The sequence below is a fragment of the Hypomesus transpacificus genome, chromosome 12 (assembly GCF_021917145.1).
Source record: "Hypomesus transpacificus isolate Combined female chromosome 12, fHypTra1, whole genome shotgun sequence".
NCBI classification, from domain to species: domain Eukaryota; kingdom Metazoa; phylum Chordata; class Actinopteri; order Osmeriformes; family Osmeridae; genus Hypomesus; species Hypomesus transpacificus.
Genome location: NC_061071.1, coordinates 1,750,996 through 1,894,092, shown reverse-complemented (window position 1 = coordinate 1,894,092; position 143,097 = coordinate 1,750,996). Strand labels below are relative to the sequence as shown.

Genomic DNA, 143,097 nt, shown 5'->3' with positions numbered 1-143,097 from the left:
ATTGCCACAAAGAAAGGCTGCATTCTCATAGCTATCTACCAATAATAACGCTCATAACGCAAATTATTACATACTATGTAATGAAGTTATTACATACGTAATAATCATTACATAATTATTACATAGGAAAAGCTGTAAAAAAGAAAATGTCATTCTGTATAGTACAGGAGCAACACATTACGCATGGAGCATGCAGTCAACATGTGTAGGGCCTGCATCACTTTTGTAGCAAAGCAAATCCCAGAGCGCGTTTTTCCTCTCCTGAACACTGACAGGCCACCGCTTGGGAAGTCAACTGCTCTCATCTTGTTTGCCAGAGGAGGTAGCCTGCAGCTGTTACAAGCCAGCCCCTGATCTTTACATGAAGGACCAAGCGCAGTCTGTCTACCGCCTTACTAAACAGAATCAGAGTAAAAAAGAACCCAATGTTCGGAGTACATGAGTGAAATGAAAGTGCTGGAATATGGCTGAGCATTTTTTTATGTCTTTTTCACCCATCTCATGTACAGCGATCATATTTCCAGATGTCCACCAATTGTGTTTGTCTTTAGTTTTAACCTGCAGTTTAGTTTGTTTATCTATGACATGTCCGACTTGATTCATATCTCTTTGGTCGCTGGTTCTAATATTTCCTTACCCAAAAACATGTGGATGTTGATATTGTAAGAAGCCCACACATGGATATGAAACCGTCTCAACGTAAATCGCAGGTCATTATAGTCAAGGTGTTTCACATTATTGAACCCTCGGTGGTCCTGCTTGCACAGTTTTATTTATTTTCTGATTACTGGCCTAATTGGTCAGAATTTTGCAGTTAATCAGGGTATGAGGTTGGGGTGAACAAATCCCTCTTATTTTGGCTTGCATTTGCCATTAGATGATAAAAGTGACAGAGCATTTTACTTTTGGATCTGTAATTGAGTAATTGTTACAAAACTAAAAGCACCACAACTCATCTGTCGCAACATAAAGAGAAAGAGACGGATGTTTAAAAAGCAGCAAACCCAACTGTCGGGCGGTTGTGTCTATTTCAAGATCAACATTCCTCCCCCCCACCCCTCCGCTCTGTCAAAAATGAATAATTAATGTGTTCTGTCCGATTTAATTTGGAGTTAATTAGGTCAGGAAAGTTTGGGAGTGAAAGGTACGTCCAGGTCATGTGACACTCTCAGAAGGCAGCCACTTTCATGTGGCTAAAACTTGAGCGGAGAACAGAGGATCCCGGGGCAGGGGCACCAGCAGGACCAGCGTGGGGACAGAGGGCCGTGGCTGTGGACAGAGATAATAAAATAGAGCGGGAGCCTCAGAAAGCCACTGAATGAAGTCACCGGGGAGATTTTAACCATGGGCCCTCACCAAAAAAAAGCTGTCTGTCTTTTTGTTTGTACTGTAACCGCAGAGAAATAATTATTCCGTTTTAATTACTGTTTGGAACACCACTGTGTCTGCGGCTTAGGACGTGGACTGTCTCTGGTTGGAGAAGTTTGAGAGGCAAGCTCCTCTGACCAGAGCGCAGTGGTGGCAGGAAACTCAAAGGCAACGTTATCACCTTTCACATGCACTGGAATAATTGACTTTGCAGACTTTGATCAGTCTGCAAATACTTCTCTTACTAATGTCTTATTTTTACTTTTTGGCACTACATAGATTTGCACTGAGAATTTATTTGGCAAAGTGTGTCTCGTAACGTAGTCTCAGTGTGTCCTACTGTGACCACAGTGCTAATAATGCAGTAGGGTTGAATCCAGATTTATAGTTCTACAGGTTACAGCAATTACAAAACAAACTTTCTAACAATATACTTAGTATCCAGTATCACCAATGCTATGTACCGTTTCCTCAAGGACACAAATGCAACCATGAAGTGACAAATGTTTTACTGAACAATGTGAAGCGTCTCTCTCACGAGGGGCAGAAGGAATGGGTTTTACTTTCCATCTCCTTTGAAATCCTGCCTGCATAAAGAAGACGGATGTCAGTTTGAGATTTGTAACAGGAATATCTGTCAATGACTGGAAACCTCTCCCTGTGCCAGTCAAACAAAACGTGTTTACCATTGTTCTAAAACAGACGGAAACCAGGAAGGTAAGCAACTCTGACATTGAAAGTGCGAGCGCAGAGGAGAAATCACACAATAAAATTCCCATTTGCGCAACTGATTTCCACTCTAAAGTAAACATGGTCTGAAAAACTGTACGCATGTGAAAAGCTATCCCTAAATGTTTGCCATTCCAAAAACAGAAATGCAACAATGTCATAATTATCTCCATTTACATTTAGGGATTGTAACTCCAAAACCAAACAACACCAATACTCCATGTAAAAAGTTGTTTGATTAAAACAATGAGTATAGTGATTAGATGAATGATATGACTTTAAGGAAAAAACACGTCTGTTCACTTCCAACTAGGCCATCTAACCTCCTCCAAATGCAGACAGAGAACAAGAAGGAGCCCTAATCCTGATCCCTGTGAAAAACGTCTGCAGGAGAAAGATCCAAAATAAAATTACCCCGTTAAGATGGTATGACCTTAGCTACGTTATTCAGGAACCCCCTCCTCGTACACCATTTGAAGTGAAGTCGATTCTCTTTTTTCCCCCAACTTGCTATGCTTGAATCTCAGGTTCAATGCATTCCTTTCAATGGCTTAACACTCGGCAATGGAAATATAATTATGTTTTACAAGTCTTACCCTTATCTTTACTCTCCTTCATTTGCCCACCCTTTCCACACTTTCAAGGGATTTAAAAAAAGCATTTTGAGCTATGTCAGGACACTGCTCCGCATTTCATCTAAAGTACAGTGCATAATCGCAGGCCATTTACAACCAAACAAGGTGCAGCCTTGCTGTATTGGAACTTGAAAATGAGCAGATCTGGTGTTTTTCCACCTTCCATACTCTTGACACAAACACGCCAGCCATCACGCTGGTGCCAGACAGAAAAGGTGTGCTCCAAACGTTGAAGCCCTGACAAAACTCCCTCCTCTGGTCCTGTCAGCTCCTGCTCCTTTTTGAAGCGTTATCAGGCCGTGCAACGTCTTCGTTTCATCAGTTCCCATTGTTTAGAAGTGTTGTGTTCCTCATTAGTTGCTATTGTTAACAAGCACGTTTAATTATGCTTCCGAGCGGACCATCGTTGAAGCTCCTTGCAAAGGAAGAGTCAGAGCCCTGTCTAATCAGAGACGCAGAGAGCACTGGAGAGAAGGGGGGGGGGAGGGGGGAGAAATAGACTTTGAAAAACAAACATACCACTCCTGAAAATACCTGCACCCGCGGCTTCATGAGACTGCTTCCCTGAGAATCCCCACGATCTGACAAACACAAGAAACAAGAAAACAAACAAGACAAAGAAAATCCCAGGGCTGCGAAAAATTACACAGCGTTCTATAATATGTTCAGCCAACCAAAAGGTGTGGACGCAAGGTAGGAAAACAGCGCAGTTTATCTGAGAATGTGGCAGTTAGAGGGATGAATGTTTTCTGTGTCAAACTTATATCAACATGCTTGTTTGTCCCCTGTGCTGAGACGAGACACTGTTTGTGGAGGCTTGGGGGCTGTCACCGTGTAGTGGAGTAGGTGTGAATTATGCAAATGTTCTGACACATACTTGGACAGGATTCGCAAAGGAATATTCACCAGTGGCACAGCAGGCCCAACAAAACAGGGCCCTACCTTGAGGCAGGAGCTTATCTTATTTGCTGCTTTTTTAAAGTGGGGGATTAACATAAGCACCTCTGCCATTGTGCTCCCTCTCAAAATAATTTTATCTGCAGCGCTCTCAGCGACAATCTGCGTTTATCAGGTAACTGAATATCCTCCGCGCAGATGAAATGCGCCTTTGAGGATCTCCTCCATTAACCAGGTTATATTTAGCAGTGCGCCACTTCATTTTCAATATTGAGAAAGGGAGCGGGTGACACAGAGTGGCCAAGGGGGCCCAGCAGATAAAGACCCCACGGTTAGGATCCTCAGCCTTGCTTGAAAGGTAAAGAGGAGGAAGTGAGTCTGTTGTACGGAGGCTTCTAGAATTATGACGGCATGTGACACAATCCGCCTACATTGTACTTCCTGTACTGTAGGTTTTACTGTAACTATTTTAAGACAATTGAGATGATTCGAGTTACGGTGACACGGGGTTTTCAAAAAATTTCCCGTAACTTATCTCTCTCTCTGGTCCCTGCACCATCATCATGTAAATGTGATCTACCTCCCCATGGTACTTTTCGCTCAGCTTTTTTTTTTCCTTCTGCATAAAGAACTTTTTAGCACTCCCTTTTGGCTTCCCCCTTTGCCCTCTGGAAATTGCCCATTAAAAGGGTTTTTTTGGCAGCTTCGGCTGACAGGAAACAGAACAGGAAATGATATAATGGTTTCAGAATTGAGCGCTTCTCCCATGCCCAGCTGCTCTGAGTGTGACCTTTGAGTTGACTGGGAGCTGTAAGGTGGCATGTTTGGCATCGGCTCTCGTACGAGGAGAATGTTCTCGTGAAGAGTTCCTGTGCTGTGACAAGCAGAAAGGGTGCTTTTTATCAGTTGGGAATAAAAATAGATTTACAGGAAACCACTTCAGCTTTGAAAAGACAATACGTCATTTAAAACAGATACAGTTTTGGTTTCAGATAATTATACATTTGCTGTCCCATTTGTGATTTTTAAGCTTTTTTAATTATTTCCGACAAATATGATTGTTAATAGAAAAACAGGATATACACTTTTTTGTAGAAATTAAAGATACAGAAGATGTGGATATACTGTCGCCTGGCAAAAGTACTACATACTACACATATGCATATAGTCTGTATTGTTTTGCTTATAGTTACAAGCAAACCATGGCCTTTCCCCCTGCTCTGCTCTGAGCTGTCAGTATGGAAGACATGCTCCTCCCAGGCTGACTGCCCCAACTCTATGTATCCCACTTACACACTCACCGTGATAGCTGTGCATTACTGTCACTCACTCCGTTTCTCTCCCTCACACATACAAACACATGCTCACTACCATGCACACAGACACACACCATACACCCACAGACCACGGTGGAAAAGGTAGCGTTTTAATGCTGTTGTTGATGTCATGGCAATGCAACTATCGCTGACTAGTTTGGTAGATTGTGTTTGCAGCCGACTATGAAGTAGTCAAGCTCATCCCTTTCATATCTATAGCGTGACTGATTTAAGATGGACCGATTGTAGAATTTAATTACAGGGGACACAATGGCCACACAATCCTGTTTTCTTCTCCAGCCCTCTTCCGAGGCGCTGACGCGCCACACACTCTGGTGCACACTGCCACCGAATGAGCTGTGCTTGCACAAGAATTTAATTTGATCTGCTGCTGTAATTGTGCTCCGAAAAAAAAGGGGACAGTGCAACTTTAAATGTAATATGCACAAAAAGTAAATTAACTGAAGAGAGCCCTTGTGATGTGTTGACACTTGCTCTGTGCTCTTACAAAAAATTGTGATGATAAAACACCACAAAGAAAAGCGTTATGAATTTTATTAATGACTGCAAGACAGTATGCAAAACATCAAAGGTCCACAGAAAAGATTAATGACCCCGTGTGAGACTGTTTAATTACCTCGAGCTAATTAGATTCTTGACCAAATTTTTAATATCTGCATTCCCTCTAAAGCCTAATTGAGATTCTACCATATTTATCAATCTTTCGAATAAAAGAAAAATACCTTACTGCTGATTTTTGTTCTTTTTTTTGGACTACGGTTACCATTTATGGACAATTATTAAATGAATTGAGGTGGAGCAGAGCTTCCCCAAAGGTACAGGGGGAGAATGTATTTCCCATTGCTTATTTACTCTAATGGGGGTGGAGAGGTGGTTATCGATGTGATCTCCTGTTTCTAATGAAGTGTGCTGATGCTAATAAAACAGACTTAGCAGAGCTGTAAACTCTCCTTGACATACAGTAAGTCTCTTATCTGGACCTGCCTGTGTGACACTCTCCTGAGTGCTCTCTGAAATTATACTCTATCTAGCCCTTGTTTGGATTTCAAAAACCTTTCTGCAGATAACCCTGCCACTGTTTACCACAGTACACAACCTGATTGGTTAAGCTCTTCTGTTTGAACCCCTCAACCTAATTATCTATCGATGGGACCCTCGCTGGTGCAATTATTGCTTCATGATTATCTAGGTAAAACAAGTCAAGACTTGCTGCCAAAGTTTGGAAACAGTCTAGCTTGTTAGGATCAGTCAGAATGGCAGATTTTCTGAGTTGTTTCTCAGGGAAAAGGAGCAGAGGAAACTTGGGAGTGTAACATGATGGCTGTCCATGACTTACACAGCACCATCTGGTGTCGTCATGTTTCCACTACAATACTAACGCATGTATAACAACGTACATTGTGGTCAACTTGGACTTGACCAGCATATTATTTATATCGCTCTGTCAAGAACCATCCAGAGCACTCCTAGTCATGACTAACCCTCCAATTAGCCAGCAAACACACATTTAAATCATATGTACTCCCTGGTTCCCTTGCTGGGTTTTACACACCAGCTACAGTGAGAGAGATGGGGTGAAGGCTGAGAGAGGGAGGGGAGGGGGGGATGTAAATGGGAGTGGATCACCATCCCTCACTGGTATTTCATTAAAGGCAATTAGAAAATGAACGCTGTACTGTCCCATAAGACTCAATCTGAAGAAAGAGAAGAGTGGTATTAGCTCATTGAGCTCAAGTATGTATGATCGCTTTCATCAATAGATAACTGTTCCTCTGCCTACTCTCAGTGTCAAAGGTACTATGCTAACAATTACAACAATTAACACTGTCAAAATAAACCCTGTTGACTTAGCAAGAGGGCATAACACTAATATAGTTAATTAATAACAATACTGGGTTTTCCCTTCGAAATGTATTTTTCTCAAATGGCAAAAAAGCAACATACAGTAGGACAACTGCGACAGAAATAGCAAGACATCTGTTGTTGTATTTATGCTAGCCTCGGGTATCTACCTTCCAGCTATACTTGCCTCTCTTCTGTTCTGTGAACATACAGCCACATTGACTTCACATTTGTCTAATTCCCTTATGAGTGCCTCAGTAAATACAGAATGACCAAAAAAAAATACTGTTTTCATGATAACATTTGACCTTTTTTCCTACTGTAACAGTCTTGTGAAGGGAAAAGCATTTTACTGTAAGCTTCGGTTAACACAAATACAAATGAAAACCTACAAATGTCTTAAGAATAGCAGCCTCTTCACCTTAAAATATGCAGCACTGTCCATCTGTGGGGGCTTGAGGGGAAAACAGTTTTCTTTGTGCTGCATATGTGAAAATACAATTACGCAATCCCTAGGGAATCCTGCCTGTCACGTTGCATTTACCTTGGTCAGGGGGAACGTGTGCTCTCTGCCATCACCTCTGCCAGTCATAGACACCCCCTGTCAGTAACAAAGCAGCAAGACTCATCGGTGACTTGAGTACTGATATCTCCCAAATGCCCTTCAATGAATACAACCGTACCCAAAGCATTTTGCCTCCATCGTCTATATTTAGTCAGAACTAACTCTCGTGCCACTTGCTGAAAGTTCCACAAATTCCCAGACGTGAGGGTAACAGACCACATATGAGCGTTGATAAACGGCAACAATCCGCACTGGGAATCCTCTACAAACTTGCATTTTTGGGTCTGGCAGCACGTGCATACACCAGCAGCATCGGAATAGTGTCTGTTCATTAACTACTTGAATTCATGTCTGAGACCGAAATGTTTTTCGAGGGGCAGAAAGCCAGAGTGGGTTTACTGAGGCCTGTGACCTCAGGATGGCCTGAGGCCTGCAGACACCGTCCTAATCAAATGGTGGGCACTGGGTCGAGTCTTTGTGTTAAACCTTTTGTGCTCCGACTAGCAATGGGTGAACAAAGGAGAGACACTCGCGCAAGACTCGTTACAGGTCGCTGCGAGGGCAGCACTGCTCCGGGCTCGTCTGTAATTACAGATCTCAATCTAGGCAGAATGAGGGGGAAAATAATTGACGAATCTTTAAATGCATCTGTCATTAGCAAATGGAAAACAAACAATAAGTGCTTCACTCAAAAGTTGGGGATACAATTATTAATGTGTGGCGATAGTGGGCTTTTACAGAGTGACTTACACAGTTCTCTGGTGTGACTGGCGCTGTTCAGAAGTACCCTAGTAAAGGAGGTCTATCTAGGCCAAAGCTTTTAATAAAGATTGAGTACAAAGTCAAAGTGCAATGATCAGATCACAAGGAAGAGGAAAATCTGAGTACATCAAAAAATCCTCATATTTTGAGATCTCATTTCCTGAGTTAGTACACTTCCTAATATAATCAACTGCTCTGTAAATCAGACCAGTACAAGTCTAAGCTAGGGGGAAATTATAGATGCCGCCGGTGATTTTACCCTTTAGTTTTATAAAACGGAACCCAATAAATGGATGAGATAAGGATGGAAGTTCTTCGCTTTAAGCTCTATGTCACTAAATGAATATGTTATCCATCTTGTGGACCCCTTATTACATTTCTGTGTGGTTAAATGTATTTTCTCTTATTTTCTGTAATAAAAATTATGAGAAAATAAGCCTATGGTAGGCTGAGTCACTATACCAAAATGCTCTCTGATCCTAATCAGAAAAACAATCTGATCTGTTCTCTTTTGAAGTAGTATATCTTCATCTTTCAGATAATTCTCTGAGCAGTGACGGTAAATGTGTAGAAGTTGAAGCAAAATGGTGACATCCTTGTCTTGGAGGAGAGAACATCATCTTATCAATAAATGACATCATTCGACTCCAGAACTCAGGCTGTCACATAAGAAGCACTTGAGGTAAAGAAGGATCTATTTTCCCATTACGATTGTCTGCCACTGACTGAGCCAGGAACGCCAGGGACTTGTGTCTCCAAGCATCTGTGCCTACAAGGAGATGGAAACTTTTGCCATTTTAGAGTCTTCCTTAACAGGTCAGAATCCAACATCAAAACATTTTCTACAGCACGTTGTAGCACAATACCAAAGACTTTTAGTCAAAAGATGGCAAAAGTACTAGGCTACTATTGAAGAGACTAAGTTCATCAGCAATGCTGGTAATGTATTACAATCCATTTAGAGTTTACTAGCTATAACGCGTATTGCCCCTGTTTCTTCATCAGGATTGACCTAGCGTTTTACAAGACTTTGATGTTCGTACATTTTCAGTCTCTGTGCAGTATTTCTGACAGGTTCTCTCCATTCTATCATTGGCCTTGTTTTGTAGTGCATGTTGGACAGCTGAATACTTTCCCCATGACAACCAATGTACCATGCAGTCATCAGTGTAGACAATGTAGGAAAGTCCCCTTTCACCAACAAAGACACTCTTGTTCAGTTGAGCTGGAAGTGAACTCGGGGTGGATACCTAGAGATGGTGACTATCCTTTGGTGAGGAATTTCAGTAGCCAGTAACTGTAACAGGTTTCACAGTGAACAAATCAAATGGTTCACCTCAAGGTTGACTATTTTTACAGCACCAGAAGAAAGTACTGCAATGTACCTAATATTTGCACGTCTGTTTGCTATCTCCAAGTTCTCTCCAAGTAATATTGCATATAGTGATGGATGGCGAAGGATAAATACGTATAACTAGTATAATTGAAAAACGGACCACCTAAATGACGTCAACATTGCATTTAGTGTGACTGACATTGCAACCTTGGGGTTGGTCTGAAAATTGCATTGTATTTGCCCTACAATAGGGAACGAGCATTGTGGCGATTGCTATCTGTAAGGGAGTCTCAGGAGGTTCCTGTCTCATTGTGTCGTAGTGTAACAGATTACGTTTGGATATGTTTTAGACTAAACACATTACAGTGCAAAAGACACACCTGCACTTTATCTGATAGGGAAACCCACAGTGCAATGGGAACCAAATACAGTCTCCCAAAACAGTTTCCTGCCTACTCACTGAGCGTGAAGGTGTGTGTGTTTTTAGGGTGGGGACATATTGACCACAATATGTTTCTCTGAGGAACATACTGTAGGAATGACATCTTTTAATGATAAAGCTGGGGATAAATTGTTTATGGTGCTTTTACGGAGACCATACTCCATCCACTCTCTGTATTGAGTGAATAATTCAAAGAAAAGCCGTTTGTTTTAGGGGAAAGCAGCAGCATCTGAAGCATATGGAGGGAAATCACATTGAAAGCAGTGCGCAGTAAATTAATAGTAACAGATGCCAGGATGTCTGGCTACAGTTTTTTTTTGTTTTTTTTTGCTTTGTTTCTCAGAGAGGTCTTGCATTCTTAATGTTTTGAAATAATACTATTATAATTGTCTCCTAGTTTACTTCAGTCTCACGCCTTAATACAACATTTCAGGGTTATCACAGGGTTAGAAACCTTTAGGAAATGAGTCAACCACAGATCCCAGAATGAGTTACTGTATGAGTTATCGGGACTTTAAGTTAAAGTCAATATTTGCCTCCACTGAACCTTAATAATATAAAATAAATGTCATTCTAAGCCTCGCTTCCTTCTATTGTTTTTCGGTAGTATCAGGGGGACCATATTAAATGGAGTGGGCTTTAATTGGAAATGTTTAATAGGCAATAACGTGTCCTTATAAGCTTAACATCACTAGTAAAATGTTGATAGATATCACAGACATCTTACCTTCACAATCCTCGCCTCTGTCTTGCCTCATCATGGAATTATTTATTCTATCTCGACAAGAAAAATGACAATTTGTCCTCAGTTCAAGCAAGCACAGTAAACCTTGTCTAAAAGATGTGAGATATCAAATTCAAATCAAGGTAGAGTCTGTGATCTTTACACTGATAACAATTATCTTCCAGAAAGCCTAATGTCAACCACACGTGTGTAGTGTATTTGTAATTAACGGTACTGAGCAATGAGCAATTAAGAGCAAGGTTTTGTGAAGCTTTTAAGATAACAAAGAATGATGATGAGACGTAAAAAATGAATAAACACGTATTTCTCGGAGAAGTGCTTGACCTAGACAAAAGAGAAAAAAATGTATTAATATTGTGTATTAATCTATTCTTAATGCCCATACCGGATGATTTGCAGGGTCTGTGGACAGGAGACTGGTGTGGCAGCATTATGATTGAGTGTGGGGCCATTGTGATGGGGAGAAACAACAAGGTAATTAAAGCCAAAGCGTGCAGTTTACGCTCTGTCATCCGTGACAGTGTAAGGTGTCTTCCATTCCAGCCCTAATGGAAAATAAGTCAGGTAATTGTCATTGTGCACTGGGTGTCATCATTTATTAAATGTGTAATTCATCTTCACACCAAAGTGACGAAAACAGGTATACTGATTTATTAGAAATCACCACAGTGATTCCCATACAGCATATACTTGTTTGTGTTGGTCACAATGCACCTTATAACATCAAATCATTCTAACCATAACCCTCTGGAAAACAACACACACGCAAGCACACAAAGGCATTCACACTGGGACATTTTCTTCACAAATATGGACTCCAGTGGGGGACTGGAGAATCACTGCGTGAACACAAATCTTTTTTGAATAAGTTTGAAAGCATCAAAACCCCTTGTACTGTATATTTTTCGATGTGCGACGGGTTGAAAATGAGATCACATTCAGTGTTTTCTTTCCCAGTTACAAAGAGGCACATAAAAAGTTACAAGGTTGTCCCCTGTGGGGTTAGATTTCAAACAGCACCTGTCAAAGCAGATGGGGCATTTAAATAAGATTCTTTTAGAGGTATTTGTTACAGTGTAACTCAAGATTACCTGCTGTGCTCTGCGATGCTTTCACTGCTGTCGCACTTTCCTGTGAATCTGTTTAGGAAAACATCTAATTCGCATTAAACACCCTGACCGCAAATTACCAACCCAGAACACTGCATTTATGTTGTTATCATTGCCAGCTTAAGTGCAAGTAGTTTGGTGTGAAAACACAGTTTATTTTTTTGGGGGGAAAGAATACGTGCGCCTCTGTCCTTTCATGATAGAAACAACGTTCTGGACTTAATCACTGATTCCAACAGCAATCGAGTACTCATGACATGGAGGGGCACTGTGAGATCCCACCTGGGATGTTAAAAAATGCTCAAAAATCAACACCCCCCCATGCTCACATGTCGTTTTAGCTGTCTCTCCTCGTCCAGGGAGGGCCAACAAACAAATCCACCTCACAGAGAAAAACAAGCTTTCTAATTGTCCGCAGTCCTCCCCACTTATGCGTCACACTGCGTCCTTCATGTAATTTACAATTTGACAAAAATCTACGACAAGTTCAAGGGGGTGTTATCGTTGACAGGCGAGGAGTGGCCGTAGAGGAGACTGATCCCCTCTTGAGATGACTTTGCTGTCACTTTGGCAGCTTCCGTGTTTCACCGCGTTTTCCCATTTTCCCGACTGTGACCACCAGGGACCCCAGTGCGAGCCCGGGGTCAGCGCCGACGTGTCCTCCTGCGCCACTCTCTGCTCCAGTCAGAGCTTTCTGATGACAGAATGAGAATTCCTTAATGCACTGGTGGGTTCAGCTACCATGGCTCCTCTGTCATTTCCATCTGCTTTTTTTCCCCAGCCCTTCCATCAGAATAGAAGATGCCCTCTTGTTCTTAGCATGCTAAACTTCATTCAGAATGTCACACACATAAGAACTGACAAAATGCTTTCTCAGTCCACTTCGTCAGAGAATAAATAAATAAATATGTCTCCTTTGTGACTGGAAGACAAGGGCTATCAAGAGACGGACAAACAATCTGAAGAAACCTAAAGGGATATGACTAATACACACACACAGAGACGCACATACACAGAGACAGGCACACACACACACATACACACATAGGATATGGGGTTGGTCCCAAAAGGCTTATAATGGAAATAGGCAATGTGACAAGAGTTAAAGCTGTGGCAAGCCAATGTCCCAGATAATGGGACAAACACACAAAGCTGTCCAGAGTTGCTTGCTTCCCATCTGCATTTGGTCATACAGGTCTAATACAGTGCTACCATTTGGGGTTTCAGAGAGAGAGGGTTGTGGCAGGGCAGTCGGGGTAGATAACCCTCTTCTCCTTTGGAGCCTCACTGCTAGACTGTATTTCGCACGGAAGACCGCAATCCTCTTCACACTGGCACACAGAGAAAACGTACAGCTTGGAGACAAAGAAAAATCAAATGCTATTCTTTTATTGCAAATGAAAACAACCAACCATTAAAACAAGTGAAAGACAGAGTTAACTGATAAAACCGCAAACGTATGGTTGGAATATGTATCTATTTGAGGTATGCCGAAAATATCTAATGTCCTTGCTATGTGGGGTTTTGCAATAGTTTGTTTGTGACTGAAGGACAATTGGTCCTTAGTGTAAAGTGAGTGTTTGGCTTTCAGCGGACCTTTGGATGCCAAGTCCTCTGCAGGCTGGGGATGTTACCTTCAGTGTCATTCAGGCCCATCTCAACACTAATCTTCTTGGTGCAATGGAAGAGCTTAACAGCTTTGCAACAGTATCCCTTCCCAAATGTCATTATCACAATGAATTGTACGACTGTCTCCAAGCCTTTGTTTGTCATTTCTTCATGGAAAGTTAACGGCACTCCCATTGACATTCACAAAGCCCTCTCCCCACTCATTCTCAAAACATACAAATAATCTCGTCAACCACTTCTGATTGCAATTTGTCCCTAGTAAACAAGCTGTATGGTACTACATTGCACTTGATCATTTCACATCCACAATTTCAATCACGTTCACAAGGGCAAGGTAAAGGTTGAGGCTGGTTAAAGGGGGTGAGTAGCATGTAGCATGCTTGCTAAAACGAGAAGCCGATATTGTGGAGATATCCAGAATGTACAGACATATCCATGTTCGACTTCATTCTGTATCTAAATAAAGTACATTTTTCCCAAGCACATAAGTCAACTACCTTAGACCTCTCACCCATTCATGCTCAGCTGGAGAAGATAGTGGATTGGTGGTGATCCCTGTAGATGGTCCTTTCCTGTGTACCATCTTTGTTTACTCTCACACCGAGTCTATGATAAGCACTTTAGTAGACTCAGGAAGGAGAGTGCACACATTCCCCCACCTCATTACCCCTGCTACCTGATGACCCAGCCTCTCCAGCACATTTGTATTTATTTATTTATGTATCACCCCCTCACCAGACTTGGCGGGTTACGGTTTTAATATCATTGGTGAAACATGATTATTACCTCTTAATGCTGAAATTACGGGGGCCTTCTTTTTGTCTTTCCCAGAGCTACATTTTTCCTGTGCTGCACCCCATGGCATTAACATCTTTATCTCCACATGTGCTCCTAGTTTTAAAACCTTTACCCCTGCTGTTTGAAAAATATTTCTCATTTTCCTCCCCCATGGTGTACAGAAATCCCCATAGGCAAACCATTAGTGATCTTTCTGCCTTTCCCAAACACTTATTACTATCACCCGTACTCCTTGCGCTGCCTCATTGGCTTTTGGTAAATTATGCAAATAAGGTGATGTTCAACATATAGTTTTCTGTTTCTGCAAGTGCGCAAGTTTGCACAGCTTTCAAGAAGCAGCCGAAGCCATTAGAGTGACTGAATCTGTCAGCAAGATTTATGCATCAGTGACAAATTATAATGCTCTGCTCCTAATTTTCTCTGCACTTTGCACAGGTTTAGTTAAGTTATGTGTTTGCCTTTTGGGGTCTTCCGGCTGAAGTTTTGTGTTTGTTTTCACATAAAAATGTGTCACTTCCCACAAACATCTGTAATGTGATGACATGCATGGTTAGATTCACTTGTCTGGATGTTCATGAAATGTCAATTAATTCCAAACAGTGGGTTGGTACATTGCTTCTTCAATTCATTGCAAACAATGCAGCTATTGCACTGTGATGCAATGTATTCACAACTATTCTGTTAAGTTTGTTGTACTTAATAATATTACATATGCTTATGATATGAATACATCTTATTTTATAATATGCATTTGATATTAAAAGGCCCGTGATGTTTAATGAAAAGAGAAGTGAGGCCATAACCTCACCAGAGTTTGTCATGGAGATGATACAACTCTTACACCTACAGTACTATTCTCCAGGCAGCTCATTCAGATGGTGGATGGTTCTTTAAAATATGTTATTACGGTAATGATTGGAATAATACCAATATTCATCATTGTAACACACCTGTCATTGATTAGGTACTGCCTTTCAAGGAGGAAATTAACTGTAGTCTCCAAGAGTATAAGATAAACCAAAATACATGGGTAGTCTCAGGATCGTTGACAATCTTAGAGAAATCTAACATAGGCATATTTCATGGAGTCACCATAGTTCCTACGCAGCGTATAATTGTTTTCATTTACTTCAACATGGCTAGCTGAAAAGATAGGGTGTTTCAATGAACAGATTAGGGCCTATGGGTGCAAACAAATGACAAATCCCTCTTAACCCCGTGAGCCTCTCACTCTCTGCCTTCCCCCCCATCAAACATCACTCTGGCAATGTTATTAAACACAACTTTGTAGATTTACTTCCTTCAAAGTGCCATTTAACCAAGCCCGGGCAGGAAGGAAGAGCTGCGAGGGAATTACAGGTTGCCAGTGTGCCTCTTAGCAGAGGAGTGACAGGGCATCATTTTGCCCAGAGGGCCACCTCCCGTGTGTTGTGACAACCAGTCATTACACCTCGGAGAGATGCTCTCAGCTGCAGGTTCCAGCCAGATGCAAATGGACACAAATGGGCTCCGACTGTGGAGAAGCTAATAACGCCTTTTTATCTGCTTTACACCCCCTTCCCTTTCTTTAAGGTGGAAGGTTGGCATTGAGAGGAGACTTGGTGAACGTGCTGGATTCAGAGCAGCCTCTGGTGCCAAAGAGAACTGCTGTAGCTGCCTGGAACGGACAAACTTACAAAGATAAAGTTGAAGGAAGATTCAGAAAGGCTACGTTTTCTGTCCGCGAATACTGAAATGCTTTCCTGAGTCTTGCCCATTTGAAATTACAATGCAAAAGGCTGGCCTAATTCCAAAACAACACCCACCGCTTCCTGAGTATCCCACGTCACCTCCCACACAAACCATCGAAATTCAACGAAGAGTAAGAGAACAGAGGAAAGTTGAAGTCCATCATTTGCCTGAGAGATATTCTCTGGAAAGAGGAGCTTTTCCCTGGTCTCTTTGTGAGGTCAAGGGGATTTCAAGTTGATTTAAACACACGGAAATACAATCATACTTGGTCTTGGTTTATCTAAAAAATAACACTGTTAGATGACCTCTGCACAGAAATGTTTCAGCAGTTGGTGAATCAGATTTTCGGATTCAGGTAGTTTTGGGTATGATTGTAGCCTAGGCAATTTGGGTTAAAGGCCTGTTTACATTATAACCCTTGGTTCATACAAAGGCTTTTCCTTCCTCATTCAGTGTGAATAATATGATTCTATGTCTCAAAGGACTCAACTCGCTATTCAAAAGCTCAGAAGTGAAAGTTTTTCAAACACTGGTTGGAACAGTTTCCAGGTGCAGTGTCATGTAAAATGATGCCATACACACCTTACATTTTCCTTCTTGAGATTCACCTCAAACGCATCAGGTTCTTGGTAGGTTCTGACCATGTAGCAGAATACCTGTTCTGTACCTCAGACAAGCCAAACACATTTTCCATCCATTGTCATTTTGATTAAAGTCAATGATGCAGATATGTTGAAGGTACTCTTGCAAAGAAATGTCTGCATGCATGGCGTTATTTTTTCATCAAAAAGAACATACCACATTCCGATGATGAAAGGAGGTGTACTGTTGATGGATGAGGTCATCATCAAGGCACCTTCATGTATATTTGCATTTATCAAGTCAAATCCTGTAGGAGAAAAGGCAATGCAACACTGTCTCTTTGCTTTTGCCCTTATTTATGTAAGTGCAAGGTACTGTTAAAGTTATTCTTTCTGAAAGAAAAAGTATACAAAACAAGACAGGGAGTGGGTAGATTCATTTTACAAGTTGATACAATCATAGACTGACAACAAGGATACCAATTAAATAGAAGCTATGTTTCAAAAGGTTCCACCTTAACACAAATCTCCTGCACAACATATCTTTCCAATATCCTTTTATGCATTTTTTACATTTAATTTTCCTCGCATAAAAGATTATAGCTAAAGAACGCTGGCAATTTTATTGCTGTTTTGACAGAAAAAAATAATTATTTTATTGTTTTAATAATGCCTGCTTTTATTCTGAGGGTCAAATTTGATTTAAATCTCAGTCCATTACAGCCTGTAGAGAACTGTGTTTTTGATAAACAGAATCAGCGGGGGAGGTCTCATTTCGACAGGAGACGTGCCTTTGCTCTCTGTGTCTCTGGCTCTAATAGGAGCGCACTGACAGGTGCACACAAGCCACACCACATGGAGTTTGCTTAGGGAATGATACCAACCCAAGTTACTGCACTAAAGAGTTTGAGAATTAAGAGAGACTATTAATATGAAATGCACAAACAAAACCCCAAATGTTACCCTGCGCACGAAAGCTGCATCATCGCAATAAAAACTGCCATAACCTGTATAGAGCTTATAGGTTTAAAGACAAGTGCAATGACGTGCCATTAAACTACATGGGTGTAATCTACAGCCACAAATTAGTCGTTTTTCTCTACAAGGACAGCTGTCAATGGTAACAGGGTTTCATTTGATGGTTTTATCATGAGAATTCATTCCAACACGAGAACCCCAAAATTAAAGAGGATTGATTAACATTGTACATTATCTCACACAAGTGGGAAGCATAAATGCCTTTGAAACACACACTATACATCTGTTGAGTAAGAAACAACTAACAAACATGGATAATAGCGTATTAGTCTTTCTCACTGGCCGTTGAGGATTTAGAGCTTTATCTCAATACATAACAAGCCATGTGCTCATAAATTCAGACTTCAATTGGATAATTGGATCAGTTTCTGAACAATTAAATATACTAATTTAGTTATGATGTGATATACAGCATTTATGCTCATTAAAGACTTAAAAAAATGTCATAGGCCAGAGTTCTATGAAGTGCAAACGTTGAGACAGTCCAAAACTGTATGACTGGTTAATCTCTTAGTCCGTTAATACTGATTTTCTAACATTAGATTACTGACTTTTGTACTGTGCATCTTACTATAACAAGGTGGTCCCGGAGGTGACAATTAGAGTAACTGAACTAAAGGCAGTACATCTTACTGTTGGAGCACAATAATTTAATTTTGAGATACCTGCTTATGAATTGAATAAAATAAAATAAAACATAAATAAATGAAATGTGCATGTACTTAGTTTATCTTGAAAAGTTTGTTTTGTATAGCTAAAAGTACGCTTTAATTTGTGGTCATTGTATAATACATACAAAGTACATGCAAAGTCTTATGTTGGATTATGCAGGGATCAATGTTGGAAGGTTATATTGGGCAATAAGGCACACACTCAACTTTCTTTGTGACAATATCCTTGAGAAGATGAAGACATGTTACTATAAGAGGGAGTGAAAATAGGATTGTCTCGGACAGAATTTATACTTCCTGGTTCTGAGATAAAGTGGTCTATAATCTGGAAATTGAGTTTTCTTTAAAATATTATGTTTGAAAAAAAGCAGAGCTCAAAGCAGACCTCTTAATCTAATAAATTGATTTGCAATATCCTTTAAACTGTGAACTGACAAATGTGGCCTCCCTGTTGCTCCGCCTCAGCTCCCCATTTCCTCTCCATGGCACAACCCATTGAAAAGACAAAAGGGTGCCCCAGTAGTTTCCAAACTCTTTGAATCCCGTACTGTAACATATTATTGGGGCCTCACCAGTGGTCACCTAAGGATTAAGGGCTGCACTCATCAGCTCTGTTTTTACCATTTCTATTCTTTGACCAAAAGCCACAAATACACTGGAGACAAGGCATTAACGTTGCAAGCGAATGAAAAACAGATTATCCTTGGATATGAACTCCCATGTTCTTCGATTGCTGGACAGCTGTACCAAAATGAACAATAAGCGGTTGACTTGGGGTCCGTAGCCAGTATCATCTGCACCAGCAGATTGCAGCACAGAGAAACAAGATCCACTGACTTCACAGGGCCATTAGAACACCATGCGGCCTGTGTGTAAAAAATAGAATTAATCTCAGGCCCAACAGACCCGCGGCTCATTCCTAAGTAGCATGTTTCTGCACAGGGGAAGATTTACCACCCATGGCTCCATTCGTAGCATGTGAGATATGTCACCCTTCTTCACTGCATACCATCATACACAAAAACCGTAAAACAAAAAGTGATTTTCATCCAAATCCTCTCAGGCCTTTTGAATGCAGCGTGGAACATGACTCTTTGGAATTGGTGAATAAGCTCCCAAATGTATTGTGATTCCTAATGGTTTGGTCTTTGTTGCCGGTCGCTCTTTTCTTATCATGCATTTGTAGCAGGCGTACCTGCGTTTGAGGCTTGTAAAGGATTAGAGGTAACCAAAACCTGCAATACCGTATTTGGAATATTGTAAAAAAAAAAAGAAAGACAAAGAAAGGAGGAGAAGACATACTGGCTCTCATTCTTGGACCACACAGATCATCAGGGACATTCTTATAAATAAATAAAAACATTTCCTCTCAGTGTTTTTAATAAATGCCACTTGACATTGGGAAGCTTTAGCAATGTCCCTGCTTTGGAGCTGGTCTGAAAGAGGAGTTCTTCTGGATCTGGCCAGTTGGCGGAACCTATCTCTACCCTGGCAGAAGGCATCAGGGATTTCATGGCTATTTGCCCATCATGGTACTTTCCCCTGCTCACACCCCACTTGGGCAGTATTTTCTCAGTCTAACGTCTGAGTCCTCCTTTTGATTCACAAAGGCAACATTTACATATTTCTCTGTATTAACGTGAACCCTCCACAAGCCAATCTCAGTCAGGGGAAAATACATGATATGTAACCATTTTATGAGAATATGCTCTGCCTATTGTTGCCACTATGTATCTGCTTTCATAAATACAAAACACAGATTTCTAAATCTATAATGCTCTTGGTAAAAATGAAATGGACATGTTAATCACCCCCCCATTTGTAAGAAAACAAGAGCCAGTTCCTCTTGAATTGAAAGAATCTAAAAGGGATGAAATATACAAATAACTGTGCTTGAAGGCGCTAAAAGCTGGATTGGGGAGGTTAAGGGTGTCTTAATGTGGCCGCCGGGTTTGTGCATCTGTGCAGCATCAGAGAGCCCAGAGCCAAAGCCGTGTTTGACTGGGCAGCCACAGCTGTGGCCTGCCCTAACCCACTGCGGTTGTGTCTCTCTCCCTCTCTCTGCCTCTCTACGGCATGGCCTTTTTGTTTTAAGTCCTATTTTTTACCCCCCTTTGTAAAACTTCAATTGAAAGGTTTTGCTTACCAATGTTGAAACGTATAAATAACCAGGCACGCTATGCCTCTGTGATTATGTCCACGGTACACCGCAGACTCGATGGAAAATCGGAAATAGTTGCAACCTGTGTTCTCACACGCAGAGCAGCTGGGGTGTGTCGAAGCCCACAACACCACTAATGTAACGTTTGACTGCCAAACCAATACGGAACGCAGGGAATATTCAGTCTCATCTCTCTCACCCTTAACGACGCTATGATATCAGCCCCTATTTTCCACCTTTTCACGCAACAACGGACCAGCCAAACACTTATTCAGAGAGCAACCAAAAAAGCTGAGATATAATTACTGAAACCTAAGAAATATGCTTGTCTGTCCGATATGTCAGTAATTCACAGGTTACTGACAGAGACCACTGCAACATGGTGTGATGGAGACCAGATCATGATGGATGAGCAGTAGTGTTCCAGACCACTGGACATCAGTGGCCAGTGCTGAGTAACCCCATTTCCTGCTTGTTGTTGACCCCCTTGCTCCCATCAGCCACTGGCCAATTCCAGGCTTCTGGATCCACCCCAGGCCAGAGGGGTCAGACACTGGATGGAAGGCCAGCTCCCAGCCCAGAGAGGGAGCAGACAGCAACCCGCCCAGCCTGGGTCTCACCACCGTGGCCTGGCAGACAGGACAGTGTACCGCTCCAGCTCTGCCCAAGCGGCTGGTCTTGTGAGCTTCATTGACATAGCTACATTATCAAGGGACTGGACTCATGATGTAAATATGAAAAATATCTCGGACTGATATGGAAAAGTGTTTGATGATGTTGGTATATTGTTATTGTTAATTCCATTACTGTTCTTTTAATATTGACGGTAGCGTTGATCAATCATTAATCATCACAATTTATATTATTACCTTCCTTATTATTACTGTTATAATAAAGGTAAATCAAAAAAGAATCATACTATTGTATTAGTAGTAGCAACTTAAGTTTTATGATTATTTCGTTTACAACATTACTTCTAATGTTGATAATAATAATTTAACAACAACAATAATATTCCTGAGAATAATGATGAAAGTGTTAATAATAATTATACAATCAAGATTAGTAGCAGCAGTATTTGTGTTTGTATTATGCATTTTGTGAATGTAGAAATTGTCAGTATTTAATCATTTGAATAAGTTATTCTTGTCTTCTGTCTTGTCTTAGTTACATCTTGTTTTTCCTCTTTAATCTCAAAACCTGATGTTATGATAGCTTGCATGGCCTCAAGATGAACTCTGTGAGAAAATAAATGAATACATGAAGATGGACATTTGAGATTATTGAAAAAACCACATTGGGCTAAATTAGCTTTTTAATGTTTTGGATTTCATACTGTACATCAACCTTTTAGCTGTGGGTATCGTTTACATATTGAACATTTCACCATTATTATTTTTGTAGACCTATACTGTGAACCATTCCATTTCCCTCATAGCGAGATTTGTAATTTGTGTACATGGCCTCCACTGTTGTTTTAGGCTCTGGTCCAAAGCCACTCTAAAAGGTATGTGGCTTTGCAGAAAGAATAAACAGCCATTCCATTTCACTCCCACGTCCCGGACAGTTGTCTCTACTCCTCTCGACTCTGCCAGCTCCAGAGTCCAAAGAAAAGCACACATAAAACACATACTTTGGGGAAATCAAAAACAGAAGGAACGGCTAAAAAGGTTACAATAAGAATACCAGAAACAAACCCTGGCTTTTTCAACCAGCCTGCAACTCTGCGAGAGCACTGTGGCTCTCAGTAAGGAGGAACAGGAAAGGCATGGGCAGCAAGATCATGCTTTCCTTCTCCTGGGTTTCGTCTCGTCTGAAGGTGATTTGCCTAGACGTCCATCAATTAACTCAGAGAACAACGTCTCATGTTTGGATCCCGCAGCCGAAAAACAAGCTGCGTTCATGCAGTATGACTCAACCCACAGACTCTGGCTCCTGCGAGCGAAGTGAAGCACCGGGAGGGAGAGCGAAGGCTGTACAAATCCACACTGACAGATTCACTGCTACCTGGCCCTTATTGGTCATGTCAATGTTTGCATTGTCTTACACCGACGTGAAATGGCTTCTGGCAGACGTGTGAGGCCGAAAGACTCCTCAGCAAAATGTCACCCCCATCCACCCCTCCCCCCCTCCCCACTTCCCCTCATCACATGTAGGATGGGTGGCAGTGGAGGTCAACGGTGTTTCACCTGGTTAAGAGACACTTAGCGCAGTTGGCAGGGTTGTTTTGCGAGACAGTGAGCACAGCGCACACGGCAGACTGGATGACCTAGCCTCGGGAGTTCGGAGAGACACAGAGAATGAGCTGCACGAAGGCAGGAGCTCACAGTACTTCGCTGGTGTCTTGTCTAGGCAACACCGCTCAGCCTTTCTCCTCTAATGTTCAAAACAGCCATCTAGCCACGGGGGGGGGGACGACGACGACTAACAGCCTAACTAACTTCCACTAAGGTGTTCAATCTAACGAGAAAAATTGAAACAATCTTATCTGAGAGGGAAGAAAAATATAGAGTTAAAAGCTTTTAATATCCGCCCCGCAGATCCTGCCATTGTTCTGGAGATGCCTGTTCGCAGGCCAATTGAGACTTTTAGGAGTTCAAAAACACAAGGTATTTAACGCAAACGCACCCCCTCGTTTATTGTTCCTTTTGATGGAATTTTCTTCAAAGCCAGCCTCTTACATCTGCACATCATCTGGCTCTGCCCCTCATTTGAAATCTCTCATTGGAGAGTAACTAACATCAAGCCTTCTCATTTGCGTTGCTGAGGTGCATTACCTTAGGAAAGACATATCAGAGTTTATTAACGGCAAGAAAACAGGGGATCCTCAGACACTGTGAAATATTCCTCTCCCCAGGAGACTAAACAGAACAAGAAATAACATGAGTGGTAAGTATTAATGTATGCTCTTTGATGTCTGCTTCTCCAAGTCCTGTAGCACCATTAACATTTTAACTGAAACATCACGTTTGTCAGAATTAAATTGTGCATCTGAGATGGAAAGAACACGTATATGTCGATCACGGAGTCAAGAAGGAGCAAAAGGCCCAATTAGAATTGTTTTTGAACTGGAGAAACTGGAGTGTGTTCAAAGAGAACGAGACGTTGAGAAAAAAGGTTGCATGACACATTAGCTTAGCCCCCTCTAGTGTCCATTCAATGCTCCAGCTGGACTTCAGCACTACGTCGAACAGCAACACTAAAACATGGATAAAATACTGTCTATTTACCATTGAACTTCAGTCTAATATTTCTCAAATCTATTTGATCACAGTATTAGCTCTGCAGATGGTAAAAAAAAACAATATGTCAATGAATATGAAAATAGTGACATGATCTACTGTGGAAATAACCATGGTAGTCATTCATTCATCCTATTTTGCCTTTTATAATCACCTTAGTTTTTAACTAAGAATTTGGCAGCAATCCTGTCTTCCTACTCAATCATGAGCAGACCGTGAGAATCAGTGCTAGACAGTGTGTCAGGGATAGGCAAACACTCATGAATAAGAAACAAGTAGACGCTGCTGACCCGCCACAATCACTGTACAGTAGATGTTAGATACAACAGTGATCAAAAAGGATGAAATGATGGTGCTTGTTGGGAAACCCTAACTGAGCTAGCCTGGCCTGTTTCAACGTCAAGCTCTTAAGCTTCACATTAACTAAGCTAAATGTCATAATTCAACTCGAATTCAGTCATGTTTTTGGGCGTTGTTCTGGAATAGAAACATGGTGCTTGTTCCATGAGTAATATTTTGGCAATCAATCAGTTGATTAATATGGTTTTAAACACACAAAGAAGACAGTGACAAATTCTATTAACACATTTGCGATCCTGAAAACGATAATTGGTCAATGAACATCTGATTTGTCAAAAAGGAGCAGGAAATATGGCATGGATTTTGCTTCCAATTCACTGTGTGAAATAATGCAGCTGTAATAAAGAATGTTTTATAAGGCACCTAAGTATGTTTCATTATCTTGTAATACATTCATTATGCTTTGAATTCTGGCACTATAAAGAGCACGTCACTGTCCTCATATTTCAGCACCAGAGCATGGCCTCAGTTTAAACTCAGATTGGAGCAGAACAGTGGAATTACTGGGGCTGAATTCAGGACCAGCGCCTACGATATCCTCACAATGCTAGATGGGAAAACTGTGCAACCGGGTCAAATACAGAACGGCAACTTTTTCGCCTTCACAATAGTGACATTTGCCCTTCTGACGTATACAGATATTTTTACTTGTAGCACAATGGACTATGACAAATGTATTCTCTGTGTGATTGACCTACTTCTCTAACTACTTTGTAGTGAAGAAGGCAAGTTTTTGTGTTGTGTGGTTTGAACACACGATTCAATTTGTCTATTGGAATTCCATATTGTCAGTTGATAGTAGGCCTACACATTTGATCATTTCATGTGAACGTGCAGAAGATAGTATAAGGAACATGCCCAGAAGACTCCCACTGCATACAACACTGTATGTATTGTGTGGTACATCCTAGGTGGAGACCAAGATTGTGTTGAAGAGCTGTCCAGGCTGCGCCCAAGCCCAGGAATGAGCTCAGGGACTGGTATGAGCCTGAGGTCCCCTGATACACAGCTAATGAGCTTTGCTGCCGCTCCTAACATGTTTCCCATGCCTTCTCAGGAACACCACACATGCACCGCACACACACACACCACACACACACACCACACACATGCCCTTGCTCTCTTTGTGTCTCTCTTGTTCTTTCTGTAGGTTGCTGTGTTTCTCATACACACACACACACACACACACGCCTCTCTCTTATTTTCACACACACACACGCTGTACGGGCTCAATGCATCTTAGACACATACACAGCGTATCTGTATGCTCGCATGCCCAACTCAGGAAATCTTTATTGGCAGTGGGTTATTCACGAAAGTCTGGTAAATAAGATTTTCTACAATTACCAACACTTACATGGCAATAGCCAATAATGTCTTCCTGAGCAAGAAAACAAATTGAATTCGTTTTTATTCCATTCAAAGAAATCACCTTCCTATAATTGCCCCAAGAAAAATGTGCAAACTGTATCATTTTTTGGCCATTTTGACTAATGATATTGTAATAAGATGTCTTGCAATAGACTTCAAATGGAAAATATAATTACATGCATTAGTTTGTCTGAGCATTTATAAGATCACAAATCCATCAGGTTTTCAGAGCTCATCTTGAAATCCATACATCACTGTCGGGGCTGGTTTGATGATGGAAAATGTGTTCATTTGTTAGCTTTAGTTTAAAAGATATGCCTCAGATTCATTTAGCTTTTAATAGAGAAGAATAGTTATGACAGCACCATTACAAAATGCAAGGGCTTCAGATAATGCACTTCGCCTTGGAAACTTCATCTAATTTTGCATTTAGATGATTACAGCCAATGAGAATATAAATGTGCTGAGTATCGTTGAGGGTAACAATGACGTTGCTGTACTACACTACTGTTGATACTTTTAGACTTGCCCATTAGTAGCAGTAGGGAGTTGTGGTAGTACTACTAGAAGTAGAAGTGGTAGTAGTTGTAGGAGTAGTAGTTGCAGTTCTAGTAGCACATCACAACACTGTTACATTAGAGGGATATGGGCAGGAACATTTTCTTTTTGTCCAAAGTCACATAATGCAATGTGGCTGCTTGCTACTAGTCCTGAACAAATCACATCAGATGCTGTTATGCCATTAAAGCACTACGCAAGGCAGTCCATTTCTAAACACAAGCCCTGCCCCTCCTTCCTGTCTCCCACTCCCCTGCGGTCCACTCCAGTACTGCTGACCATATCCCCAGACACATCCACTTCCTGTCCCTTTTTCATGCTGCATTATACAGTATACTCCGATGTGTGCAGTAAATACTGTTTCAGTCATACTGTCCACGTATTAAAGACATAAAGATCTCCTAAGTCACGCAATACTTTATGTTTAAACAATAATGTGGGGTATACTGATTTGAAATCATTTTTCAAGAAGCCACACCCACCCCCCCCCCATCTCCCATTATTTAAATTGAACCACAATGACTTTCTTCTGAAGTTAAATATGGGGGTTGACAAGCATAAGCAATTTATAAAACCATATTAATGTTTGAATAACAAAGTTATAGTGTTGTAGGATAATCAAACAACATTTTAAATACATGTAGTGAACTCCTGTGACAGCTGAACATCAGATTCTGTCTACATGGTCATTTTATCCTTGTTTGATGTAATTGATTATAAGAGAGTGACACAGGAAATACAATTAAAAGGAAGACATTTGCAGTAATTGCTCTTAAAAAGCCCATGAAAAACTGATGGTGTTGTGTAGTGTATGGCCACTGCACACCATTTCAGTTTTCAGTCATGGTGTCTCAACTCTTAATGGACATTAAACACTGAACAGAAGAAATATACAAGTACAATTGAGTTAGCAGGCACTTACTGGAGAATGCGCCCGATACATTTGCGTAACAACACATAAATGTCACAGAAATTACATGTCATTAGTAAAAGGGTATGGATTCCACTCATTGCACTTACTGGAGTGATATCTTTTTAAAACATGGTTAGCATAGCATTTACCGATAATGTACAAGTTTCCCTTTTAAAGCAAAAACTTGGTTATTCAATAACATCCTAAACCTCAATTTTAGAGTAATTTTGGTAACAGCTTGTTAGCTTGGCCGCCATACCAGCCCATTCGACACTTCCTATCCAGCTCCAGCTCCTACACTACAGCCAGGAGAAGATTCATGCAGACCGAACATGGTGAGGAAAGTAGAAGGGATATTCCCTAGATTGAAATCTCCCTCTACTGGTGATGAAGGGTAAAAATAGAACACAGTTACCGTATAAGCCAAACTGACTTGATTTGGCAATGTTTTAGCACTGGAAATAGTCTCTAACCACATTTGGAAAAGACACCTAAAAAAATAATAATCCTAAACTAGACCTTAAATCTAACCACACAACCTCAGAATTTGAGTTACTTTGTTCTTTAGTGTATCAAATCAGATGTCAGCGTGATCTAAGCGGTGCACTGGACATGTTACACCCAGAGATAAGGATATAATCAAGTAAAGGAATGTTCTCTGCAACTTGTCCCATTTATGAACCACTTGCATTCTGGCATAAGGTGAGGAAGAGACACAGTCATCTGGAGGATGACAGAGTAATCCAAACCCACAGAGACCAAAGCAGTGATATTTTATAGAGATATGGATTTTGTATTTTGAAAACCGTGTCATTGCAAAACTTTATATCAGAACGGGATTAGATCAAATTAAGAAAAACGTCTAAATACAGTTATTATCGGATAAAATGCTACCTAACCATGGCAAAGCAGAGCACATTATCTACCTTTGAGATGGTACAGGCAGACATTAAGTGGTTCTTCCATGTCAGCAGTGGGCTCCTTTTGGCAGCTTCTCCTGCATGATTCATGAAAGACCAGTAGAGGGCTAATTGTTCAAATTAATTTGCGTAAATGACTAAGCAAGAGATAACAGAATTACATCTGCACTTCTTTGGCATGGGTTCAACAGTGATGGGCCTAAACAGCCAGCTGCTTCAAGACAGAATCCTTGCCAGAAATTAAAAGCCACAAACATTAATTAATAGACTTTTTGTTACGTTAATTTGCAGAAAAAGGTTCAAGAGTGAAAGAAAAAGCTGAAGAGGAGCCGGGATAATTAGAATAAATTAGTTTGATGCAGCATTTTTTAACAGATGAAAAATGGTTTAAAAAAATAAATTTAAAAAGGGTTAAAAAAAATAACAACGAGGGGGGGGGGGTGAATGGGGTGGAGAAGTCAAGTTTTGACAACCCCATTAATCTCCATGATAATGTAGCTGTTACAATTAGAGGGATTAAGTCCCAGTGCTGCACTGTTATCCATCATGTAGCATGTTCGAGGCCATCTGTCATTGCTCAAGTCAAATTGTGAAGGCTGTCCTTGAGGGTACGCTTAGAAACAATAGCCAAGCTCTGGGAATTCCGGCATACGTAGAAAAGTAGAGTCAGTGAGCGTAGGAACATCAATCTCTGGCCTCCTCGTGGTCTTTCCAAACGGGGAGAGAGACCCATACTTTGTGCTTGTCAATTTCCAGCGTTATCTACACGCCAGGCGTTAATGAGCCATCTCTAACTCTCACTGGCCACAGCAAATGATCTTAACCAGCTCTCCATCTCCACTCTCTGTAGTCACTGTGTCTGCCATGACCAGTGGGGTCGGTAAGGGACGTCCTGTCTTTGTTACACTGATCTGATCACAGCTGTTATTTGGTTTTCTTGTTTGGTAGGCTTTCAACAGAATATTCCATTCTACACAATGCAAACATGATCTCCTCCATTTCAGTTTTAACAGCGTATACTCAATATTAGTAATACTATGGAGATGAGACGGAAGCTGTCATTAGCACATGCTAGCTAGGAAAAGTTCCATTCCAAAGAACCATTCCTCCAGCAAGATTCAGTGGACATGAAATGACTGTCACAGTGTTTCAGATGAACTTTCTGCTTCGGCAGACTGCATCAATTCTACTCAAATACATCACAGTCCCTCCCTCTACCCCCCCCCCCCAACACCCCCCTTTCAACAATAATGTCATGTCCATGTAAACACAACGACCAATGCACCGCTTATCTCTATGTTTCCTGCTTTTTGCTATTATGTCAAGGGACATCATTACCATAAATTACAGTTGCAATACGAGGTGTCAGGGAGATAAAAGTGAGGCGTAGGCAGACATTAACTGTGGTAAACTTCCCCATCAGCCAGAGTTCATGATCGCCCATCCAGACGGACTATTTTATGCCTGACTTGGCTGATGTATGAGAGGAAAGTGTTCAGCAATTTTTTCTACCCCCCCCCCCCCCCGAAACACACTCCCCGAAAAGCGAATCAATGGGTGAACACGGGGAGCTATCATTTATGTTTGCTTGTGCATGCCCCTTCCCATCGCCCAAGGATGGTTCACCTGGGTGTCGTACATCTTGTGTTTATATCACCCAGAGGAGCCAGTGGCTCACACGCACAGACGCTGCTGCCTTCCGTTCCAGCGATTCAAAAGGAATGTAAAACGCCTGTCATTCCCTAACCGCTTCAGCAGGTGTGTCCGAGTCACAACATTTCCAAACAGACACCTTGTACCACGATACTGTGGTGGAGACCTGCTCTTCCTGTGTAAGAACATATCCAGATGTATGACTTAACATTACTACGAACAAACATTGCTGTTATCCTGCCACACGACAGCGTGAAACTATTTGACAGTTAAGCACAGTTAAGCTTGTGTCGGGAGTGCCAAACATTCTTATTCTTCTCCCTGTCTGCCTATATTTCAGTCTCACGTCTATAATACCCCTTGATTGTCACTGTCAATTAGCAGTTGAGGCAACAGCAGTTCATCTATCAGTCTTAAAGGTTCCTCACACTCATTTGGACGCTCAGGTCAAGTAGCTTAGGGGGCCATTAATTGCAATAATGAAGTCTTCAGTGAGTGATCATCAATGGCTTTAGAACGCTATTAATCCTTTTAGAAATCTATTTTTTAATGTTTAGCTTTATCTCCCCGCTTGCAACATCTCATTTAGCAGTGCTTAATAAACACCATGGGTCCCTGATCCTCTCTGCTCTCATGTGAGGGCCACTTGAAGGTTTATTTTCGCTGCTTCACTGGACAAATAGGAGATCTATCTGCGGAAGCCTGTGCACAATTTACTCTGTATAGAGTCCTCCATTCATTCTCATGCCAGCAAGCAGACAGCTTTAATAACTGAAATGACAAATAAACTGGAAATCATTCCAGGTCTTTTCACTTAACTGACAAGTTGAACACTTTTTGTAATGAGGCAATGAACGTCACCCCTCCCATCCCCCTGCTACCACACACACACACATAACACACGCACATACAACACACACACACTGACACATCTACTACCATAATAGGTTCATTTAAGAGCATCAGATCTTGACATGTTATCATTTATCTGCATTATTTTGCATCCTCTATCAAAGTACTTGCTGCACACATCAAATGTATCTGGCCTATAATGCATACACTACATTTTTTACGCAAATCTTAACACCAAAAGATTATTACACAAAACGTGTCTATTTTTTACCTACAACTTCCAAGGGAACCCTGTCTGCTGGATGTCAGCTGATATTCTCCTCCAGAGTCGTCCAGAGTTACACAGAGTTGGAAGCCTGACAAACTGTAATTTTACTATAACTCCACAGAAATAGAATCAAGAGACAATTGTGATAAGATGGAAATAAATTATAAAATGCATATAAGTCAAAGCCAGGTCATATTTGACTCTACAACACACCCTTCTATTTCAGGGAAAAGGATGGACTTAGTGTGCTTGGGTGGCACATGTGAAATCTTAATGCTTTCATCACACGCCTGAAGTGAAATTGTTCATTTTACCTCTAATCGTGTCATTTATCAAAATACTGCTCAAGCACGTTGATATGTGTGATTAGACTAACTAGATTTAAGCAAGGGCACAAGGGCTTTGCCATCATTTAGGCCAAACTTCAAGTGAATTCAAAAGAGTGCAACTTAATTTAGCTCAAATCTGGGTTTCTGTATTGCTATCATTAGTTTAACTCTTACATTTTCATTTTGCACATCTCACCCAGCTCCCCTAACTACCTTAATGACCTTGCAAATCCTGCATTCATTCACCAAAATGTGTGTAAAAAAAGAAAGTGTAGAAACCCTTGACAACGGAAACCTATTTGTATCCAGAAACAAACTATTAAGGGTCACTGAAGCAACATTCAGTCAAATAAGTCCCCATGCAACTAAAAACACAATGGCCTAATTGATTCCAATATTTACAGATGATTGTGAAAATGTTCTTCATGATGGGGAGATTAATCTTTTTACAATGGAAATATGTCAGTTTCAGCTGGGCATGATGGATGTGATGTATCACTGTGGACAAATCGACCAGAGAAGGCCCCCCCCCCCCGTGACAGCTCTATTGTGCAGAGATGATGTCACCTGTTGTCCATGTAGTGACCTTCTAATTTCCTAATTCAATTTCAGCCTCCTGGCCGCCTGGAACCTCCTCTAGCACACTCATATCATGAACCAGTATTAACAATTACATTCTGACTGTCTCAAACCTGCAATTCCCTCTAAATCTAACCAAGTAGTCCTTTATTAGGCTGCCCTGTTAAATCAATCTAAATCTAAGCATAATAACTCTCTAATCAGGTAGTAGGAAGAATAATAGGTTGTCACACATGAGGAAAAATAGGCAATCATGAAATGTTTTCTTTAATTAAGCTCAGTAAAGTAGAAGGGCAGGCTAGGAAGCGAGGACACATTCATCATAGCCAAGGTGGGAAATTACTTCAATTACTCAGGAAGGAGAGAGCGAACAGAATAATAGAACTCACAGAAGCAGAAGAGGGGACACTCTGAACCGTAGGAAGTCCCAACGACACAGCTGTAGTGAGGGCACTGAACTGAGGGAGGTTGCCCACAAAAGGTATTACACTGAGTCACTAGAATTCCCTGCACTGACAATCCCTGCAGAGATCTCCTCCACCACTGGTCTGTCTGCTGTCGCACACCTGGCCAGAGATGGTGCACCCCCTCTAGTTCCTGCCCTTTTGGCTGGCTCTCTGCTCCTGTCTCCTGGGAATCAGACTCCCAAAATGCACCCGTGAGTGAGCAAGGGAGTCTGGCTCCCTTTCCTGGTAAGATGACAAGATAAATGACCTCTTACAGTAACAGGATTTATTGATTAGATGAGAGAGACGCTGGCTGAGGAACCCGAGGCTTCAGTGACAGAGCTCCTGCCAGCTAAGCTGCTCAGGAGAGAAATATAGAGATTATGAGTTTTGATAACTGCAATTGAGTGCCAGACGGGCTGCTTCATGGTGTACAAATAGTTCAGTCTTAGCCATTACAAGCAGGAACAGGGACAGCTGATGGATAATAAACGGTACGCAAAAGAAAACACCTAAGAGAAACAGCCCTGATAGCACGAGATGGAATGATGCACTTGTCTGTGGTACAAGATGGAAGGAGAAAACTTTCACAGATCTGCTCTGAACTAAAGGATCGATAGCATTATTGCATGGGCACAACAAGCAGCTGGGCAAGATATCCTCTGTGAGTGACCGACGGTAGAGCGACAAACTATTAATAACAGACGACCCAAGGCAAAGAAAGAAATAAACACTGCGTTTGCTATTGACTTCTGTCTTTCATCTTCAAGACAAAAAAATGCAATCATCAAACAGTCCTTTAAGATTAGGCAGCCCAACCTTACCTATTCAAAGACATAGCTTGCGTGGAGGTGGGCACTACTGAGGCTCCTAAGGTCCTCACGCTTCAAGCTCCAGCCTGGGCCTGTGGACCTGGGGACTGGGCTGGGGCCCCTGAGGAACGAGGACTAGTGCTGGGGCTCTGTGGACTAACGAGGACACCTAGAGCCCACTTGCCAGCAGTCTCACCGAGCACCCTCTGCACTCCTCATAATGTCGAATCAGTGGAACAATTTCACTTCATTACCAGGTAGTGATTGCCCTGGAGCGGGCGTGGCCAGTGTGATTTACAGGTTTGCAGGCGCGGGGGCTGCCTGAGCACGCCTCCCCTGGTCGGCCGCTCATGAAGAACCACACCACCAATCACCTGTCTGTCAACCCCCGATCCACCTTGTCCGAGGTATTCTTTGTCTATTCACGTGTTCGTGTTCCCTGTGAAAATTAGATACGGACTTCCGCAGCTCTCTCCTCTCTCTCTCTCTCTCTCTCTCTCTCTCTCTCTCTCTCTCTCTCTCTCTCTCTCTCTCTGGAGCTCTCTCTCCTCTCTCTCTCTCTCTCTGGAGCTCTCTCTCTCTCCTCTCTATCTGCTCTCGCAGCGCTTGAGTGACCTGGGAGCTCTATCATAATGCCAGCCAAACTGCAATAAATCATTTCAGCTTTCATCTATTGTTATTGATGAATGGGCAATTATTTGTCATCTAATATGCTGAAAATGATGACCTAAGAGATGGATCCACTTTTTTGCCGCAACAAAGGACAGCATTGATGGATTGTATCCTTAAACTGTTATTACACTTTTAATGCGGTGCTCAGATATGACAGGCTGGGTTGTCTCTACTGTCCCTTTTTTGCGAGTATCATTTCCATTGTAGAACAGTGAGTAGCAAGGCTCATATTTCATGTTGGACTTTTCTTTTTTTAGGAGCTCTGGCGAGAGGTTTGAAAATGAACACGTTTGCACTCTATACCTGACGTTTGCTGCTCCACTGTGGAGTAGATGGCTTGTGTGCTGAGGCATGGCTGAAGGCTGTCATATCACACGTCCTCTCTTTCCCAGGGAAACTGTATGAAAGATGAGAACGATAGAGAGATTGACATTCAGAAAGATACACTTGACCGATCATTTTCATTTTCACTCCATAAATCACAGGCTCTGTCTTGAAATCGGATTTCAGACGTTGAGAAATAAATGTTGGTTCCATTTGGACTGAGTAAGATGTTGAAATGATTTCAATCATTTGGTGATTGATGAACTAAAAGGCAGATAATATAGAAATGGGGGAGAAATAGGGAGTCAGGTGGCTGAACGGTGAGGGAATCGGGCTGGTAATCTGAACACGCCAGTTCGATTCCCGGCTGAGCCAAAAATGACGTTGTGTCCTTGGGCAAGGCACTTCACCCTACTTACCTCGGGGGGATTGTCCCTGTAGTTACTGTAAGTGGCGTCTGCTAAATGACTAAATGTAATGTAAATATACTGGTAGTCCACAGCCCAGTTTCTACAATCAATCATAAACATGAATAAAGGTGCCACACATGGCGGGCTGATGTGGAAAATATTGGTCTTGTTTGTTGTCATGTTTAAATGTACAATTATCCATGATTTCATTTTCATTAAAACCGTCTGATATATTATTTTCCACTTAGGGCAATTGTAAACATTTGTGACTCCCTAGAATTACTTTGATGTGTTCCATTCAATGGATAATATTCAAATGTGTCTATTTTTTGTTATTATAAATTTTTGTGTCTGCATTCAAGCATAGGAGCATAGTCAAAGAATCTGCACTAAAAAGCATATATTTCATACATTTTACCCAGGTAAATAGAAATTAGATCCACAAAACGATGTACAACAGTATATTTTATATTTAATTAGCATGTTCCATATTTCTTTACCACTGAAATAGCAAGATTCACTGTGTCAGAATTAACCCATAATTCTTAAGTATGCTTAAGAAATCAATTAAGACAAGGAAGGTAAAGGAAACAGAAGAATTTCTTGGATAATCTTATTGGCTGCTTTAGGTCTTCAAATTGTTTATTTTCAGTCCTGTTTTTTGGAGAGAAAAGAGAGCACATACGGCATACATCTGCCTAAACAGGCCAGCAAATTCACACGTGTAAAGTGGAACTGTTTGATATGTGCATGCAATAGAAACCTGATTACCCAGATGCAAATTTTACATTTATATGCATGGTGCGATTTTACATGCACATTTGATGTTTTAACGAATAATGAAGCTTGATTCTAAGCTCTAGAGAGGAAATTAGCTAAATAATTAATAAAGCACTCCAGAGAGCACAGAGTCAAAGGACTTTCTGCACACAGTTCTGGAATAAAAGGCCTATCTTTCAGATATTATTTGGTATTTGATAATCACTGACAGCGCAGTGACATCAGAAACTAAAATGCATCCTCAATGCTACCTCCGTGGTCTTCTGTGTGTGTGGAATCCTTTCCCAGCACCGTGGGTGGTAGGGGCAGGAACAGAAGTACACATTCATTAGATTACTAACACTACTAGATATGCACACAAGTTCTTAGAAAAGTATACATTTGTCCTCGTAAATGACTAGCCTACTGAGTCTTTTAGGTGCCCTCCTGCAGCTCTCATGCGAAAACCAGGACCGTGGGAAGCAGAACAGTCTGTAAGGAATGTTGTTAACATTATTCGATAAATGTTTTGCCTTGGGAAATGAGGCGGCCTGTTTAGACCTTTAACTGCATTAAAAAATAAATCAATTACGCCGTAAACAAGTAGCTAGTTGGTGTCGCGAATTGGTGTCGCGAATTGGTGTCGCGGTAATCTACTTCTCTAGGTAGCACTAGGCTGCCTCTAATGTAGGTCTACAATGTATTGTGTGGTGTTTGTGATCGCGTACTTTTTCTTTTGTTGCTCACATTCACAGAGGAATAATGTGGGTCAAAAGCAAGAAGTCGTTTTCTCTGTTTTCATTATAGCCTATTCTGTGCTCTTTCTAAAACAAAGTCTTTAATTCGTTTTTCGTTCATAATTTTCACTGATTCTTTCAAATGCTCAATTCTGGTTTTAAAATAACATGTTCCATTACCACTAGGTGTCAGCATTTTGTGTCACACAATTCCATTGACGTAGTGCTACAGCGATACTGCACCTATAGAAACAAACTTAAAACCCTCAAGGAAGACAAGGAAATAGTCCCTGGATAAAAGAGAAAACGTATAAAATAAAATTAACACTGTTGATCACTCCTCCAGAGGGGATACAGAGAGGTGCAGACCATTGGCTAAAAACAATTATGCATTGAGAATAGTGATACAAGTTAAAATGTGCAATTGAATGGATGGTGAAACACAGATACAGTTCTGAATTAGTACAGTGTGCAGAGTTCTGCTCTGGTGTTTGGGCAGTGGTCAGCGACGTGGCTGGGAAGTAAAGGATCAGCATAACAGCACAAGGTGATCAGGTAGAAAATCTACTTTAGATGAAGAAGCATTCATTTGTGGAAGAATCAACATAATGAAACATTAGAAGTAGATTTTCCCTGAGTGTTACTTCAAAATGGCCACCAGAGGGCAGGATTCTACAATAAATATTATATTAGAACCAGATAAGAGGTTTCAACATTTGTTACATTTTACTATCACTAGAAACTAACAGACCTGTTCAGTAAAAAAAACTACGGTCAAAATAGGCTTATCTATGGAGTACACAATCTGCAATGCCAATGGAGAGTAGATCACTTCATTTGCGATAAATTATCAACTGTAGCATGAGGTCTGACCTTGGCCTTGTGCAGTCACTTTAATCACTTTAATATGGCACATACATAGATACAACACTCCAGACTCCACTCCAACACACTCCACCTTTCTACCTCGGTTGTAAAAAGTCTGACCTTCCTCTCCACTCATAACATGTTCCACAACCATGGGGGAATAGTGTGCTTCAGCTAATCTCACAGTTATCAATCCTTGAGATGAGTGCTATTATCATTAGGAGCATATGTGTTCCCTGGGGTTGATAATGAATGGGAGTCATTAGGTGGGGTGATGGTCTGTTGAGAAGGGAGCACTGGGGCAGACACAACCTGGCAGACAGACACATGATAGGGGGGGAGAACCACCCCACTGGATCTCCATCTCCCTGTTAGGTTAGTGTGGACGGGTATAACATCCCTGAGCAGTAGCTGGGTAATCATACAAGTGAAAAATATATGAAGTGTTAACCGAGCAGGAATCGAAAGACCACATGGCTGTCTCAGCTAGAGTGAACCAAGTGGCCTGGGTAATCCGTCCAGAGACCCAGCTGCGGGGGCGGGAGAAGGGAGTGGAGAAGGGCAGTGTGGGGGCACAGAGGGGGAGGGGACAGAGGCCACTGTAGGAGAGAGCTGGGCCAAAGACGGAACGGAGAGAGGTGGGCGGGAGGGGGTGAGGGGGGCCTGTCATTCACTTTGGCACAGCAAAGGCTGAGCCCTCTGCCCAGCCCCGGCCAGACACGATGTAGCCACTGATGAAATGCAGCTGAATCGTCGGATCAGAACGCCCAGCCCAAGGGCGATGAGCTCATACTGCCTGCATGCCTGCCCAGAGTGGGTGGAGCCTATTGCATAATTCATCAGGTGCATGACATCACCCCTAGCCAATCAGCTGCTCTTGTCCATGAACACTCACTACAGCAACCCTCACAGTGTTCACCATCCTCTGTGTGTCAAAATGAAGCCAGGGCCACATGATAGAATGTTATCAGAGCACGCCAGCAATCCAGATTCTCCAGACTGTAATCTTCTAAAGGAACCGTCCAGTGTATAGATTCTCATGTATTAGCGCTACTTGCTTCATCAACTTGATACATGAACAACCCATCTTTTCTTTTAACTAATTATAGCTGCGCATGACCATAAAGAGGCCTTTGAGCATAGAAATACCACAGAGCAGCTAGGGTAATACATAGCCTGTTATGAACACTGCTGAGCCTCGGGGCGGTTGCTCAGTGCTGCAGCTGAAAACAGCTCACCTTAGATGAACCCAGCCCTCAGCGTGATTCATGGGGACCAAAGCCAGCGGCCTGTAGGGAAACTAACAGCTCTAGCAGGAAGATGGGGCCCGAGATAGACCCAAACCCCCAAACCCACCACTGTCCAACCCAGTGTCTCTCCCAGAAGAGGGAGCCCAGCCCAGGCCGGGCAGGCACCATTCAGACAGAACTGGGACAAAGTGAGAGCCTCATTATGCTGGACAGCAAGGCTGATCAGGTGCCAGCAGCTGTGACTCGGCCTGCCCCTGAACTCCCGCCCCACCGGAGAGACATACCTGCAGCTCTGGTCTGATCCACACCTGGGGTAGCACAGACACCATGTATACACTCTCTGTTTACTGAGAGTGCATGATGCCAAATTATTATCGCCAATCAAAGTGAAGCGCCGCTTCTGAAGTTGTCGTTTGTTCTCGCTCAGTGCGTGTTGTCAAGAGGCATTCGACGCTTAAAAAATGCTATTTTAATCTTCCATCAAGAAGAGTGCAGGGGTGTTTATTTGGGGGGGCAGTGTTTGCACAGCACAGCAACGGCATGTTTAATCTTTCATCATTGGGCTTCTGGGGAGGGACTTCATCAATCAACTTGGCTGCAGTATCTGGTTTCGGGAGTGACAGCCCTCAAGGTCTCTCAGCCTCCCAGGGGGAACCATGGGGTCACCTGGGTCTCTTTCTTCTAAAACAACATTTTGGGGAAAGGAGTGGAGGGGGGGAGGGTCATGAACCCCTACAGCAGAGTATCCTTGTCACTATTGTCATTGAAAACAGGTCCTCATATTGTACATGCACAGCAACAGGGCAAACATGATCGTTCTTGCTTCAGGAGAAGTATGCACGGAGCAGTATACAGTATGCAGAACAAGCACAGCTCTCCCTTGAACTTTGACTGTGTGGGAAGAATGCAGAATAGAATAAATTCATTTAAATATACAGTGATAGAAGAGAAGCAGTGACCTTCTTCACCTCCCCTCCCCTAGTGCTTCTGCCAAGAGAAGGAGGAGAGCTGCCACTCACTTTAGTACTCTCTGCCGCAATACAACAGTTCCAATTGTGACCAATTGAAAATCTCTAAAACATAATACTAAATGGCAACAACTTGGTCAGGTGGCACATGTCCTATCTATCTGTCAAAGGGTTGGGGTAAAAGATGTATTGAACCCAATAACTGTATCAACCTTTTCAGAATGTAAAACTGCATCCATTCATGTAAACCTTGCAAAAGCCTTACAAAAGCTAGATCATCAAGTTCATTTGCATGGCCACTATGGGTGAATTGCTTACATAATCACATTTTTCTAAGATCATAAAACTGTCTGCAGAAGCTCACCAGTGGCATGTGGTCAGATGATCAAAAGGGCCTTGTTTCATAGTACTGTCAAGGTTAGAAGTAGCAACCAGCAGGCTGTGATATTCTTAAACAGCATTGTTATATACAACTGCCATGTGCTGTCATTATTACAGGCTTACGTTTCAGTGCTCCTCAAACCCAAGGTTATGTGAGGTCACTTCCACAACCTTAGCCTTCACCGTTGACTGTACCCCCTTGGATGGTTGGAATTCCTTGCCCTTTAAGAAAGTACATTGTGTACATGAGGGTCTGAAAATAGACCCGAGTCCTGTAATGTGCCCACCAGGAGTTACTGGACAGACACATTAATTACAAAAACAAATGTGCCTCATCACCGTGGCCATTGGTTTTTATAAACAGCGGGCCGGGTGTTAGGCCAGGCCAGTGTTATCGGGGTGCTCTGAATGAAGCAGCGTTGACAAACTGGCACTAACAGTGTTGTCCTCCGGGGGGGTGGAGGGGGAGGGTGTTGGACACTGACAGGGCACACGGCCGGGAGAGGGGGGGCCACGAGGTGATGTAAGCTGGCGGTGGGCCAGCGGAGCAGGCGTGTGATGATGCGTGGCGCCTGTCAGACTTTTGGCAGAAGTGGTTGTGAGGGTGTGGGGGGGGGGGAAATGGGCGGAGGGGGCTCAGGGTTTAGACTGTTGAAAATAGCTGCCCTGCCCCAAACCCCCCCAAACACCGCCCATTCACAGCCCCGCAAACACTTGGCCTCTCCCACCCAGTTGAAGTCCGTATATCTCCTGGGCCGGTCATCAGCATCTCTGATCCTGATGGTAATCTCTCTGGCTTGGGACAGGAATGCCGGGGCTATTTCTGTGTCCAATAACAACATGCATTATGGGCCGCTGAGGGACACGGAGAGCCAGAACATCCCGGCTCCCAACAACCCCTTGACCTGCTGCGGTGACACGATCTCCAGTTCCCCTCCGCACAGGGCAGCAGCACTCGCTGCAACACATAAAGTGCAGTTGGGTCTGAGAGGGTGTGTGTGTGTGTGTGTACATGCTCTCCTACTGGTCAGAAGGCATTATCGTTGTTTTATTCGAGGGAGTCACATTGTTTTCACCGCGGGTGACGCAGCGGAGCCGCACTCTGACGAGGTCCCATGGGATGCTCTGTGACAGTGTTGGAGAAACTCCGGCTAGAACACAAAAACACTTGTCAGGGCTGCTGAATGTTCTACAAGGCCACTCAGCAAGGGCACCTCAATGATGAAACAGAAATTGTGTGCTGGAGCCAGTTGTGTACAGTCTTCTATTATTGGAAAAGTGAACTGGAGTTTATTGTTTCAGCTCTCCTAATTGATCTTTTTAATAACATACCTGAGATTGCAACGTTGAAAAGTTAATAACATACCCTGACGAATCCCAGCACTGGTGCAGTGAAACCATGTGGGACATTAGAAACAGTCCATTTGGGAAACTACAGTTGGCAAATCATACTGATTCGAATGAGAATACTGAATGTATTCTCATATGTTGTGCCAGTAGATTAAAGCAAATTGTGGAGGGACACGTAATCTGTCTCTCCTACAACACCCACCGGCCCTGTGTAAATACTAAGTGCTTATCACCATATTTCAAACCTTGATAAGTGAGCTGGGGGCCGTCGGTCTCCGGGGCTTTGTTATGGCATTCATCCTCCTATGCTGCACCTTTCAGGCCCCCCCCGATTCAAGCGTTCCTAGGGTAACGCTTTCTATTGTACAAAGTAATTAACATGTGATCACATAGTCCTCAAGTAGTGGCATTGTAATTGCAAAACAATCACAAACAGGTTTACAATGACTCCAGGCAAGTCACAACCATGAGCTTTTGTTTCACCTGATTTCAAACCACCTGAGGATCATCTATGTCTGTAGATTTACTGTATACTGTATGTATAAGCTTTTGTATAACTGTATGGCTTCCATTAGAGTTTTGCTGTGCACTCCCTTCTTCTAGTTAGGGTTGTTTTGCTTAATCTGTTGTCATACCGGTCAAATTACAATCAGTTTAATAATTAAGGAATAAATTAAGGGATGATTCAATTCACTAATGTTCCCTCGCACAGCCAACGTGTATTTTTCTTCTCTGCATTTTAAGAACGTAAAATATTTATCAATCAATTTAAGCAGGTTCAAGTTTCAGGATTAAAGATGTAAATATGTATTCTTCTTACTTATATCCCTATTGAAGCAATGCATGTTGAGTTTTCCGGGGCGGTCAACAATAGAGCTGAATACTTCCATTCTTTTTGTAGATTAATTGAACAGTCTTGCCCTGTAAGGAACAGTACGTTGTCACTGCAGCTTCAATCTTGTTCAGGACACAAAAACAAGGGACAGACCCTATCTTTACATGACATTCTCTATTTAGTAACTACAATACTGTATTAAGACGTCCACGTCAGCCCCAGTGATGGAGGATGGATTAATTCTTTGGAGGGATAAGGAGTGGCGTTAATGTCAATACCTGCACTCTGCTTATTTGATCAACGGCTGTATTTTTGTTCTTTGGCAGATGAAACATGAAAGAGTGAGCCTGGAAAGAAGCTTCCTGAGGTCTATCTGGCACAGAGGTTGAGGCTGCTGTTATCGATCTTACACACCAGCCAACAGAACAACTGCAAATGGGCTTGATTGAATGCACAGCTTTCCCAGAATGATTATTTTGCTCTCAAAATGTCGAACCTCTTCATCAGTTATCTGATCTGTTTTCTATGGAGACTGTGCTCCTTGTCCATTGCTGAACTGTTGCTATGTTTTCATCAGAGAGCTCTTAAATGGAGGAGAATTACCAATTTTGGCATATCAGTTCAGACTATCGACCTTGCTTTTTTAGATATGTAATGACAGCTACAATATAGGGTACAGGGGTCTGTGCAGTGGACAGGCTATGGAGAAGAACATTCAGATATGGGCAGAAGAACATTGTGACCCACATACTGTCTACCAGTCAGGAAATATATTACACTTCTACTGTACAGACCACCCTTATTCCCCTCCTCCCCTCCCTCCACCTGCCAAGACTCAGGAATATTAATAAAGCTGCACACACGCAAGCCATGATGCAACAGTGCCAAGGAACCATTTTCTTCCTCACCACAATTTACACTGCCACTGGCTGCAGATGTATAGCTGTCAATCAATGTTGTATCAAGTAAGGAAATAGTTAAAGCATTTGGGAAAAACTTGGAGGACACATTTTCCAGCGGCAAGTATTTGGACCTCAGTTTGTATTACCTGTTGTGCATTCAGATAATCAGGGTTTTCAACCCAAAGCTTAAATATGGAGCATGTGGTGTTAATTTTGGGTTAGGGTTATACCAGCAGAGGGGGCAAGAAAAGGCAGAGAACACAACATGATTATTTACTTCAATCACACATTTGACAGTCAGATTCAGCTTACTCAACAGTCAGCAAGCTAACAGAATTGTCTCTACTAAGAAATTGGACACACCACACACACACAGAGACATACACAAACATAACACACGTACACACGCATGAAAAACACAGAATGACAGGTCTCTGGTGCTGGGGAAACAGTAGCTAAGCTTCTTCTCCTCTGCGGTTCAGTTGAAATCGATAACACAGTAGAATACTGCAGAGTAGAGAGGAAGGTCAGCGTGCAAGGATTTGACCTTCCAGACCACCCCTCATGTAGCCCAGATTGTAAGACCAATTCCCAGCACATATGGTAGTGAGAATGAGGGCTGTTATGGCTACCTTGGGTGAGGAGGGATCTTTAAAGTGAGCACCGTCTTTGCAAGTAGATCCATTGTTAATTTAGGGACAGAGTAGAACTAACACAGTGTCATAAAGTTATCTCAATCATTGACCCAGAGGAAAATGATATTACCACCACCGTAGGTCAAAATATACTCCTTTGGATCAGGTTGCGTTGCTGGGTGTGTTGCTTGAGAGAATCTTATCTGCGGATCATATAAAAAAAAGTCAGAATTAGAGTCAGAGCAGCTTTGTGAAGAAAAGGAAGGATACATTTCAGGACAGGACAGCGCACTGCCAGGTATTACTCAGCTACCTGTAACCCGGGGGGGGGAGGGCCCTATACATGGCTGTCACTAGATATTGATACAGGAATGATGTAGATAATGAGATTAGACCAGAGCCTGAGGCCTTCTCTCTTGGCTTGGCAGGCCCCCACATGCAGAGGGTTAATACACTGCCAACAAGACCAAGTGCCAAGGGCTTTGCAGTGCAAACAGATTACACTCTTATCTTGCATGGTGAGGGCCAGGAAAATCTAACTTTAGCCAAGTAGTGGTTTCTGACAAATTAACAAGTGTGGAAAATTAAGTAAGGCAGTTAATTGCACGGTGAAGTACTGAAGATTATGACTAACACACTGGTTGATGAATTGAGGCGCATAGTGGATAAAGGATACAGAGGGCCTGACTAGTTTTCTTTGTATAAAAAAAGGATTTGTATAAAACTCTTTAAATTTCATTTCAAATCGTAGCATTTTCTAAATCGGTTCAGTTTAAACACACCTTACTGAAGTACTTTGTAAAGTGCTCCTTGTGCCTTCCCACACACAACCTTGAGGGTCACAATATCAGCTTAGCAGAGACTGCCTGGTTCCCCAGAGGAACAGTTTATTATAAAATGTTACATGGATAGCTTTTATCAGACGAAATGCTTCTGATATATTGTAAAGCCTAGTTTGAGCCTAGTTTAAAACACCTGTGAATTTGCAGATGATCTGTGTGATTTGTTTAATTATGTATATGTGTATTAATATGCCTGCATGTAGTCCTGAAAGTGAATGGTTTGATAATCATCTTCTGAATCTAGTATTTGTGTTTGTGACATAATAGGAATATTTGTAAACGAATAGGTCTTTCTGGGCAGGGCTATTTACATTGCTGGCTCTCACACTGAACTCTACTGTTGCTCCATGCTGTGCAGGATGGCACTCTCATAGTAATGAAGTCTGTAATGTTGGTGTTTGGTAACTCTTTCCCTGAGTGAGTCTTACTCATCTTCCGCTTTATTAATGAGCAGTACAGTAGTCACGCTCGTTCTAATAATTTTGCAGAATCGATGTACAATCATTGCATCTGTTTGTGTGAAAGCAAACACAGGACCTTGTGGAGGCAGAGCTATCTTGGTTTTCTTATGGTGGAGGCTTTTGCTAATTGTCAAGATCTCCACAAAGCCAAGCAAGCGAACTGCAGAATCATTCAAGGGGTAAAAACACGGCTAGGATCCAACTTTTATGACACTCTGCATGATGTATCAAGATAGTCCCCCTTTAGGGTCTACTAGGGAAAGCAGATTGACCTTCTTTACCAAGCTGAAGAGATATGTCCTGGCCTAGAGTGAGTTACCACAGATTTTTCCTTTTGCTTTGTGGATTTTACACATTACATAAGGCTTCCCTCAGGGACCGTGTTCAAGGCTGATGATGTTGGAAGGGAATAAATTATTTTTCATTACACCAAATGCTCCCTGTAAATGATTCCATTGGGTCTATTGATGTTTTGATGCCTGCCCTACGAAACTTGATACTGGAGGTCTGGGGTTACCCTAAAAAGTGTCCAGACAGGAACGAGGACTTGCGTGATCATTGGATCCTGTCTAAATCTCAAGCCTCGTCTGTCCTGTAACCCAGGAGCCTGTGTGTGTGTGTGTGTGTGTATGTGTGTGTTTGTGTATGAGAGAGTGTGTGTGTGTGTGTTTGCATGTGTGTGTGTGTGTATGTGTGAGTGTATATGACTCTCATTTACATCTACAGCACGTCTTCATCCGTGTGATACGCATACTATTCTAGGAAGGGTTTCACCGCAGGCTGCATTTACTTCCACATTTAACACCTTATTCCTATTTTAGGAGCTGGGGAACGGCTTCCTGGCAACCACATTTGCTTAATTACAGAACAGAGCCCAGTGTCTGGGAGCCGGGGGCCAGCCCATGGCCCCTCTGCTCCTCCTCGGAGGATTCCGTTTGAGATGTTTTGCCGTCTCTCTGCTGCGAGCGCAAGTAGCTCTCCTGGTGGCTATGCTCTCCATTATGTCCATGTTGTGCATGAGCCCATCATTTGTAACATACTGAAATCCAGCCAGCCACGCCGCCACACTCTCTATTTGATTACCACGGTGACAAATGGAGGGTCACGTCTGCAAATAAATACCTCTTAGCGTCATCAGACGATGGACACGCCATCAGAGTGAAGGAGCAAAGCCCACTCTGGAAAGCATATACTGTTAAGTGCTGAGGGAAGGTAGGCAATCTTCAGGATGTCTGGGCTAGTCATTTCCTGAATACATTAGCTGTCTGTAGGAGCCCCTCTCCCCGCTGCCCCCGGAGGGTTCCTCATTGACTTAGCAGCCGTGTACATCACTCCGCCATGCCTGGCTGGAACACACACCCCAGTACATCACTGTCAGACAGCCGCCCTTCAGGAGCCACGGTGACAAACAGCTTGAGAGTGCTGCACCGCCATGCAAACGGGCTGCACACACACACACACGCGAATACACACAAATACACAAAAACACAGGTATAACTAAGGCATTCATTTCAATTACTGTATGTTGTTCGTAAGCACCAGGCTGGAGCACGCGAATGCAAGAAAAGGCACGAGACGATTACCCTCAAAGAGCACTTTGGAGCTCCGTGACCATTCATCTGTCACTAGGTGATACTTCGTTACCTTCCACTTTAACTCGGATTGATTACAGCAGGGTACATGATTGCGGGCATTACATTAATGAGCCCCCACTGTGCTCAGGGGGAAAAAGAACAATAAAGTATAATAAATGAGACACTTTAAAAGGGTTCGCTTGAGATCGTTGAGTGACTCAACCAGACCCAACACTGCGGTACATTCCACGGTCGAAGGCGTGAGGTTATGCGTCGCAGTCGCTCCGGTGAAAGATTTCCCAGGGAAGCAGCCAGGTAGAAGGTGTGTGCTTCTCATCAGTCCCACTTCTTCTGCTGTGCCTCTTATTGATTGTTGTGCCAACATAAATCTCAGAAGGCCGGTTGCTACTGCTCTGCTTAGATATCCGCCATGCCCCTATGGAGAAGGCTGCCTTGGGTGAACATTGATCCACACTCAGAGGTGCTTGGGTTGTGTTGGCCGTGTTCCAGAGAGACCCTGTAAGGAGGGTAATAAAGATGGACTGTGGATGCAATGTGGCCGTACGTATCGTAACGCAAGATATCATTTGGTCATAGATTAGATTATAAAACAGGGGACAGACACAGTTATAGATATTGTTAGAAACAGTTGTTGGCACTGTTACTGATATCTTTGCAACCCTTAGCAGATCCTGGTAATATGCACAGTTGTCGACAGGAAACCTAAAGAGCCTGTTTATGAGCTGGTCATGCCAAAGGGCTTGAAAGGGCAACTCTTGAAGAAGAAGCTGGCACACCATCCATGACAAGTTGACTGCTGCTCCTTCAGCATGTTTATATACTGCACTCAGACACTTAACCATTATCTACTAAACCCCATTTTTGTAGGCATACAGAGGGGTAAAACATTATTTAGGATCCCTGCAGTAACAATGATCTGCACTCAAGAAATGCCCTGGGATTTTCCTTCTTGTGCGTCTTGTTGAAGATCATTACATCATATCAGGAAGTTAGACACCCTTGGAGAGCTCTGTTTCGTGTTTTGAAAACGCCAGCTGTTGAGCTACATCCATGTATTGAACATCTGTACTGGACATGCTTGGCCAGACACTGGCCCCAGAGCATCTGGCGGGCAGATCTCATTTCACTGGGTTACAGTGAAGATCATTTCACACTATAGGATTCAGGCAATTTTTCTTTTCGTTTTATCTTTCTTAATCTTTTTTTTCTCTCTGAAAGAGCCATTCTGTTGAATGGCATGAATGATCAAAACATATTCGTCTTGAATAGGTCAATGACTTCACATGAAAACACAGAGATGGGTCAATTCAAAAGGTGTTGCTGTTTTCGTTTCTCAGTCCGTAGGGTCTTCCCCACATACAGTCCTCCAGTGACGGTTCATTCATATACAGACCTGATGTACCTGAGCAAACCTCAGTGCCACTCGCTTTGCTAAACAGTCAAGCCGTCAGACGCCTCACATAGTGATTCCTGGTGGTCTGTAGTCGGCAGTGTCCAATTTCAAAGGCTGTGCAGCAGGGAAGATTTGTGGTTGCCTTAAAACCCCTGGGCAGCCTGGTGCCTCTTTCCCCATTGACAGGCAGCCCAGTCCCCCTGCCCCTCCACCAATTACTGCACAAGGGCCTGAGCAATTGAAAAGAGATGAATTAGAATGCTCCCCGTTAAGCCTGACACACATATTCCTCCACAGAGAGGTATAACGGCGATGGATTAGAGCAGAGCCCACCCAACAAGTGAATTAATATTTCATCGGGCAATCTCTGAATACAAACACTCAATTGACTTTACTTTCCCTTTGAGATATTTAATACGATCAGCTTGTTGCTTTGTTCTTGGGTCTCGATTCTCTTAGAATTTTTTAGGAGTTTCCTGGGTCTCCTATCCTATTGATGGAACGGCCACACTGGAAAGGATAATATTATCAGAAGTGTCTTGTTCATGAAGAGGACACAAGGCCTGTTGGAACATACAGTAGCCAAACTGAAATGAAGGACAGATTTTGCATGACCAAAGCATTAACATGGGCATATGGAGCATTAACACAAGAGGCCTGAATTCATATACTGTGAAAAGTGGGTCACGTCCCTCTGACGGAGGACATGCTGTTCTTGAGCACTGCAGACAGCGACTTTGCCGTTGCATCTTACAACTGATTCGATTACATCAGTTGAGCCTCCGATGGGAATCAGTGATGTACGCATCCAGAGCACGGGAGAGAGAGTTTGAAAGAGAAATTGAGAGAGAGACACCTGCATATTTCATGGTTCACACATGAACATGCAAGGCTTGCGGCAGTGCAGAGACACAACGTGCCTCATCCTTCCACTAGACTTTCACTAGATCATTTTGGGGCGATAGCAAGATATGTTATGACACTGAGATATCAGGGATGAGAAGTCGACAAGAAAGGCTCTCAAATCAAATTGTGGCCAAAGTAGGGTCAGAGTTCCACAACTCTGTCTTTGCAACACATTTCCATCCAATGTCCCCTCACAAAGAACATGGATCCTCCGAAACTTCAGACCTTCTCTCCTGCGAGTTTTCGATTCTAATCTAATCTAGCACATTTGATTTGAACAACTACATTTACATTTAGTCATTTAGCAGACGCTCTTATCCAGAGCGACTTACAGTAAGTACAGGGACATTCCCCCCCGAGGCAAGGAGGGTGAAGTGCCTTGCCCAAGGACACAACGTCATTTGGCACGGCAGGGAATCGATCCGGCAACCTTCTGATTGCTAGCCCAACTCCCTCTCTCAGCCATCTGACTCCCTAGGTAGATGACAAGCGGTATTAGGTTAGCTGCAACTGGGATTGAAATGAAAACCTGCAGAAGGGTAGCCCTCCAGGTTCGAGCTCAGCAGCTCCATGATCTTGGGGGCATGAAAACGTGAAAGAGAAAGCGCAGAGACCATTAGCATCATGTCATTTCCAGAGTGAGTCTACAAAAGGATTGCGTCTTCTCAGAAGAACTGAGAGAGAGAGAGAGAGAGAGAGAGAGAGAGAGAGAGAGAGAGAGAGAGAGAGAGAGAGAGAGAGAGACAGAGACAGAGACAGAGACAGAGACAGAGACAGAGACAGAGACAGAGACAGAGACAGAGACAGAGACAGAGACAGAGACAGAGACAGAGACAGAGACAGAGACAGAGACAGAGACAGAGAGAGAGAGTGTATGATGACAATGTGACAAACACCCACTACGAGCCATCTGACGCATTACATTCCGCCAGTCTTCACACCTCCAAGCTTAGTTGCACCTACGCCTCCAAACAAGACTGGCGTCTGAGGAGGAAGCTTTTCTGCTTTTCCTCTCATTTAAAATCATTGAGAACAGATGGCTGGAGTCCCACGGTCCCCTCTGCAGGGGCTTCAGTACTGAGATTTCAACTGGGCCTCTGCAAACCAGTCAACCAGGAGCAAAAATCCAAGCTGGTACTGCGAAACAGTCTCAGACTTCAAAGGCTGCAAAAGTCATACAACCATCCACCTGTTTCCTGTCTGAATATACCTCTGTACTTGGTTGAATTGGGTTCACAACATAACACATTACTCCAAACTATTATGTGGATGATGACTGTCATACAAAGGACGTGTTGCAAGAAAATACTTGAATGGATGGAGAAAGGGATTACAGTAAGAGAGAGAAAAGGACAGGAACAAGTCAATTGAAGTGCCTCTAAGAGTATGTGTGTGTTCAGGGACAAGGAGCAGGTCTGATTACAATGCAGGCCTTCCTAGACAGCATGCCACTGCTCTAAGGAAAGGCCTCAGCTGTGAGGCAGCAGCCTGTTGTGAAGCTGAGGCACACATCCCCAGTCAAAACAACCCAGCCAGCCTGAAACAGATGGTTCTGCCACCCCCCACTCCGCACCACCTCCCCCCCCTCCAGAGGCTCAGTGCCGGGCACACACCTCCTCAACCCTCTATTGCTTACCGGTTTGTCCAGTCCTGAGGAAATGTTTGGGATTTTTCACAGACGCCGACTGTCAGAGCAGGGAAGGTTTGGGTGAAATGGGCCGCGTCCAGAGATGGTGAGATCACCAGTGCCGGCGCCACTTATCTGAGCAGGATCTCGGACTGCCCAGGAGTTTCCTGAATGAGCCGCAAGTGCTTTCCACCGAGCTGACCTGGAAAAGGAGCAGTGCCTGCCCATTCTGTTGAGGATCTACAACTGTTTTCTTTTCAAAACCCGAAAGAGGAACTTCAGCTGTCAACTATGAATGAGCAAGAGTTCTTGGAATGTGTGTAATCCACACCCTCTCAAGGTGTCTATCTTGATAACATGCAGCTATACAACTATATTTAAACACAAAGTGTCAAAACTTTATTGAAAGTGGTTAAATGCACCTCCAAATACAATAGAATATCAGCAGAAGGCACTTTAATAAAATTGTTTAACTTATTCAGCTTTCTCACACTGCCTCTGACAGCAACTCAAGTTCATTCTGGGTTATAAAAGCCAGTTCTGCACAGAGTGTAATGACTTGTGTTCACCCACAGTGACAGCTCACTCCTCGCTCCCTGCCCCAGCCAAACCCCTCCACCCTGTCCCCTCACCCCATCCTCGTGCCACGGATTAGCTAGACAACAACCCTTTCCGTGCTTTCCAAACGGACACAGAGGGGCCTGGTAATTCCCTTTTGGTCTGGAAATATGCAAATGCTGATGATGGCAGCTTTCAGATCTCATTCAATGGAACATCTCAGACTGTGATCCGATGAACTGGACAGTTTGTGGCAGGTCCCTGACTTACTGAGCGAGGGAATTATCCCTGTACAATGCTTGCTGTCTGTTAAACCACGAAGGCACCTAACAGCAGTGGGAGCTTACTTTAAAATTAACCCATGAAAACATACTGTAGGAGGAAACTGTGATGGAGGAGGGTTAAAATTGTGCAGTATGTTATAAGTCGAAATTGCTTGATGAGAGTGCGACAGTTTGCTAGTTTTAGTTGATAATCATACGTGCCTGCTTGATTGTCAAAGGGATATCTTGTGTTCGTTTTAAACAAGCCCTATGGCAGTAGCTTCACAAATAGGATGTGTATTTTGGGTTGCTGTGCACTGAATATAGCGCAGACAATTCTCTGTTGTGGAGTCCTTTCCCACATGCTGTTGAATGGTATTGTGGTGTGTTGTTTTAGCTGGAGATACTACAAAACACAAGTCAAATTAAACCCTAATTCAGCAATTAGCACTTCATCAATCACAGCTAATTGGGGTTATCAATGGCCTGTTTAAAATAGTCTAATGCTAAAAGAGTTGCAGATACTGTTCAATGAAACATATCACAATATGTTATGTTTAATAACAATTCTTCCAGCCAAAATGCTTTTACTAGAAATCTTACTTGATGCAAAGAACCAAAGGTTTGACATAAGCTTCATGACAATACTATGTCGGTCTTGATGAAAAAGGTTAATGTGCAAGCGTGTCTGTGTGTATGTGCATTTGAGTTCTAACTGTATCCCTGACTTTCAATTTACTGTATGAAAGGCTGAGAACCTTTCATCAATATACAAACTCCAAATGGATGGCTATCATCTGCAACTACAAAAGTGGTTTCTGGAAATGGAACCCAATCCCTGATGGTTTTAGTACTGAACAAGGTTTGGATTTACACATAGAAAATGCATATATAGGCCTCAGAAAATATTTGGACTATATTAAAAGAGACAGCAAGACAAATATAACTGATAAATAGATAATGTCCTTTCTTGTTTCAAAGAGCTACAAGTGAACGGTCATTAGTTTTTTTTATAGAGTGCCTTATGCAGTCTGTGTGTTCAGCTGCAAATGTTTAGGAAGTTAGAATATCACTGGTCCAAGAATGGATTTCAGACAGTGGAGACAATCAATCAAATACGTTTAACCTCTATGCACCAATGGGTAGGGTTTTTAATTTCAGTATGAATTGTATTAAATAGGTATGTATTATTGTTCTTTGTAGTTTAAAGTCTGAGACTAAAACCCTAGGGTGCTAGACCTAGTTTTAACTGGCGTCGTGGTGTCTGTGAAGATGATGTAATCTCGTTGGCAACTTGGTTGTAGTGATAAGCCTGTATCTGTATCTACAAGGCTTCCTTGTATTGAAATAAAGCTTTGTTTCTGCCCTGGAGAAATGGAGACCAAACACAAGTCAAATGAAATAATGTATGTTAACAAAATCTAAAGCAGAGTATTGTAATGCAACTGTAGCATGTGCCTCATGTGGTTGTATCAATTGCATGTATTTGTAAATGTATGTTTTGTCAGTTACGGTATATTAAAAGTAGTTAAATCTGGCTCTCCTTTTCATTCATTGTTCCAAACAAGTGTTTAAAATGATGACTTCTTGTTACAGAACTCTCATGTCTTCGATAATTAAATGCTAAAACAGCCTCAGAGATGTCAGTGCAACAATAGCTGGTGATTCTGAAACTGACACTGCTTTGCTTTTAAAGCAAGACTGACATGTTCACTTTGAGCACGATCAAAGCCTCCTCACAGAGATATGATATCTGAGTAGCGTGAGGATGGACGGAGCTTGCTGCCAAAAAAGAACGATCAAAGCAGTCAATAAAGGCAAAAAGGGCATATTATGTCCATCTTGACTGAGGGCTAGGAAATTGTTGTTGTTCCTACACATGATAATTAAATGAACACACTCAATTAAAATTGTACCTTGACTAGAGGAGAACCAACGATAAATAAACAATCCAGATAATTTCAGGACACATACACAGTAGCATCGCAGTAAAATGCTATGGAATTTTTTTGATACTATTTGAGGCCTTCCTAATATACAAATAGGCAAGTAGTTTGTAATAACTTTTCCGTGAAATCATGGTGATCCAGTAGACAATATAGTGGAAGGAGGTTGAGAATTGTACAAGACCTTTTCACCTGGTGTTTACGGAATCAAAGCATGAATCAATCACAACATGCAAAATGCCATGTGCCTCATACGTTTTGAAGGAGTAAAAAGTAAATGTTAACTATGTTAATTATGTTGGCTCCTCTTGCTGCATAAGAAAGGGCCAAAGCCTTTTAAAGATGAATGTCAGCCCTGCATGAAAATACCTGCCTGAGCTCAGATCTAAGCCCCAGCTAGCATCATCATAGGTAATACAGGGATCTGTAATACCCTTTGAGGAGATTTAGTGTCTGATAGTTTCCTAATGGGATTAGCTGGAAGGTAAACCTCAGCACCATTATGCCGTCCTTTATTTCCCTCTCTTAACACAGAAGTGAGGGAGGGAGGGACTAGAATTCCTTCCGTTTCACTTCCTTAGCACTTGAGAATCCACTTCCTTTTTACTTGCAGAGCTGCGTTGAGATACTACTCTTACAGCAGTGGAGAAATAATCTGTGGGAAGGAATCTATGGCTTACTGACACCAAGACTCCAAACTGATCCTTTAACTGAGAATGTATCCTATCAAACAACTACAGCCACTTTCATGTTTGATCTTTAAAGTTAAAGATATGATCATCCTAAAACATTTTTTGGGGAAAAACATTGTTTGTATTGTGCATGGCATTAAACAGATACTTACTTATGGTTTTACACCTCATCTTCAAAGAGCTGGATCGCCCTCGGGAAGTGCAGGTGCTGAATCACTCCGATAAATCTACATACATCATTCTCTAAAATGCATAAAATAGAAGTAGGACATGCCTCAACAAAACTTACAACCTAAGGGGTAAGAGTAATATACTACTGTATTACAAATCCAAATGTGCCCATGTGAAGTCTAGTGGGGCCCATTTACTTTTGTGGTGGTACATTTTCACAAAATAAAACTTATCAAATGGGCCACAAGGGTATATTTGCCTGAAAACAATTACTTATTGACATTGTTGACATATGACAACCGGTCTTTCTTTGTTCTTTAAAAACACTGTCAAAAGCATGTGCTGAATGGATACTAAGCAACAATCCCAACAGCGTGTGCACTGCTTTGTAAGGAAAAAGTACTGTTGATCAGTGTTTAATCACTGCTTCACCTTGGACTCATTTGCATTAATTAATCTTCTACACTGCTTAGGCAAGAAAGGAAAGGTAACTGCTTGCTGCATGGAAGCTACTGTACGCTATTCCTCGTTGTGAATTTCAATTTAAGACGGATAAAGATGCTCATCACTAATTTTAATTGGTGGTTATGCAAAGATTCTTTAATTTACACCACAACGAAAACGTCCGACTCTTGTTTTATGTGATTGGTCGTCATCCTTATCATTGTTCTGCTGTAAGCTACTTTGTCGCTTTCCATTTGCCATGCACACAGTCAGTCAAACTTGCATGCGATTAGGCTACATACTTGAGGGAGGGGCAAAAAGGAACTAAACGTAAACAATCCTCAGAAACGCCATATTGAGTTGAAACTAAATGCGGTTTTGGTCAGCCAGGGAGCTTCTAAAAGCCAGATGATACGTTTGCAAACATTCTTTCACATGCTTTCATACTCGGAGAAAGCAGCTGTCTTGTCATGTCAAATGATAACAGTCTGAGGTGTTAACGTGTATAAGTTGTTTAGCTGTCGGGTGTACCGGGGAAAATCTAACCTAGTACCATAATATCGGTAGGTAACAGAACACGTGAGGACGCCTCATCCGAAAGAGGTTGCCAGCTGACAGTGACAACTTGCGTCGCTGATCACAGAACAAAGTGGAACTTCGCCTGTGGATGGAACTCTACAGCAAGACGCGTGTCTGTTTGGAACATATTTAATTGCAGATATTCTCGAATGCTAATGCACGATCGACGTTATGCGAGAAGTTCCGTCAACACAGCGCTTGCTATAGGTAGCTCTGCCGTCTCAGTGAAAGCTTTACAAGAGGAGCTTTCGCCTAAAGTAGACGCATAGCAAGCTAGTTATCATTGAAGTACAACATCCCAAACGAGTGTAGCTAGCCAAAGCTATGGCAATTGTTTTTACGCGGGTCTGTGGGAGGTTAAATTGAACTCGGTCATCGAACAATATCGCCCATGTAACACTATAGCTTTACACATTACACCACTTGGCGTATCTCGGTAATAACGTAACTAGCGTGTTAGTTGGCCAAGTTTGACGGCTCGTTCTTTCAACATTGTTCACTGACTGATGAATGGATTGAGTTAACGTCCAGGCTTCCTGTCCGCGATCGGTGTTTCCACGAGTCGAGTCAACAAGTCGGTAGCTAGCTCGCTTCAGTAATCTTGTGACATTGAATCTAACGTTACGCACACAACTGCCACCCTTAGTAAACCACGTTTGGATATATTGCACGTTTGGACTCGAATTCCCTGGACATATACTGTTCTAGCTCTTGCTGGTTGCCGCGACATAGCTGGCATCGGGGATATTTTCTGAGGACTCGGGCAAGCTACAGTACTTCAACTGCCAACTGGAGGCTGTCAGTGTCAATAACACACTGCACTGACCATGTTGACATACTAGGATAGCAGTCCAGTAGCGATGTTTGTGTTTTTGTCCAGACATTCACAAAACTCGGCGGAGGAGCAACATTTGTAGCTTTGTGATTTCCTCGAAATCAAAGGATTACATTTGGATGGAAAATGGTAGCTGCTACCAAGCTGGCGTTCGCCGTTTTCCTCGTCTCGTGTTCCTCAGGTGGGTGTGGATTGTGGAAAGCCTGCTAGATTGCTCGATATGCTGGTGTCTGTCTTTGTCTATTATCAGTAGCAGACATTCTGTAATGCAATGGTTTGGTATAGCTGTGGCTTAAAGTGAGTCGATTGAATGCTTTGAATTGACATTTTCATTGAGTTTGAGATTTCATTGGTCAGCAACCGTCCGGTCAATACATCGTCACTTTGTTAATTGTAAAGACACAGACCAGGGTTACAAGTGACTATATGCACTGGTGCCCTGAATATGCTAACCCTGCATAATGTATAATTTTATTTTTTTAAACCTCTAAAAGTTGGTTGTTTTTTTGTATTCCCATGTTTGATGAGTAAGGCATTATCAAAGGATGCACCTTGTCCTTGTCACTGGCATGTGAAGTTGTCATAAATACCAGTTGCCCTTGATTAAGGCTATATTTGGTCTAATGTTCATGGTCTGCAAATATTTCCCTGCTCAGTCAAAACAAACCTATTATGTAATTGTCAAATCTTATCCGGCATGTAGAAAGCAAATTTAAGTACTAGCCTACATATCTGTAAGCTCTTATGGTTAAATAAGCTTCATGAGGAATTGGGTGTTGCTCTTCTCCATGTCCTAACCCTATTGCAGTCTACATCAATTGTGGCTGTAATCTAAAGTTATACTTTGTCTCCCATACAGTAGCCTACTTTGGTAAAATATGTTTTAATTGTCCAGGGGTATTGTTGAGAAGGGGCATACAGCCAAGACTGTGGACACTGGGTTGAGTATCTTAGTAATAATGTGTTATAAAGTCCAATGTGTAGCCTATCCTGTACTGGTCAGTAATCTAATGGTGTTAGGCCCTTAAATTGGACAAAGGTCCACACATAGATTGATCCTCTTTTAAACAAAGCTAAAGAGGTTACACAGCCATATGCTGAGGGTAAAGTAGCTGTAGCCCAGCAAATCCTCTGCACAAAATGTATAAAGGTCACTTCAATAAATCCTTCAGTACAGTTCATTATTAATCCTAAATCACAGACCTGGTATTGTTCTTGGTAAGTATGCCTACCTAGTACGCTGCTGAACCCCACATCTGGGGTTGTCCAGAATTTTCACTTTCAGTTTGTTTGAATGCCTTTTCACATCAAGATCAGCCTCTGAATCTAGATCTTCCAGTTTGACCTGATGGTGAATGGTTTCAGAGGTGTAAAGGAAAGGGTCATCCGTGGATTGGGTTACCCTAACCTGATCTCCAATCAGATGGTCTCTATTGGTGTATTAGTAGCTCAACCTTTGTAACTGGAGTGATTTTTTTAGTCTGAACTGGTCTGTTTTCTTTGTGGATGATAAACAGCTACAACCACAGTAGCTGCTACAACTCTTTTTCCATGTCCGTTCTTTCTCAGGCCTGTAGACTCTCATCATGCTGTCACTTTCAACCTGAAGCCCAAAAAGACACAGGCCCATTCAGTGTATTTAGGTTGAGGTAACATTGGATTTAGTGTTTGGATGGGAGAAATTCATACATTGAGAGGATGGAGAAGACTTGGAAAGTGTATATTTTTCGGATTAGCATTTCTCTTTTTAGCGCGTTTATTTTTTTTTTGTAAAGTTTATTTTTTAGGTTATGATTTATGGGAGCTTACATTTTGTGGCCAAAGTCCATTTCTCTCCTTCAAGCACTAGACTAAACTCTCAGGTGCAATATTTAGCTGTTTCCTGATAGGTACAGAAGTTGGCATGTAGCCCGATGCTGTGTCCCAGTTTTTCCAAATAACTCCTGCTTGAATAATGCAGTAGGCTCCAAAAGCTCAGGTATGTTTATCATGACAAGACTCCTTTCCCATTGGACCTTCTGTGAGCTCCATTCCATGCATTTCCTGTCTATTGTCACCATAAGCAGAATGTGTTGCCTCGGGGAACATTGTGACCAAAGTTCTACACCCTCTCAGGGATTCAAACATATCCAGTTCCATACACGAGATATTTCTGTTCTTGTGGTAGAAGCCCTACACTGAATGCAAGCTGCCATGTAGACCTGCTCGTTAGTGTTAGACCTTAGTGACAGATGGATAATGTGAAAAATTCCCTTCCATCTAAAAACGTCTCTCTTGACATCAAACTATGGCCCTTTTCTGTATTATATTTTCTTTCCCAGTTGGATTTCACAAACTACCATATTGCATAATTCTAGCAGAATGTCAAACAGACTTATTTGAGTCAGGGGGCAGATTAAATGTGAATTCCTTGGCGGGGATTAAATAGATGTAATGTAAATGTTGGACATCGAAGTCTGTAGCTGTACAGTGTTATCCTTCATTAGGACTTGTTAAAGGTAGCCTACTGTAGAGGGGGCAGAGATAAATCTTTGTAGCAAATCTTCATGTCCTGTATTGTCAAGTCAGCTTCAAACATCACCAACACAACACGTAAACAATAACGCAATGTGACAACACACATTGGGGAGTTAACACCATTGCCATGACAACGCAATGCATATTGTCAAAATTGGCTTCCAGGGTGATGATGATGATGATTCTGCTTATGATTCGGTGATGACGCAAAACATTGTTACTTAACTATGATTGCATATCGAACCCAGATGTGTGCCGTCATTTAAGTGTTGCAAGAGTTTTTTCACTGCCATGCGGGGGTGGTTTAATATGCATTACTTGGTAGAGACACCATGAATCCCAATTTTATTAGCCTAATATTGATCTAGTAATAAAGCAAACAATGTGACGGGCTCATTTAAGCAAGGCTTTAACCATTAGAAAGGGGGTTTCCTGTGCTCTGCAACTGAACTCTTGGACATGCCATAGGTTGCAGCCCAGTGTGAGGACCCAGCAGGCCTGTACTGTAATAAATGCATCCTGCAGATGTTGCTTGATATGCTTCAAAGGCCTGCAGTCTAGACAGACTGGCTGTGCAATGGCCTGGCTTTGATCCTTGATTAGGCAATAACTGGAAATCTATCTTGTTATTTTTTCAGGTGTCTTCAGGCTTTTTGTGGCATGTTTCATGTTGTTGTTCTAACAGAATTTTATGAAATATATTTAGTCATTTCTGTTACCCAAAGCACAAAGTGAAAATTGTAGGCTAGCCTATATGTGGCCTGTATGGTACAATGTTTTGATGGATCTTTTTCTATTACGATCAAAAAGTGGTCAGTCAGGAGGGTTATAGTAAGTCATTACAGAAGGGATTGATACTGTAGGGTATGGCATTACCATTAGTATCTGGCCTGTGGATTTGTAGTTTATTGACTGCTCTAGAGAACCAGAAAGGGACCAGGGACTCTGTGTTCGGAAATGCTGCATTTGAGAGAGCGTGTTCATCCTGGTGGTATAACCTCACTATTCTCTCACAGTTGTCTTATTTGAGCTGCAGTGATTTGTGGTTTGTAGTCAGAGATTTGTTTAAAGCATTCCAGTTGTGCCCAAGATAATTATTGAATCACTTAAGTGTTTCTCATCCCTTGAAGTGTTTTAGTACCCCAACCTCCTCCAGATAATTCCAGATAGTTTAGCAAGCGGGTGAAGCCCCCCCCCCCCCCCCTGTTCTTTAAAAGAACTGTCCTTTTTTTCTCTTTTTCTTTCCTGTATCTACAAGAACACTATGCTCACAGGCTGGTTTGCAGCCTATTAGGGTGCAAGCCCTGGAATGTGGCACATGGGCGAACTGTACTGTACAGTGGACGGTTCAGTGAGAGCCCAAATGCTCAGCCTGGGGCAGCATTAACAGCCGGCCATCAGCAGTATAGCCTAATTGAGGTGGAGACCAATCGGCTGTCGGACATTCCAGTGGGGATTAAGGGATTGGATACTGTTGCTGAGTTTGGTGGTTTTAATGCCTGTATGGAAAGACTGCAGCCTTTGTGACCGGCTAACCTACCCCACCGCCCCCTGTCACGGCTGAGTCAGATCAAGCTAACGCAATTCTCCTGCTCGTAGGCCGACCCTATATCTGGCATCACGATTCAGCGCAAGATCACTAATGTGAGACTGCATTCATTCCGCCACTAAACAAGGATGTGGTTTGGCTGTCACGGACGGTGTTACATAGAGCTTGTAGATAAACACGGGTTCCAAGGGAGCAGCAGGCCTTTGTTACGGTGCAGTGTGTGCACAAGACGTCGCTGATTATTCTTTTGTGAGCCATCATGAGAGATCTGTGGCTGCTTGTAATTTGACCATAAGCACTCCTAGCTTACTGTACGAAGTGCAGCATCCCTCAGCCTGTCACAGGAACAGTGATTAAGCCTACCCCAGGCAGCGAGGGCTTTGTGCCCCGCTGACATACAGTAGCACCCATACTGTACCCTACGTTATATAACTGTAACTCAAGCCCGGTGTGCTGCACAGGGAATCTGTGTGTTGCAGCGCGCACACGATTCAGCCCGCAGTCTACTCTTTGCACAAGTAATGCAAGCTGGCTGATAGTCAGCAGGAACCCAACACTGCAGTAGTCCCAGCCATACACTGCTCCTTTACAGCACAAAGAAGCAGCCCCAGTGATTTTCCATGGCTCTTCATACAGGATGGTAGAAGAGCCCGTGAAGGTGTTCTGTAGTGTGGAGAAAGGATTGCCTGCTACGCCATGAAGGGCTGCACCACAAATGAGTGGAGCTGAGTCACATACACGCCGGCCAGGTCTGCAGGTTCAACCGCCGATGTGGTGAAGTGGCCTCCTGTCTTCAGCTCTCCTGCTACAGAATATATTACCAGTGATGTTATGATTCCACTTTTCTGAGAGTGAAAAAGTTGAAAGAAATCTAATAATAATAATCACATGACTAGGTGTCATATCATTTTGAAAACAGTCTCCAGGGCTTCAGTGTAGATCTCGGTGTAGAAGAGATGGTTTTGAAACTCATTCGGAAACAACGATCTGTAGCCTTGCAGATGTGCAGATACATGGACATGGTGAAGAGAGCAATGTTCAGTTGTAGTCTGGAGTGAGACACATCAGCGTTCCAGAAGCAGGGTTTCCCGTCGTCATCGTTAATGACCCCCAAACACCTGCTTGAGGTAGGAGGAGGTCACGGGGAAACAACTGGCGTCTAGATTGTCCAAATGTAGTCCTTTGGCAGATGAAGGCAAACCAGCCAGCCAGCTCCCGTGAGATATCTGCCAGAAGCATAACAGCTGAATGATTTGTGTAAAATGAGAGCCAGTCATTCAGGTTCTCCATTCAGCAAGTCAGGCTGCCCAGGGACTTGGTCAGTGACGACTCTTCAGTTGCCTCGAGATAGCTCTAGGGCTGTTGAGATGAATTCCTTGCTGTTGATTTCCCGTGCTGTTTCCGTAAACAAGCTGTTTTGCCTGAGGGTAGGTTACCTAAAGGCCAGTCCACCAGAACATTTAGAAAATGGACTGACAGAGTGAGGAAATATTTCCAGAGGCTGTGTTAACGTTGCAGCCACGGTTACGGAATCCTTTTATTTCACTGGCCTGTAGTCGGAGATTCCTTTCCATAAACAAAGCCACACTGTTCTGTTTGATATTACTACACTTTTCTACTTTGCTGGAATGCCTGTCTGAAAACCCAGATGACAGTACTGGAGTTGGCTATATTCTCTCATTAGGATTTACATTTTGAAAGGACCTGCCTCTCTCCCTCCCCCCCATCCATTTGGAGACCTGTTCGTCTTATTGCCAGCTGAGTTCTCCAGCTCCAGTAATGGTCAGGCTTCCATAGTTACCTTCTCCCAACGTCACCTTTGGCTGGCAGACAGAGGGGAGTTAGCAACGTAGCTTGTGGCCCGCAGGGGCACTGGAGAGAGTGCCAAGCCCTGACTTTTGCCACATACTCCAGCAGCCAGTCAGTGGATACACTACGCTCAACTTCCAGTCTGTCCAAACAGCTACAGCATTGACTCGAACTGAACTGAGTGGAGATGTTGTCCTTTGGCAAATTCACAACTGTACCTCAGCTTGAATTGTAGCCAGGGTCCCACTTAAGCTAACTCCGCTGTATTGGTCCAGAATAATTGCCTTCTTGTTTCACTTACTGTACGTATAGACTTGCTGTCGGCCGCCTGTGCAGTCAGCTACATAGTAGACGGTTGAGTTAACATTTGTGCTAGCTATACTTCCTACTGCTTTGAAAGCTGAGATCCTCCTACATTGTGTGTTGTTTTCTTAACATGATAGATCCTTCCAGAGAGGGATCAGCAGCTTCACACAGGCTGCCGGTGCTTCTCAAGCTGCGGTCAGGAATGTTTCTGTTTCTGTAAACACTTCCTCTAACGTTATTATTCTGGTTAACCACTACACCACATCACATTCAAGGCCTACCAACCGTAGGATGTTTCTTAAATGATTGTGACCACTTCATGGAAGCAACTTGTCCAAGAAACACTACGGGGATTTGTCAGACTGGCCTGCATTCGAAGGCTCATATTTTTGCTATTCTATTCTTTCAGCGCCGTTTTTTTTGTTTGGTTTACTCATACCTTGAGTATCGAGGACGTTTCCAAGTCCCAAAAATGTTCCTTTCTGCAAACAAACATGCTGTCCGGTTTGACGTTTTCAGACTTCATGGAATGTGCTGCAACAAAGGGTCATTCTGTGTCCTAGCCTGACGTGTTCCTGTACGTGGGAGGGAATGTGCTCTTAAGTCATTGTGTCTGCTTGACACCAGTCATTGTGTGGGCTATGCACTTACTGTCATTAGTAGATTCTAGGGAAAGCCAACTGAGTCAGAAGATTGATTCCGCAAAACACAAACAAAAATCCCTCCACCATTCCAACTAAGACGGCTTGTTAAACATAGTAGTGCATTCAGGCAGGTTGTTTACTGTAGTTTCCTTAAAAAATACTTTTGAGCTTTGTTCACATGGAGCCCAGGGCCGATATGGGTCACTCTGCACCATCTGGCCTTGGGCTTTACCTTTGGCCCCTCGATGCTGGAGGAGGAGCTGGTCCTTCTGGCTCGAGCGGCAGTGATGCGGCCAGTGCGCTCATCTGGACTGTGGGTTACTAGAGAGGGCAGGCGGCCAGGTGGACAGGACCAGGCCAGGGCCGCAGAACAGAGTTTAGGAGGCCACGAGCCAAAGCTGTTCTTAACTTGGAGCAAGGAGGAGCTTGGATGGCCCAGCCTAGCAAAGACCAAGGCCGTGGTTGGGGGGCAAGATGAGGGGGGGCATCACGTATGGGGAAGATGAGAAAAAAAGATGGGGAAAGAGGGTAGGACAGGACAGGAGAGGAAATAACATTTCCCAGGAAATTGGTATGCTGAGATGCGTGATCGCCTCATTTCATGACCAGTAGTCTGTAGGCCCTAGGTACTGGGAGCATTGCGAAGGTGTAACCTGAGTGCCTAGACCAGTTTCTCTGTTGTAGTAGGCCAGTGTTTGTGTTTAAAATAACCCTGCTGCAGCTAGACCCAGGCTTTGAGCCTTGTTTACTTTTAGCTGCGTTTTATTTTGTACTTAATCCTGACAGATTCGGAATCCTGCTGAAAAATACATGACATTGCTAAAGTTAGCCTGTTACACAAGCAGCATTTGAAAAGGCATGTTTCAGTTTGGCTTGCCCTACATCCATTCATGCTTTAGTAATTGGCAGTGACAAGTAAGCCATGGTAGTTTAGTTTTTTCCTTTCTTTTCTTTTTGAAGGAGTATGCATGGTGGATGGAGGGGGAGGGGACTTTGTTCCTTAAAGCTTATTTCCAGGCGGTCAAAATAGTCCTATTTCACACATGGTTCCCTAGTTCCCACTTGACAATACAGTACAGCAGGGTTCTCCCTATAACAACCAAGGCAATTTGTTAACGACTTGCTAACCTAGGTCATGCCTTTCCAGGCTGGTTGCATTTAGTTTTCAGCTATAAAAACGTTTCGTTTACTGTGAACGTCCTCTGACCCTAACTCTCTCACCCGCTCTCCCCTCCCTGCCGTGCAGGCGCCATCCTGGGACGCTCTGAGACCCAGGAGTGCGTCTACTTCAACTCCAGCTGGGAGAAGGAGAGGACCAACCGCAGCGGCATAGAGCCATGCTACGGTGAGAAGGACAAGAGGCTCCACTGCTTCGCCACCTGGAAGAACGTCTCTGGCTCGGTGGAGATCGTCAAGCAGGGCTGCTGGCTGGATGACGTCAACTGCTACGACAGGTAGGCCTGGCAGGCCCACAGCTAGGAGCTGCCACTCCCCCCCCCCCCCCCCCGCCCTGGAACAGGATGTGCGGGAATGAAGACTTGAGAGCTTTGATTTATCTAGTTGTGAAAGGCTAGAAGTGGCTATGTCTTCCAAGTACAATGTTTTCTGAGCATTCAGAAGTTGTTGATATTCCGTGGTGTTGTGATAAACACATTTGTGGGCGTAAAGAAAGAGTCCAGGCTAAACGCACACTGTTCTAACCCTTAATAAGATAACAGGCCAAGCAGTCTACTGGAACCTCCTCGACTGTGTCTCTGCCCATTGAAGGTTCATCTTACACAGTGGCCCAGGCGAATGCCAACTCATTTGTTTACAGTATATGATCTGTCCTATCTTTGCCAATTCGGAAGGAACAAGGGACAGAGCCGGAGTCTCTCCTGTAATTGTATCGGCTAGCTAATGACGCGCGTGCTAAAGAACATTCTAGATGCCCCCAAAACATTTGACCTGAATGAAACTACTTAAAGTCCTAGCCAGTAGAGCTTTAGTGCTGGCACGTACCGCAGTCCGTAGCGTCTTGCAAATGTCAAATCATCGAAGGCCGGAGGCAGAGGGCTCTTACTGTCGTGTCCATCTAGTTGCTACTGCCCTGTCCTTGTTGACTCCACTAACCATTTGAATCATGAATGTCCTGTATGTTTATGGGTCATTGTAGGCCCTGCACTGTAACACATCAAATCTATTTAGCCTCCTGTGAACTGTAGACCCAGTCCTTCTCCCTAGGGAGCCCAGATCACTGTTTGGTTGCCTGAACTCAGCTTGTATGTGATAGTGATGTGTGTGTGTGTGTGTCCTCTTTGTGTCCCACAGCAGCGAGTGTGTGGAGAGGAAAGGCAACCCGGATGTGTTTTTCTGCTGCTGTGAAGGGAGCATGTGCAATGAGAAGTTCCTCTACAGCCCCGACACTCAGACGGTGCAGAGTAAGTTCCTGTGGTCACCGGGGCTGTCGGCCCTGTCCACGACCCAGTTAGACACACACCAGCAACCCTCCAACACCCTGGAAACCCCAGCAGTGACCTGGGTCTGTGCAGAGCTGTGGTTGTGTTAACACTGGCAGCCTGGCCAAATCCAATGTGGCCTCCTATGTGTCTGGGTGGGGGGTAAGGGGGCTGGAGCACATGGCTTAACGACTCGTTTTTGGGTCAGGGGGCTCTTTGGGGCAGTTATTTTGGGCTGTTGATTGATGTCTTTGACGGAGGAAGTTACAACCATCACTCTTCATTTTAGAATGTCATGTTCTACAATGCAGAGCAATAGTAAAACTGTTTTAACTGATTAGTATTTCAAGTTACTCAAGTTCTGTATGCTCGGAGACCCAAACATGGAGTCTCAAGCTTTCAGATCGTAATACTTTCCTCCCTTTTTCTCTTCTTCTCCCCAGCAACCTCCAACCCGTTTACCCAGAAGCCTCAGCTGTTTAACACCCTCCTCTACTCTTTGGTGCCCATCATGGCGATCACAGCCATCATCCTTCTCTCCTTCTGGATGTACCGCCATCACAAGCTGGCATACCCACCTGTCCTGGTGCCCACCCAGGTATGTCTGAATCCTCCCCACACACACACACACACACACACACACACACACATTGGTTGTGTGTACCAACGGATGGGCCCATCTGTGATGACGCCAACTCATCTTGGCTTTGTAGAATACAGGCAGATGTTGAGAAACACTGGTTAAGGTTGAATTAAACGATCCTGTTCTTATCTGCCGACCCCTCTTCCGAGTCCGACTGCTAACATTAGCTCCCTTCTCAGGTCTCTCGATCAATCCGTCCTTTTTTCATTTGCAGGCTCCGTGTGCAGGAGTGTGAGTTGTGCCCAATATGCCATTTATCTTCTTTCATATCTCTGTTTAAAAAAAGACAGAAAAGCCAGAACAAAGGTGGGAAAATTAGGTTTTGGAGTTTTTCTAAAGCGCAGTTCAATGGTCACAAAGGTCACCGAAATACTCCTACTCTGCTAGCTGCCCTTTGCTGTGCTTTGGTGAAGAAAGCCCAGGGTTGGCTGGCAGCTTATTTTCCGTCCAGAACTCCCCGTCCCGACCTCCCGCCTCCCTCTTTTTGTCATCTATTTCTGGGGCGAGCCGAGATGGCCGCGTCCCCGCAGCCCGGGCACACTCGCCACGGACGGCCACGTCCACTGAAAGGTCACACACACACACACTTTGATGAAAATGGGTGAACGTGTTCATATACATGTTTAAGGTCAGGGGGTGCAAGTGGGTTCTGCTTGGTTACACACACGCTATATGCTGTCATGTATTCATGTGAGGTCCAGATCCCCTGCGACACTCCAATCCCAACAAGGAAGGAAAAATAAGGGAAGATCCAATAAATAATGCCGTTTCACTTTTCTTTTTTTTCCCCGCTCTCTCCATCTTTCCCTCCCTCTTGCGCGCACACACTTCTCTCCTCTTCACAAGCCTCCATAGGTCTCCCTCGCTCGCATTCTGCCACAGGTTGAGCTTGGGAGCTATAAAAAGCCAGTTTGGAGGCAGGCCCTGAGGACATTCAGTGTTTAATTAATAATGCATCTCCCCGGAGCAGCAGCCCTGACAGCCCGCGTGCAGGTGATCTCTGACACCGGCCCATCTCGCCCACTTTTACTCTTAACCACTGTGTCGGATTTGGTACCGCTGCCCTAAATGTTTTATTTGTATTTTATTTTTACCCCCGTGCTGGGGTTTTTCAACATGGGGAGCAGCCCTCGGCAAAACAAATGCACCCTGTTGATCCTTGAGGGGAAGGGCGTCCGCCTCCGTTTGAAGTAGCCTCTCTCCTCTTTACATAAGAGCCTTCAGCTCTCAGGATGCACCGCTTTGCCTGCTGGCTTCCCACAAAGACTTAACAGTATATTGAAATGAAAACGTTGCTATATCGCCATGGCAACTATGGAATGCGTGAACCCGCTGTCGGTGCACTGCTCATTTGTGGCGGAGGGGCTGACTCAAGCCATGGAGATACTGTCCTTGAGTGAGGCAGACATGCGTGTACATGTGATGCAGGGATGGACGTCGAGTCCGGGTCGTTCTGATTTGGTTTTAGCTGACCTCGCTGCAATGTATCTATCTCAAGCACCTCCATACAATGTTTCTGTGTGTCAATGTGCCCTTGGGGGCTAGTGTGAACAGACCAGCTCATGCAGGTCCAGACCTGCCTAGGATCTAGCCCTGCTCCTGCTGTATGGAACCTGAGCCAGGGGCCGCCTTGTACATTATTGATGAGCCTTTAGAAAGGCAAACACTTAATACGGTGTTGTTCTGAGTTTTGAGATGGGTGGTGGGGGGGGGGGGGGTGTAGATTATGGGATGGATAAACAGACGACGGATCACCCAGGAGGCGCTAGAAATGTTAACCACGCAGCACTGTTCAGAATCGTGTTTTGGAGGCAGCATCATACCTACAGCAGTCACCTCGCCAGTATCCAGTCACCTGAGACACCCAACTCTGCCCGGTGCGTGTTGGGTAACAGTCGTGGGGCCGAACACGTGCGCCTCGTTCTTCCTGGTACTCAGGGGAGAGGGCCGAGCGCCTGGGGAAGCAGCCTAGGTGTTCTCCACCGTCTCCACGGCGGCTCCACGGCGTCATCCCCATGACGTCGAGGGCCGCCACTCCGGCTCCTGGCCCACGGAGTTGTCACGGGGGCTCCATTTGTCACGAGGCCGTGCGAGGTCGAGGGGGAGCAGGAATTGATTCCGTTCTCGAGCACACAGAAAAACCCAGTGCTCTCCGCTGGAGAGACGGGGAGGAGAGGGGAGAGAAATCACTCCCTAACCAGAGTCATCGATCACCCCCCTCCCCTCCCCCTCCCCTCCCCTCCCCTGGAGAAACACTGCACTATCTGCAGCCATTTCACCCACAAAAACAATAACTACTCTTTGCCTCCTCTGCCCCCTCTTAACTAGCACGCCTTTCATATAATGATGGAGGTAAGATAAGTTCAATTGAATTTAAACGTTTTTTCCAGTGGGTTTTAGCCATTTTTACCCCTCACACCTTTTTTTCATATATATTTTCCTTATTTTTGTTTACATGCAAGTGCTATATTATGCTCAGTATGAACACGTATTTGTTTCTTCAATTAAAGATATATTCTTTATTATATATATATATATTTTTTTTTTGCATGATGGATGTCTAACCCTTGTGAAAAATGCTAACTACAAAGAACCAAATGCATGGATTAAAGGAAAGCTGTCATTGAATGCACTGTGTATGAGCATGGAAACCTATCTGTGATTGTCTTCTGCAGTTATGTCTGGTGTAATGCACTCTGGGATGTAGTATGTAGTAGTATGTAGTTCTGTATTGTACAGCTTGTGTTGACAGATGGGTTAGAGAGGTGTCAGTAGCTAGTCTAGAAATAGACTGTGTCTGGGACTTTCACCTTGTCCATTGAAAAAGAGAACATTGTCAGTAGATGTGACATGTTCAATATAATCACTAGTCATTGTAAACATAATGAAATGGAGATTCTGCACCCTTTGATATGTGTTTGCTAGCTATAGACCTATGAAGGCTTGTGTGTGCTGTTTGTGAATGGGGAGCTCCAGCCTACTGAGGTGAAGTCATACACCACGTCAGTGTGCACACAGTTTACACAAAGGGGCCCTTACTGATGAGAGATGCAGCCATTTCATAGTCCGCCTACCTTTTCAAATGGATGGACTTCTGAAGCAAAGCTGAAGGAGACTGACTGGTGGTGTGGGGTGCAGGATGGTGGTGTGGGGTGGTGGTGTGGGGTGCAGGATGGTGGGGTGGTGGTGTGGTGTGGGGTGGTGAGGTGGGGTGGTGGTGTGGGGTGCAGGATGGTGGGGTGGTGGGGTGGTGGTGTGGGGTGGTGGTGTGGGGTGGTGAGGTGGGGTGGTGGTGTGGGGTGCAGGATGGTGGGGTGGTGGTGTGGGGTGGTGGTGTGGGGTGGGGTGGTGAGGTGGGGTGGTGGTGTGGGGTGCAGGATGGTGGTGTGGGGTGGTGGGGTGGGGTGGTGGTGTGGGGTGCAGGGTGGTGGTGTGGGGTGCAGGATGGTGGTGTGGGGTGGTGGTGTGGGGTGTGGGGGGGTGGGGTTGGGTGGTGGTGTGGGGTGTGGGGGGGTGGGGTTGGGTGGTGGTGTGGGGTGGTGGTGTGGGGTGCAGGGTGGTGGTGTGGGGTGCAGGGTAGTGGTGTGGGGTGCGGTTGTAAGGGGTGGGGTGCGGTTGTAAGGGGTGGGGTGCGGGGTGGTGGTGTGTGATGGGGTGCAGTGGGGTGCAGGGTGGTGGGGTGCGGGGTGGTGGTGAGGGGTGCGGGGTGGTGGGGTGCGGTTGTAAGGGGTGGGGTGCGGGGTGGTGTTGTGTGGTGGGGTGCAGGGTGGTGGTGAGGGGTGCGGGGTGGTGGGGTGCAAGTGACAGGCGACAGATATTTTTTCATTTCCCCTGGTCTGCTGACAAAGTGTAATGCGCCCCATTGAGTGTCAGCCCCGTGATCACAGCCACGGATCTGATGACACTCCCCCTCCCTCCCTCCCCCCTCCCCCCTCCCCCTTCCCCCGCCTGTACACAGATCACAGGCCGGAATGATGGATGGGCTTCCAAACAATGCTGGCGCAGATGGAAAGCAAGCCAGCTATCACCATCCCTCCCTTTTCCCTCTCTCCCCTTCCATGCACTCCCCAACCTCCCCCTGTCCCCTCGCTCCCTCAGGGTCAGTCTTCTCTTTGTCTCCAGGAGATAGCAAGGGGCCTCCACACTGGCGGAAAACAAAGCCAAATCCAGTGTCCCGTTCAGGCGTTCCCCTGGCAATGTTTGTTCATTTTCAAGGCCATTTCAATTCCTAGAAAGTCGGCGGCAGCTTCTGGTGAAACAGAGTTGGCTTCAGCCTGCAGGTATGTCTCTGTCATCAATGGAGCCCTTCACCCTCTGACAGAGCTGGACCGAACATGGGACGAGCTCGAGGTCGCCACCTCGCTCTGTCCTGCGGGTGTCAAAATAGCTTCTGTCCTCATCGCAGTGTTCGGTCAGAAAGCCCTCGTGTAAACATCGTCCTTCGCTGTGAATGCGCCCCCTCCCCTTAGTCATCCCCATTGGCCTGCCAAGACTCATAACCCCTTAAGATTCAATATAGCCCGTAAAATACCACAACATTGTTCCCTTTTCCTTCTAAGGACACGTCGTAAACTGGAGATGACAGTTACATCTACAGTTTTAGTACACCCCCAGGTACACGTGTCCATTAAAAAGGAATATCATTTCTAATGCTATCTTTACGACATGTATTGGAATAGAGACTTTGGGGGAAATTAAAACGTGTAAGTGTTTTTGTTTTTTTACACTTCACTGTGACCCTGGTCAATGTCAGCATGCTGCTTGTTGTTTACGACGGCTGTCTATCCTAGCATTCCCCTAGACTTGGGACGTTAGTCCCCCCCTCCCTCCCATCCCTCCATCCCTCCTGTCCTCCATCCCCTCCACTGGCTGAGCCCTCTAGTGGCCATTGAACCATTTGGTTATCGGCGCAACATGACATTGCTGGATCGACCAACATACAGAACCATTCATGCTCCTGCAGCTCGCTCTCTCTTCGTCTCTCACTCTCACTCTCTCTCTCTCTCTCTCCTCCTCCGCTCCCTCTACGCTCTCTGTGTTTATCTTCACCTGAAAGTCACACGTGGAAATGATTAGTTTAATCCAGGGCACCAGCTGACTTAACCCACTTTTATATTTGGAACACTTGCCTCTCACTTTGTTGATATGAGGGCGTCCGGCCTTAAGCCACCGCAGAGGGAGGCTTGACCCGTCAGGCCGACGGAGATCAGGTTGCTCCTCCTGTAGCCAGCGCAGCCACATAAAAATACACGGGACTGTGTCCCTCCTTGCAGCCACGCCCTCCTTGTTTTTAGTCTAACAGATCGAGTGTGGATGTGTAATACTGTATGTGCGGCCCTCCGCTCATTTGAGGCACATGTGGGTTTGGTAACGCTAAATGTAGCCTCTTTGACTCGCCAAACACTGCCAAACATGCCGAACCCTACCTGTCAATGACGCGGAAATATACAGTACATCGTTGATCCGATCTATCTGCTTTGATTTGGCTTACACTCTTGTTATTGCACGACTTATATAGTTCAGTAAATGTAACCCAGTGCTACCTGGTCTAGATCGGTTCTTAACGGTGTAGACCTGTCTGTCAGGCCCTCTTAGTGCTCCAGCTGGAGTAACATTCTGGTCAGGGTTGGAGTGTGCCCTTCTCCTGGACTCCTGTGCAAAGCAAATGTAAGCACCAGTTGCCCTCGACCTCATCCTCATTCACTTCAGATGGCACTTTTGACCCTCGTCATTTGAGCGTCGGGCTGTTTAGTGCCGCCAGCTAACACCCGCCGTGGGCGGAGAGTGCATGTGGGCTCAGCCACACGGACTGAGCCGGGTGACGAGCGTCTGGCCTGCTTCCCTCCCCCAGGACCCAGGGACCACCCCGCCTTCCCCCGTCCTGGGACAGAAGCCCCTGCAGCTGATCGAGATCAAAGCCAGGGGGCGCTTCGGCTGCGTGTGGAAGGCCCAGCTCCTCAACGACTACGTGGCCGTCAAGATCTTCCCCATTCAGGTATCGGTCCGACGCTCCAGCGAGGCTCTTTGTTTCCGACCTGGAACGAGCTTGTAAACGGAGCCCCTCACAACACCGCCGCTTGTTGCGGCACCCGATACTCAATTGTGTGTTTTTTAGTTCCCCCCCCCCCCCCCCCCCCCCCCCCCCCCCCCCATCTGTGTAGTGATCCCCCACTGCAGCCGGTGTGGGTTGCGTTGAGGTAAAACGTGTGTGTTGTTTTTTGCGGGCGGCGTGCCAGGACAAGCTGTCGTGGCAGAACGAGTACGAGATCTACACCCTGAGCGGCATGAAACAGGAGAACCTGCTGCACTTCATCGGCGTGGAGAAGAGGGGCAGCCACGTGGACATGGAGCTGTGGCTCATCACGGCCTACCATGACAAGGTACTGGTGTCGCCCGCCCGCCCGCTGACCTGCCCCTCTCTGTCGCTGTCAGGGCTGTTGAAATGTGGCGCCGGCTAAACGGCTCTGTGGATAATGTGTTAGGGTACTGACAACACTACTGTACTGTAAACTTGTCAAGTCAGTGAGTCGGATTTATTTTGGAACGGTCTCTTTTAAGGTGTGTTGTACGAGCATGTCGTTAGTGCGACTTCACACGCAGGGCAGGCGCTTTTGTTAGCCTGTCTTTTTAAGAAGACTACTTTTAGGGCCGCCTGCTGTTATCTCATTCACACACTGCTGGAACGGGAGGCTGTGAGTGATGTTCCACAGGTCTGGAACGCCCTCTGGTGGTAACTCTGTGACACTACAACCACTTAAAATGCGGTCGGATTAAGACGGCAGTAGGGGAGACGTTGTTTAAATGACTGCATCATTTCCTCTGTTCCTGAACAGGGCTCGCTGACTGATTATTTGAAGGCCAACGTGGTGTCCTGGAACGAGCTGTGCCACATCGCCCAGACCTTGGCGCGGGGCCTGGCCTATCTCCACGAGGACATCCCCGGTCTGAAGGACGGACACAAGCCAGCCATAGCGCACAGGTGGGCTCCCATTGTCTGGCCCTGCCCCGGGCCTGCACACAGGGCCCCCCCCCTCGCCCCCCTCAGCACCTCCTCCTCCTCCTCATGCCAGGCCTGTGTGACTCTGCCAGCTGCCTGTCTGCCTGTCACAGCCCCCCGTTCCCCCGTGTTATTTACTGCCGTCTCAGGAGAGAGGCATTTCCCTGAAGAACCCCGCTATGCTGCTGCCAGCACTCCTGTTAATGTGGCCCCGTCCCCCAGCCAGCCACGACACTTCACTGTGAATGATGACGTCACCCACCCCCTTCCTGTCAGCGTCCATGCATGCCAACACTCTCCCCACACAGCCTCCCTCGAATCCAGTGGAGACCAGCTCCTCGCTGCATCCTCCTCCATGTCCCCCTCTCTGTAACTCTCCGTCATGTCTCCTCTCACAACCCCAGGGACATGAAGAGCAAGAACGTGCTGCTGAAGACCAACCTGACGGCCTGCATAGCAGACTTTGGCCTGGCCCTCAAGTTTGAGGCGGGGAAATCTGCCGGAGACACCCACGGACAGGTGAGCTCGGCTGGTGACGGTTGGTGAAAAAAAGAAAGAAAAAAGAAGCTATTAATAGTTATTGTGAAAATACTCAGAGCCAGCTTCCAACTATTAAGTTATTACCTGAACTTATCAGGCTTAGAGACCGTTTGCACTAGAAACACTTTTCAGGACTGATGCGTGTGTAAACGTGTAACCACTGCCCCCTCCTGTGCCCTCCTGTGCTTGTCCAGGTGGGGACGAGGCGCTACATGGCTCCTGAGGTGCTGGAGGGGGCCATCAACTTCCAGAGGGACTCCTTCCTCAGGATAGACATGTACGCCATGGGCCTGGTGCTCTGGGAGCTGGCTGCACGCTGCACGGCCGCAGACGGTGAGAGGAGCTCCTCCCCCTCCCCCCATCGTTGTTGTTGCGTGGCCCGTGTATTGCTCCTGAATCCCGCCATGCCTAGCTGGGTGGTATGAGGTCTGAGCGGGCCGGTTGCCAGGGAGAGAGAGACCTGCTGGCCTCGTGTGCGGCCTGCAGTATGGGGGATCAATGACCCGGGGACAAAGCTGACTCCGCTCAGAACGGAAATGGTCAGAACACTTACATGGCTGAATAGGATCCCTCTGAGGCCCCCGCTCTTTTTCAACACTTTGTCCGTGGATCGGTGTGTGTCCGGCGTTCGTTTCTCTCTCGCCCCTCGCTGTGTGGTTGTCGTCTGACGTCAGTGCGTGTGTGTGAGCGGACCTGGTGCGCGGCTGACCGCTGGGTGCTGTGTTGCAGGCCCGGTGGATGAGTACATGCTGCCCTTCGAGGAGGAGGTGGGGCAGCACCCGTCCCTGGAGGACATGCAGGAGGTGGTGGTCCACAAGAAGCTGCGGCCCGTCCTCCGAGAGTGCTGGCAGAAACACGCGGTGAGGGGGGGCGCGCTTGCACACACAACCACAACATCCTATCGTAAACGAATACACACGAGGAAAACAAAGTGAATTCTTTCCTCATTATTACATTGGATGACCTAAGTTTGTTCCCGGTGTAGCTTCTTAGACGTGTGCTTGTCTCTCTCCGGCCCTGCAGGGCCTGTCTTTGCTGTGTGAGACCATCGAGGAGTGCTGGGATCACGAGGCGGAGGCGCGCCTCTCGGCCGGCTGCGTGGAGGAGCGCGTCATCCAGGTGCAGCGGCAGACCAACATCATCGCCCCGGAGGAGATCGTCACGGTGGTCACCATGGTCACCAACGTGGACCTCCCGCCCAAAGAGTCCAGCTTATGATTGGCTGGATCAGACACTCTCTCCCCACTCCCTCCTCCTCCTCCCGCTAAAAAGAAAGACGGAAAAAAACGGACGTGACTCTGGCTAACCCTGGTTGGTAAGCCACCACCAGCCTCAGACTGGCGTGACGTGGCGTGGTGGGTGTGTTTTAGTGCGGGCCACTACTCTCATTCAGGAAGACCTGGGCCCTCCCGCACTCGTTTCTATTGACATTATAGTAACATGCGTCTGGATATCCACTGTTGGACTCTTCTGAGAGCCACCCTGAGGAGACTCCAAGCCAGGTCCCTCAACAGACACACAGCAGCTGTGCTGGGCAAAAGGATGTGGTCATTCAAATCAATCTTTTGTCAGGTATTTTTCTTCATATTTATATTATATATGTATATATCTATATATACTATATATACATATATAATATATGTCGATATATCTATATATACATATATAATATATATAGATATGGATAGATACATATCTATATATGTGTATATATATATATATATATATAAATATAATATGAGACGGACTGGATCTTGTTTTTATATGAAAAGAAGAGAAGAAATCTCCCAGCTCAGTTCATTTCAGTATAAAAAGGGCAACTTGTTTTCAACACTATTTTTTGTGTTTATATGACTTACTAATTTAATGCCAATAAGAAACAGCTTCTGAATGTTTAGTGTAATGCTGCTGTACATATATCAACAGAAAAACATGCTATCAAGTTAGGGTTCTTATTTTTATTTTTGTTGTTTTTGAGGGGGGGCGGGGTGTACATTTGGAAGCATTACTACTATGACAACCATGAACCTCCCTCAACAAGGTATACCTCAGTTTCACATCTGCTCTCGTTAACGCAAACAATCCACATGACTATTCAGATGATTTGGGGTTGGTATAGAGCTTGGTCAAGGGCTCTAAGTCATGGCAGGCCCACTCGCAGCAGTTCTGAAGACGTATGCCAAGAGAAATATGGCCATACATACACACCAGTGTTTCTGCCTTTTTATTGCTGATTTCTCCTTTTTAACTTTCTTTTCCTTTGTCTTTGCAACTTGGTTTTAGAATATTCTTTTTTTCTTTTCTTACACTGTTAGCCACCTTACCAGTGATATTATTTTAAAGTATTTATTTAAAAAGCACTTACCTATTATGATTTGCTGTGTCTACAGAGTAGTCGATCTAATGATGTGAGCATGCCTTTTTCAGTTATCTTTTTGGTATACGTATCCTCTTGTATGAGCTGTGACACGTGTACATTTAGCTACGCTTCGATCCATACGGTCACATGGTAAGACATCTGTAATCTGTTCCGGGTGGTTTCACTTGGCCTGTGCAAGGTCTGTTGTGATGTCTCTTGAGATGCACCTCAGGAAGCTTTAATCTATCCAATGGCCTCTCCTCTGCTTTCCAGACGGGAGGGGCTCTCTCTCTCCCTCTCTCTCCCTCTCTCTCCCTCTCTCTCTCTCTCTCTCTCTCTCTCTCCCTCTCTCCCTCTCTCTCTCTCTCTCTCTCTCTCTCTCACACTCATGCCAAGTGCCATTCCTATGCCACATTACTGCAATGGATACTGGGCGACAGGACTTTCAAAAGTTCTCGTGGGGTTTATTTGTGAATGTGTTCCATTATAGGCTTGAGCGGCTCAGCTTTTCATCTGAGTAGCATTGACACTGGTGCGGTCACGTTTGAAATCTCTCCTCACACTTTGTCTTTTAACAGATACCACAACAATGTTCAGGGATCCAACAATACTATGCTTTTCTAAGTTACAGTAGTTTGAACCTGTATATGCAACACGTGCAGGTGCAGTGTGTATACTTCAGCATTGCTGCAGGTGCAAAATTGTCACCAATCTGTAGCATTTTTCTTAAAACATTGACCTTGTCATGATCTTAGGGGAAGGGAGGGCAGGTGCCAATTCAAATAATACACAACGATTCCTTTACCTCACTGGATGGCAGTGCGAGGCAAGATCTTAGGAATGTGTTAGGAAGAAGTGCTTATCGGGCGAGATGAGATGGCGGATGGAAGGTAATGAGAATAACCATGCATATTGGAACACTAGCTCACAGCAATAGCACATAAAGGCATTGTTGGTAGGTCATCAATCTCAAGTAATTACAAATGAATAATGAGGCATCAGGCGGGCCTCTAAAGTCTCTCAGATCCTTTCCTGGAGGTTTTGAGCAGGTGGTGAGGGAAGGTGACATCAAAAGGCTTTTGAGATTCCAAAAATACTCTTTTCAGAGAATAAACGTAGCCATGCGACTCGTTCTTTGACAATGTTTCAGTTTCCTGCAGATTTTTTTTCTCCCTACAGCTTCTTAAACATCCTGGTTTCACAACGTCAATCTCTGTACAGGCATTCTACACCCCATGACTTCGACATGGGCCTTTTATTCTGAGTTGATTTATACATTGAAACTGGAACTAAACATTTTACACGTTCAGTTTAAATGGTAATAATGCACATTATGTAAATAAATATCAATGTTGTTTTTAGATTGTGAAGAGCATGGGGTTGTTTCTATCCTTTTATCACAAGATATTACACATGTATTATTCCATACGTTTTTTGCTGTTTATTTTATATATAAATATGTATTTTGAAATTGTATTAATTTGTCATCATGGCCCAAACCAAGTCACTTTTTCCTTCCCCGGATAAGGCTCTCTTCCTTTCCAAACTGGTCTGATGAAGCCTCCTCACATGGCAACCTTGAATGAACAGATTTTTACCTCAGACATCCAAGCTCTGGCCCAGATGCTACAGCATTGATACCTTTGGTACACTATTCCAGCAGGGCAGCATGGATGTATCCCTGGGATTTGACCAGCAGTGTTTTTTCTGTAAACGCATTACCTCTAAAACAAGTCCAAACGCTCAAATACGTTTGTTTGGACTCTCAGTATCTGCCGATAGTCAGTGCATATTAGGCACGATTGACTGTACATTTACCCAGTGGACTTGCCAATTTAATTGCTTTGTGAGAATTTCACCAAGTGTTTCAGTGGCCTGGTTAGAAGTGATTGTGAAATATTGTACAGAGAAATAGTATGCTATTCCCCTTGAAATAAAGTATAGTGACTGCTCTACATGGTGTCTTGGTTCGGGAATCTTTCCAGTGACATGCTATTAGGTCCACACTATGGTGCAATCCCCATTTCAATACAAATGTACAGCTCAACACAAACGTATACTTCAAAATGATTGGTTTACTGAAACTGCAAATGTTTTAGAATACAAATGAGTTGACAATGTCTATTACCAAAGCTTCCGTTTTGATATTTGAAAGAAAAGCAGCATGAAGTGTCTCCAGTGTAGCTCAATACTCCCCCTGCAGGTGCAAGAAAAGCAGGCTTCTGGAACATTTCTGATCGTTTTGATGACTTAGCAGTGACTTGGAAGTGCTCTTTCAGCTTGGTCCTTATCCTTCTGGTGGAGTGGGAACTGTCCAGAAACAAACCATCAACCAAACGCAGACATTGCCCACTGTTTCACATCAGTGGGGCATTGTGGGTATTTCTGCAAGGCCTCCATTATTTGGCTGTGGTCCAGCATGAGCTTCATGAGTTGGTACTCTCTCTGGACCTTAGCTGTAGACCCATCCATGGGCTGGATGAGTTCTAGCTGTTGCAAGTGCTCAAATGCCTGAAAGAGATGAAGTGTTTTACAAGGACATCCAAAGATACCATCTTTTAACTGTAAATGTATGAATTAAGGTTTGATTTTGGATTTGTTTTTGTTTTACTGTCTATCAATACTAGTTGTACTAAGCGATCGCTCATAAGCACCTTTAGTACGACTGGCTTGTCAAAATTATGAATGGAATGGGATTTCCTCTGCAGAAATTTCTTGAACTCTAAAAGAAAGGGAATAGTCGAAAGTATTAGCGTTGGCCGGAGAAATTTCAAACTGTAGTTAGAAGAACTTGATTGATTACCATTGTGAACCATTTGAAAGTTGAAGGGCTCTCCGTCATAGATGTCATTTAGGTGTTTCATTGCAATTATCAGACAAAGTTCAAGAATGGACAGACCTGAGAAAGAGGCAAAGTATTGAGTTTCCTTAAACAACTGGATGGGACTTGTGTCTTCATTGTCGGGAGATGAGCGGAAATCTCATCCACCCTGAAGTGTGACATTCATTGAGACAGGAGCAACTGAGCTTTAATACATAGGAGGTTTGGTAAATCTGCCCTCAGACACATTTGGGCTTTACCATGGAGAATGTTGGCTTTGGAGTCGACCGTGCACACTCTGCTGGCCTCCAGGATATCTGTGGCTGTGATGGTGGGTTTTGATACAGTCACACGGCTCAACGTAAGCATCTGCACAGAACAACCCAGAACATGCATTACTCTTTGTCAAGGTGAGAATGAATTGATGTTTATGTGATGACAAATGAAACACTACGTGTCCTTACCAGTAACATATGCAGAGAACGGAAGTCTTTGCTGGAGTTGAAATGTCTTTGTAGAACATCCACAACCAATTTGTCTTCACACAGTGTCTGGGGGAGAGACAAAAATCCCATCTCTTCAATTACATATATTTTTTTTCTTCCCCACAGCATAATTTACCACAATCTATTTGCAACCGTACCCCCCCTCCCCTCCAACCTTGATGCTGGCGTTCCAGTCCTGAGCAAAGCGGGGGTCAGGGAAGTCCTGGGGAAGGCTTAGCTGGGTGCACACAGCCTCCAGGTACCCCGTGAAGCTCAGCCTGCTGAGCAGGTGGATCTGCCTGTGGGAAAACCTGGACTTGACCCGCTTCTCCAGCAGCTCCAGCACGTCCTGGAAGACCGAGACGCAAACAAGGGTGGTGGAGACATGAACATGGGTGTTGAGCACCTGCGTAGCAATTTCTAAGACTATTAGACTACTATCTTGCCCAAATCAAGATGAAGGAACATTGGTGGAGGTGTTTATGATAGTGAAGAGGTAGCTGGAGGGTGGGGGGGGACATACCAGCCGGCAGGTGAGTCCAACCACAGCAATGGGGGCCTGGGCAGACTGGGAGACGTCCAGGAGGTTGTAGAGAAGGGTCTGGTTCTTATGGTGAGCAAACAAGTCAAATTCATCCAGAATGAAGAGGGCAGGACGGCTGCTGCTACGATCACCTGGACATTAGAGAGAAGTAACACTAGAAGGTCCACAACAAACAGCACAGCCACATTACAAAACGGTGTCATTGACAAAAAATACACCTCTTAAACTGGTGTTTCCAGTAGTACCCTTGTACAAATAAGCCAAATACATTCTGAAAAGGTACCTTTCTTTAATGCCTGAAGCAGGAAGGCCAGGTTCTCTGCAAAACTGCCCTAAATAAATAAAAGACAATGTTGCCCAGGGAGAATCACCCAGGTCAAACACAGGCTGTGCTGGACTTCAGAGCACGGGTCACTCACAACCATAACATTCTGATTCTCTATGGGTGGTTGTGTCCACTTACAAACACTTTGTCCCCGACCACATTTTCCAGGTGAAGCTGGCGTGTTATTTCTTTGAGGGCTATTCTGTCATCAGTCTGTAGGAGGCCTGCACAGACAGGAGGAAGCTGTTAATATGGTATGCTGGACAGCCGGTGCAGAGTCCTATGTCAGAGGTTTTGATTGCCTACCATTCAGATGAACCTGTAAGACATTCTTCTTCACTTCGTTCACCTCCAGCAACTCACTCAAGACACAATTCAGGAGCTGAGAAGGGGGTCAGAGGAGGAGCATATTTATTTGTGTTATTAATAAAATGTTAATGGTATTGTGCTTGCAGACGATTTCTCTGGATCTGAACAATGATTGATGGCACAGCCAAGTGAAGCTAATGTGGACAAGAAGGCAGCCTGTGCTGAATATATGGAAACACTGTAGTACCATTGTTTTCCCTGCTCCTCTTGGTCCAACGATGATGACAGAGTTGCTCTCCCCATGGACCGCAGTCCTCTTAAGAAGCTCCAGAAGATGTCTTAAAGATGTGGACAATGCAATTACACACTGTCCACATCAACTGTTGATCCATCATTAAGTTGCCACCTGTCCAGCACTGTGTGGCCAGGGACCAGTAGCCAAGAAAGATTTCAGAGATTCAAATCTACAGCTCTGGATTAGGGGTAAGAGACTGGCAGGCTTACTTGTGTTGAGATTCCATTCCCTGTGGCTCGTTGGGAAGTTTGAAATGACAGAATCGCTCTCTTAACAGCCGCTGAACCTGAAAATAGACAATACCGGCTTAGCAAACCTTTTGAATACGTATGCGCTGATGATTAGGAAACTGCCATAGCCTAAAAACATACAAACCTGTGAGATGCATTCTCCAACTGTTAGGTGCAATTCCTTTACCTTTCGTTTACTCATTCCACCAGCCTAGAAAACATGGTCAGTTATCACAACAGTAGTGTCACGCAACTTAAAATGTGATAATAGCTCCATGTGATAATAGCAGCAGCAAGGTTAAGGGTTAGTTTAATGTGTCAATTCTTTAGATACAGTAACTACATTGCACGCGTTAGCAAGCTAGCTATCTGGTTAAACCACGAATAGGCTACAGCAGCTCAGCCAAAAGCAAGACAGGCCCGCTTTAACATTTCCAGTTAAGCATTCTTTATCAAATGGTGGTCTTAGTTCATAAATGATAAATGACCCAGCCTAATGCAGGCAAAACAAGAGTTTGTCTTTTAACCTAGATATCACTTCGCTGTGCTGTCGTCTTCGCGGGAAGTCAAACTCAAAACAATCCAAGATCCGTCTGAAACGAGGTCTCCAACTCTAACCAATTTCCGGGTAAAGTGCTAAGACGATGTATGAAAACATTAAATATTCAACGTAGGTTATGTGGAGCACCTGGTAGTTTGTGTGCGTGTAGGTGTGTTTAATTGTAGTTTTATTTTATGTAAAGTATTTTGACATTTAGATACAATTGCAACTAGGATGTGCACCTGGCCATGATAATAGTTGAGGGTGACTACTACAATATTTATTTGTATTAAAAGAGGAGTTGTCAGTTCAATAAGTGAGAGGTTACGTCCTCTGTGTGTGTACGTGATACAGTTAAACAGTGGTGGTGGTCGTGATAAACATATTGTCACCACACATTCTTATTCGTTCACGTCAAATTGATAATTTAGTAATTTATTTACTATTAACAAATACTTTCGACTTGTGTACTGTCTTTGAGTAAAGTACACACTTCGTGCAGATCTTGACTTTGCTACATGTTCTTGGTTTATCTTCCACTCCTCTGCAGCGCAAGCGCGTTGTGCCACTCCATCTTCACATCCCAAACCTAGGAGAACCAGAGACAGTTGTCGATAGGTAACGTTGGGCTTTTTATTTTTATTTTTAAAGAGACAGAAGCTCACAGCAGCTTGTTGAAACCCACTCTATTAGCACGTACATCAATTAACAAATTCGTTTGATATTGGAAGAATTGTGAAAGTAATGTTTATACTTTACTTTGGAATAGATTAGCTAGCATAAGCCTTAGGTTCTTTAGCCCTTCGCTTTGCAACGCAGCGCTGCTAGCTAGCTCAACACGATTGCTGGCTAGCCAGCTACTGTAGAAGCTCTGCTAGCCTAGTTCTTTGGATCGGACTCAGATAGGGATACTTTGTAAGAACATACTCAAGCAACCCAACACTTACTCACACGAAAATATTGTTCGACCTATAATGTCTGGATGTAATCGTAGTGTTTCTACCGTGGAATTAAGTTGAAAGTATGTGCCTGTCAACAACAGTAGGGTTTGTGTTGGCTAGTTAGTTAGCTAGTTACTCTGCTAACGTAAGTGCACTTGCTATTTTGCTACAAAGCTTGGCTGCTTTAGTTGACTGTAATTCATTTCCTACTAGCTAGCCTAAGATACAAAGCAATGCGATCTGGCAGTATAGACAGGCACTCGGACAGAAAGCCTTTACGATTACGAAGCCAAAAGGCCCGCTTGTTAGGCTAGTCGCTAATTATCTTGGAACCGTGCTATCTGAAATTTCAGTCGCATTAGCTTGTGGCCTCGGCAAGTTAGCAAACGTCAACTGTGTTAGCGAGCTAGCATAGCTCTAGCTACATTGTTTTGGTTCGTTAGCGTGCTATCTAGACAGTTGGCTATATAGTTAGTTAACTTTGTAGTTTGCTACCCAGCTGGATATCTTTTTCCAAGGCTGCAAAATAAAAAAGCTGCGCAGTAGCTGAAATTGAAATGCAACTTGAAATAAAGCTATATTACATGGCGTTTATCCGTGTATTTTCACTTTGTCAGTAAGGTGGTTTTGAGAAAGTCACAGTGTTTCCCCCCCTGAGCAATTGCAAATGACCAGTAATGTACATTTGGTTCGATACCAAAACACGAATATTCTCATCACAGAAGTGAAGCCTGCCATTTCTGCATTGGACACAACACGGAGACTGCATTCACAATAGTCAACTGTTAGCTCTAAATGTATAGAACTGTTATATAGGGCTAAACATTGTTATGACCCTTATTGGTGCGTTGAGTTGGCAACGCACTCAAACTCATATCTGTCAGACTGCCTACTCAATTGTCCCATTGCAGCATTTCAAAAATATATATATATATAAAGTAAGACAATGTTTTCTGTTGGAAAACTAACCTGAACCCCCTAGGCTTGTGCAATGACTCCACACATGTTCTGTGTCATTCTACATGAAGCTAAGAAGCTAAATGTTCTGTATGTTATGACTTTTTGTGTCCACTGAGTACCTATGTTTGTGGTCACTGCTGTAATTGTGAAAATTGTACTTAATGAGTAAAGCCCTTCAGTTCGTCTTTGTCACAGCACGCAATTGAGTATAATTATCATACAGCGTAATTGTAGCGGAAGGCTGCGGTCAGCATTAAGCGGAATGGTCATAATACCTGGACTCCAGATACATCTTGTGTGATTGAGATCTCCTGTCCATGTAGACTCTAGACGGACAGTTATGAGTCAGCACTGGGGCAGGGATTAGCCAGGGCATGACACTGCAGCCCTCTCACATTCAAGGCCAGCCTATGGCAGCTGCATGGCATCAAAAACAAGAGCCCTGGTCTATTGTTTGTAGCTAAGCAGAGCATTGATTCAATTGAATGCAACCTTTAATGTATTGTAAACTGTAGCTAAAACCGCTTAATGGGGATCACATCTCACTTCAATCCTTTCTGTCTTATTTTTCACGAATGCTTTTTTACTTCTACTCAGGAACCATGGGAATACCACAACACTAAGATGTCATCTCTCGTGGGGTGTGGAGTCACTGAAGGAAAACTACTTTTGTCGTCAAATTGATGTTCGTAAAAGGAGAGAGAATCTGAATCTCTGAAACCGATGGACATGTGTCTGGCCAGTTATGGGCCATCACAGTGTTTTTTCCCCATGATTCACTCCAGCTCTCACCTATGTTGCTGCGTGGTCTTCCTGAATCGGAATCGGAGTCGGTGTCTATGGCCCTGAATGGAAGATAGAGTTATGGAACTCTTATTGCCATTTAGTAGGGTGGCCATGAAGGACCTTAAAGGGTAAAATTAGCAGGGAGCTTGCCTCACCCCTGATCCAGCCCGTACCGCCAAGCATCAAACTGTGCAAGGGAAGTTGCAGCACACAGGCCTCCCCATTGGAAGACAACGATGACATGTGTTGTGAAGACAATGGCTGACGTGTAATATCCTCTGAGGTGTTGTGTGCAAAACCAGAGCAATGAATGGAGGAAAGGATCGTGAGGGAGGGGGGTTGCAAGGCCAGACTGCCCCTGTCCAGGTCCCCATCGGCTGGCAGCGCAAGGTGGATCCCAGTGGGGTCCACTACATAAGGTAAGACCCTCAACCACCTTTTTTACGGTGACATAAATAGGTGAACGCCATAACCTGATGTCTTTTGCGGTCCGCCTTGCGGCAGTCATTTGATTTTCATCTTGTTCCCCTGTAACCTGCAGCCCTAGTGGATCTGTGCTGTCGAGCCAAGAGCAGGTCAAAACCTACCTGCTCACAGATGGGACCTGTAAGTGTGGCCTGGAGTGCCCACTTCTCCTTCCCAGGGTAAGGCTTCTTTCACCAGCTGGGGGTTTCTGTCAGTTGGAGCTTGAATGGAGTCCAAATGCAGCCAAAGATTAAGGGTGACTTTAGAGCACAGTGAGGGGCTTCATTATTGGTAAGCTGGTGACCGGATGCACATGCGTTTTGGGGGAAGGCCTTGTTGCACTGTTAGTTGGTGGAAAGTTACTTTGGGTGGAAGGCTGTTTATGTGGTATCCAGATGCGTCCAGTTTATTTCTCTTCTAAGGAGGAGGTCGAAAGTTTACTTCATGATTATTCAAGGTTGAAGTCCAAATGTCAATGTTCAAATGCAAACGTAGAATGGAATGTTTACGTTTGTTTCTCTCTCTATATACATCTATCTCTCTCTCTCTTTGTCCTCAGGTGTTTAACTTCGATCCCGGAGCTGCGGTCCAACAGAGGACAGCGGAGGATGTGAGGGCAGATGAAGATGTCACCAAACTCTGCATCCACAAGAGAAAGCTTCTGGCTGTAGCAACGCTACACAAGAGTATGGAGACACACCCGTCTCTGACCCTGACCAGCCCTGGGGGAGGTACAAGTATGTACCACATTATCCACCTCTTTAATCGGGACGGCTATTTGATGCCCCCCCCCCCCCCCTCCCATTACAAATATCCTGGCTATGTTATTGTAAGAAATCGAAGAACCATCATATTTATGTTCCCAGTTTTAAACACAGTTTTCTTATCTGCTTTACAGATTCAACAGCAATGGCCTCCACACATTCCACAACACAGCGAGCAATAAGGAACAGGCCCCAAGAGGCGCTGCCCAACTCTGGGGTTCCTGACTGCAAGAACCCTTTCAAAATGATGATGGTGGCGGGCCAGCAACGGCACTACCCACAAGAGATGAGCGGCTCCCAGCAGCATCAGGATCTCTACCCTGGATACCCCAGGCAGCAAGTCCCCAAATCTCCGTACCGCCTGGGCTACGGGGCCATGCTGACTCCACCCTCCTCCAGCTCTCAGCTGTTTGGGGAAGGCTCTCTCTCTCCCAGGACAGACTCTCTGGGCAGCCCAGATAGGTATCCTCGGAACAACCCCTGTGGCTTCCTTGGAGGCCACAGCCCCGGCCCCGGCTCCATCCACGGCAGTAGCAGGACCCGCCTCTCCCCACCTACCATGCTGCTTCACGGCTCTCCTGCAGCCCAGCCATCCTTCGCTATGGCAGGGAGGACTAGCACGCCCCTCTCTCCCACTGCCACCGCCAAAAGCCCAGTCATGAACAAACCCCGAGGGAACTTCCCTCCAAGTCTGGATATGCCACGTATGCCGTTTCACCACAAAACACAGCCAGCCCCTCACCCTGGGCCCCCGCCAGCGATACCTCCTTCCTGCGCCCTCCAGAAAAAGCAGATGACCTCTGAAAAAGACCCTTTAGGCATCTTGGACCCCATCCCCAGTAAGTCCATTGGTCAGAGCTCCACAAACTCCAACACCTCCAACTTCCAACCTAGTATCCACTCTCAGGTACCAATGATGAATGTAAACATCCCCCCTGCCATTGTCCCTTTGCCCAGCAACCTACCTTTACCCACAGTCAAGCTTGGGCCGATGGGCCACTCTCAACGGACTCACCAGACCACTGCCTCCATGTCCCCTTCCCCTGTCACCTCCCCAGTGCACATGGCAGGGCCGCCTCTGGGCAGGATAGAGGCTTCACCCCACCGCTCGCGGTCCTCCTCCACCTCCTCCGACCACGGCAACTTCGTCATGCCCTCGGGGCCCCAGGCTCCGGGCGGTAGCATAAAGGTTCCTCCTCGCTCCCCCAGGTCTGCCATGGGCTCCCCCCGCCCTGCCATGCCCTCCAGCCCCTCAGCCAAACCCGACGCCCTCCACCAGTACAAAGACACGCCCAGCCAGCTTCTGTCTGGGATGAGTAACACCATCAGCACCCAGCACAACCCCATGTACCCCCCCACCTCGGGCACCAGTGCCCCCCAGAAGGGCCACCCAGGCCTGCTGGGGATGCCTCTCAACCAGATACTGAATCAGCAGAATGCTGCCTCCTTCCCAGCGAGCAGCTTACTGTCAGCAGCAGCCAAAGCACAGCTAGCAAATCAAAACAAACTGAGTGGCAACAGTGGTGGAGGTGCTGGCCTGGGGGGCGCAGATGGCCTGGGGAGTGGGGGTGGGAACACGGGCGGTAACAGCAGCAGTGGTCATCCGGGCCCTTTGGGCGCCATTAGGAGTGCGGAGGGCCACAGCTCTTTAAACCCCATGCTGCCCCCCAACTCCACGATGCTGCTGACCATGTCTGAGGGCCAGAGCGGAAGGGCCGCTCTTCGGGACAAGCTCATGGCCCAGCAGAGAGACCCTCTCCGCAAGCGCAAGCAGGCTAACAGTACCCCTAACCACGACAGCATGGTCTATAACATGCTCAACAAGCCTGCCATGGGAGGGCCCATGCCCAACGGCCCGGCAGAACAGCTGAGGAAGGCGGCCCGGCTCGGGGGGCTACCGCCCAACACTTCCATGGCCCAGCTGCTCCAGTCTATGAGCTGCCAGGGTTCCCACATGGCTGGGAACCACCGGCCAGGGCCGGCCGGCCCAGGTCAGATGCACTACAGCGATGGGCACATGGCTCCAGCAGTTTCGCAGCAAAGTTTCCTCTCCCAGCAGAGACTCCTCAGCCAGGGGGATGGATTGCACTGCCAGACCATGGACCTAGGAGGCCACAGCCAGTTCCCAGGGATGATGAGCCAGATGCAGGCTGCATCGCTGGGGAACTGTGGCCCTCTGGGGCCTGGTGGGCCCGGAGGCCCAGACGGCTTGGCTCTGGGGCAGGCTAACATCAACCCACCACCCTTGTCCCACCCAAGCCATCACCCCCAGCAGCAGACCCTCCTCCACAGCAGCCTGGGTCATACCAACCAGTCGGCTATGGCTGTCAACAGCAACGATAGGAGCTGTGGCCAGCCTTTCTCTAATCCAGGTAAGGGCCACTGAGAAGGGTGTTCTGTTCACAGTAGCCTCACAATCTCTCTCAGTGTCAGATTCAACCCATTTATGTGGGTGAATCAAATAGTTTCACACTGGATTGGGGCTAAGTCTTCTGTGGGGTAGTTAGTTGGCAGTGCTTGGGGAAGAATATAATTTTTCTTAAGGTTTCCCAATGCTTTGCGTGGAGAAGGAGATGCTGCCCGTTCACATTTTGAGACCAGGCTTAAGAACACATCGACGGTTAGCCAGTGCTGTCTTTGTTTTGTTAATGCACCAGCTCCGTTTCAGATCAACACGAAAATAGGATCTGCCTCCCTCGTTAAGAAAGGAAAGGGGGGGGGGGGGGAAACACAGCCCAGATATACTAAAAAGCTTTTCTGAGCTAGTTGGTAGCTATAGTAACGGTGGGTCGTGAATGGAGCCGGGAAAGCAGCCTTTGAAGGGTCTTAGGCCCTACGTGTCTGTGGTTTGACATAACTGAATAGACTTTGTTAGACTTAGTTTTTTTTCTCTCCCTCTTTCTGCCAGCAGTGTTGAATGTGACTGTATTTGGCTCGTGTAGTCTGTACATCTCAGTTTCGTAGACTAAACGCCATTGAAAATATGTGGTAAGCTATTCCTACAGAGGTGCTGCGAAGTTCAGTCTTCACTGTGCGTCGTTGGTCCAGGCTTCATGTCTTTGGTGGAGACATGGTTCCATTTCCCTCATGCCAATGCTAGGATAGATCCACCGTCTCAAAAGGTGTACTTTCATAAACAGCGAGGTACACCTACAATCAGTAGTGGAGCTAAACCATGGCTATATCGCTCTGAAAATGGACTATTATCTGCCCAGCTTGGTCACATGTTTCCCTTAGCTCATGCCCACAGCCCCTCCCTCCCTCTGTCCCCTGCATCACACCACCAGCCAGCCAGTCCAGCATCAGGCCCCGGCTCTGACCTCCTCCCCTGGCCTGTTAAATAATGTCCCTCTAACCCCCAGCCTCCGGGCTGCTGCCCGAAAGCCTCAGACAGCACCACCAATCATCACGCGGTTACCATAGTAACTTCCTCGGCAACCGCCATCGCTATATCATAGCGGGTGGTCGCAGTGGCTGATCCCCGGCTGCTGGCCGTACAGGAAACGAGTGAGTGAGAGAGAGAGAGAGAGAGAGAGAGAGAGAGAGAGAGAGAGAGAGAGAGAGAGAGAGAGAGAGAGAGAGAGAGAGAGAGAGAGAGAGAGAGAGGAAGAGATGAAGAGGAGGAGAGAGAGCTTAGCACGCAGCTGCCCAGCTAGTTCTCTAACTCTGCAGCACTGCACCAGCTGCCCCAGTCACCTCCCAGCTAGTGTGGCCGGCCACAGGCCATATCCCACACATACACCACACACACACACACACACGTTTCCCCTCTCTCCATCTCTCCCCTTTCTCTCTCCTCCGCCATTCTCCACACATTCTCCACGGTGTAGACAAAACTGGTGAAAAAAATAAAATAACGGATATTCTGACAACGTCTTATTATGTCACCATAAAACAGGTAGTACATTGACATTCAAACATTGTGTTTGATGACATGTTCACTTTCCCTCTCAAACAGGTGACCCGACGTCCCTCAACTGCGGTATGCGCAGCCCCCGGCTGGTCAGCCTGCAGCTCCACCACGGTGGGGGGGGTGGTGGTGGTGGTGGCCAGGTGTACCAGCACCACAGCCAGGCCCAGCACCAGTCCCTCCACCACCAGAGCCTGCAGGGCCACCCCAGGTTCCAGGGCTCCCAGGTCTACTCTGAAGTCCTCTACCCAGACTGCAGCTCCTCCTCCAACTCCATGGCTTGTCTCTACCAAAACTACCAGGTCTGTACCACAGCTATCGATTTTGCTGTTTAACTTGACCACGATAAGCTCGAATTTGCTGTTTCATTTGACTCGACAAGTGCAATTTAGCTGTTCGATTTGACCCAACAGACTTGATGCTCAATGTTTGTTTCAGGTGTGTTTACCTGACAATGTCCCTGTCCCCCAAACTCAAATGAACTCCCAGGCAGGGATGGCGTCCCTTCCCGAGCCGCAGGGCATGCTCTCCCACCCGCAGTTTGGTGAGGCGCGGGGGGAGCGGCCAGGCCCAGGCGAGGGGCTGCCCCCGGGGGGGGCGGCCTCTGACAGGCTACCGGCAGCCGGTGGCGAGTCGGTGGACGCCATTTACAGAGCGGTGGTGGACGCCGCCAGCAAGGGCATGCACGTGGTGATCACCACCACGGTGAGCGGCACCACAAACACCAGCCCCGTGCCCGCCCTCAGCGCCATGAGTGCCTTCACTGCCTCCATAGGGGATCCGCTCAGCCTCCCCGGCGCGGCCATCCACAGCCACAGGGGCCGCCAGGAGGCCGAGGCAGCCCTGAGCCAGCAGCACAGAGCCAGGCAGGCCAGGCCAAGCCTGCCCCAGAACAACCCCGAGCAGGGCAAGAGCACCGGCGAAGGGCCAGACGCCCACGGCTACTTCCGGTCCCCGGGCTGCGGCACCCCCAGAGGACAGTGGGAGGGCGAGGCTCACTCGGGCCTGGACGGCCACGGCGCCCCCTGGGGGGGGGAGGAGTTCCTGGAGTGCTCCACCCAGGTGAGGAGCAGCCCCTGCGTGGAGCGGCCGGCTGAGGGCTCCCAAGACCACGGCCCCCCCCTTCTGGAGGACGGCTTCCGCTTCAACGCCTGCGGCAGGACGCCCACCCTCAACTACAAGGAGCGCCTGGAGCAGATGGTGGAGCGCTGCGCCCACGCCAACGGCGGGGCCCAGTTCTCCGTGAGAAGCTACGCAGACAGCCTGGGGCCCCACAGGCAGGAGCTGACGGGGGACGACCAGTCTCCCAGCTCCTCCACCAGCCTGGAGGGCCCCCTGGCCAAGGAGTACGGCCACTACAACGGCCACTTCAACGGCTGCGCGCCCAGCCCCTCCGACACCAAGAGCCTGAGCAGCGAGGAGGACCTGCGCCACCCGGACTCGCCCTCGTCCGAGCTGCTCCAGTACCGGCCCAGGAGCTTCAACATGAGGGACCTGGTGTGGGGCGGCTTCCCCTCCTGGCCCGGCAAGCTGGCCGGGGAGGAACAGGTGCACAACACCAGCTTGCAGCTCCGAGACCAGGGCAAGGTGAGCTGGAATCTAGTGAGGAGAATCACTTTGCTGTGTCTGTGAAAATGGGGTGCGGTTTGAAATGTTGTATTTGATTTGTTTGCACTCAGCAGGGACTGATATGAGATCTGACATTTCCTTTTTAGCGTCTGGCTAGTGAAGGCAGAAGAAACACTAGAACGGTGTGATGATGTTGAGACTGACGTTCTGCTCTTGCTTGTTTCGCCCAGGTGGAGCCTGAGAAACTGAAGACACTAACTCATGACCTGGAGGCACTTGAAAGAGCCACGAAACGGAACAGAAAGTAAGCTGCCATCAAACATATAGTACATATACATTTAGTCATTTAGCAGATGCTCTTATCCAGAGCAACTTATAGGAAGTGCAGGGACATTCTCCTGCCTTACCCAAGGACACAACGTAATTTTGCACGGCCGGGAATCAAACCAACAACCTTCTGATTCATAGCCCGACTCCCTAACCACTCAGCCATCTGACCCCCGTCAAATCCTTGGTGTTTTCTTCTCCTTCCCTGACATCCAGCTCTTATAAAGAAAGGCATCAGCATACAGAAACAGGATACTCTTGTGTGTATGCTGTGGTTAAAAACAAAATTACAAAAATGTAATCCCCTCAATAGTCCCCATCCAGACCAGCTCCAGTCTGGTGGCTAGGGTGAGGTGAATAGCACTGGCCGCAGGCTCACCTGGCCTGTGCTGTGTGTGACTACACAGCAGCTGCCCTGCCAAGCCCACCATTAGCCCACCCCCCCACCCCTAGCTCGAAAAGTTAACCACAGTCACTGCTGGAGATTAAAAACCAGCGCTTGTTCATCCTCTTTCCCTCACCTTAGGAACCCTCAATTCCTCCTAGAACTCTCCATCTCCTCCTCTCGTCTACATGGAGGAAGTTGTGGATTTGTTAATAGAATTCTAAGCCTATAGAATTCTTCCAGCTAGAATTTTCGCATTAGAACAGAGGGCTGAAAAGTGTCCGATGAGATGCGTGTCGTTGTTTGTTGTAACATTGCTTCGTTTATTTCGACCAGAGTTGGGAAGTTGAATAATCACTTAGAAGCTGCTATACACGAGGCCATGAGTGAGCTGGACAAGATGTCGGGCACGGTGAGAATGTTTCTCTCTCTCTCTCCCCACCTCTCTCGTGCTCTCTCTCTCTCTTCCTTTACTCTCCTTTTCCCAACCCTTTTATCCTCCGTCCCCCTCCTGCTCTTCTCCCTCTCTCTCTCTCTCTGTCTATCTCTCTCTCTCTTTAGATATATTTTCTGTGTGTGCAATTCCCCACCGGCTAAGCTGAGCAGAGACAGCCCTAGGGCCTGTCTTTGTGTCAGCAGGGAGATGCCAGTCAGAAGGTTACATAAACACGCCGCAGCACCCCTCAAACTCTGCCCTGCCGGCTCACATCTCTTATCAGTCCACATCTGACAGGGAGGCCTGGCTCTGGTCCCCCTCTTTGTGAGATAGCATTAGCATGAGAGTATTTACTGTTACTATTAGCATTTAGCATGTTTTCTCAAGCTACGTTAAATGCATGCTAAAGGAAATGTGTGGTACACGTTATGGATTATGACCTAATAGTAGCAATCCTCTGTTAACAGGTTCATCAGTTACCTTCAAGAGATAAGCAGGTGAAGCTGCCCAAGCCCAAGAGAAGAAAGATCTCCAGATAACATTGAATGCGTGGTTCTAAGAACTATACTCAGCCTTGGAACAACGTTCACCAAGCCTTGTGCCGTTTGAACCCTACCAGGTGCTACAATATGGATAGTGGTACATTCTTGTTCCATTTATTCCCTGACTGACTTTGAAGGTGCTGGAAAAGCCAATCACAAATACAGTTTAGAAACTGTAAGCAACGGTTGCATTTTGTCTACAGCTCGCTGAATAACTATTTTTTGTTAGAATAAGATATTAAACAAAATGACAAAAAAAAATCTTACATTTAAGAAAATAGACAGTCCAAATATTTCTGATACATTTTCAATATGTATATAGATAATGTGGAAGTTTCATGATATTAAGAAAGTTTGTAAATATTGTACAATAATGTCATGTACAAGCGTACTTAATGCAAATTTTATCTTTTATTGTACAAAACAAAGCAGAGGTGTACCAATGTCTTGGTTTTTATTCGGTACACAGTCACTGAGACTGAATGCATAGGGTAAAGCTTTTATACAATTTCGATTATACCTGCTGTTTTTGTATCAAACAGCAGGTGAACAGGCATGATGTTACCCCTTGAAAAATGACAGCCACTCAACACAAGTAAGCGTTCGTTTATGTTCAAACAGAATGAACCTTACCAGCCGAACGCGTGTCTGTGCTTCTAACTCAACTCACCCAACTGCAGGCTACATTGGAGTCGAAGACCATTCAGCTGTTGCAATATGATTTTGTGGTCATCCTTCTTATGATTTTCAATTATTATTATCATTGTCTTGCCAGTTCTCCTGAAGATAGAGTAACCATCCTGAAGAGTACTGTACAATATAGTATGCGACCTAAGCCTAGATTGTGAAAAAAAACACTAACTGCCTATGTTTTCAGAAATGGTGAAATAATTTCTCAATTGGAGGCCTTAAATGTTTTTTATTTTTGTTTGTTTAATGTTATAACTTATTCATGTACAGTATTTCATATTTATTTGTAAGCTTTACAATATGCTAGATGGCAATAATACTACCAAGAGTTAAAAGCTCCAGCCTTATGTGTGTCTGCGTTTTTTACACGGGAATAATCTTTGTACAATGTTCTGTTAGCAGTTAACATCAATATTCCTTTATTTAAAAGTCTGCTTTTTTAACACATGACCTTGTTTTTACAGATCTGCGAGCTAATTGTTGCAACAGAAGATTGCTAAAATGTCCAGAACTGGTCCAGAACTGCTTATTGGATCCTTGCAGGAAGTGTAGTATTTAAATAGAGTATTGATTCCTTGCCTGGACAAGCAAGTCCAGTCCATGACAGTCCAAGAATGCAGACAGACGTCAGCTTCAGAAACTGTATGGTTAATTATGACAATATTATAACACTATTTCAGACAGTTAGTTAGGATAGTTAAGACATCTGTGGATTTGTTGAAATTAACGATTGTGCGTCATGAAGAAATTCTTACCTGCCCCTAGAGACCTTGGCTTTCAGTGTTCTGTCAGTGTTAAGTGGGAGCAAAGATAAAAATACGACATGAGGTTATCACAAAACGGCAGTGGAATAGAGGTTGTACATGATTGTGCAATCAGTCCAGCTACTGTAATATTTGTTTTTCTATAGTTACAGAGTATTTCAATTCACTACACACTTGTCAAGTGCAATACAAAGTAGACAAGGTTTTACGCATTTCAGAGGGTTTCCATTCAATGGGCTCGTTCACAGTTGTTTTGGTGCAGAATACGCTTTCTTACATTGTTTTATCAAACTACTGTAACTTCAAGCAAGAAGCATTTCCGACTTTTTTGTTTTCAAGATGATGGGGGATGTCTGCAGTCAAGAGAACACGTGCTCTTTTGGTAAAGTCCATTCTGACCTTGTAAAGACACCAAGATCCAGTAGCGTCCTCTTTGTTAAACTGATTGTTTTGTTTGTTTTTCTCAGTTGAAAGTATTCTTGACCACGCAGGTCAGCAACAAAACATGTTTTTTTCCTTCAAAAGATCAAATATAGTCTTCATTTTATTTTCACTGAGATTGTGCGTGTGAGTATGTGCAGTTAGTTTTCTTTTGGATATGCCAGTGAGGTTATTGTTTTACCTTGTGTTCCATTACCTTTGCTTGCTCTTTGAACTTTTACAAACATTTTGTTGTCAGGGTTGTTTTCAACTTGTAATTAAGTATATATTTTCTCACTAATATATACTTTACAAAAATAGACTTTGTGAAGTATGATGTGCACTTGATCTCACTTGTTGCGTTGGTGTGTGTTAGTAATAGTTTATTGGAGTCCATAATTTCTAATTGTTTGGATTTTTATGATTTGTGTAACCAGATGTTTTTGTAAATATTGTGAACATTACAGGTCATGCAGTGATGTAACATTTGAACAATGTTGCACAGATGTTTAAGATATTAAAAACTGGTCACTCTTACTTGAAAACTTGATGTCAAATTGGCTTTTTTTTGACAGCTTAGAACATTTTCTTAGCTGATTTGTGTTTTTCCTTTATTAATTCAATGCTCACCTCTAGTGGTGAAGTCAAAAATCACAAGAAACAAGTCTCACACTGATGCTATGTTTTGACACATTTTCCCAGTAGTCCTACAAAATCAGCAGATTACAATTTGTGCTGAGCTATAAACGTATGGTTTCATGTGTAGGCTACATATTTATCCTATTTATTTATTTTTGTTATGTTGTGTTCCACAAATGGACAGACTGGAAGAGCTCTTGCTCCTCAAGGCTGTTGGTACAGCACATACAAGCAGACACACCATGAACTGGGTAATGAGACAGCAGATGGCTCTATTGCAGCATAAAATACACAAATTAGTACCAGCTAGCACTGGCCTGATTAAATGGGTAGCAATAAACATAGACTTGGGCACATTATTAAACAGTTTGCACATCATAAGCTAATACTCTGTTGGTATTTTTTTTTTTACTAGAGTTGTATTTCAATTGTTAATAGTCTAACGTTTTGAATTCAACTCTTGTATTCAACTGCGCAAAGGTTGAGAGTTTAGAGTAATGACCAGTCCAAGAGGCGGAGGGAGTGATACAAGAGTGGTGCTGATGCAGGGCGGTGAGCGCGCGCAGGATCAGGATGATGCGATTTCTGAACTCGGGGCACCTTCTGTAGGCTTCTGAATGGACATTTTAAGCCGCTCCCTTCAATACAGACTTTGATATCTACTGAGAGATTTTAGACGAAGGCAATTGTTCGACTTTTATTTTACCTATATAACGTAGCCTAATGGGCAACTGAAAATGATCTGCCCATGCCTCTGCCCAGAAGGCGAGAGGTTCATCGATGAAGGACGTTTTATCTGACGCTATTCAACAGATCAACACTCGCAGAATTGGTACACTAGGTCGACTTTAAGTTTTTTGCTGTGGCTTTTGCTTATCTGCAAAGACAGACATGGCGGACGCAGCCGAATGCGGTATCAAAGTATTGTGCCGATTTAGGCCATTAAATGAATCCGAAATTACAAGAGGAGATAAGTACATTCCTAAATTTAAAGAAGAGGACACCGTGGTTATAACAGTAAGTTAATTGGCTTTTTTCATCTTAAATGATGTAGCCTGTTTCTTTGCCTATTTAGCCTACATTGCCAACGGGAATGGCGTAAAACCAACTTCATCAGCAAACCGATGCAGCGGAAATCTGCGGTGCTCATATGAACTCTCCCCACGCACAAACTACACTAAAGGTTATGCAGCCTAATTTGAGTTTTTACATGTCCCTTATCCGTAGGCTATAATTTACAATCCTAGGATTGTCAACCCATTATGGTTGTTTTGGCTGCGCAGCGTTGGTCTACTGCAGTTCTTGACAAGATCAATCCTATAGAAATATTGCATAGGGCCAATGCATTGAGGTGTAGTTTAGACTTCAACAATGCTGCGGTATTTTGCCCTGCTCAATTTGCATATGTAACATTAATGGCATTCTTTGCCTTGTCACCTGTGGCGATGTCAACACATATGCTAGCCTTGATATTTTTACTGTTGATTTTGAAACATTGGCAAAATATAATAGGCCTTTGACAGTTATTTCCATTTTGAAATAGGAAACCCTCACAGGACACGATTTTAATCTGTGTTTAAGCAGTCAGCTTGTTAATGTACAGTCGACTGTAGATCGTAATTACCTTATCTGGTGGGAAGACGGAACTGTTTGTTGGTTAGATGGTGACATCCACACCACCTTGTTGTTTGCCTCATTTCAGCCAGTTAATTAGGCCTACAGATTGCGAGGTTACGCGTTATCTATAAATACATTGTCGAAATATCCTCGAATGCAGTATTTTTGGACAAATACACACATTTAGCACAATAATTCATCTGTACACTGTGTTTTACATTGCAGCACAGTGCTAGTCTTTCTCTCAGCTCTCCTCCAGTGTATACATTATTTATGTAATTGTATCTGTAAATATTTCAAGTGTCTAAAGCACAACACAAATGAGGCATCTCAGGGGTTCTTTTTAGTGACGGTCACTTTTTAGCGTTGATGCAATCACATTTGTTTGGGACCAAAAGAGGCTTCTGTGGAAGACTGCTGCGAGAGACATCTCCTGTTGCCCCCCAGAGATGTGCTGACAGACTTGTTAAGAAAGGCCTGGGTGTCTCCTGGGAGGCTTTTGCTCCCATTATAGTGTAATGATTTATTTGTCCTGAAACAATATTATGATGTTTTTAGAACCATCCACTTGTGTCTGTGTGCCTGCTTATCTGCCTGTCTGTCTGTGTGTCTCCTTTCCCTGCTGTATGTCTCTGCGATTTACCGTTTGCTTTGTTTTGGACAGAGCAAACCATATGTCTTTGACCGCGTCCTTCCCCCAAACACTGCCCAGGAGCAGGTCTACGATGCGTGTGCCAAGCAGATTGTTAAAGGTAGGCTGAGTCGATGTCCTCTGGCCAGGCGTGATCCATCTCCCTGCTGATCAGTGTTTCAGCTAAACCATGGCCCGTGCTTGTGTTCACACAGACGTCCTTGGAGGCTACAATGGGACCATCTTTGCTTATGGGCAAACATCGTCAGGGAAGACACACACGATGGAGGTGAGCTCCTTCGTCCTGCCCTACTGTTCAACAGGGGGACCTGTAACTGAGATAGTGTATGCCATTACATTTGGATGTGTAGATAGGACAGTGTTCAAGGACAATTTAAGTGTAACATCTAGTATTTAGACAAATGTTGAGGCAGGTTTTGGGGATAAATAGTGTCACCTAGAGATTGTGAGTCAAGGTTCATCAAGGCATCTTTGAGAATATAAACACTTTTCACCATGACTCAACTAGTCAGTCACTCTGACAGCATTCAAAATATTGGATTTCATTGGAGCAGGCCATTGCATAAGGGTCTTACCCAGAGATTAAGAATTCATTTGGAGTAAGTTTATAGCGTTCTGAGGATATTTCGATTACTATGGGTCTCATTTGCCCTCAAGTTTAAAGAGGCATTAAGTACATCAGCACCGGCAATAAGGAATCATTGGCTGGTCACCTAATACATAAAAAGGACAGGAGGGGGATGGACATTGTGTTAGTCACTGGAGATGAGCATGCTTGGTACCATGCTGTAACCCCCCACCTCCACCCCACCCCAGGGGAAGCTCCATGACCCCCAGCTGATGGGCATCATCCCCCGCATCGCCCATGACATCTTTGACCACATCTACTCCATGGACGAGAACCTGGAGTTCCACATCAAGGTAAACACTGCAGGTTTAGATCAAAAACTCTTGCAGCATGGCAGCGTATATTGTGATAACAAACATTGTCTCACTTTTCATTTCTTAAGGTCTCATATTTTGAAATATACCTGGACAAGATCAGAGATCTGCTTGATGGTAAGAAATGGGCCGGATTTTGATGTTTTCATGTTCAAAAGTGTGTGTGTGTGTTAAAGAGAACACCTTTTGTTTTCTATTTTGAAGTTTCAAAGACCAACCTTGCTGTACACGAGGACAAAAACAGGGTGCCCTATGTCAAGGTAAGGAAAACATTGCTACAGACCCTTTCTCCATAACATCTGGTTCAGAAGGTCACCGCTGATGAAGCTGTGGTGATCTTCCAGGGCTGTACAGAGCGTTTCGTCTCCAGTCCGGAGGAGGTCATGGACGTCATCGATGAGGGCAAGAATAACCGACATGTGGCAGTGACAAGTACGTGCCCTGTTAACTTGTCAGCCTTTCACACCCAGACATACACACAGTATATGCCTTCTCACCTGTGCAGTCAATGCTGTGTAGTTCACTTTTGAATGCATTAAGCTGAAAGCCTCATTGTTGCGTTGTTGCAGACATGAACGAGCACAGTTCCAGGAGTCACAGCATCTTCCTGATCAACATTAAACAGGAGAACATCGAGACAGAGAAGAAACTGTCTGGAAAACTCTACCTGGTTGACCTAGCAGGCAGTGAAAAGGTAGGGCAGGCCGTACACGCGTACAGGACAGTACATTTAGTCAATACAACACTGTGTGCCATAGCCCGAGTTTGTCAGTTGAAGGTGCTGATACAGGGTTCCTCAGCCAGGCGCTGACTCGGTTTTCTGTCTCCTGAAGGTCAGCAAAACTGGGGCGGAAGGAGCCGTGCTGGACGAAGCTAAAAATATCAATAAGTCCCTTTCGGCGCTTGGGAACGTCATCTCCGCTCTGGCTGAGGGCACCGTAAGTTCTTAGTTCTAGTATCTTAGATACTCCCATCTGCGAGGAACGAGGAGGGCTCTTCTGCACCCTGCTGTGGTTTTGCTACGAGTCTGAGCTCACAGATGTGTCTCCTTGCTAGAAAACCCACGTGCCGTACAGAGACAGCAAGATGACCCGCATCCTGCAGGACTCCCTGGGGGGCAACTGCCGGACCACCATCATCATCTGCTGCTCCCCCTCTGTCTACAACGAGGCGGAGACCAAGTCCACCCTCATGTTCGGACAGAGGTGAACCCCACCCCCTTCCCGCCCCCGCCCCACTACCTCCTTTTTACACGCAAGCATGTCACAGAGGGCTTCACATACGCCCATAGAACTGCCCCTCCACCCCCCCTGTCTCCTTTTCCTTACTCTTCTCTACAAAACTAGTTAACGTCCCTCCCTTCCTGCCCATGACAACAGCATAGAAACTGGAGAGCAAGGTCAGAGATACACAACATGGATTTGTATCTGTAGCGATTATCATCGTGATTATGAGCTTGTAAACAATTAAAAATTCAAGTGAGTACCTATTATAAAGACAAGCTCTCTTTGAGGTAATTCTAAACATTAGCCTACTCCAACTCCACTAATCTGGTAGGGTCTAAGCCACAACATATCTAATTGTGCCATTGTGGCAATGACATGCTAATGACTGTGAACCACAGTGAAGACAACCCATTACTAACCACACAAACTAGCCACTCTAAGGTAATATTATCCATGTCCCATTATGTCTGTTCATATCATCGAAGAGACCTCCTAAACTGATGGAGATAAATTCATTCAATCAACCTGTCTCCAGTAGATTATGCAACCATGACAACCTATTTAGCTGAATGGCTGGGAGATCCCTGAGCTGGGCTTGTATTGTACGAAGGCAAGCAGAGACTCATTAGTCTAGTCCTCTCCCCTCCTCCTTTCTGTCCTCCTCTCTCCTCTGAGCTTCACTGCAGCTCTGCAGCCGCTGTAGGTCACATGGTATGACAGTGCAGTAGAACGCACCACAGCACAGTGCTCCGCTCCAGGGAGACCTGCTACTCTGTCTCCGCCAGCGCGGGCAGAGCCGAGCCGTACTGTTTGTCCTCTGTGTCCTCTGGCACAGACACACGCAATAGACACACTCGCAGCACACCCACACACACAGCTCTCTCATCGGAGCCGCAGCGCAGAAACAAGAGAAAAGCCCTGTCGTTTTAAAGAGAGGGGCTGGGTTGAGGGGGCGGGGTGGTGGCGAAGGGTCACGTGCTAAGCTGAGGGTGTGTCCGGGGTCTTTGAGAGATGACAAACCTTCTGTTTTCATCATCTGGAGACTGAGCTGAAAAGGTCAGGGCTTGATTATGCAACCACTTATCAGGCATACACCAAAGAGGGACCTAGAGGAGGAAGTCAGGAGAGGTGCAGACCATCACAAGCTCCTACTGTCACACGGTAGTTCACTAGTGGATGAGCGACTGCAAGCCATCTGCCACAGACAAACCCAGCCTTGAAGCACCAGTGGAAAGGCCTGTTTCCCATACCACCTCCAAGGTTCTTCATAATGATGGAAATGAATGTATTAGAAAATCCAATCTGCTCGATCGATCTGGATTGGATGTGTGGAAAAACCCCAGGCCTTGAGAGAACTCTTATCTGAGTGTTCCTTCTAACTTCCTTCATCCTAACCCCCCCACGCAGGGCCAAGACCATCAAGAACACTGTATCTGTGAACCTGGAGCTGACCGCTGAGGAGTGGAAAAAGAAGTATGAGAAAGAGAAGGACAAGAACAAGAGCCTGAAGAACATCATCCAGCGCCTGGAGGTGGAACTCAACCGCTGGAGGAACGGTGAGGAGCAGTGGAAAGGAACTGGGAACACTGACATGCATTATTATCACTGACATAGCTTTTGACATTCCCCACATTGGCAGCAACAATGGCCTACACAATAATACACACACATACTGCAGACCCACAGAAGTTGCCCACCAGACCAGTGTTACATGTTGCGTGTGACTTGAACAAAACCACTCTAATCATGCAGTAGTCTACCGTCACCATGTGAGACCAAAGCGTTGACCCCTGACCTCCCCCTCTCTGTCTTGCTTCCGGGTCCCAGGTGAGAACGTTCCGGAAGAAGAGCAGCTGAGTGCCAAGGACCAGAAGAACCAAGAGCCCTGCGACAACACGCCGGTCATCGACAACCAGGTCCTGGCCAGCAGCGCCGTCTCGAGTGAGGAGAAGAGCAAGTATGAGGAGGACATCAGCAACCTCTACAAGCAGCTGGACGACAAGGTGGGTCGGCCCAAGTCCAGGGTTGGATGTCGTCCGACATAGAGGGCGACGCAGCAGTTACGGTGTTGATGTAGTATGATGATTAAACCTTGAACATGTGTATAATCATTGCTTATTTGTTCTTTCCCAGGATGATGAGATCAACCAGCAGAGTCAGCTGGTGGAGAAGCTGAAGGAACAGATGCTGGACCAGGAAGAGGTGACTGCATTTAGCTCAAAAGCGCCACCTTGCAGTTATAAATTAGTACTACATGTATCTATACTTAAAAGAGAACTGCTGGATGTTTTAGTAGTAAGAATGCATTTGCATGTCTATATTCCTGTGTGTGTGTGTACTTGTAGCTGCTGGCGTCAACAAAGTTGGACTACGTGAAGGTGCAGGACATCCTGACGCGCCTGCAGCAGGAGAACGAGGCAGCCAAGGAGGAGGTGAAGGAGGTGCTGCAAGCCCTGGAGGAGCTGGCCGTCAACTACGACCAGAAGAGCCAGGAGGTGGAGGACAGGAGCCGCTCCAATCACCAGCTGACAGAGGAGCTGGTCCAGAAGACCGTGAGTGAGAGGACACAGGGGAGAGAACAGAGAGGAGACACTTGTTTTGGGGACCTGTGTGAGAAGTCAAAAACGACAAAAATTATGTTTGTGATGACATTTGAAATGACATTTCATAGAAGGGGGTCAGTTTATTCTGTGCTATGAAAGTTCTATGTTTGACACAAACAATACATTTATTTTTGTTTTTATTTATACAAACAAACGGAACTTGTATGGTCATTCATGTGTGTGTGTGTGTGTGTGTCAGGCGGGGCTCGTGGAGGTGCAGAGGGAGCTGGCTCATCTCCAGGAGCTCAGTGGTCACCAGAAGAAGAGAGCGTCTGAAATCCTCAACCTGCTGCTGAGGGAACTCAGCGATATAGGGAGCATCATCGGCGCCCACGACGTCAAGATGGTACACACACACACACACACACACACCAAGACACACACCAAACCTCATACGTACATGCACTTACGGATATACTAACCGACCTACAGAATGCAGACAGATGTAGACACACATACGCACACACCAACAACAGTCCATCCATTTTGCGAAGCAAACAACGCAACAATTTTTTTTTGTGTCCAACAGACTTCAGAGGGGAACGGTAACGGTAACGGGGTAGCTATCGAGGAAGAGTTCACCATGACCCGTCTCTACATCAGCAAGATGAAGTCAGAGGTCAAGTCGCTGGTCAACCGCAGCAAGCAGCTGGAGACGGCCCAGGCAGACTCCAGCCGCAAGATGCAGGCCAACGAGAAGGAGCTGGCCTCCTGCCAGTTACTCATCTCCCAGGTAACCGGGAGGGTCTAAGCCAAGCATACAGTACGTACATACAGTCGTGTTTAAGTGCTGGGCCATTGTGAAGGATCTCATTGATCCCAGCTTGAGTCCTGACCTGAACATACCTGAAACTGTGTGGGATCGGTTGGACAGGGTAAAGAATCAAATGTGTCAAGGTCAAAAGTAGAATCATGGCAAAAACTGTATGAAGCTTGGATAAATACTTATTTGTGTTTACTTCAATATTATTTTGTGTTTTTAAAAGAAAGTCGGTATTTTGTTCAGAGAAGTTCAGATACCACAGTTATGGTTTTGTTTTCTAAATGACCATGTAATGCACAGTATATATCCCAAATACACTTTTTAAATATGAGGGTATATTGTGTGTGTGTCCTCCCATGCCACGGCGACATTGCAGCACCAGGCGAAGATCAAGTCCCTGATGGACTACATGCAGAACATGGAGCAGAAGAAGAGACAGCTGGAGGAGACCCAGGATACTCTCACAGAGGAGCTGGCCAAGCTCCACGCTCAGGGTGAGCCTCGGCCGCCGCACCCGCTGCACTCTCCCACAGCACTCAGGACCCTTTCACAAGGCTTCGAACCTCGTAGTCATCCTCTGCTATGACCCGAGGGAGGCGTATACGCTGTGTGGTCAGCTCATCACTCTGCTTGTGATTCTAAGATGTTTTCTGAGTGCCCTAGGTTTCAGACATCCGTTTGGCTCCCGTACTGTGTCTAGCTCTCGGTGTCGTTATTAAATGCACCAAGCGCTGAAATGGATTGTCGTTTTCTCAGAGAAAATGCACGTGGTGTCGGACAAGGAGAAGGAGAGCGTGAGCAGGCTGGAGGGAGAGGAGGAGATCAAGGTAAGCACGTGTGTGCGTGGACAGTATGGGCGTGTGTGTGTCTGTGTACGTATGACTGCACGTACAGTATCTGTGAGTGGGTGTAAGTGTTTGTGTGGGTGGGTGTGCGCGTGGCTGTGTGTGGGTGTGCGTGGGTGTGTGTGTAACCTCCTCTGGTGGGCCCTCACACAGAAGACCCTGGAGGAGCAGATGGAGTGCCACCGAGAGGCCCACCAGAAGCAGCTGTCTCGCCTGCGCGACGAGATCGAGGACAAGCAGAGGCTGCTGGACAAGCTCACCGAGTGAGTGGCGCAACCCTTCAACTCTGAGGGCGTCTGATTTCCGGCACGCCTCCATGTGCAAAGAAAGTTGTGACCAGGATGTCTACATTACATTACATTACATTACATTTAGTCATTTAGCAGACGCTCTTATCCAGAGCGACTTACAGTAACTACAGTCTATTGCACAATGGTAGCACAGAACACGTTCAACAAATGCAAACTCTGGATTAGGATTTACCTCTGCCTTCCCACCTTTCTGCCCTCCCTTCCTCCCCTCCTGCTGTCCTCTTTCTCACCTGCTTTCTCCCCAGTCTGAACCAAGGACTACTGCTGGAGCAAGAGAGGATGATGTCTGATTATGAAAAACTCAAAGCAGAGGAACAGGAGAAAGACGCCAAACTTCAGAACCTTATGTAGGTATCCCTTGACCTCGGATCTAACTCGAAATTGTTGTTTTTCTTTCGAATGATTTCCTTTCTATCTCAAAACCAATCTACGCTCGTTCCGAAGGTTTTTAGCAACCTTGTTTGTTTTCTGTGTCTCAGGCTCCTAAATGAACAGAAGGAGCAGGCCCAGGAAGACCTTAAGGGACTGGAGGAGACTGTGGTATGTCACCGCTTTGGGATTTGTCCATTTACACAGTCCTTATCGACTATAAGTTCTCTAAACTCTTCTTTTCCCACAGGCAAAAGAGCTGCAGACTCTGCATAACTTGCGCAAAATCTTTGTACAAGACCTCACAACACGCGTCAAGAAGGTACATATGCATGTTCTAGGCCATGTCACACAAAATAACATTGTCTACTTAAAAAAAAGTCAGTCATTGTCCTAAGCCAACGTTTGTAAGTTCTCAGTTGACTGACTGCTGTGTGCTCTGCCTTTGTTCAGAGTGCCGAGCTGGACTGTGAAGATGGAGTGGGCAGCGCCGCTCAGAAACAGAAAATCTCCTTCCTGGAGAACAACCTGGAGCAGCTCACCAAAGTCCACAAGCAGGTAATGTCACACTGAATCATCCCTCACTTGTCCTTAACTACACATGAACTGCCAAAGTTAACGTGAGATGATCAAACAAATATAGCCACCCATTGGTAAATAAAACATAACAAGACGATTGCTCAAAATGAATGATTGAAATCTGTCTAAGCATGCTCTAATGCATGTGATGGTATGCGTGTGTCTGACGGTGTAATGTGCGTGCAGCTGGTCCGTGACAACGCAGACCTGCGCTGCGAGCTGCCCAAGCTGGAGAAGCGTCTGCGGGCCACTGCAGAACGGGTCAAGGCCCTGGAGAACGCCCTGAAGGAGGCCAAGGAGAACGCCATGAGGGACCGTAAGCGCTACCAGACGGAGGTGGACCGCATCAAAGAGGCCGTGAGGGCCAAGAACATGGCCAGGAGGGGCAACTCTGCTCAGATCGGTGACTATGTGTTTGTATTAACTACCCTGGTTGAGCTGGGGGAGCTGTCCTGCTATCCGGTACAGCTTGCGGAGTATCTATTAATGTCTGGTGTTGCCTTGTCTGTCTGTCTGTCTGTCTTACAGCTAAGCCCATCCGCTCAGGACACCACCCTCTGTCCTCTCCTACTGTCTACAGCCACCAGTACAACCACAACAAGTAAGTTACACCTGGGGAGTTGCACCCATCCTTAGTGACGGCGTGGTTTAACATTGATGGCAGAGCATGGGGAGAACTGTTGGTTGCAGTGCACACATATGAACACTAGAGGTCAGGAGAGCTTTGTTTCTTGGACTGACAGGACTGGCTGCTGTGATATCCAGAAAAAAGGCACCCTGGATATGATGAGTTAATATCTAATTTGTGTATATTAATCAGTCCTTTGTTCCTCCTTCCAACTGCAGATAGACCCAGGACCTGCATGTACAGACCACCTCATAGCTGGACCACCATGGCCCCCTACCTATCTGCACCCCCCTGCCTGTTCTTGGAACGCCAACCTGGCTCTCATCTTTTACTGACTGGCAGACAAACCTCCTCCTCAACTAACTCTCTGAGCTCCTGTATATATTTACATGATACAGTACATATGGCCATGCAATGTAATCGCGTACTGCATTAACTGCTTTGAGAGCTCTCCAAGTGTACTGTAGTAGATCTACAGGGGTTGTTCTTGTGAAGCGTCAAAATGCACCTGTAGAAAAATCGCATTGGCATTTGAGCTCCACCTGCACTGTGTTTTTGCACTAAAATAGCCTATCACAATTATAATTTGCACATTTTCCTCGTTCGCTTACAATAGATGTGTAATTATAGTCTCTGTTATCATTTTCCAAAGCTTTTTGTCTGTTTGGTATTGCATAGTCTGTTACATAGTCTGTTGCATAGTCTGTTACCTTCATGATACATAACAACTTCCTTATGAAAGAGGGGCACTACTAGGTTGATCATTCAGAGTTAGTGGTAAGTGACAGTGTTCGGCATGAATTGTCAGCATTAGTTACAATACAGACCTGTCGTTTGTGATTTACTGGTTTAGTAATACCTTTTACTTTTGAAATTGATAGAAATACCACACTGTACCAAGGGATACCATGGGATGATTTACTGGGAATTTTCGTAGGTGTAGGGTTAAGGTGTATGGTACTGTCTTCCACCTGCAGCTGAGATTCTGATCAGCCAATCAAATGTCCCTGCAGTTGGACAGGAGACGTGTATGTTTTACATAGACGACAGACCTAGAACTTTCTCTTACAGTGTGGCACCAGTAAAATGTAAACTGATGTTCGACCAAGCTGCCCACTGCAAACAGCAGCAGGTTTTGGCTCATCCTGCTGACCTCAGTGCCTTTAGAAAACTCTTGGAGACTTTTTGACACGCAGTATTGTTTGTTTCTGACTGACTGAACAAGCCTTTGAGCCTTGATGACAAAACTAGAAGAAATCTTGCAATGGAGAAATGTGCCCCCTCTCAGAAATGACCCTCAGAGTTGAATTTGTTCCTACATTGCTTTACATGTTATTGTATTTCAGCATGTTCTTGGGTGTACACATTATGTAAATGTGCTCATCTGCAAATGATAGCAGATATCATGGCAGGACTAATTATTTATGGTTGTATGGTTTCTGTATTTAGCTTTCAGTTGTTACAATGGACAATGCTGTTGAACATGGATGGCTTCAGAAGGAATATGGTACGCCTGCTGTACTTGACTGATAATGACAGTTACTGTATAAGTGCATGTTGTATAACTAATTTTAAATGTTTGAATTAGAGCAAATAAAGATATTTAACTTTATGTCGTAGTGGTAATGTATTACTGCGAATAATCTTGGGGCTGTCCTTTTTTAATCTTTTTTTTTAAATAACTTTCACCTGAGGTTAACCTGTGAGTTGAACTGAAATACAGATGCAGACACTGTACTTGGTAAACAGCAAACTACCACTAATCCAAACCAAACCCAACTCGGGCCTTCTTCCTTCTCTGCTTGATTATCTCCCTGACATGTCCTCACAGGTACCACCAGACCAGTTCACTATGACATCACCATGGAGATGACACATCACCACCAAAAAGGGACTCAAAGCCCCTGAGATGCTTGGATTAGTGGCCACGATTTAAGCAAATAAATCTGATCTCTGTTTGCCCTTTGAGATCCTGTATGTGATGTCTGTTTTAAAAGCAGGCTCTGTTTTGAAAGACAACACAGTGTTCTTGGAGGAAATGTGACCCGACCAGGCCGGAGCTGCATATGCTTTTCTTTGAATGAATGACAACAGATTTTTGTCCCTATGTTCAGGTGTGCAATGGTATGAATAGACCAGTGTATTGGCAACGTGAAAGAAAATTGTGGCGTTTGTATACGTAGCTACAGTATGGTGTAATTTCAAACTCTGGTTTCCATAAACAATATATTTATTTTTCAGTACAGGTTGAACACGTATTCCTTACATGTTAGGCTCCAATTTATATTTGGCATAGCTAAACTTAATATGCAGAAGTAATGTTCTAAAGTTTCTGTCTTCAATGCTGAATAGCATGGTCAGTGGGTGACCTTTAAAGGGTATCAGAGCAGGTGGCATCCATTGTGTTCAGTTTGAGCCGATTTGATTGCCTAGCCAGAGAACAGACAGAGCATGCATGGATTCTTCAATCACTGAGGCCTCTCTCTCTGAATGAAGGAAATGTCATTGAGTAGCTGCAGAAGAGATCCTACCTGATTGCTGGCCAGCCTCCCAAATGCCCAAGCTGTCAGGCTGGAAAAATGCCACTAGGGCCTTCACAAAAGTACCGTTCTGTTTGCGGAATGTAATCCCTGGATACCTGAAACCCATTGTCCCCAGGCCCTTTCTTGGTCCCCCTGTTATCTGAACAAAAGCCCAATAAAGGCATCATGATTTCCTGCCTAGAAGGGTGCACAAAGAAAGGCCTTGTTTCAGGATTCTGGTGTTCATTTTATATGGGACTGCCAATGTGACAACCGAGGGGAAAACCAGACTCCACTGCCAATAGCAATGACCTAGAAGCTGGGGTCTCACCCAGGTTGTAATGAAGGGGACAGGGTCACCTGAGAGTGACAGAAGACGAGTTTAGGAATATGAGAGGAAGGTGAAAAGACAATGTGTCCGAATTTGTCACAATGGTCACAGGACACATTGTCTGGAAACGCTGTCAACAAGTAAATCTCTAAAATGCCAGCAAGACGATGGGTTTTGGAATGCAGTTACTTATTTCATGGAATTAGTCAATAAGAGAAGACCACTGATCGGTGTGTGTCAGTCTGACTGATTTTTCATATGCTTTCCCAGGGGAGGAAGTGTCAGAGTGTCAGACAAACGAACACTGCTTTAACCTTTGGAGGCAAGCCAATGGGAACGTTGTGAAACTCATCCATATACATACTGCTTCTACAGCAAACGTCACACACACACAGACTGATCTGGGAACAAGTGTTCTCTTTTGACATTGAAACAACATCATGTCATAGAGGCTCATCCTTCCCCTGCTGCATTGAGCAGTGGAATCTCACACACGGCAATTGTGATGGAATATTGAAGGACATTTTCTTGGCCTGAGGTGAACATCGATGAAAAGGAATGCTTGTACGACACTGACTATCTTTTAGAGCCTTTGTCCCACTATGGCAGAAACGTTTCTAAAGAACTGACTGGCCTCCTCGAGCCAACTGCAAACAAATATTTAGTTTTGCATGAGCAGGGTTTTATTCATTTACATCTAAATTACAAGAAAGACAAACATACTAAATCTCTCTTGCGTGTCTGATAAACAGCAGTTCTCAACCATTCTTTTTCATTTTAAAGTCCACTTGATCTGATGAAGCATGTTTAAAGACTGTAGACTGTCGCCTCGTAAACAACTGGACAGCTGAGAGCTACAAGTGTCCTGACGTTTAAACTACTTTCTCAGCTCAGCACATGAAACCTGGGAAACACACTGACTGCCGAGGACTTCCTGGGAGAAACTGTTTGCTGTCATTCCTTCATTCCAGGGGGTGTGTCTTGTAAGGTGCAGCTGAATGGTCGGACATGACAGATGGGACATCAGCTTGCCGGGCAGGGATCACGCTAGTCCACATGCTACCAAAATATCACTGTTTGACAAGAAACTGTCAGTATACCGTTGCATCAGTCATTCCTGTATGTCTCACACTGAAGATTCTATGTCAAGAGGGTTGAAAGGGTCAGCTCTTGACTTGATGGGTCCTACAAGATAAATGTACTCCCCCTTATGCTGGGTAGTATATCTAGTATTCTTGCTTACAGCTGGGAGAAGACATTGTTGGAATTGTCTTCAAGGTCTCTCACCATGCCACCAAAGATACGCTCGTAACACTCGTAATGTATGTTGTGTTGCTATAGTTCCAGGACCTGTTCCCCGGACTAAAGTTGCCTAATTGGAAATGTATGAAATGACAGAATATATAAAGTTCAGAATGTGAACTATGCCTACACTATACACACAGGGCCATTTCAGTCCTCATAGCCCTTTCAGAGTTGGATGGTTGTGTACTGTAGTGTGGTGTTATTTCACTACATTTGCAAGATTAACATTCCCCTATCAGCCTGTGATCACTGTACTAATTGGTCATGATGTTCTAAGGGATTCCAACACTTTTTCAGCCTTGTTGGTTTCAGGACTATTCAAAAGGCTAAGCAGGGTCCTCAAAGGCAGTCGCAACCCCAACATGGGCTGAGGGGAGTAAACTGATTGATCAGGTGAGACAAGCGTTTTCTTCTTTGAAAAACTACAAGTGAGGCCAAATGAAAAACATGAATAGGTTGAAATTCAGCTAACGTCTGTATCTTAGTGCAAAACAAATGTGTTTATATATTTTTTTAGCAATCACACAAAAAACACAACCGTCAAAGTTGGCCCCTTCATGATATATGGCGAGCAGTCATCCTCCGTGTCTACTTACTGTGGCTGTGACTGGGATCATAAAAAGGGAAGAAAATGAACTGACTCTGCATTCCGCCGGGTTGCTGATGACAGGCCTCAGGAGCGTTCTGGGCATGTGCAGGGATAAAGTGAGAGGGACTGATACAGCTGGGGCAGAACACAGATGAGATGCTGTATCTTCGCCCACTGGCCACCCAGCCTTTGCTACAGTAACAGTAGCTTTTTTCACCCACAGATATACAAACAAGCAGGTGCATCAACACTTACACACACGCAAACACAAATAGACTTGACTGATGCAGGTACATCCATGCATGCTTATCTACAAACAAATAAACAAACATTATTCATAATGGATGCTTTTAGTTCTGGAACTTTCAACTTTATTTATCTTTCAAAAGGAAATTAGTGTGCAGCAGGGGTCAGAAACACAAACACAGAACAGCATTGCCAAATGCCAACAACATTACACAACACAGAACACACAATAGAGACACACGTCTGGAACACAGTTTGGTTCGTTAGGTAGCAGATGCCAACCATGCAAACCATCTGACCTGCTTTTAACTATCACCATGTGTCATTATAATAGAAAAGTACTGTTTCTTTAATTGTCAGAAAGTAAAGCTAATACATCTGTATAAAACATAAAAAACATTTCTAATTTGTCTAATAAAAAAGAAAAATTCTTGAAGGAAAAATAGATTCAGATGTTCACTGCATACCATACATAGTTCAGTACATTTTCACTTTTGCCCTCTCTGAAATAGTTCGTCTGTCTTGACCGACATGACATGGGTCACTGCATGCATTGTTGCCATGTTCATCACGTTAATGTTTCCTGAGTTTTTTCCCATGACGTTTCAAAAAAGGCTTTGTAATGGACACACTGCTCACATTCTATACAGTTATCCATAGTTCCAATAGGAATGTTGTATTTTACGATGGCCTAGACAAGAGGAAGTCTTAATTTCGTGCACAAACTGACAGTTTATTTTGCCATGCCCCTGGTCACACTTTAATGAATTCACTTATTTAAAGTATATTCACATGTAGACTTACTTCGCGCAACATGACTGTAAATAACTACACACATGTAGACCTAGCCTTCGTGTATCATGAGGGCAATGACTACACACACACTCCACAAACTCTCCATTTGAGCCCACACATTTGACAAGTGCATAAAGCACGCCTACCGACACGTCTGATTGGACCCGAACAGCGAGGGTTCTGACATGAAAGCAACATATCAGCAAGGACGCATCCACTCCACAGCTTTCTAACTAGTTTGTATACATGAGTGAGTATTTGTCAAACATTTACGGTTACGTAAAGACGAAAGGAGAAACCCTAACCCTATCGAAAGAAGAAAGTGTTTTGGTAAGTGTACCGAAATAACCTATTAAGTAATATCTACAATTTATTTGCATGTCTTAGAAATTGTGCAGTGAATGAGTTAGATTCTAATCCATTTTTTTCTATAATTTTCTTGGTTTGTTCCACGTATTTACACATAATTGCAAGTTTGTTTCATATTATATTTCGGTTGCCAAGTCGTTATTGTACTGATTTTGAATGTCCTTTCAACGTAAACCAAATTAGTGTAAAAACGACCCCTACGTATATGTAGCCTTATCCAAACGACGATACAATTGATGAGTTTATTATCACGTCGTGTCCATTCCGTTCCGTTATTGAAAGTGATTCGTAGGCTATCCAAAGGAGTTGAAATTGCATTGCGGTCTGACTTACAGACCAGCAGGTGCATGGCAGAAGTTTCTAAGCTGCGACATATGTGCCTGGTCGATAAAGAACCTGGGTGTCATACTCTAAACTCCCAAGCGCAGCTCCAATACACCACAATGCAAGGATACCCACCACCCAGCTGCAAACTTTTATTAAATGGAGTAGTTATAGCCTATTGCAGGCATCAACCCAGTTTGTGAAGCACTACTCTGATTGGCATGTACATTATTTTAAACCACAAGACACCTGGACTTCATCAGTCACTAACTGTATATGCTGAGGCAAAGTGTTATTACAGCTCTAGGGATGGCAGGCTTAAATTGCTTCTGCCTGGGGCCCCTGCTATCAACGGTTAGCTCCAGCCGTCCAGGTGTACAGGCTTCTCACAGTTACAGTGTTGCGTGCTGATGAATGTACTGTTTGTTTGTGAGTGTTTCAGCTCTGTTGTGAGGCTACTGTTCGGACTGGAGTCCTCCCTCTAGATACACGCACACTCCAAACAAGGAATTACCTGTTCACCTTTTTTTTCTTTGCAAGGTTTTTAGAAATCCTACCAATGCCGTCGAAACAAAACTGCTTAACTGCAGCCAGTTTTGACAACTTGTTTGTTGGAATTCCTGCATCTTTTTCGCTGACCTAGTGCAAGAAAAAACATGTCTTGTGCTCTGGCGTGTCTGTGTACACATCTGTCTATGTCACAGTGTGTGGATGATGGTCACACGTGTGACATCTAGGTCGAGTCATTGCAGAATGTCTAGTGTCACTTCAGCATGATGTTGGACCTGCCACACAAAGGTGCCTAACAGTATAGCTGTTTTTAGATGAAATAACAGCCAAGATAGTTTTAATACATTTTAGAATGAACTGTTTGCTCTGAAACAGCTCAAGTAAGACAGACAGGGGATTCCTGAGCGTCTAGTGAGTCTCTCTATCCTCCTAATTTCTCTCACTCATATTCACAAACCAAGAGTTTGGGTTATAGCATTTAGGACCTTAAAAAGGTGAAAGGATGATTGTGGACGTGCTCTTCTGCTTGTCTCTCTTCCAAGCCTGTGGGAAACATGGTTTCCTAAACCATGCTTTGGAACTGACATGCATAATGGATGCTGGTTGGGTCTGACAAGGGAGAGAGGTCATGGGGAGCAGGTTTGAGCTCTGCCCCCTCTGTGTGCCTTGCAGGTCTCTACAGTACAGTCCAACTCAGGACCCAGCAGAAGTGGCTTTCCACTTGTAGACCCATAGCAGTGATTTACATGGGTATTTAGCAACGACATAGCAAGAAGTTTAAAAGGAACAGTTGCAAGTTTGTTGTTCTCAATCGTAATATCTTTTGAAGGTTGATTTTATGCAAAATAAGGCAAAGACTGTATACTTGGAATGGAAAATCTCACTATCAGAAGAATGAACAGTCTATCCTGTGTGAGAAAGGAAAGTAAAATCAATTCACTCTACAGTTTTCTCAGAGACTTTGGTGTCTTTAGAAATGCAGATCAAAGAAAGGGTTCGAATTAATTTCCACACAGTTTAATTCAGCCCTTGCTTTGAACTGCAGCTTGTCTCCCACAAAGCTCTCCTTAGGACTGTGGGTGCTCTATCTTGGCCTTGTTGATGTGTGGGTGTTTAAAAGTCTGGGCTGTAAGCGGCCAGAGCTTGATATCAAACATCTCCTAATCGTCTAGAGAGAACTCTTGCAGAGGATGTGCTGCGAGATCTACGTCTATCTCATAGTTGGATACTGATCATGTATATTTTGCTCTTACAGTACTTAGACGTGGGAAAACAGAAAGTAACCGCCAACAGATTTATATATAGTTGACCTGGTCTTGAACTGCACTTGAAAAAGGAAAAACCATCACCCTGGGCTCAGATTGTAAGCAGGCGAAAGCAGCGGTTCTCATCCTGTGAATGTGAAAGCTTTGGTTGGTAATCTGTGAGCTTTGTCACAGTCCTGTATAAAGATGAAGGGTCTTGGAAAAAACCTCCCCTTCAAATCCCAATTAGCTCCCTTTGGCCTTTTAACTGTGTCCCAGTGTTGGTGGCGGCAGGAGTGGGATAGACCCAATTTGTGCCCCCCCCACACACACACACACGCACACACACACACTCCAACACACATGCAAGGGAGCCTTGCCAGCCATCCTTCAAAGGGGTTTACCGTTTAAACAAAAACTAGGACCAATAGAAAATAATTGGAAATTATCAATTATTCAACGATCACCTTAAAGCCTTGACCATGTACACTAGTGTCAGTGTAGGTTGTGTCCAATTGCTATCAGGCACATTGTAGTTGTGCACACCGTTAGCTATAGTAGCTAGTATCATGTACAGAAGGCCCTGTAGAGTAGTCCTCTTCAATGTCACTGTGGAACGTCAAAAAGCTGTTTCCATCCCCGTATCAACTCGGTTGGTATGTGGTCAGTGACAACATCCTGTCTAGCCGATAACTTTCCAAGTGAGGGTGGTTATCTATATAGACAGACCCCTTTCTATGCAAGCCATTTCACAGCCAAAGATGGTAAAAACCTTTTTTTTTCTTCAAAATGTTTTGCAAATAGAGTGAATGGTCAGACATCAGTGCATGACGAAGCTTGCACTATGACCTGTATCAGTGCACTGTGTGTATCCTCCTGGCTCTCTCTTTTACACATGTACTGTATATTGACTTAGAATAGATGCAGATTCAACGATTAATTGTGGACTTTTTTCTAAATCTCTAAATCATAAATCTATGATTTGGGTACAGCAGCAAAGCAGTCTAGTGAGCTCAGTGAGTCAGTCCCAGGATCTCTCTGTCTGTCAGTCTAGTGGGCTCAGTGAGTCAGTCCTAGGATCTCTCTGTCTGTCAGCCTAGTGGGCTCAGTGAGTCAGTCCCAGGATCTCTCTGTCTGTCAGCCTAGTGGGCTCAGTGAGTCAGTCCCAGGATCTCTCTGTCTGTCAGTCTAGTGGGCTCAGTGAGTCAGTCCCAGGATCTCTCTGTCTGTCAGTCTAGTGGGCTCAGTGAGTCAGTCCCAGGATCTCTCTGTCTGAAGGGAGGAGTGCCCATTCACAGGCTGTTGTTGACCTGGAGTATCACATTGCGTGGATTGCCTTTCCCACCTGGCAGTGGTGGAGAAGCTGTCCTGATGTAAGAGCAATGTAGGGGAAAGGCCTGTGACATGGTCAATTAGAATTCAAATGGCTTCTACTAAACTGGCTGTAGTTTTTTTTCCTGTGTTTGTTTGCTTTTAACGGGGGTCATGTTTAGTGTCAGGTCCATGTGGATGTCTCTCTCTCTCTACTCAAAGGAATAGTTGGCAGATTTGGACGGAAATGATAGTGTCAGACACCATACAGTTTGACTGTTTTCCTGATCATCTGAGTAGTTACAGTACGAGTCCTACCTCGACGTGTGATTACTGGCAGACGGCCAGAGGAATGGGGAACAGACAGACAGAGGGGAGGAGGGCCAGCGGGGGGGGGGGGGGGGGGGGGGGTGCAAGTGGTTTCTAAGCCGTATCCTCTGTATAGGAAAGGAAGCACAATTGCTCCAAATCTAGTAATTACCTCAGCCATTTCCTGCCACCAGGCATCTATCAACCTGTCTTAAATCTGTCCTGAATAAAATGATTATTTTTTTTATCCTAACGCACACCACTGCAGTTTTAATTTACAAAGGAATGCATCAAGGTAATACAAAGTTGATGACGGATATGTTCATAGCTTTCAGGGCTGGCAGTAGAATTGAAAGAAGAAATGATTGAAGTTTCCATCCCAACTATTTATGGTGAGCATGCTTGGAAATAAATAACAACACGTTGGCACATGCTACTTCTACCACTCCTACAGTTGTATAGACACACTCATCACACAAGGGCTTGCGAAATACCAGATTACCACATTTTGTGCATTCATGAATGAAGTAGAGATCAGGTATTCAATTGGAATTAAGGAAACCCTGGTAATAAGACAACAAATCTTGCAGAAATACACACTTTACTAAGTAAGGTGGGTTGAACAAACCAGTCATCCTAGTCATCCTAGAACTTTTATCAGTATACTGTAGTTCAAGCTGTCATCAAATCAAATCAAATCAAATTTATTTGTATAGCCCTTTTTACACGCAAGCATGTCACAGAGGGCTTCACATGCGCCCATAGAACTGCCCCTCAACCAACCTAAACCCTCAAGGAAGACAAGGAAAAACTCCCAGAAAAACTCCCACCGGGAGAAAAAATGGAAGAAACCTTGGGAGGAGCAATTCAGAGAGGGATCCCCTCCTCCAGAGACGGTTGGTAAGAGAGAGGAGCAGAACACAAGCTAAACATAGTCATACAGTGTCAATGGGTTTTGAAACACCAAAATCCATTGTTCGGCTTTATAGACGTTGGATGGGACCGGGAAACTCGCTGTTGGCCGTCATGGAGACTGGATTCCGGGTGACGACCTGGTTCAGCGTAGGCAGACCGACGACCAAGCAGGTCCTGACAGCTCAAACCCCCCACACCACAGGGAATGTGTGGGGGGGGGACAGAGAGGAGAGCAGGGATTAGAGAATGCCAGGAGCAGCTAACAGTTACAGTCATAATAGAATGAGATCCCCACCGGTCAAGTGTGGACTAGTGCAGCAATTTAACAGAGCAAAAAGGATATTTGATGCAGCCCCACACACCAAAACAACGACAGCCCCCCTCAGTTGGAACATGAAATCTGTTCCAGGGGAAAGAACTCTAAAGTAGGTTATACTTATACGAATAAGGATGAAAACAACCAGTCCCCCGTTGTCTCCAACTAGTAATAAAAACTAACAATTGCTGTTAGTTGTATATTGTAACAATATACAGCAACGGAACTATAATAATAATAATACTAACAATATACAGTAACAGGTTTACTTTATTTGTAACATCTAGCTGGGCAATGTGAACATAAGCTATAATTAAAATTTAAAAGTTACATGTGATACACACATAGGCAAGCACACATCCCAGGTTTACATAGAAAGTACACACATACTTCCCTTTAACAATCATAGAATTGACTAAACAAGAACGTTTTTAATCTAGTTTTAAATGTCGAGACAGTATCAGCTTCCTTAATTGAGATGGGTAATTTCTTCCAAAGAAGAGGTGCTCTATATGAGAACGCCCTACCTCCAGCAGTTTTTTTCTTAACTTTGGGTATTACCAGATAGCCGGCATTTTGAGATCTTAGAGACCTTGCCGGGCAATAGGGTGCAAGGAGACCGGAGAGGTACAGTGGTGCCAATCCATGCAGAGATTTGTAAGTTAGTAGTAGAACTTTGAAATCAGCTCTGGCTTGGATAGGGAGCCAGTGTAAAGAGATAAGAGTCGATGTTATATGATCAAACTTTCTAGTTTTAGTCAATAGTCTAGCAGCAGCATTTTGCACCCGCTGTAAGTTTTTTAGGTAGGTAATTGGGAGGCCAGAGAACAACACATTGCAGTAGTCCAATCGGGACGTAACAAAAGCATGTATTAGTTTTTCAGCATCATCCTTTGAGAGGAATTTTCGTATTTTGGCAATATTACGTAGATGGAAAAATGCTGTTCTGGTGATTTGCTTAGTATGGTACTCAAATGAAAGGTCTGGGTCCATTGTGACTCCCAGATTTTTTACCAGCTGGCTTTGAGATACTTTGACGCCGTCTAAGTCTAAGGTTAGATGGGATAAATTATTTCGGTGTTTTTTCGGGCCAAAAATTTGAACCTCGGTTTTATCCGAATTAAGAAGAAGGAAATTTGCAGTCATCCAAGTTTTCAACCCGGAAACACAGGTTTCCATAGCATGTGGAAATTCTCCCGGCTTTATAGACATGTATAGCTGAGTATCATCTGCATAGCAGTGAAAATCTACCCCAAAACTTCTAATTATGTTTCCTAAAGGCAACATATAGAGTGAAAATAACAGAGGGCCTAAAACTGAACCCTGTGGTACTCCGTATTTTACAATGGAGCTCCTGGATGAGCAACCATCATAGTGGACATATTGTGATCTATCAGATAGATACGATCTGAACCACTGAAGTGAAGTACCAGAAATCCCAACATAGTTCTCCATACGTTCCAGGAGAATCTCATGATCTACAGTGTCAAAAGCTGCACTTAGGTCTAGAAGAACAAGGACAGAGCTAAAGCCCGCGTCAGAGGCTAATAATAGATCATTGACTACCTTGGCTAATGCAGTTTCAGTGCTGTGGTGAAGACGAAATCCAGACTGGAGAGGTTCATAGAGCTGATTTGAGGAGAGGTGCTCAGTGAGCTGTTTTGCCACAGCTTTTTCCAAAATTTTGGAGAGAGATGGCAAATTTGAAATGGGCCTGTAATTGCTAAGACAACCTGGATCCAGGTTTGTTTTTTTAAGAAGGGGCTTGATAATAGCTTGTTTGAAATCGTCAGGGACTTGTCCAGTTACAATAGATTCATTAATAATACTAAGCATGGGTGGTCCAATAATATGGAGAAGTTCCCTACAAAGTTTGGCAGGGAGGGGATCGAGAAGGCAGCTAGTGGGTTTCGAGGAATCTATCAGCTTGATGAATGCTTCCATAGAAATAGGGTTAAAGTGAGTGAGAGTCTCAACATGCAGAATGCTGGGTACATGTCATGTTGTCAGTATACTGTAGTTCAAGCTGTCATGTTGTCAGTATACTGTAGTTCAAGCTGTCATGTTGCATTAAAATGCAAAACCTCATAGAGCCTTAAACTATTCTTTTAAATTTTTTGTTTTGGGTTGCAATCTTAAAGTTACACTATTATACAATAGCTTTCAGGTAAGCTCAGAGGAAGAAGTAAACAACACAGTTTGGTTGTAGTTTCATACGACTAAAAAAGACCCAATAACACGTTTGCCATGTGAAGTGGCATGCTGGTAGACTATTCAGAGGAACAAGGATCCTTCCTTTTGAGGGCTTTTAATTATATAGAGGCAGATGGAAAGATCCAGTTCATGTTGAGAGTTCAATAGGAGACATGATGCTGAATTGTCAAGGCAATACTAGTTCACTTTAGATCCTTTTAGACTAGAATGTACAAGTTGTCACAAGACGTTACATCCTTGTGGTTGGAAACCGTTGAACATCTCAAATGGTATTTGGGACTATTGAAGTATGTACAAACCAAGATTTATAAAGTAGGCAGGTTTATGCGTGACTTTATTTGACCTTTTCACTCATTCCTTTATGATGGCTTCTCTGCTGAGGCATTTTCCATTTATAAGTAAAAACAACATTATTGAATGAAATAGCTTTGTGGGCCACCCCCCCCCCCTTTCCCTTCTTTCTGGGGGCTTTACTCACGGGGTAGTGGTCCTATTCATCAGGGGCAGCAGTATGGAAAGAGAGCAGGTCTAGAGAGGGGCTACCTCCCTATAATATGCTGACCTGCCATTCTGTTCCAGACTGGTACAGTACAACCAGGGTCAGAGCTAAATGGCTTGTCAGCTAATACTAATGTAGGCTCTGTATTTCCTCATTGACGACCCATCCAGAAAACCCAGGGGGCCGGGAGGGTCAAAAGGCCTAGGAGCAAAAATGCCTCTTTACATCCTGGGAAGTGCAAGGTTCAATGTTTCCTAAAAGATAAGTAATGAACCAGGTCTTCTGCTCTATTTGCCTTCCATCAAGCCTGAAGATAAAGCCTACAGAAGTATGTTGCTGGAAGACTAACTAGGGGGTTGACATGACCTTTCTTTAATTAGAGACTAACACAGCATGGCTGAGATGAACAGCTGATCACCAAGGTGGACAAATCAATCTTGTATGTTTAATTTATTCATGTCCCTACCCTACTGGGGTTGTATCTGGTGTGCTGTTGAATATGTGAGTTAAAGATCAAGTTATTTCCCTCTCTCTTGACAGCTTGCTGGATGTTTTTTTCTGAAGACGCTGCTGGCCAATCGGACACCTGCATGTGGAGGGTCTCAACCAACCATGGAGGCCTGGCCAACAGTGGCCCGGGTCCTGCTGCTGGCACTCCTCGCTGATTGGCCAAAAATTGCCCAATCACGTGATTTTACAGTGAAAGACATCATCCTGCTCCATCCATCATGTACAGTATATTGCATAACTTCCATACTGTATTTATATTTATGTTATAATGCCCAAGTTCCTCTCAATAAAACATGCAAAGGCACCCCATTCATTCATCATTACTAGGGGGCACTTGTCCACAACAGCATCATCCAGCCACAGCACACAGTGGCAAAATACTGGGTCATAGTTTGTTTGTCCGAGGGGTTCAAATGGAAACTTCCCAAGTCTGTCTTGCATAAAGCGCAAGTGAGAGCAGTGGAGCCTAATTGCAGAGTGTTGTCAATTACATCCATCCCTCAAAGGTCATAGCCACAGTGAGAATGGTCCTGAATCACACTATTGTCTTTTAATTCTGTCTGTATTGAGGATAGTATACTATGTCTGCCAGAGTACATGAGACCGCTCTCTGGCCCTCCGCCTCTTGGCTCGAGCCAGTCTGATAAAGCTGGCATGGCGGCGTGTGAGAGGTATGTAAATCCACAGATTAAGGGCTAAAACAACCTGACACTCGCTCAGAGACAAGCATGTAGGAGGGTGGCCATCGCACTAATAGCCCCCTTCCCCCAACAGGCCCCTGCAGTCACATATGAAATCTCAAAGGTCTTTTACTTAGACTTTATTAAGCCCAATCTGCCTCTAACATCAGGAGAGTCAGAGGAATCGCTAGGATCAGGTTCACAGCTCTGGATTTCATAGGGATGGAGGGGGGGGGGGGGGTGGAATTCTTCTAGAAGTGTGCGTACATTTGGGCCCCAGGCTAACCATATACGGGGTATAGGGTGACCTTCGCTGGGGCTTGGATATGGAGGATTAGTAGAGAGGCAAGGAGGGCTGGGTGGGGGGGGGGGGGGGGGGGGGGTAACAGTGAGGAGGAGGGAGAGGTGGTGGTCATGACTGCTCTGTGCCCCACATGAGTGACAGGATTTGTTCTGTGAGTGAAGTTTGTGTGACCCCCAGACCTATAGCTGTTGTGGATGGAGAAGCCTGTTCCTGTTCATGTAATGGCTGCCAATGGGAACAGCAAACAGACCACCGCTGATTACAACAGATGGTTTTTCTAAAGAGTTTTAGGACGATGTAGACAGCGGAATTGATTGTTTGATACTGTGTGCAAACAACGCGTCTTCAAAAAATATTTTATGTAAGTGGATGGTGTTCTCTGTCTTTATTTGTATCCCCATTGAATGAATGACGTGTCAATTGTTTTTGATGCGTTGACAGTTTTATGTGCCATAGTTTGGGTTTTGGACCGTACAGCTAATTAGATGGATGTAGGACATGGGGTTGAGTTACACTTCTCATTTATTTAGCGGACACTTTTATCTGAAGTGGCGTACAACTGATTACATGTAGTTCAAGCCATTGTTATTCCATGTTGTGCAAACTGAAAAAGTTCTTATTTTCTCTGCATAGCAACACCTCATCCTGGTGGATTCAAATGCTTCACTTGCAAAGACTCTGCAGATAACTATGAGTGTAACCGCTGGGCACCAGACATGTACTGTCCTCGAGGTAAGGCCCACAGTCAGCCTGTTTTGTACCTGTACACCCTCCTCCAGACCACAACTAGAAATGACCCGACTCCTCACCTTCGATCCATCCAACAAATCACAAGATTAGGTCAGAAACTTGAATTCACAGATTGTATGAATGATTATGCCTTCTTGCTTCTGGTAGTTGACCATGCATCCAAATCAGTGTCCGTTCAGTATCAGATTCAAACTTAGTTCCAGGTATCTGGAAAGCAATGAGGCACTGTTTCTTCTATTCTTACTTTCAACCCAGCCAATTCAGTGAAACTCCCTCATTCCTTGTTAGACTTAAAGACCTGGTTAAAGTCATACAAAAAGAACACTGTCTTTGACAGAAACACGGTACTGCTACACCCTCCACATGATGGACGTCCAGGGGGACAGCGTGTCGGTGACCAAGCGCTGTGTGGCTCTGGAGGACTGTCTGTCCACCGGCTGCACAGACGCCAACAACGACGGCTACCAGGTGAGAAACTACACCTACCACTCATAAAGAGACACACATGCTTTGAGTGAGAGAACTTCCAACTGAAATATTTACAGCTAACCACCATATAGTTTATTAAACCTACTGTCATTGCAGGGTTTTTAAAAGCTTTCTGTGCCGGTGGGGTTACATTATTAGACAAGGACAGAAAGCGAGTTACTGACTTGGATGCTGGTTTTAGGTCTGCATCTCTTGTTGCGAAGGAAACATTTGTAACCTGCAGTTGCCAAGAAACAAGACGGGTGCAGTATTCTCCACCACCTCCCCGCTCCGAAGCGCCACCCTGCAGCTCACCAGCACCTGGCTGCTCACTGGCTCTGTCATTGCAAACCTCCTAAGCATTACACTAGCCAGCCACACATGACAATGCAAAGGCTTCAACGGTAGCCATGAGCCTAGCAGGAAATGTGGGTGTATGTAGAGGTCTGAGATCTCCTATTATTGTCTCTTGTGTTGTGTAATTTATTTAATGTTTACTGTACCAGAGCAGTATTAATTCATAGAACCACACATATAGGATGTCATTGTTCATTTGTTTTTCTACCCATCATGTTAAACTTTTTTTTAGAGTTTACTAGGCTATTGGCAAAGAATGAGAATATAGTACCAGTAAATACCACATAGCTGAATGTTAATTAGGTTAGCAAAAACACAATTCAAACTTAAAGGGACATCAGTGAGTAAGGAAATGTTTTCATACTTGCGTGCTCTATCCTAACTATGTGCATAAATGAAAGTTGGGGATTGGATTCCATCTTGAAATTTGATGTTCACATGTCTACTGTTATAATAATTTTTTGTACTCTCTAGCGTGTACATAGAAAGTATTTATTTTTATATGAATTTTGTGGATACAATTTGTTACTTTGAACTATTATATAGGTTGTATAATTAATGTTTTTTGATGAAGTAGTATGAGAGAACAAAAACTAGTTTGTGTACAGAGACTAAGACTTTTCTTTTCCTGTTTTGTCCAATTAAAACATTGGCTGGCACTTTGTTTGAATGCCTACACAGTACTGTATGTCTAGTTTTCAAAATGGCCTGTGTGCTGGTGAACTGATATGCAAAAGTGAATATGAGAAAGAAAGAGAACAAATAAACAAAACCATGCTCAGCTCAGCTCTGACCCATTGGGCCCAGGGGTTGTGAGCTTGGGCATTAATGCAGGACGTGGGAGTAAGAAAACACACTTCTTCCTCCTTCTATTCCAAGCAGTAAAAAGATTATGCCTTTCAAGGGCTTTAAATCCTGGATGTGTAATATGAAGTCCTTGAGAAGGGGATTATTCTTGTTTAGCAGGGTGTTAATTTATCTATCTGGCCAAGACTTTCTGAAAGTCTGAGAAGTATTCTCAGATAAGATCCCACCATCCATGCCTCTTTTGACCACCTGCTGGAAAATAAAACATTTATTTTCTGCTATTCTCTTGTTAAAAAAAAAAAAAAAAAAAACTTGTAACCAGATAAGAAAATGACAAACTTTGGTCCACCACACCAAATTCTTATTTATTTCAATTTTAGGGACATTTGTAAAGAATCCATATTACAACTCAAATAACACTCCTCGAAGTCTGACACTTGCAGAAACATTTTAGCCTCCAATTTAATCTTAAAATCTCAATCTGGATTACCCATATTGTTGTTTTAATATTAGCCTCACAAACAGGTTCTCATATATCTTGTGTAATTTCATTAAATTACTCCAGTGAAAAGATTTTCAGGATTACAGGATTATCCAAAGATGTATACAAATTCAAGTTGTGTATATTACTGTGTGCGACAATGCACTTATTGTAGTCTGTGCCAGGTTTATAGAGTAAAATAATCCTGAGAACTACCACAGCTCTACATACCAACTGTGAACAGGTCCTCATGTCATTCCTAACACTGACACTATTTTCCTCCATTCCATTCTGGCACAAGTAGACAATGCTGCTGAAAAAGTGCATCACAGCAACAGGTCATATCTCTGGACATAGTGTTAGTGAAATGTGAAAAATCCATGATCATGATGAACTCGCATACAAGTGTTGGCTCTTACTGAAAGTAGCCTGGTGTTTATCAAATGTAGTTCAATGGATTATTCTCATTTGTTAACCATAGCTGCCAAAGGAAACTTCATCAATCAAGTGTTAATGACATCACATGAGTCAACATAGTACCCCACCTTACCTGCTACTTAGTACATAGTTGAGTAACACATATTTCGTGATGCCTTAGTTGTATATAGTATTATATATCGACAACCTTTGGGCACCCTAAAAGACACTTACTGTGCATGTGTCGTCAATGCAACAGGTAGGTGGGTTTCTGTTCCAGACTTGTCCTAGGTGCACAAGGACAGTCTTTGTACTCTCATATATGGATTTGCAATTAAAAAGAAGCTAGTTTCCAGTTCCCAGTCCATGAGTGTGACCTTGCAGCCTCTCCATAACATGACTATTGGTAGGTGCGTTAGTAAAAACAGTTCCTACAAACACGGGAGTTCCTCTCAGGACGTGGTTGATGACTTTGCAGGAGCCCTGGTTCTCAATATTGAAGCCCAGGTGGACCCACTGCTCCTCTGATGCCAGGATGGCGTGGCTGGACTGAGATCCAAAAAACTGTGAAGGGGAAAAGGGACAGGGACGCTTTACTGATCACCCCAGGTGGCCTTGGAGCCTGAAGATAGCACAATGAGGACGTGGGAGTCAGGTGGCTGAGCGGTTAGGGAATAGGGCTAGTAATCTGAAGCTTGCCAGTTCGATTCCCGGCCGTGCTAAATGACGTTGTGTCCTTGGGCAAGGCACTTCACCCTACTTGCCTCAGGGGAATGTCCCTGTACTTACTGTAAGTCACTCTGGATAAGAGCATCTGCTAAATAACTAAATGCACAATGATCACTAGGTCTGTACCTAACATGATGCAGAGCGACAGGTAAAACGGGATAGGCAAGAATGAAAGACCAAACACCATCTAGATACTCACAGCTTCTCCGGATGAGGGGTTGATGAAGTCAGCCCAGAACCCTGCGGTCCACAGGGTGAAGCACATCTCCTTAGCACCACTGACAAACTGTCACAAGTCATATAAGTACGAGTCAGAATTGAGAACTGGAGATAACTCGGTGAGAAAACTGTTCTGGCGCTAGTACTCACTTTTTGCAACATCTGCTTGTCTGCGTCTGTTTCCTCACACGGCGTGTCTCGGTGAGTCACAGTCACCACGGTTATAGTACTGGCGGGGGCCGCTGGGAAATATGACTCAAAGTCTGACATGTGAAAAGAGAAGAGTTGCAAACGTAGTTGTCGTTACACCAGCTCATTGGTAGCCTTACTGGACATTGACACAAAAATTTACTGACTACTGATTATTTTATGAGAGGAGCATTTCATGAGTGTGATGGTTTGCACAGGCTCTTGTCACCCTCTAGTGGACACAAAATATAAAACATTCTGTATTCAAATGTATTTAGCAAAAGGAGAATACAACTTTTGGATAAGTTAGCATTAAGCACCTTTCTTTAGCAGTTGTGGACAGGATTGTATTGAGCAGTCCACGTTTGAATGATCAAAATACTGCTCCGCCTTGCGAACTCTCGCTGCTAATATGTGACCCCCTTTAACCTGAAAGAAAACAACAACTGTGAGTGTTCAACAAATACACTGTTGAAGTACCTGTAACAATACTTAAATGCAATGTTATTTCAAGGATTAGATTTTTTTTTTAATCTACCTGATTACTGATGATCTGAGCCAGGACAAACTCATGCCTCTCAGAGCTGATGGGGGTAGTGAGGACGTCGGGGACTGTCCTGTGGACTGGGCCTCTCTGCTGGTCCGCAGTACCCTCCAGGTGACAGTCGAAGCCCACATTGCCTGGCAGCTGGAATCGTTGGTCCTGAGGGCCAAAGGGCCCCATGCTTTCATCAGGCCACACGGTTCTAGTCCCTAGGGAGGCCAACATTTACATTGACAACGAGTTGAAGTATCATTTTGGCAAGCTAAAAGATGAATATGTGGAAGAGAACGCCTAAGTTATAATATGACATTACAACACACACCTAGAATTAATAACTGCCGTTCGTTTGAAACATTCCTTACAACATTGATCTGGATCTGCCATTTGAAGAATATAGCAGCTGAAGTACCTGAGTCTGTGTGTGATACAGCTACGTAGGGCTCGTCAGAGCTCGTAGCAGAAAACGTTCTGATCCGTGCGACCCGGAAGGTTGTCAGTGCCTGGCGTCCAGCAGAGTGAGACAGGACCTGCCTGGCTCGCCCACAGATCACCTGCATAGGGACAGCTGCCTTTAGGTACCAGAACCACCTGGATCCTGCAACCACATCCTGTGTGATGATGTCAAGTATACTCTTTTACTTACACTAGTCATCCTGATCCCAGCGCTTTAATCCTTAAAAGACCTGAGAAACACAGTTACACAGTACAGCTGTGGTGATGCTGTGTATGAGCCTTGCAAAAAAAATTTTATTTTTGCCTACTCTTTTTAACTACGAGGAACTGAAAGAGAATATGATAAAAACCTAAACAGCGTTAGGCTTATTTTTCAGATGATATAACTCGCCATCTGGTTAGCTAAGCTACATGTTACGTTACAGTCAGTCAGTTGGCCTGGACATTTGAAAAATTAGAAGTTTCAAAACATTTGCATGTAGCACCATCGAAATAGTACAAGATTTGCAGTTACAATATTTGAATAACGTTGGTTGTCTTGACGCAGGAGACAAGCATATAACACATAACGTCTGCTAGAGTAGGCTATTTATCTACCCAGGCTGATCAACAGCAAGCTAACAGCTGACAGCTAGCTAGCAAACCAAACTAGCTTGTTTGTGTTTTGATTTGTCACTTTCACTACTGTATGTGAGTAGTCATGGGTAACATTTTAAAAGACCAAAAAGCATTCGACCACGACACAATCCCAGTTATTTGTTTTAATTGTGCCATGACATTTCTTTTTCCAAAATGCATTTTCTATAAAAGAACATTTTGTTCTTACCTAACAGCTCTCCACTTGCACGTCCACACCACACACCCGTCACCCATATGCGCGTTCTCAACATGACGATATGCAACGAGGGACAAACCGTACTGTCTCATGAACTCTGTCTATTATCCTACGCCGCTAAATGTCAGTATATCCCCAGAAATAGAATTGCACTTCTCAAACGACGATAGGATAAGCTAATAGTTAACGTCGCCTACTTTCAAAGTGAGATCATCTTAAAAATAAATATTTATTTTTCAGCTACACTTAACATTTGAAACATGAATTTAGTGTAGACAACAAATTCTTTGTTTTTTGTTTGTTAACCCCTGAGATTCAACAGCTATTTAAGATCCCTTGATTAATGCAAATTACTGCATATTTAATTAACAAAGCATCTTCAGGAAATCCTCTTAGCCCTCATCCATACCCCACTGGGCTAATCAATCTTGACCTATTATGCAAATCAGCATTCATTGGAGCTTATAATAGACCACGATTCATTCTTTAAACAATGTCTGTAGATGGAGCAGTAGCATGTCATATTGCAAACAACCATTGCCTTTAGTTTCTATGAGGCTTTAGCATATTTAATTGGAGAATCGACTCAAGTGAGTCTGAAGGCAATGCTGATGACACCGGTGAGGAGCGCAGGTCAGTAAGGACAAGGGCAAACACTCTTCTGAGGTAAACACCCCTCCACAAGCCTGTTCTCTGGTTATAACATGCTGAGTGACACTCTCTCTGAGTAGAACCGAAATGGAGGCGACACATCATTCAATCATTCTTCTTCTTTTCAGCCTGGATCCTTTCACTGTGCCTCTCAGCATCCACTAGCTTTAAGAACAATTGCAGTAGGCCACTCAGCAAGTCGCTTTCTTAAACTAAAATCTGTATCACCCCTCACTGTAAAACCATCAACATATCCCCACATAAAAGGAAATACCCATTTGTTCTTTGCCTCAGACAAAACAACACCCAGTGAATGTTGAGTGAGGCACACCTGTCCAGCTATTCCACCAGCACCAAGTGAAGTGAATGATGTATTTCTGTGAGGGTAATAGCCATGAGAATTCCATACAGAGTTATGAGTCAGGCCAAGTTTTTATTGCAGCGCTGTCAAGCTACTGCATAGCCCCTGCCAAGAATCAGCACTTTCCTACTGCCATTTGATCCTCCTTTTTAAGAACCCTCCTTTGTGCGGTCAGTGAAAATTCCATTTGACACCGGGAGAATTCTGCTCTAACTGCCCATGCTGTCAGGCCAACTATCTACACGGATTCAATTACTGTTTGAGACTCTCGGGAATGTTACACGAACGGAACGTGTGCCTCCTCCCATCTGCCGCCGGAAACACAGGTGCTTGATGAACCTCTTCGGAGCACCTCTGAGCCGCCAATGAAACACAGTTTTACACCAGCGCCAGGTCAACAGCCGCCATTCCTGAACGTGCTCTGCAGAGCAGCAGCTAGCGTGCATGTCTCGCCATCTGCTGATACTAGCTGAGAAGAGAACGTTCCTTTTCCATGCTTTCTCAGATTGATTTGTCTCTGATTGATGGAGTCAGTTGCAAAGTACAGTCGTGATTTCCCATAAGTAATCCATGTGCCTAAGTAGACCCTATGGAACAACCGGCATGGACTAGAGCCATGTTTCTAATAAACAAGGAAAATATATAGGATAGTCAACATAGATGGGGCAATGTGTATCATTAATCCATATGAGATACTTCAAGTTGTTGTGTTAACCATTCTGCACATACAGAACTCAAATTAGAGGAGGCACCTACTGATAAAGAGAAGCCTTTGAGGTGATTGATGTGTGAGCAACCCAAGCTAAAGTGAGTTATTGTGCCATATGCCATCAAAGACAGACTATTGGGTGACAGTTAACCAAGATCCCGGAGCAAGCCAAATATGTGGGTAGTGCATGGTCTCTCTCAGGAGTGGCTTTTACTGCAAAGGTGTCTGTATTCATTTGGAAAGGAAGCTTCTTTGAGGTAAAAGGACAGAGATGCCGGTTCAGCAGATTCCATTAACTACCTCTAGTCCTGTCACTGCTAACTGAGCCCTGGGATAGAAAATAAGTCAAACACCCTCTACTCAGTTTTTCCTCTTTGATTTTGCCTTGTTCAACTAGAGAGCTGTTTCCAAGGGATGCAGGCCTATTTGTCATTTTGTCATAACAGAGTATGCATTTGCTTTTAGTTTTGACCAAAAAAAAGCCCTTGAAGTTTTATAGGGGGGTAAAAATGAAAGCATATTTTTATTGCCTGCTTTCACCCAGTTCTTGTTTTACAGTTGACTTGTTATTTTGACTGGCGAAGCAAAAGGAAAATGAAGCCAATATTCAAAGGAATGTCACAGGGGACGAGACATGACAGTTCTTGAAGAGAATTTCCAAGAAAATGTGTCATTTTTCTAAACACAAAGCTAAATTTCAAAAGTGTAGCTTGGTAGAACATCATTTCAGTTCTGTAATTCTAGTCTGCAGCCACAGCCATCTAGAGACCCTGTATCAATGCTTTAATGAGATTGTGAGGAAATATCCCCATTAATGCCACCATTCCCAAGATCCTTTTTTCTAGATCATCATTTCCACTGATGAGAAAACTAATATCTCCATCACATCATCTCTGTCCCTGGGCGCATATCCATGACACAGCTTGTTCTGCCTCCAGCTGGAGCAGCTAGTATGTGCCTGCCCGCCTTCCCGCCTGCCTTCCCACCCGCCTGTCCGCCTGGATTGTTAGGGCCGAGGCGGGACTTGCTGACATCTCTGAAGGCGCAGAGAACCTTGACAGTTCCGACCAGCGCTGTCTGTTTGCATCAAGATAGTGATGTGTGCTCACATGAAAAGAAAGCTCTCAAAGTGAGTTTACGGAAAGCAAACTTCTGTCTCCTCAAATGCACTGAGTGAAAAAGAGAGAATGGGAAAGATAACTGTGCAATAATAATACAGAACAGCTGAAACCTCTACTCCAGGTGGAGTTAATTTAAAGTGCCAGCGTACAGTATATTTCATTACAAATGTTAAAACATAAGATTTGAATTATCTGTTCTGTATCAAAATACTAGCACAATAAGTCAAGTCAGTTTTCAAAAACTGTGTTCTTCTGGACAGAATTGTTCGGGATTATTCTTGTAACTGGGCCTGGCTGTCAAGAATCATCGGCATTCAGATACCCTCTGTAGCCACAATCTCTTCTGCCATCTTTTCTGATAAACTCAGGATGGGATGGCATTCTCAACCTGACCCACACCTACTGGCTCCTCCAAACCAAGAGATTTTAATCTCCTATCAACCTTATGCTGACAGTGACACAAAAGGAGTAGGCCACACTAACCGAGAGAAGTTCAATCTTTGGGATAAACTTTGTGTTTAACAGCTCAGAGGAATCCTTCTTTCAGGAAGTGTCAGTGAGAGAAAGCAGAGGTTTAGCTGAGGGAAAGTAGCCACAACAATCTATGAATTGATATGTAGACAATATGAATTAAATGTATTTATTTCATAATTAAATAACAAAAAAATACTATTTAAATAAAAACATTTGGTTTAAAGTTTACATTTACATTTACATTTATGCATTTAGCAGACGCTTTTATCCAAAGCGACTTCCAAGAGAGAGCTTTACAAAAGAGCATAGGTCACTGATCATAACAAAGAGGTTGAAAGTTACAATAATTTGACAATTTGGTTCACATTCTAAAAGGAAAAATGCAACAGGGAGAACCTAGGCTTTAGGCTGAATGACATAGAGACATCTTTCTGACGGCTACTTGCTCAGAGGGTGTGGAAGTGGTTCCCTTGTGTTGGGGCTAGTATCACCCAACTAACCTGTACCTTCGTATCATATTACACACAGAATATGTCTATGGGCTTTGTCCTGTCTATGGAGGAAATGGTGTCTGCAAGAGATGGCCCCACAACTCTAACATCTTTTGATAGGAAGAGGGCAATTTTCACACTCAGTGCCCAAAGGTATTACAAAAGAATATCTGGTTTCACAGCCTACACTCACATTTTAGGTCATCTAAAAGGCCTTGTCAGGTCTATTTCACCAGCATTTTGTCTGAATTCACCCACCAAGAAACCAAACAACAAACTGATAAATAATACTGCTTTTAAGGTGGCATTGAAGCACTTTGTATTTCTGGCAACTTGCACAAGAAGTTTGGTTATCATGTACATGACCGAACGTGTTAAGCCCTAACAGGTATTGATGCGTTCATGTTGTGTGATTCTTTGGCCTGGACACGCTCCAGTGACCAGTATCCTGCTTCAGAGCCTCTCACATGGACCACAGGGGTTAAGAACAACACCGAAGACAAATATATCTACAGCATGATGAGAAAACAACACAGGAAAAACCTCTGCAAAACAACTCCTAGAAACACAGTCCCAGAGGTTAGAAGGTCCATTCATTCTAATTCGTAGCCTGAAGATAAATGTGCGGTGAGATTTTTATACCTTGGTGAAATCCTCCAGTTTTATAGTAAAATGATGAGAATGTTGTGTGTGGGTGTGTGTGGGTGTGTGTGGGTGTGTACAGTGTGTGTGAGGGTTTCGCCCCTAAAGGAGATTAGTGTTTTGCACATCAGACAAACCCTACAGCCACGCCTCAGGTGCCTCTTCTGTCTGCAGTGTGTGTGTGTGTGTGTGTGTGTGTGTGTGTGTGTGTGTGTGTGTGTGTGTGGTGGGCGTCCAGTGGGTCCACACAGCATCAGGAGCAGGCAGAGGCTCAGACCAGGTGAGAGCACCCGACCATACCCCAATCAGACAAGGGAACAGATCCAATGAGCAATGACCTCATTTGGCTGGTGTCTCTGATCTGCTCATGTTACCATCAGGTAGCTGAACTCAGTGAACAAGCCCACTATCTGAAAGATTCTCCACAGGTGGGTCAGAGTAAAAACCACCATATTAAAATCTCTCACTCAGAGGATGTGACTGTAGACTGCAAAGCTGTGATCAAACCTCTCGGGTGAATCCTTCGTGGTTTCATCATATTTCTGAGGTACCAATTCTCTTTCATTGATCATACGCATTGGGCAGGGAGGGAGATGAAGGGCAAAAATTGTGATGGCAAAGAGGATTGGGAAACACCTGTTCGCTCCCCTCACGGTTGTGTTGTAAAACATCAGCGTAACAGGCTAAAATCCCTTTCAAGAAACCTATCAAGGCCATAACCATAACAACAATGCCCTCAGGGTGGGTGCTTCTTTTGTGTTCAGTCAGACCAAAACACCATGAGGTCCCCATTGAACCTCCACAGCCCTCCTACCCGCTGCGTGGAAAAAGGGGCTACGTTCAGCAACTCGGCAAACCATCCGGTATGAATTATGGATCTACCATTTGCTTATGTGAGAAATGTATTCCAATCATGTTCAGCTAAATGAAAATTCAAAGGGCAGATGATGACCGATGGGGGTGTAGGAAACCCTTTATCGATGGAAACCGCAGAAGGGTTTATCCAACAGCTTATCCAGCTCCTTTAACGTGGAGAGTGTGATTTCAGATAAGTGGAATCTATACCCAAATGTCAAACATCTTTGTTGCTCTCCTTCACCTCACATCTCTCTAATGCAGATCTCTTTAAGATTGGCATAGGCAGACCAAAGCAAGGCTACATGTGGTGTCACTCACCACATGGCTTTCCAAAAGAGCACTCATTAAAGGGAATTCCCAATCAGTTCCTGAAAATTGCTCATTCTTAGAGGCTAGACCACCTGGCTGCAAAATAAATGACTAAATGGGTTTATCTCAGGCTGCATTTATACCATACTCTGTTGTTGGGCGCAAAGCAACATTCAATAATAAAGTACCGTAAAGGCATGGGCTATTGAAGCAGAACAACAACTTTGTTTTTTTAAATATATATATACACACAGTTCATATATTTTTAAGGCAATTCTGATTTATTGGGATATCAAAAGTTAAGATAAACAGGAAATGTAGGGAAGAGAGAGAGGGGAGGACATGCAGGAAATGGCCCAGGCTGGAATTGAACCCGGGCACCTCCTGTAGGCCCTATACTACATGATGAAAGCACTCAACCACTAAAGCACAGAGGCACCCTGGACTGTTATTTAAGACTATAATTGTCTTTTGGCTGGTGGACTGCAGACCACACGGAGTCAGAAGGTGAGATGCATCTGTTGCGAGACAGCTGGAATTGATTAGCACCGACTTGGAAAGGTCAGACTTATAAGATTTACCCAAGAGCCACGCTGAAACACAGAGATGAAAAATATACATTTTCAGTGAGAACAGGGCAGTGTTCAGAGAAATGCAGTAGAGGTCATATTCAATGTACATTATGCCATGCTTTCTCACTTAGAGAATATTTCATTCAATAGGACCTTTAGTCATGCAATTGTGGACAAGACCACAAACCAAGTTGTGAAAATATAGATTAGCTTTTTGAAAAATTGGGAATTGTCAAATGTTTAATGGTAGCCAATTCATGACGTGAATTTAAAAGCGCAGGACCATTTTTAGGGGCAGGTTTCTTGAATAATTCCCCCATTAGATTGGGCATATTGATTGGCCTGGTGTACTTCGAGGTCAAGCATTGACAGTTTGCCCAATCAATGGCAGCCACCTTCCAGGTGGCTAGCAGTCGATACATGGTTTATCTTCCCCTAGCCACTACTAAACATGTAACCCACTGTCCATCCTCGATAAGGGCTCAGGGTAGGCTTCTCAGAAGGCTGCAGACGGGCCCTGAGCGTTGCTCCAATCCGATCCTTTCTAATATCACAGGGGAGCAGGCTGAGCAAATCGATACCTTGGCAGAGAAAGTGCTATAATGAAGCAGGCGACAGAGATCGGTTCAATCCCCTGCAGGGTGGAGCAAACAACACATCCACAAATCCAAAAGCTCTCATGGATCTGAGGAGAAGTTTAGACTTGATAAGAGATCCAGGGATGACTTTGGTACAGGAGGACTGGGTCCTTCAAAAACTTTGGAAGTGCACCGAGACCAGAGGAATCCGTTTAAAACCCCAAAGACTGGTTCTGGTTTCATTTGACCGTATTTTCGCCTACCAAATGAAATGTTTCCTGTTTCATAAACCATTATCTTCTGTTTGGCCCCTTTCCGTTTGGAAGGGATCTGAGCTATGGACTTGGGACTATGGAATGCTGGGACTACATGTGTGAAAGCCTACAGTGAGGGCCATCCTGCCTCTCTAGGCAGCCTGGAAATAACCCAGGGAAGGGCTGAGCTGCTGTCCTTCTCTCCTCTCCTCCTCCCCCTCTCCTCCCCCTCTCCTCCCCCTCTCCTCCCCTGGAGCTGGCCCTTGTCAGATCGGGGCCGCCGAGTGCCAGCCAGACCGGCTGAGAGAGTTAAATGGGTTTTGACAGGACATTACGAGCCCTCATGGCAGGGCTGGTGACAAACTGCTGGGTGGCAGCCTGTGTTTTCAGGCAAACCCAAGGACACATATTCCCCACATACATTTTTACGACTGATATCAGCTTCTTTTTCTTAAAGAAAACCTTTAGAAATACAGTAAAAACTGTATGTTTCAAACACAAAGAATACAATGTTAAAATCCCCCCCAAAATACATCCACAAATATGACTGCATTACATTGAGCAAACAAAGTCAACCTTCATCAGGAAGTGAAGGTACTGAGAAATCTAATTATTTCCCGGCCTCTAAAGGGACTTGAAATCATTATTCCCTTAATTGCCAATTGTGACTTGTGTGGAACACCATTGAACCAGGCAGCACCCCAATGAAAAGAGCTCTATGAAGGACAACCCTATGCAACAACAGAGACTCCTTTCCGGCTCTGCCAGGTTAGAGCACAATGCACTGGGAAGGAGCGGAGAAGGCAGAAGAAGAGGGTCAAGGATGAGGAAGAGGGGTGGACGGGGGGCTGGGGAGACGAGGGACCTTTGTTGAAAGCTGATGGAGCTTCACAGCTAACGGAGCAGGAGCTAGCGGAGCGTGGAGCGTGATTGGCTGTGGCAGTTTAGTGATAGGATAGACAGGCTCTTTACTATGGAAAGGACAGCAGTCAGCACAGATGTAACTTTGGTCTAGGGAGGAAAAATAACAACATCCCCCCCCCCTTTCTCTCAGGTGCACTTACAGGACTGCCTCAGCTAGCTTGGGTCTTGAATTCCTCTGAGGGGACCTGCCATCTCAGCCAAACATTGGAGGGAGATGGACTTGGGAAAATGGCTTTATTTATGAGTCAGTTTGTTTGCTTCTTTAAATTCCCCACTGCTTCTGTGTTCAACTTTTCAAGAGTTGATCCTTCAGTAAAAAGAACATTTTCAATAAAATCTTTATGCAAATACACTGCGACTTTGCTTTAATTTATTGCAAATTGAGTGGGTCTAACAGTGTGAACATTTCAGTGAAACAAGTGCATTTTTCAATTTGCAGAACAGCAGAGTCTCGTTCAATTACCTACAGGCGCTGTGGTGACCTTGCCAAAGATAGCTGTGCCCTCTGTCCTACTGAGCCCATTGTGTGAGTCAGGGGACTTGGTGTCCTCCATTGCAATGCTCTTCCTGCCCGCACGAAGGACCACGGGAGGCCCCCATGGGAGCTGTCCATGGCCATAACCTTCCAGTCAACATCGCTCCGAACCACACACGACAAAGGCTTCTCCAAACGTGATTTAGACACCCCAGCATGCCCCACAATTCCTCTGTTGAAGTGTCAAAAAGATTCAAGATGCAGAAAAAAAACTGCAAGAATTGGAGACGTGTGGAGGGAAAATCATTTTCTATTGTATATTTTCAAAGGTTTCATCAGGAGATGTTTAGGTTTAATTGTTTCATGTTTAGGTTTCAACTTTGCCTAGGAAAAACATGGTGATTGCTCAAGGTTCAAACCGGAGACGATGAACTTCAGTTCCAGCGATTACAGTGGCTCTCTCTCCCCTCTTCCCCTCAGCCTGTATATCGTCTGACTGCTTGACACCATCGAACTGATGACACTGTGTCCTCTTAATTGCCAAACTCTCATATCTGGCTGCCCTAGGCTAAACCTTGTCATGCCAATCAGAGTTTATGACTTACACTGCAGCAGTGGATGGCTTTGAGCTGACGCGAACATTATGCTAATAACAGAGGATGAACAGTGACAGTCATCAGGGTAGCCCACTCTGCCAGACTAGTCACATATTAAGCGTGACAGAGACTCGACGGGGGGTAAGTGTTCTTGGCGCTGACACGTCCCCAGCGCTGGGTCTCTGCTCAGTGAGCAGGCCAGCCAGTGGTGTTGGCTGTGCAGCCCAGGGGGGAAGTCTCTCTCCTTTGTAATTCCAATCTAGGGGAGAAAATTACAGTTATCAAGAGTTTCGTCTGACAACACCAGTGGTTAAGAAAAACACTATGTGAAACTGCAGTGTGCCATATGTGTTGTATACATGGGCCTTAAAAAACACACTGTATGTACACAATACATACATACATATATACATAGGTGTGCACATAGTTATACAGTTAAGTTTAAAATATTTTCTAATTGTCACCATTGTAAAGTGGATACCTTATTTTAACCAATAAGTTGTTTATTTCCAATATAGGTGCATAGATTTATGGCTATGATTTAAGAGCCTTTTGTTTTGAACAGCTGTGCAAAAACACTTGATTTACAAGCTATTGGAAACAATTTATCAAAGGCCATTGAAATAATGTCAATGCAGAAGGCTACAATTTATGAAATGTAATGTGGTATTTTCATTCAGTCATTTGTTCCACATTCAGTACTTGAGTGCTTGACATTGTTGAATTAATGTTGCCAGGGGGCATGGTTGACAAACTCAGTATTTACTCTACTTAGCCTCTCACAAGACCATATTTTCGCTATAATTCCAGTGGTTAGGATTTCATTGTCACAAACCAAAGGACACCCAGCAGTCCAAACTCATGAATGGAGGGAGCTTTGTGTAATCCTTTTGTGGACTAAATAGCTAAACAGTCTAGCCAGGATGCAGTAAAGAGTTGGCATTTGAACATATTTCTGCACCAGACATCAATGTTGAGGTGCGGTAAGAGGTATGAATTAGCCAAACAGGGGTAGGTCAGTGTGTCCGTGTCTATGGGCGTTTTCACAGCTGTCAAAACAGGTTTTACAACGGTGCTACACAAACACTATTAGTTAATGGGCTCCACCCTCCAGTGCCAAAGGCAAAGATGTGAATTTACATAGAAAGGAAAAAAGCTCAAATGATTTATCAAGGTATATGGGCACAGTACAATCTGTTTGGGCCCATATTTGAACCATTTAATCTTCATCAATTCGAAAAAGTATTGACTGACATGTTTTCTGTAAGCTAGAACAGTTGTGCACTTTCTTTCTTAAAAGGAGACGTGTGCAGCGCCACAATTGTAGGCAGCGTTCAATTTGGGCTCATCAAACTAATTCATTTCTGAAACCCAGCTTATCAACATTTCACAGACTCTGGAACACATTACCTCATTGAGATATCGTTTGCAGCCCCTCTTGGGGGGGTCCATGGCTGCACCCCCCACACGCTCCCTGTGACATTCTCTTCAAATCCCGAAGACAAAAGAGGCACAAAGAAGAAAAATACACTCCGATTTCATCAGATCAGTTGACAGCCAGAATAATCAATACTAACACCGCTTTGCCATTTCCTCTTTTCTCCCCCTCCTGGGAAACTGAAATAATTACTGTTATCCATTCTTGTGTTTTTCTCATAGGAAGGCAGGTTTTCCTTTCATGTTAAGATTCTCCACCATCCTTCCAACTTCACTTGATGAACTCAATAAAAGGAAATAGATGTTATGCTTAAATAAGGCTGAAGTACATCTGAATAAGGCAAAGCAAAACACACAGGTGCTTTAAGACATCAACATGTGACACCAGTGACTTTGTCCTTTCAATGATCAATCATGTCAGTTATATAAACAACCTTGTCTTGTGAGCATGTGTGTGTGCATGTGCGTGTGTGTGTCTGTGTGCATATGCGTGCGTGCGTGCGTGCGTGAGTGCGTGTGTGTGTGTGTGTGTGTGTGTGTGTGTGTATGTGTGTGTGATTAGTGATGCAAACTCAGAGGCCCAGTGGACACATCAGTCTTTGTCCTGATTCTGCATTAAAACCTGCCCCTAAAGTGTCAAGTTTGTAAACATGACAGTAAACAGCAAATGTTGCCAGACATTGATTGGTCAGGAGGTCCTGTCAATACTTAGAGGCAGCACCTCTAAAAGAACTGGCAGCCAATCCTCTTCTCTTCACCTCCGAGAGTTATATTGCTGCACTATGTATAGTTGATGGTTTTCTTGAATGTTATATCAGTATCAGCATATTTTAGTCAATGAAAGCATGGCCCTTACCATTTAAAGCTTTTGTTATGAAGTTTCATCTTAAATTGTTAAAGGCCTTCACACAAACGTAATGTTTTCTCCATGAAACCAGCTCCAGTATGGCGACAACACAGGTCCCACTGATCGTCTGTTCTACCACAACATCCTGTCCCATCACATTAACAACAGAGACTCCTGTTGCAGCAGGTCAGCAGTTTAGAGTGTAGCACTTAGTCTGGGTGAATAACATCAACCTGGCCTGGCCTGGCCTGGCCTGGTCTGGCCTGGCACACCACAGGCACCTCCAGTCACTCTGGATATCCCTTACTATCTTATGGAGGGCAGGGATTTGTTCATTGTTAAATCTGTAGGTTTCTGAAGTCAGGTCACAGTTGAGAGAGTAGGTTGCCCTATTTATTGTTAGATATTTACTCTTGTGCTCCTTGTGCATCATTTGCAAAAAGTACAGTAGGAGTAATGAAAGTGTTAACTCATCACTTCTGTTCAAAAATTCTTCTGAGAGAATTTCATTAGCTATCTAAGCAAGTTACCAGATATAATGCTTTGGCCACGTCACAAGATGAGAAATTCAGTGAGCTGTGATAATGAAATTCAGCGATCATGTCATCATGCCAGTAGGTGTCTGCTATTATTTTTGAAGGTGAAAAATCGAATTGAGAGAAAAAAGACTTTTCTGAGCACATGCAAAAAAACAGCTGTTGAAAGTACAGGAATGAACTACGTGCAGCGTCAACTAAATAATCAGCTTCCCACATAAAATACACTTTGAATATGAAACTGAGACAAGATTATATTAGTTATGCTCTTTAATTCCCATACAATAAAAAGCTAAATATCAGAAGATCAGAAGACTATCCAAAGATGTTCTGAAACGAATGGATGTTCCCTATGTAGACTAAAGTAAACCGAAAGTCAACATTCCTTAAAATATCAAATTACTTCCTTTCAGTTGTCATACTTGCTGAAGCATCTATAATAAACCCTCTGTCCAAGACTTTAAAAAAGGACCTGAGAAAAATCCTCACAATCCTTTCTCCACTCTAGGCTTGGGTGTGGAAAGCTGCATTAGAAGAGAAAGTAAGTCCCTCTGTGGAGAGAGGATGAACACGAGCCCGCGGCTATGGAGGGCTCACAGGAAGCCTTGTCCATCAGTGACACTCAGAGTGCTGCAGGACAGCCATGACTCTGATGAAACATCCCAGTGGTTTTACACACACACACACACACACGCATTCTGTACATACACACACACAGGTGTGCACATACACTATCCGTGTGCTACCAACCCCTGAGATATGTGACAGAACATCTACTCAAAAAGCCTAACTCTACTCTCAGAAGCAAAAGACACATTTCTCAGTCGGCTTTTTGAAACACAGCATTTCAGCCGCTTCCTCTGCAGGATCATCAGAGACCAACCACTGGAACTCAAGACTTTCCAATCAAGTCAGTGTTGAATCCCAGCTCTACGATGCTAAGGGGAGCTGAGGGAAGCAGTTCCACTGGCATGCCCAGAGGCCTGTTTCTGACAGGACTCTCCCAGAAAAGATGCACTGCGATTAAAGTGACAGATTGGCCTGGGCTTTGAAACGTTAACCTCCACATCACTCAGGTAAAGACGATGGCACCACCCTGGCAAAAAGACAACAATGTTAGGCAGTGCTCATTTTTCAATAGCGTTTTATTCATTTGAAAATGTATTTTGTGGAAATCCAATTGGTAGTAGAAATTGCATTTTCCTTCCACTGTTCTGATACCCCGGTGTAAAGAATAACATTTAAAGGAAATTTAAGATAATGCATTGTAATAATTGAACTGCGCATCCAATGGATTAAATGCCTCCTATTCCCTAGGAGTCAAGCTTTAAATAAATAGACTTTTATTTGACTTAAATGTCTTTGAAAAGTTTCACTGAATATGGTTTGCATCACTGGAGTATTTAGGAAACCAATAAAAAATAATTGAAGCAATCCTAGCTTGAACCATATCTGCTTGTCATTCATTGTATCTCCAGAGAGTTTACATTGCACAGAGAAAGCTCTAAAACACATTACAGTCGCAAGAGAGTTTGAAAGCATTGGCATAATTAGCTGTATTTCATTGCATCTAACAAAAAAAGCAAATTATAACTGAGGCTATGGTGGTGTCCTGTGTCTATAAAGTACTGATCACCCTTCAAAAGGGAGGCCCATGTCTGATAATATTGGTCAGAATACTGGGGTCTATGTCAGTAATGTGGGTCAAATCATAGATCTGCGATGGCACAACATAATTGCCATTCTCTTAATAACGTCCCTTATTTTTAGCACATCCACTGGATTTTCTCTAGTTGACCCTTTTCTCCTCTATTCTGTGGGGATCTCTGAATTGATTGTGATTTTGTTATCAGAACATACTTTCATGTGCGACTTTAGCCCCGGTTATCCAAAGAAACAAAACTCTCCAGCTACACTTGTACTTCAATGACCAAAACCACTGAATGTATCTCAAGTGAGCTCCAATGCTGTTCCACTAAGGGGAGTTCAGCAAGAGGTGGTTATCAAGCTCATTAGAGTGTCTCTCTATGCAGGCTCTTTGTGTTGTGACAGACAGAGAAGGTTTGCTCTGTGTCCTTGTGGAAGAAGCCAGTTCAGCTTCTCACTGTGAGCTCCACTCTCGCTGCCTAGCAACAACTCTCCCACCGCTATAGGGCACTAAGAGACAGACAAATGTAGAAATTATATTATTTTCGGAACCTTTACTTTCATACTTTTAGATGTGTAGATTGGAAAAGGACGGTTCAGAAAACTGCTGCATCATTCTCAGTCAGCCACCCTGAGCTCAGCAGAGTCCCTGAGACACAGAGCCGCTTGACGTTGGACCCAAAGTAAGGAACTCATGACTTAATCCGGATTTGCTTCCCCTCCCTTCCAAGAGGGTGTCAGAAGAAAAACAACTATGACAACTCTTCAGGCACCGCGGCATAGCTGCACGCGCGAGATAGCCTGCTTTGCAAACCACAATCTATTTCCTGTGAAGTCAACAATAGGCTGACAGGCAGAGTCAGGCACGTCAAGCTTGATGACATCAAATGTTTGGAAGGACCTTGAGTCCCATAATTGATTTCAGGAACTTTTACACTGAACTCAAATGTGAGGATCTTGTAGTTTCCGCTTTCTCTACTTCGCTGGCAAGCAAAATGACACTGCATCTTTCGGTTTCCATGTCCGGTTGGCATGTTGTGGCATGGGTGAAAATATCTGTGCTGGGAAGGATTTGGGTGACACACAGACTGACACCATCATTCATTCCTGACAGGTTACCAAGACGATGCTAAGTGTTCCAAAGGGAGTTACTGAGTATCGAAGGGCTACTGACAGAATGCTGCAGATCAAGTAAACACCCCCCCCCCCTCTTATTCCTCCTGGCCATTTTTTCTCCAGGTGTTCAACTGCAGACTGTCTGAGTGATGGCCAGACCACCAGAACAGTGGTGTGTATTCGTTTGAGTATCATGTTGACAGTGTGTGTGTGTGGGTGTGTGTGTGTGTGGGTGTGTGTGTGTGTCCGTCTACATTCCTCTATCATCCAGGCCTCAACCATACCATCTGCCTGCTTTGCTAAAACCGGGCACTGAAGTGTTGTTCTGTTGATGAAAATTACGACCAGTGGTCACAACTCTCTGGCATAGCCTAACTGTACCATACTGTAAACTTGCCTCTGCATGACAACATAGAACAATATCTTTAAGAACATGACAAACGTACTCATGATGATACGCCAAACCTCTCACGACAATGGTTGTGCCTGAATGAAAAATGACAACTGAACCAGAAGCAGTTTGAATTACCTCATCAAGTGCGCAAGCTAACTTACAGGCACTGATACGTCCTGTTGTAAAAGGGAATGTTTCTGTAACGTTTGTCCATAAACCTCGGGACCCCATCCACGGTGGAGACAGACCCAGATATGTCATCCCACTGACACGTTTACGTTAGGAACTTGGAACTCCAAGGCAGCAGATTCGGGCCCTGATGGCTAAACATTTGCTGCCACAGAGTCCTTCTGTAGTGTGGCCTGTCACATGGTGTGAACATGAAGGCTGGGGTCTTCTCCTCCCCCCTCACACAGGGTCGGGGATGCGCTCGGAGGACGACAAGAAGTCACAGCAGCTGGGGAATGTGTTGGGACTGAGCTAGAAAGCAGGCTAACGGTGCGAGAATTACAGCCAACCTCTCACGACAGAGACTTGTGTTTGCATGTCCGTGTGTGTGTGTGTGTGTGTGTGTGTGTGTGTGTGGGTGTGTGTGTGTGTGCGCGCATACCCCCATATAGTTTGAGATTGTGAGTCACTCTGTCTAGAATACGGTGTACATGGTATCATGTTCAGTTCAGTGCAAGGTGGCGAAATTCAAAAAAGTTCTACATAGTCACATCCCTGAGCAACAACATGAGGTGCTTGTCAGACAGATAGACTGGAGCTAAGCTGTCCCACACCTTGGTTCAAACTGCTCCTGTGACAATGCAGAGCTGAATGTGCTTCATAAGCCCCTAATAGATTAGGCATCCACTCCGCTATCCTCTGGCTTTTAATTTACTGAGCCCGTCAACCAAACAGCACGTAGGAAGCTTCTGGAAGCTGGGAAGAGGATAATACGTACAAGTGTCAGACCTGCTCTGTGATCAAAGCAACAAAGCTGACAGGGAACACTAAACTTTCCAAATACGGAGAGAAGAAGTTTCGCCGGTTACGCAACACAGCGCGTGTCGCATTATCCGTGAAGACACAACAGGATCATTCTAGAATGCTCACAAGATCCCAACTTTACGTTCCAGGCTCATTCTGTTTCCTAAAAGAACATCAGGGAACACAGTCCACAAGACCTTCACTGGTTTTTAATTAGTAGAGAGCACAGTGTACCTCAGAAGGCACATAGAGATAGACCTTGTCTTCACTCTCTTACAGTTGTATCAATCAGCATGGCTATTTAGGACTCCGCTGAAATAATTGACAGGAAGTATAGACATTGACTTGTCAACTGCTCTCACTATATTTCAGTGCAAAAAGTAGAAATTACTTTCGGTCCAAATACATTTTTACCTTTTTAGGTGAAAACAAGGGTCCAGAAGGATTCACTTTAAATATTACGAGCTTTGGGGGAAAAATGGGAATAACTTCTTTAGCAACAAGACTGTAGGAGCCAAAATGCATGTCAGCACATCCTGTATTTCAACATCTGGGAGCTGGTGGGGCGTGAAATGGGAAGGCATGTTTATTTTGACTCAGATCCCACAAGAGACGGGGTAGGATGCCACGGCTGAGCGCAGTGTACACAGACAACACACTCCGAAACGATGTGCTAACTCATTAAAAAATGGACTCCTTTATGGAAGAGCCTTCCATGTACTGCCGCGAAAAAGTATGGTACGGCAGCAACTTGAGTTCTCCTATAAACCCACCTAGCATCACTGAGGTGGAATCTTCACATGGAAATATAGTCACCACAAGGACCATTGAACCCAGAGCTGGAACAACCACAGTAGAGAAAACCTAAACACAGTGAGAATGTGAGACATGTGGGTGGCGGGGGTAGGAAGGCATATCCAACTTTGTCCACCTAAGACCTGGTCTCAGTTGTGTCGACAGCAGTGGGTCCCTCAGCCTGCTGGTAGAAATGCAGAATGTTAATAAACAAACTGTAGACTGAGGCG

General features: G+C 44.4%; 6 protein-coding genes across 11 annotated transcripts; 4 read left to right on the top strand and 2 right to left on the bottom strand.

Annotated features, from left to right (window-relative positions):
- The first annotated feature begins 54,008 nt into the window (after window positions 1-54,008).
- On the top strand, window positions 54,009-74,144 carry acvr2ab (activin A receptor type 2Ab). Its single transcript, XM_047031027.1, has 11 exons — window positions 54,009-55,262; window positions 63,153-63,360; window positions 64,217-64,326; window positions 64,788-64,942; window positions 70,839-70,982; window positions 71,224-71,367; window positions 71,821-71,966; window positions 72,389-72,503; window positions 72,719-72,857; window positions 73,254-73,384; window positions 73,548-74,144. The coding sequence occupies exons 1-11, from the start codon at window positions 55,208-55,210 to the stop codon at window positions 73,740-73,742; spliced, it is 1,542 nt and encodes a 513-aa protein (XP_046886983.1). The 5' UTR covers window positions 54,009-55,207; the 3' UTR covers window positions 73,743-74,144.
- A 347-nt stretch (window positions 74,145-74,491) lies between these two features.
- orc4 (origin recognition complex, subunit 4) lies at window positions 74,492-80,513 on the bottom strand. Its single transcript, XM_047031300.1, has 14 exons — window positions 80,420-80,513; window positions 80,038-80,103; window positions 79,872-79,948; window positions 79,615-79,705; window positions 79,365-79,440; window positions 79,197-79,282; window positions 79,017-79,065; window positions 78,713-78,864; window positions 78,365-78,538; window positions 78,169-78,255; window positions 77,965-78,073; window positions 77,687-77,782; window positions 77,538-77,605; window positions 74,492-77,394 (listed from the first exon to the last, which is right to left on the bottom strand). Exons 2-14 carry the CDS (start codon window positions 80,092-80,094, stop codon window positions 77,212-77,214), a joined length of 1,305 nt encoding a protein of 434 aa, XP_046887256.1. The 5' UTR covers window positions 80,095-80,103; window positions 80,420-80,513; the 3' UTR covers window positions 74,492-77,211.
- A 456-nt stretch (window positions 80,514-80,969) lies between these two features.
- Window positions 80,970-93,937, top strand: LOC124474587 (methyl-CpG-binding domain protein 5-like). 4 transcript variants are annotated; one of them, XR_006956844.1, is made up of 11 exons: window positions 80,970-81,051; window positions 82,932-83,539; window positions 83,662-83,764; window positions 84,145-84,322; window positions 84,484-86,721; window positions 88,308-88,561; window positions 88,698-89,846; window positions 90,059-90,132; window positions 90,877-90,952; window positions 91,444-92,113; window positions 92,673-93,937. XR_006956844.1 is itself a non-coding variant. In XM_047030893.1 (10 exons), exons 2-10 carry the CDS (start codon window positions 83,427-83,429, stop codon window positions 91,513-91,515), a joined length of 4,206 nt encoding a protein of 1,401 aa, XP_046886849.1. In that variant the 5' UTR covers window positions 80,970-81,051; window positions 82,932-83,426; the 3' UTR covers window positions 91,516-93,937. The 4 variants fall into 4 exon arrangements, 3 of the variants coding, with proteins under 3 accessions (XP_046886849.1, XP_046886848.1, XP_046886850.1); XM_047030893.1 differs by having other exon boundaries at window positions 88,749-89,846; window positions 91,444-93,937; XM_047030892.1 differs by having other exon boundaries at window positions 91,444-93,937.
- Window positions 93,938-94,555: 618 nt separating this feature from the next.
- On the top strand, window positions 94,556-106,124 carry LOC124474652 (kinesin heavy chain-like). The gene is made up of 26 exons (XM_047031008.1): window positions 94,556-95,048; window positions 96,313-96,400; window positions 96,495-96,568; window positions 97,117-97,221; window positions 97,311-97,359; window positions 97,447-97,502; window positions 97,587-97,674; window positions 97,812-97,936; window positions 98,076-98,180; window positions 98,299-98,447; window positions 99,876-100,024; window positions 100,296-100,471; window positions 100,602-100,670; window positions 100,814-101,020; window positions 101,271-101,417; window positions 101,601-101,804; window positions 102,211-102,328; window positions 102,591-102,661; window positions 102,833-102,942; window positions 103,236-103,337; window positions 103,470-103,530; window positions 103,610-103,681; window positions 103,813-103,917; window positions 104,125-104,341; window positions 104,467-104,539; window positions 104,785-106,124. Exons 1-26 carry the CDS (start codon window positions 94,923-94,925, stop codon window positions 104,786-104,788), a joined length of 2,850 nt encoding a protein of 949 aa, XP_046886964.1. The 5' UTR covers window positions 94,556-94,922; the 3' UTR covers window positions 104,789-106,124.
- A 4,379-nt stretch (window positions 106,125-110,503) lies between these two features.
- On the top strand, window positions 110,504-122,556 carry LOC124474837 (ly6/PLAUR domain-containing protein 6-like). 2 transcript variants are annotated; one of them, XM_047031289.1, is made up of 5 exons: window positions 110,504-110,684; window positions 118,906-119,095; window positions 120,493-120,591; window positions 120,947-121,077; window positions 121,280-122,556. In XM_047031289.1, exons 1-5 carry the CDS (start codon window positions 110,601-110,603, stop codon window positions 121,460-121,462), a joined length of 687 nt encoding a protein of 228 aa, XP_046887245.1. In that variant the 5' UTR covers window positions 110,504-110,600; the 3' UTR covers window positions 121,463-122,556. The 2 variants fall into 2 exon arrangements, with proteins under 2 accessions (XP_046887245.1, XP_046887246.1); XM_047031290.1 differs by lacking the exon at window positions 110,504-110,684 and adding an exon at window positions 117,702-118,787.
- Window positions 122,557-122,587: 31 nt separating this feature from the next.
- LOC124474836 (methylmalonic aciduria and homocystinuria type D homolog, mitochondrial-like) lies at window positions 122,588-126,169 on the bottom strand. Of its 2 annotated transcripts, XM_047031287.1 has the most exons (8): window positions 126,100-126,169; window positions 125,464-125,503; window positions 125,230-125,371; window positions 124,815-125,029; window positions 124,597-124,705; window positions 124,238-124,350; window positions 124,068-124,154; window positions 122,588-123,703 (listed from the first exon to the last, which is right to left on the bottom strand). In XM_047031287.1, the coding sequence occupies exons 2-8, from the start codon at window positions 125,470-125,472 to the stop codon at window positions 123,485-123,487; spliced, it is 894 nt and encodes a 297-aa protein (XP_046887243.1). In that variant the 5' UTR covers window positions 125,473-125,503; window positions 126,100-126,169; the 3' UTR covers window positions 122,588-123,484. The 2 variants fall into 2 exon arrangements, with proteins under 2 accessions (XP_046887243.1, XP_046887244.1); XM_047031288.1 differs by lacking the exon at window positions 125,464-125,503 and having other exon boundaries at window positions 125,230-125,428; window positions 126,100-126,153.
- Between the last annotated feature and the right edge of the window lie 16,928 nt (window positions 126,170-143,097).

What these genes read in the sequence shown, in the direction of transcription:
- LOC124474837 (XM_047031289.1), top strand. Translation starts at nt 110,601, where the DNA reads ATGAGTGAGTATTTGTCAAACATTTACGGTTACGTAAAGACGAAAGGA. An exon ending in CATCCTGCTCCATCCATCAT is followed by an intron (nt 119,096 to 120,492) that starts GTACAGTATATT and finishes TTCTCTGCATAG; the next exon opens with CAACACCTCATCCTGGTGGA. An exon ending in AGACATGTACTGTCCTCGAG is followed by an intron (nt 120,592 to 120,946) that starts GTAAGGCCCACA and finishes TGTCTTTGACAG; the next exon opens with AAACACGGTACTGCTACACC.
- orc4 (XM_047031300.1), bottom strand. Translation starts at nt 80,094, where the DNA reads ATGAGTAAACGAAAGGTAAAGGAATTGCACCTAACAGTTGGAGAATGC. An exon ending in GGAATGGAATCTCAACACAA is followed by an intron (nt 79,706 to 79,871) that starts GTAAGCCTGCCA and finishes CACATCTTTAAG; the next exon opens with ACATCTTCTGGAGCTTCTTA. An exon ending in GTTCTCTGCATATGTTACTG is followed by an intron (nt 78,074 to 78,168) that starts GTAAGGACACGT and finishes TGTTCTGTGCAG; the next exon opens with ATGCTTACGTTGAGCCGTGT.
- LOC124474587 (XM_047030892.1), top strand. Translation starts at nt 83,427, where the DNA reads ATGAATGGAGGAAAGGATCGTGAGGGAGGGGGGTTGCAAGGCCAGACT. An exon ending in CAGCCCTGGGGGAGGTACAA is followed by an intron (nt 84,323 to 84,483) that starts GTATGTACCACA and finishes TCTGCTTTACAG; the next exon opens with ATTCAACAGCAATGGCCTCC. An exon ending in AGCTCCGAGACCAGGGCAAG is followed by an intron (nt 89,847 to 90,058) that starts GTGAGCTGGAAT and finishes TGTTTCGCCCAG; the next exon opens with GTGGAGCCTGAGAAACTGAA.
- LOC124474652 (XM_047031008.1), top strand. Translation starts at nt 94,923, where the DNA reads ATGGCGGACGCAGCCGAATGCGGTATCAAAGTATTGTGCCGATTTAGG. An exon ending in GCCAGTTACTCATCTCCCAG is followed by an intron (nt 101,805 to 102,210) that starts GTAACCGGGAGG and finishes GCGACATTGCAG; the next exon opens with CACCAGGCGAAGATCAAGTC. An exon ending in AGGGAGAGGAGGAGATCAAG is followed by an intron (nt 102,662 to 102,832) that starts GTAAGCACGTGT and finishes GCCCTCACACAG; the next exon opens with AAGACCCTGGAGGAGCAGAT.
- acvr2ab (XM_047031027.1), top strand. Translation starts at nt 55,208, where the DNA reads ATGGTAGCTGCTACCAAGCTGGCGTTCGCCGTTTTCCTCGTCTCGTGT. An exon ending in GACGTCAACTGCTACGACAG is followed by an intron (nt 63,361 to 64,216) that starts GTAGGCCTGGCA and finishes TGTGTCCCACAG; the next exon opens with CAGCGAGTGTGTGGAGAGGA. An exon ending in ACGCTGCACGGCCGCAGACG is followed by an intron (nt 72,858 to 73,253) that starts GTGAGAGGAGCT and finishes GCTGTGTTGCAG; the next exon opens with GCCCGGTGGATGAGTACATG.
- LOC124474836 (XM_047031287.1), bottom strand. An exon ending in TGTATCACACACAGACTCAG is followed by an intron (nt 125,030 to 125,229) that starts GTACTTCAGCTG and finishes TGGCCTCCCTAG; the next exon opens with GGACTAGAACCGTGTGGCCT. An exon ending in ACAAGCAGATGTTGCAAAAA is followed by an intron (nt 124,155 to 124,237) that starts GTGAGTACTAGC and finishes GACTTGTGACAG; the next exon opens with TTTGTCAGTGGTGCTAAGGA.